The 144,179-nt window shown below is 39.6% G+C and overlaps 2 protein-coding genes and 1 long non-coding RNA gene across 3 annotated transcripts; 1 reads left to right on the top strand and 2 right to left on the bottom strand.

Annotated features, from left to right (window-relative positions):
- Positions 1-23,427: 23,427 nt before the first annotated feature.
- LOC121629256 lies at positions 23,428-25,256 on the bottom strand. Its single transcript, XM_041968891.1, has 2 exons — positions 24,465-25,256; positions 23,428-24,147 (listed from the first exon to the last, which is right to left on the bottom strand). Exons 1-2 carry the CDS (start codon positions 25,254-25,256, stop codon positions 23,635-23,637), a joined length of 1,305 nt encoding a protein of 434 aa, XP_041824825.1. The 3' UTR covers positions 23,428-23,634.
- A 29,547-nt stretch (positions 25,257-54,803) lies between these two features.
- Positions 54,804-136,917, bottom strand: olfm3a (olfactomedin 3a). Its single transcript, XM_041968986.1, has 6 exons — positions 136,679-136,917; positions 65,637-65,780; positions 60,387-60,542; positions 58,609-58,828; positions 56,294-56,400; positions 54,804-56,009 (listed from the first exon to the last, which is right to left on the bottom strand). Exons 1-6 carry the CDS (start codon positions 136,745-136,747, stop codon positions 55,332-55,334), a joined length of 1,374 nt encoding a protein of 457 aa, XP_041824920.1. The 5' UTR covers positions 136,748-136,917; the 3' UTR covers positions 54,804-55,331.
- On the top strand, positions 71,105-92,143 carry LOC121629307. Its single transcript, XR_006008354.1, has 3 exons — positions 71,105-71,117; positions 75,600-75,608; positions 92,065-92,143. It is a non-coding gene; the product is annotated as an uncharacterized LOC121629307 (long non-coding RNA).
- Positions 136,918-144,179: the final 7,262 nt, after the last annotated feature.

Raw genomic sequence — 144,179 nt, 5'->3', positions numbered from 1 at the left:
GGTAAAGTTTTGGGCAGAGAGAGGACTGCCCTTCAGGGGACATAGCGAAATTTTTGGGCAACCTGACAATGGAAACTTTATGGGTATTTTGGAAGTCATTAGCGAGTTTGATCCATTCTTGAAAACGCACATGAAAAAATATGGCAATGCCGGCAAGGGAACGCCGTCTTACCTTTCATCGTCTACGTGTTTAGAGTTTATTGAACTGATGGGGGAACAAGTCCTGACGGAGATAATCAGTCAGATAGAAATGGCAAAATACTTTGCAATTAGTGTCGATTCGACTCCCAATATTACACACACAGACCAGCTCACATTCATAATGCGGTATGTGTCACCAGCTGGTTGCGTTGCAGAGCTTTTCCTTAAGCTTGTGCCAATTCAAAGTCACTCTGGAGAATCACTTTGCCAGTCTGTTCTCGATATTCTACAAGAAATGGGGCTTGATATCAGTAATTGCAGGGGCCAGTGTTATGATAATGCTGCCAACATGTCTGGTATTTACAGTGGCCTGCAAGCGCGCATCAAAGAGATTAACCCTTTGGTCGAGTGGGTGCCATGCGCTGCACACACACTCAATTTAGTGGGGCTGAACAGTGTTAACTGCTGCATTGAAACATTTAATTTTGTACAGACATTGTATAATTTTTCATCTAAATCCACGTCCCGTTGGCAGACTATTACAGCAGGTTTACAGCCTAATGAAAACCACAGGATAGAGACTTTAAAAAGTTTGTCTGACACTAGATGGTCAGCACACGCACTAGCGACAAAAGCACTATGCCAGAACTACGGCAAAATTCAGGAATCACTGCAAAAGTTGAGTGATGACAGAAATCAAAGTCTAACTGCTCGTAATGACGCCAGAACACTGTACCTGAAGATGGAAAAACTGGAGAATGCCTTCCTCTGCAACATGTGGAACAACATATTGCAACGCTTTCATAAGACAAGTGCTGCTCTGCAGGCAGTTGAACTAGACTTATGTAATGCTGTTAACTTGATAAGTTCATTAAGAGACTACATTGTATCCCTCCGACATGATTTTGACAGCTTTGAAAGTGATGCAAAAAACATGTCTCCAGCTGTGTCCCAAAACTACAGAGTGGACACAAAACGGCTGAGAAAAAAGAAAAGACATGCAGATGAATCGGATGAACCTGAGGGTGAGCTGTCAGGGCGTGACAAGTTCAGAACATCAGTTTTTATTGCCATCATAGACAGACTCGCTGCAGAACTGGATCGGAGGTATCACTCCTACAAAGACATTCAGGAGACATTTGGGTTTCTGAACAACATTGCATCTATCTCCACACAAGATCTACGCACAGGCGCGGCTAATCTCCAGAAGAAATATCCAGGTGATCTGGAAGAGGACTTTGTGAATGAACTTGGACAGTTTAAACAGCTTATTAAAGAAAATGAGGACACATCAGCAAGAGCACTTCTACAGCTTTTAAGAGGAAAATGTCTATCTTCAGTGTTTCCAAATGTTGACATAGCACTGCGACTATTTATGACTCTACCTGTAACTAACACCAGCGGAAAGCGATCTTTTTCAAAACTAGGACTAATTAAAAATAGACTGAGATCTACAATGGGCCAAAACAGACTGAATTATCTGTCTCTGATGTCCATTGAAAGTGATATTCTTCGCAAACTGGATTTTACCAGACTGATTAAGGACTTCTCCACCACAAAGGCAAGAAAGAAAAAAAATCTAAAAAAGGTAGAAATGAATATATGGTGTGTCGCTTGTCTGAACTGCTGCAGATTATAATGCCTTTTTTTAAAATAGTTTTATTTTGGTATTGCACAGTGCAGTTCTGTCTGCCTGTATGGTGTAATTTTGTCTCACTAGTGCCACAGATGTTTGTATTCAAACTTGAGAAGTAAACGTGTTTTTGATCTGTAAGATGTACTCATGAATGCCATTTCATACATGACAAACATGGGGGCCCATTCCCCAAGTTAGCCTAGGGGCCCATGACCATCTTAATCCACCACTGGCAGCAACACATCTCCTAAAAAGTTGGAACGGGGACTAGAAGGTGCTGAAAAAGTTATTTGTACAAATCAAAAAGAACTAGAGGAGCATTTGGCAACTAATTGGCAACAGGTCAGTAACATGACTGGGTACAAACGGAGCATTTCAGAGATGCAGAGTCTCTCAGATATAAAGATGGAAAGATGTTAACCAATCTGAGACAAATTGTGTGTAAAAACAGTTTTAGAAAACGTTCCTTGATGTAAAATTGACTGTGAAGATCCCAACATCTCCATTGTATAATAGCATCAAAAGATTCAAAATCAGGAAAAATGTCTGGGAGCAAAGCCAAAGGTCAAAACTGGATTCTGGTGATTTTCAAGTCCTCAGCCCTGACACTGCATTAAAAACAGGCGTGCTCTGTACTGGAAACCACTGCATGAACTCAGGAAGACTTCCAGAAATCAATGTCTGTAACCACAGTGGTTAAAGCTCCATCATGCAAAGAACAAGCCAGATGTGAACAGGATCTAGAACAGGGGTGCCCAAGTTTGGTCCTCGAGATCTACCATTCTGCAATTTTTATATGTAACCCTTCTCCAACACACCTAAATCAAATGTCATCTGCATGTCATTCAGCTCTGCAGAGGCCTGGTAACGAGCCAGTCATTTGATTCAGGTGTGTTGGAGAAGGGTTGCATCTAAAAGTTGCAGGATGGTAGATCTCAAGGACCGGACTTGGGCACCCCTGATCTAGAAACACCACCATCTTCTCTGGACCAAAGCTCATTAAAAATAGTCTGAGGCCAAGAAGTGGAAAACTACTCTGTAGTAAGATGGATAGAAATTTTTAATTCTTTCTGGAAAGCATGGAAGGTGAGTCTTTACACATCTGGGACAGCTTCCACATCTGTGAAGCTCCATCAATGCTGAAAAGTACAATAAGGTTTTAGAGGAACATCTGCTCCCATCCAGATGTTTTTTTTAAGGAAGGTCTTGCAGATTTCAGCAAGACAGTGCTGAACCACATCCTCCATCCATCACAATGTTGCCTTTATTTTATTTATTTATTTTTTAAAGGGGCAACAATCTTTGGTCTATTTTACTTCCTTAACATGAAGTTTAAACAGGTAATGTTCATAAAAGAAAAAGTAATACTGCAACTGGACATTGCTGATATTACACTGCTGTAATATGTTTCCTCAATAAGAAAAAAAGAGCATAATAAACCACCATTTAAGTAGCTAGTAAGAGTCTCATTTACATCTTAAGAACCTTCTTCCTGCCATCAGTCCTGACAAAATGCCGTTACAAATGAACATTCAGTCAGGAAAACCATGAACTGAGAGGAGAGCAAACACTTCACTCAGGAGTGTGTCAGCACTGCAGAGAAAGAGGTGGCGCAGAAATGCAAAGCTGTGTTGAATCTAAAAAGAAATTGTCTGACCTTAAACTGTAAGGGTCTGGCAATTCATCCTCCACGTTTTGATTAATAATTCCAATTAAATTATTCATACAGCTCATGCAAATTACACCGCAGGATTGGACACACATGGTGAATGATCCACGATCGTGTGGCACCTTTTAACCTTAGCAAGTTCTACAAAGTGTTTCTTACACTCTTCCTCATGCACACACAACCTCCTGTGGTCATAAGAGAAACTGGTCAGGCTTGTGTTTATTAGCTGAATGTGAAAACAAAATGTTGCGTTGGTCCTGAATATTCACAGAACTGCTGAAAGCAAATGAAAGATTAAAAGAGAGTATATAATTGTGCCATTCAACTCCCAGCCTGAATGTGTATGTGTGTCATTTTTTAATGTAGTGTGGGTGTAGTTCTGCCCTCTATCCAGAGGTGTCAAAGCTATTCACATGAATTACTCAGGTAGAAGTACAGATGCTTGGGTTTAAAAAAACTTCTGTAGAAGTTAAAGTATCAACTTGAGCTTTTTACTCAAGTAAAAGTGTTAAAGTTCTGGTTTAAAAAAACTTAAAGTATAAAGTAAAAGTAAGTAAAGAAAATGCCATTAAGGACAATAGCTTAGGCCCAGCCTCACAGGCTTATAGTGCACTACCCCACCTCCCCTAAAAAACATCATTCTAAAGGCCATAATGACAAAAATTTATAGGGCGTCGGAATATGGTATACGTTTACACTATCTATTCAGCCACAATTAAATTCACTCTATCTGGATGGCAGGATTTATCTGGATAGTTTTGTTTCAGGATGACAAGCCTGAATGAAAACAGGCCAAAATTAAATAAGAGAAACAAGGCTATTTTTTTTAAATGTAAGGAATAAAAAGTACAGATAATTATGTAAAAACATTAAGGAGTACAAGTAACAAGTTGACTATATAACTACTTAAGTAAATCTACTTTTTTTATCCACTTTTAAGAACAAACTAAAGACTCACCTGTTTAAGGAGCACTTCCGCACTTAGCTTAACTCGTCGGAATGGTTTAGAAAGATTTGTCGAGCTCTTTGCCTTCAGCTGCGTGCACTTATGCCCAAGATGATAACAAAGGACTGCCTCTAGCACTACATGACAGCACCTGAGTCCAACTGGACTCACAGCAGTCTATCACTTAATGATGACGTCCCATCTTGTTTGAATTCTTGTTTGTGTTGTTCTTACTTTCATATGTAAGTCGTTTTGGATAAAAGTGTCTGCTAAATGACTGCAGAATAGAATAAAATAAAGTATAGATATCCAAAATTTCTACTAGAGTGTATTAGTACTCCCTTACTTGACACGTCTGCCTCAATCTGGTCATCTATAGTTTCATTCCTTTGTATGAATGCATGTGGATAATGGTTTGTGTGTGGTATCCTCTAAACCAGTGGTTTTCAAACTTTTTTTTAAGCAAAATTCCGGTGCATACCTGTCAAGGAGAAACTTTGCCAGCTCTGCATCTGTCTTGAAATTAATTTGGTCTCTCAGACTTCACCTTGCAAAATTCTCCACTATTGATCCTCATTTTATTCCGTTCTTGGTTGTTTGTTTCAGTAAAATGTTATTTTATAAAGTTTTTACAAAGTTTGAAATTTGGGTAAAAATTTTAAATCCTCCGCAGTTCTTGTGTTGAAAATCTCACTGTGTTAAAGTCAGATCTGTCAGGATCACTTGACGTTCGCTCGATAGTTGGCAGGCTGACTCATGGAGACTCAAAGATCAGGTGTGGGGTCAGCTGCTTACTCAGGACACATTTCCATTGACTGGCTGCGATTGATAAACAAATAAAGAACTTCAGGCTGCAGGAAAGTTTGTCTCCACACCACTCTGCTGTTCAGATGTATGAAAAATGACAGGGAAAAAGACAAAGTTATAAAAGCAAGAAAGAAAAGAGAGATTATATAGGTCTTTAAAAAAAACCCTTTGCATAAAGTATCCTTTACAATGGTTTGATTTTAGATTTCTTTTGTGATTACCATGGTTATAAATGATAATAGCAGGTCTTTGAGAGTATTGAGACTTTGCCAGACCTCATCAACTTCAATTTTCAGTCAGAAAGCAGCAGTGCATTTCAAAAGCAGCACAGCCTCCACGCTGAACGGCTGCACACTAACACAGGTAAATGAACCACTCAGAAATATATCTGTAAGTTAGAGTAATAGTTTTCTGTCTCTAAAATATAACATCTCCACCCCCCGATTGTTAAATGATAAAAAGCTGATAACGCCGGTCATATTTGTTCACAGGAAAATAAAACATGCTTAATCGCCAACGAATTTTGACACTTTGGAAGAAAATTACATGAAGGAAACGATGGCGACAAACAGCATGAAACACCTGACAAGCAACACTGTGCGCAGTAAGAATGCCCTTTAAAAGAAGTCTGTCAGGTCCTGTCAAGGAGAGGGAAGAACTCTAAACACATGAAAAGATCAATTTTACAGGGTTGGAAATTTCTGACTTTCACTTGGAAATTGACTTGGAAATTTGTGGACCTGTCCAAACTGTCAACGTTAAATGGAGAAAAGTGACGGGTGTTATTGTTGAGGAATGAAGAGACGCTTTAGAAGAACCTGAATTTACTAAGATGTCTACGAAGCTCTAAAAATCTACAAAACCCAGTTAAAGAGAAGTTTCAGACAGCAAAACAATAACTTGATCAAATGTTTATCTGTTAACGTAGGATCAGCCTTCCTGCTCCATTCTGTTCTCCTCATTCATCCTTTAGCTATTTATCCCCCCATCTCTCACCCATCCATCCTTTCCTTCTCCAGCCATTCAAACTTCTCTCCCTCATTTATCCTCCTATTCATCCTTCCACCTTTCTTTCCTCTCACATCCAATCACCAATCCATCCATCTCCCCACATTCATTCATTCTTTTTTCTGACTCAACCATTCATCCTTTCACCTTCTTTCCTTCGATAATTTATGCTTCTCTCCATCCTTCCTTCTCATAAGTACCCATCCTTTCTTCCCTCAACCATATCATTCATCCCTCCTTTATCTATTCATCCTTCCATCCATTCTTCCCTCCCACATTCATCCTTCCGTCCATAGTTCACTCTAACATTCATCAATACTTCCTTTCCTCAATATTCATCTTCGTCTTTTTCCCCTCGACCATTCATTTATCCTTCCTTCCCACATCCATTCCTCTTTCCACCCACCCTTCTCTCTCATATCCATTCATCCTCCTAGCCATCCTTCTACATCAATTATTCCTTCCATCTTTCCTTTCCTCATCCTATCAATCCTGTCCTCCCTCTCACTTACTCATCCGTCCATCTTTTATCCACTCATTCTCCATCATTCTCTTCATCTCTTACCTCATCTTAATTAATTCTCACCTCTCAGGATGTCAATGACCTGAAGGTCTGAGAGCTTCAGAGTGTCCTCCTCCCCCCAGCTATCCAATCAGAGAACTTTAAATCTATCCATCACCTCATCTGCTCTTAACTGTCAAGTTCTTCAAGTTCTTAGGATTACTTAAACCAGGATGATTCAGAATCTAAACCTTCTTATTAAACAACAAGCAGAACCAGTGATCTGCACAAAACCCCCACAGGATCACACACAGCTCCACCAATATGTACCAATGTCCACCATCAGCCTCACCTTCTGATGTGTTTCTGGCCAAGAAAACAACGTGTGGAAAGTAGACATAACCATGCAGGAACACATACAGAGATGTAGGATGTTAAAGTATTGTTAAATTGAAATTTAAGCTGAAGCTGTGCAGGGAAGTGTAAGGAATGCATAGCTACCCTTATTGCAAAGGGGGAACATCTTGCACTGTGTACCAAAATAACTATTTCATGATCCATCATGAGATCCAGTTTGTGCTGCACAAGGTCGTAAAAGGCAAGTTAAAAGAAAAACAGCCTCAACAGGCGAAAGGAGAGATGGAGGACAGAGAGGAGAAAGCTGCTGAGAGGGAGTCCTCCGGGAGAATAATTTTAAGTTTGAGCAAACACAAATGGGACTGTTTCTGCTCATTGTTTAGTTTAGTTAATGCCTTTGCTGTGCAGGAGTGCCAGAAGCTTGAGTGAAAAGCAGTCACAGTTGCTTTAAAAAATAGAACTATCAAAAATGTCCTCAACCTTTTCATTACTGATGATTTTTTTTATCTTCTATTCATAAAAAGAATAAAAAAGAGCTGTTTAAATTCATGAATGGTCTCTTACCTGCACCTCATCCATTGTACTGTCAAAGAGTGTTTGTGTAAATGAGTGTGTCATTAGCATTTGAAAGGCTGCAGCAAGACCTCTAGCAAGCCCTGCAAGTTCCTGCAGAATTTATGCTCTGAATTTCATACAAAAAGTTCTTAACTTTTAAAGACTTTATCAGTCAAAGCAGTCATCTTTATGTCAATGTTCCTCGCGGCTTCATTCAGGTACCAGGTTCTATCAGAGGGCTTCTATGGTCATGTCTCCCTTGCAGGTCCCTGAGGCCCTTGGACCAGGGACTGCTGATGGTGCTCCATACTAAACTAAAAACAAGAGGAGACAGAGTTTTCTGTTTAGTGTCCTCCAGGCTCCTCTGGAGCTTTCTTCCTTTGGGCGTGAGAATGGTGGACTCTGTGGTCACCTCTAAAAGTCAGTTAAAAATCGTTTTAAACCTTTTTATTAATTTCTCCTGTTTTTCTGCAGTTTTGGCTCCTGTGAAGCACTTTGTGATTTAATATCTTGAAAAGTGCTATAAAGTTTTATTTACTTACTTGCCTGCTTCTGTGATGGAGAAATAGCTTAAATTGTCACATTTGCTATGTTTGTTTATTGAACAATCAGCGTTATACTCATGAGGATTTAATTGCACTCCACTGATAAATATAAAAGACAAATATCCATGTTGAAGCACTTCCAGGTAAAAAGGGATTTGTAATCGCTTTAGTGTGTCCTGGATCATCCTTAAGGTCTCCTTACCTGTAAAATCTTTAACGGGGAGGCATCTTAATCGGATGCACAAACCACCTCTTCAGACTCCTTTTGGCTTTGTTTACTGCAGGCAAAAGTGAGTTAAATACAACATTTTTGCTCACATGTGACCAGTGTCTGATCTTTTTATGATAGTCTGAACAGCACAAATCAGAAAATCCAACTTGGGCCTCTTTCATATGTTGTACAAAATCAGATACAGTTTACATCTGTACAGCATGTTTTTTAGGACATTTGTTTTACATGTTCCACACTAATATATATATATATATATATATATATATATATATATATATATATATATATATATATATATATATATATATATAATGTGTATATATATATATATATATATATATATATATATATATATATATATATATATATATAATGTGTATATATATATATATATATATATATATATATATATATATATATATATATATATATATATATGTACCCTCATCCAAGCTTTGTACCAGGATATATATTTCCCTTTTTCCTTCCTTTTAAAGCCTCCAGTAAAACAGCCAGAATATTGCAAAGCAAACATAAGACTGACAGGGAGGTGTTGACCATTCCCTTCATAGTTACTCTCTTGTCATTATTATGTCACACTAAAGCACATCGGCAGCTGAGTGCCTTCAAAAGTGGCTTAAATAACACTTTTACCTGGAAGGAGGGGGAATGTTGGTGGGTTACACAATGATCTGCTGATGTAGTTTTGGGCATTGACAGGTACTTTAGAACCTGGCAAAGTGAATTCTCCTGTGATTGGGATCTCATAAATCCTGATGAGACTTCAGCTGACTGGAATTATCTAATCTCTTTTATGATTCCACCATGTACTTTTGGCATGTTTTATCTGACATTATCCTGCTGGAAGTAGCCATCAAAAGATGCTACATTGTGGTCATAAAGGGATGAACAATGCTAAATTGGTACTTGGTGTTTCAAAGTGTGGCAAGAAAATATCATCCACACCTATTAAACCACCACCACTAGCAGCCTGACCCATTGATCCAAGGCAGGATGGATCCATGTTTTTATGGTGTTTCCACCAAATTCTGAGCCTACCATCTGTATGTGGAGTTGAAATGGAGACTCATCACACCAGTAACATTTTTCCATCTTTTATTGTCCAGTTCTGGTGAGTCTGTGTGAATTGTAGCATCAGTTTCCTCTTCTTAGCTGACAGGAGGCACCCGGTGTGGTCTTCTGCTGCTGTAGCCCATCTGCTTCAAGGCTGGACGTGTTGGGTGTGTTTAGAGATGCTATCCTGCAGACCTTAGTTGGTGTCACACCTGCACCAGTCCCTGTCACATTCTGCCAAGCCAAACTCCCCAGTAATCACCCTCCGGATCATCCACAGCTGTTCCAGCAAGTCACTCTCTGGACTCCTAACCAGCCACACCTGTTTCCCATTCACTCACCCAGCAATATATACCCCAGCACCTCTGTTTATACCAGCAAGGACCTTCCATCTTAATGGAACCAGTGCTTACTGGACTTCCAGGCTTTTCTTTGTGTTCAGGATTGGAACGCTGTAAAAGGGATCTGTACATTTTTTTTAACTTAATTTATTCAGATACTAATATTTAGAGACATATGACACTGGTCTCTCTTTATTACCCACCATTTTATTGGTCAAGCCCAGGTCATATTTTCTTGTCTTTTTGTTGTTGTTGTTGCAATGTCGGTTGTTGATCTGTTTGTCATTTCTCCATTAGAACTTTAACAAATTTGTCCATGTTCTGTTACAAGTGTAAAAACTACACTTTTACTTAGTCCTGCTGGCCCTTTCAGTTTGAGACTGGCTTCCATTTGTCTGTACTCTTATTTACAGATGACTGATGAAGATGATAAAAGATCATAGAGATACCAAACATGAGTCTTAGAAAAGGATATGATCTGGACTATTTGTTTTAGTTTTTAAGTTCTGTTCCAGTAAATGTTTCTTGCAGATGGGCCCTGGTCATTCTTTCCAGATGGGGTTTTAAAATTGATTTACTTTTCTCCACATACATAAAAAAATATAATGTCCTTAACCATCTGTTGCAAATGCTTTAACATTACCACATTTTTAATGTTTTTTCCACTTGGATGAATGGTGATTGTTTAATGGTTTTGAATGAACTTTGCAGCTGTAGACAGCTTCTCTCTTTTTTACATCATTGACTGAACCAAAAATGGTATATTTTAAAAGCTGTTTTGTAATTTGAAGAAATGGCAACAACTCTGAGGTTTTCTCTTTTCTTCTCTACACAGACCAGATCTTGCTATCACTTTCCATCTTGGAGACTCAAGAAGTAATTTTGGAGAATATAGAAAATCAGGGGCTGAAATGGAAGTAAACGAGATGGGCTGAGCAAAAAATGTGACCACAACAAAAAAGTAAATTAGGACACTTGATCAGAAAATAAGCCCTGGAATGCATTGAGGATCACAGATAGATGATCTATAGCAGTTCAGGGAGAGGTGTCTGGGTTCACCATGGTCCGCCTCGCTCTATTGTCCCCTGCCAGACAGAATGAGCCAGTTTTACTGATAAGAGGATGCGGTGGTGGACACCCTGAAGCAGATAGGGATTTTTCATGTTGACAGGAGCTGGTCAAACAATTCTTTTGAATATCATAACCAGCTTTGTACTGCTGTGCCTGAGTAATGCTGTCTAAATCTGCAATCAGCCCTCCTGACATCAGCCTCATCTAACTTGTGTTGTTCTGTAGTGACTCATGGAAGAAAAAGGAAATGCCATGGGGACATAGGTGGTGGGAAATAGGAACTCGGCGGGTAGGAGGACAGCTTTTGTTTGTCTGCACAAACAAAAGCTACCTCACTTTGGTACAAGCACCACTAACACAAAGAAGCAAGCAATGCTTTTCCATCAAAATGGACACAGATATTGAATTATAATACAGCAAAAGGTACACCGCCGGTCTTTCGGTTTTGTGAAAGAATAAAAATTCAGATTTCTATTTGCTCACAGTGCTGTGTAGATAAGAACGTATGTCTACAACTACAGTTCACTGCCTTCCACACTAGCAAACTGAAGCAAATTTTCGTTATTTATTTAATTTTTCAGCTTGTGCTTCCCCAAAGGGAACTTTATGGTTTAAGGCTCCTCTTGATAATCTGATAAATAAACAATAATTTTAGTAAAATATCAATTTATTTATTTTGAATAACAGAATTTAAATAATATTGCTGGACCTGACCGGAGAAAAAAAAGGACGCAGAAGACGGATACACAGACAGTTTTATCCGTCTTCTGTATTGGTTACGCGTGTAGCTTAGCTATGCATCGTTTGACGCAGAAGATGGAGCAATACCACTGGAAATCGCAGGGGCAGTGCTGAGCAAAATAGCTGACATGCGACCAGGGAAAGAAACAAACCACAGAAGAAGAAGAGGATCAGGACGGAAAGAAAAAAGCAGAAGAAGAATGAAGACGAGCACAACAACTGTAGAAGTTGCTCAAGCTTTTGAAGAAAGACTATTTGCGAGTGTTTAAGGTGGGTTGGGCGATTGGATAAAACTTTATAGCAATGGATTAAGAAAGTCTGAAACTGACGTCAGCTCACAGGAGTGAAGTCTGAACTCAGCACTGCCTACTAGTGGAGGAATTGACTTAATAACCATGGCAACGCAAAACACGTATGGAAGCATGAGGACGACAACATATGAAGTTTGAAACGGACGCCGTATTTACGGACGGAAGGGAGCATACATGGGGCTTGAACCATAATTTAGTCATCTGATTAACTTCATTAACCTCCCCCGAGCCTCAAACAGTAGCCTTTCTGTGTGGAGTTTGCATGTTCTCCTTGTTTATGCGTGGGTTCTCTCCAGGTACTCCGGCTTTCTCCCACCATCCAAAGACTTGCAAGACAGAAGGAGCTGCAGTAATTATGTGTTTAAAGGTTTGCATATCCCTTCACTTCAGTTGGCTAGGCTCCTTCTCTGTTAGCTTCTGCTTTGTTTTAAATAAATTAAATATTGGGGACTGATCAAACTGTTGCTTGAGTAAATTAAAGTGGCTATGCAGGTAGACATCAACAACACGAATTTACCAATTTTAACTTGTTTTAATGTTTTCCACATTATCGACCAAGATGTCCTGTCAATCCTCATGAAGATGACAAAGTCTGGGCTCTAACAAAGGAGTAGTTCCTTAAAGACCCCCTTCTTGCAACTACCAAAAAGCCGTGCATCCCCACCTCATGCTCAAACCATCCTTGTCTTTATGCCTTTATAACTTTTTTCCACAAATGATGAATTCTGGCTGAGTCCTTTGATAAATCCGACGTAAAGATAACTATCAAAGAATCATCTGCACTGTGGCGTTTCTCAGACATGTTTAATTAATGAGATGATGTAAAAAAAAAAGAAAAAAAAAATCAAGTTTATCAGGACAGACATGAAATACTTCACTACCGTAGCGCCACCAACTCATTGGCCTCACTGACCTCACCACACTGCATGTGGATAAAAATAGATTGGATGTACAAGGTGTGGCCTATGTAGCTGTTTTATTTTTGACTAAAGATTTAAGTTTTAAAGTGTTGTATAACAAATTTCAATGACCCCATTTGGGACCTGGTTAAAAAAGTGTCTTTCAGCTTTCATGTGAAAAAAAAAACAAAAACAAAACGGTAAGCAGTTCTCAATTTGTTTGTGTGGACTTCCTTTATTTTTTAACAGTCACACAGGCTTTGTACAGTCAAACCTCACAGACCCCCTAGGCTCTTTTGGGACCCACTTTGGCGCTAAGGGTCCCCTGGTTGGGAACCACTGATCTACGCTATGATAGAAGGAAACAGCCAGTTTGTTCAGAACATACACATAGAAATAATGCTATAAAAACACCAAAATATGTACTTACAGGAGCAGAAATAAATCAGGATTTGTCATGAAGGATCTTAATCCTAATTGCTTTCACCCATCTGTAGAAGTTGTAGACTTCCAAGATTTTTTCATAGTTTCACCTGCTCTGCTTTGTAGAAGACCGTCTGAAGACACTTTGTTCACTGGAGGTATGTCATCCTGCAAATTTAATTCCATTAAAAGCCAGCTACTAACTTGTTATGGACTACTCTAAGTAGCTCGGTATTAGAATCTGAAGTCTTATCCATGAGGAAAATAAATGTATTTCTTAAAACGTACCAGTCAATTGTTTATTTCCATCTTAGATTAATGTTTAAACACATCTGTAAATAATAACATTAACATGACTGCAGTGGATCTTTAAGGTTGTAGCTTTGCTAAAGCACCCATTGCTCACAATATAACATCAGTTTGGCTTTGCATGGATTTCAGGAACGAAGGCGTGCAAATGTTGCTTCAAACTTGTTGTTTCCAACTGTGATAGTTGCTGTGAAACACATCCATATGTTTGCTCATCTTCTTCTTCTAGGAGTTGGTATTTTGTTATATTAGTTTCAGACATCTAAGTACATCATACCGTCTTCTCAGTGGGAAGATAAAACATGTGTCAAGTTTTATCACACAGAGAGATTTGAGTCTGATTGGATCTAGTATTTTCCATTTTGTTATCTTATTCTTGTCAGGAAAAGATAGCTGCTGACAAAAATAGTCGAAAAAAAAATGATCACATCTCTGTTTTACACAGAACAGTCAGGATGGGGTATTTAAGATGCACTTAGTGGATTTTTGGAGGTAGAATGTAAAATTATTGTAGGTTTCAGTCAACAGTCCCTGTTTGGTAATCTTTAAAAAAAATAAAATAAATTCCTTTCTTTCACCTTCCTCAGAAGGATAACAGTACAATATTAGTAAATAAAACATACATGCCTCCATCTCTTAATAGTAAGAATGCCGCAGGAAGGCAAACCGATGCCTGCAGCTGATTATAGTGTATTCTTCAGAGTTCAGTCCATGGTTTATACTGATCTCCATCCACTCTGTTGCCTTTGTCATACAGAATGATGAAAAGTAAATTGTTTCACCCTGTTAGCCTGCATCACACACTCCACTGCTCATTACCCAGTGAGCTGCTGATTGAACAAAACAGATAATAAGCAAATGTGAAAGGAGGTTTTAGAGTATGCTAATACTTAACATTAGACCCAAGTACAAGAAAGGGTGAGAAGAATCAGCGACAAAGGGATGTTGTCATAAAAAAAAAGAACATTCAGGGATTTTAAAGAAACGTCTCCCTGTGCGTTTCCATGGTTGTTAGGTAATAATTCCACTAGAGGGCAGTGCAGAGTTCAAAGTTCACCTGAATGTGGAGAAGATTGTTAAAATGTTCATTCTCAGACACAGAGGCAGTACAGTAGATGGCAGTGGTAGGAGCTTCCTTTTTTCTTTGTCCCTTTTGCCGGTTGAAGCAGCAGAACTGTGTAGTATTGTCCCCACAGTTTCTGGTGGTACTGCTCTGTTTGCAATGTCAGGATACATATTTGCAACCTCTCTGAAAACTGACAGATGACGGGCAGAGTGGTTTGTCTTCTTGATTCAGCAGCACCTCAGGTGAGGAGAGGAACACATTTTTTAAATAGTTCAGTTTATGTGATTGCAGGCAGTGTGAAAGCAAACTAAAACCATTTGAATGTTGAAAATCTCAGTGGTACAGAGTTTATCAGACTATTAGGTGAGAAAACAATCTAGGTGACTGAAACCATGAGATGATGATGATGTTAAAAAGAAATTTCATACAGTCACCTACAAATAATATTTTTAAAGGCCCTGTTGTCTTTCAAATGTTTTCCAGAAAGATCCTTGTACCAAGCCATTGTTTTTAGGGGTGTTATACATGGCTGGACCAGAAAAAGATCTGGTATCTGTAACGGTAATGTGACAGAAGAACTTTGTTGATCTCTAAATGAGCACAGGTTTAAGACAAAAACAGTAGCCTAACAATCATCATGTGAGTCTGCAGAGCACATCGGGCACATCGATGGCTAAAAACAGGCAATCCCCATTTCTACTCATAATAAAACAAGTCGGTTTAAATTCGCAGAGCAAATAGTGATGATATTAAGGAAACAAAGCAGTGTTAATTGGCCCCTGAAACCAAAGTCCCCAGGAAGACCATGTGGCTTGAATTAGATGGAAATGCTCCTGCCCAACATGTCATTGTATTCTTATTTCCTTGTTGAGCTGAGTCTTTGCTGCTCTGTATTCCTCTCTGTTTTCTGCCTTGTGAGCTCCCTCAATGTGTCTCCCATGCCTGAGCTCTTTGGTAAACCATAGCATGCTGCTGGAACTCACATGAATGCAAATTAGCTCTCTGAAACCACAGGAGTTACCTGCCTAACTGTTACTGCAGTGAATCGGCTAGAACTACACATACATATATGCAGATTTGTGCAGATTTGTGCATTGGGATGTAAAGTAGCTGCAGGACCAGTGTATCTGCACAGCTTTGTTTTCTTTTTTTCTGTCTTCATCCTTGTTTTCACAGTTTTAACTGCAAGTGCAAGGTTATTTGTAATAAATACTAATAAAGTACCAAAAAAAAAATAAGAAAAAAGAAAAGAAAAAAAAGTCTGAGGACAAAAGGTCACTCTTCTATTTACATTTTTGCTAGTGAAAGGGAAGTCTTTCCAACAGTTGCTACAATACATCGACCCCAGTTGTCACAACATTAAGTCGGGTCAAAGCTATTACACCAGAGGTCAATGGAAACTGTATATTTGTGGTTTGGAAGAAGGTTTGTTCTAAACAAATTGTCAGTCATGGCTCAGGCCTGGAGTAGAATAAATGAATTTAAAAAGTTTCTATATCCCTGTATGTGGGAGGAGCAGGCTGAAGACTGCAGGGTGTACAGTGAATGCAGCACTGAGGGGGCACATTACTAAATCAGTTTATGCTTTGACATCCAAAATGTAGATGAGAAACGTCGCAACTAAAGTCCACATCTACGACACTGTGGGGATGTTTAACAGGTGCTTACAAAGCAGCTTCCTTATTTCTTCAGATCAAAGCGGTCAATGAAGGCTTACGACTATTTGTGTTTAGGGGGCACCTTATAATGATAAAAACAGTTACTCACTGACTTATTTCTCTTCCATTGTGCTTCTTTGCCATGTAGATCTCTCTCACCATTCTCATGCATTAACTCCAGTAAAAGACAGAAAGATGCATTTATGAAAACGTCCCCCAATACCAACAATGTTTCTGCTGCTAAACTGCATATATCAGACTGGGAAAGGTAGCAAAACGGAGCAATTAGCAGTTAAAAAGCCAGACATTTCCCCAGGGAGATAACAGAGATGAAAGCAGACTGAGATAGAGATTGATCATCATACTTATATTCATGAAGGGGCCCAAGAGGTCACAGGAATATAAATTAGTGTGTGAGGATTTATTAATATGCAGTAATTTCTTATTGTTTGAGTGCTTCTTTAGCAGCTTTTGCAGAACTCACTGCTGTCCTGCAGTTGTAGGGGAATGTTGTTGCATCCCTATAAATGTTAGGATGCAGGTTTACTAATGCAGGTGTTGTTATTTGGCCTGCCAGTGATCTTAAGCCTCTTTTCGACCAAAGATGAATGAATGAATGAATGAATGAAAAATACTTTATTAATCCCAAAGGGAAATTCAATATTGTAGTAGTAGTAATTTTTTAGTAAAACAATCACATTAATTAATTAAGGGCTTTGTTCTTCAGCCTGATAGCTGCTGGAAGGAAGGATCTTCTGTATCTCTCTGTCTTGCATCGGACTTGAACAAGCCTCCCACTGAACACACTCTGTTGTTTCGTCACGGCGTTGTGTAGAGGGTGTGAAGGATCTTCCATTATCTTCGTCAGCTTGTACAGAATTCTTTTTTTGATGATCAACTCCAGCGGCTCCAGAGTTACTCCAAGCACAGAACCGGCTTTCTTGATCAGTTTGTTAATTCTTTTCAAGTCTCTGGTTCTGATGCCGCTGCCCCAGCAGATTGCTGCAAAGCTGATTGCACTTTCAACAACAGACCTGTAGAACATTTGCAACATTTTGGTGCAGACGTTAAAAGATCTCAGCTTCCTTAAGAAGTAGAGTCTGCTCTGACCTTTCTTGTAAATGTACTCAGTGTTGCTTTTCCACTCAAGTCTGTTGTCCAGCTGAACTCCAAGGTACTTGTATTCCTCCACCACCTCCACCTCCTCTCCCATGATGGAAACACTTCTATGTGTGTTCTTGTTCCTCCTGAAGTCAACAATCATCTCCTTTGTTTTCTTGGTATTCAAGATGAGATGATTGTCACCGCACCATTTCACAAACTGACCGACCAGTTCTCTGTACTCTGCTTCTTGTCCATCACTGATACACCCAACAACTGCTGAGTCATCAGAGTATTTCTGCAGATGACAGAACTCAGAGTTGTACTGGAAGTCTGAGGTGTACAGCGTGAATAGAAATGGTGAAAGTACAGTCCCTTGTGGTGTTCCAGTGCAGCTGACCACCATCTCAGACACACAACCTTTCAGTCTCACAAACTGTGGTCTGTTTGTGAGGTAGTCGTAAATCCAGGTGGTTGTGGAGGGATCCACCTGGAATTTCTGCAGCTTCTCACACAGCAGAGCAGGCTGAATCGTATTAAAAGCACTTGAGAAATCAAAGAACATGACCCTCAAAGTGCTGCCTGACTGGTCCAGATGAGAGTGGGCTCTCTGAAGCAGGTATATGATGGCATCTTCAACCCCAAGCCCATTACGGTATGCAAACTGTAATGGGTCCTGAAAGGTGTTCACCTGCTTGCTGAGGTGAGCCAGTAAGAGTCTCTCCAGGACTTTCATGACGTGAGATGTCAGGGCGACTGGTCTGTAGTCTTTTGGTTCAGCTGGTTGTGGTTTTTTAGGCACTGGAACAAGGCAGGATGTTTTCCACAGCACCGGGATTCTTTTCTGGCTCAGGCTGGTGTTGAACAGGTGCTGGAGAATCGGACATAGCTGTTTTGAGCAGGTCTTGAGAACTCTGGGACTGACACCATCTGGACCTGCAGCCTTGTTCTGGTTCAGTTTCACCAGTTGTTGCATGACTTGGTTACAGGAGACAGACAGAGTGGAGGTGGAGGCAGAGGAGGTTTCAGGAAGTCCTGATGTGGAGGGAGATGAGGTTGTGTCCAGGTCCTTGACTGAGCTGCAGGGTGACAGAGTGGAGGTGTGACAGGAAAGCTGTGGGCTCATGGAGGGTGTGTGGCTAGTTGGGGTTGAAGCAAGAGGTGAGCTAAACCTATTGAAGAACATGTTCAGTTCATTCGCTCTGTCCAGACCTCCATCAGTCTGATCCTCCTTTATCCCGAAGCCAGTGATCTTCTTCATTCCTGACCACACATCCCTCACATTGTTTTTCTGAAGCTTACTTTCCAACTTCTTCCTGTAGTCCTCCTTGCACTTCTTCATTTGTGTTTTAAGTTGTTTTTGTGTGGACTTCAATAACTCCCTGTCTCCATCCCTAAAAGCTTTCTTTTTGATGTTCAGCAGCTTTTTCAGGTCACTGGTGATCCAGGGTTTGTTATTGGGGAAGCACCTCACTGTTCTTGTTGGAACGGTGCTGTCCACACAGAAGTTAATATAATCTGTCACACACTCAGTCAAGGCATTGATGTCATCTCCATGAGGTTCACATAGGACGTTCCAGTCTGTAGCCTCGAAGCATCCTCTCAGAGCATCTTCAGCTTCATTAGACCAGGTTCTAATAGCCTTTCTAATGACTGGTTGTTGCTGAACGATGGGCTTGTAGGAGGAGGAGAGAAGAACTAGGTTATGGTCTGATCTTCCTAAAGGTGGCAGGGCAAAGGAGCTGTATGCATTTTTAATATTAGCATAAAATAAGTCCAACGTTTTGTTTTCTCTGGTGGAGCAGCTGACAAACTGTTGGAAAGTTGGTAGAGTTGCAGAGAGGGAGATGTTGTTAAAATCTCCAGAGATCGCCACAAATGCGTTTGGATGTTGTGTTTGAAGCCTGGCCACTACAGAGTTAATGACATCACAGGCTGCGTCTGGAGCGGTACCAGGTAATATATATACCGCTACCAGAATAACGCATGTGAACTCTCTGGGTAAATAATACGGGCGGAGACTCACAGCTAGCAGTTCAATGTCTCTATTGCAGATCTTCTCTTTAACAGTGACATGTTCAGGATGACAACAGCGCTGGTTTACCAGCACCGCAATTCCACCTCCCTTCAGCTTCCCGCTGAGTTGTTTATTGCGGTCTGCACGGACCGTCCTGAAGCCGTGTACAGACGCATTACAGTCTGGGATGTGTTCATGCAGCCATGTCTCGGTGAAGCACATAATACTGCACTCTCTGTATTCTTTAAGAGACCTGGTTAGCACCTGAAGTTCATCAATTTTGTTAACTAGCGATCTCACGTTTCCCATAACAACCGTTGGAAGAAACGGTTTGAATCGCCACCGTTTTTCTCTCTGCCTCGCTCCTGCCCTGCATCCTCTTCTCTTTCTTTTCAACTCCGTTGGGATTTGAAGTGTTGTTTCACTGATAATCTTGAGTTTGGAGAGTTTTATCAGTTGATCCCGATGGTAAACAAGTCTCGTTGCCATGGAGACTCACAATAACAAGTCTTGCAAAAAAGAAAAAAATATTCAGAAAAATCTCCCGTATAGCACAGCCTCTGACCAGCGCGAAAAATCTACCCGAACAGACACAGATTGACAGCTGATGTCTTAAAAAAGACGGCTATATTGTAAAAAAATCACAAGTTAAAAACAGAGCTACTACAATTGCTGCTGCCACCTAGCGGCGCATTCTAGAATTTTTTTTTTTTTTTTTTTTTTTTTTTTTTTTTTGGGAGCTAATTTGGTGCTGGTGCTAGAGCTAGTGCTTGGCTGGTTCAACTCTGGTGCCTACAAACAACATGTTTGGTTTTGCACAGATGGAGCCAAGTCAGTGCTTTGTTCATTATGTCATCTAAAATGTCTATACATACACTCTATCCATTACATATCTAATGTCACAGGTACAGGTAACTGTACAGGTCACAGTAATACCGTAAAACCACTACAATGACCAGATTCAGTGGCATTCTGAGCTTCTACTACAGAATTGTCCACCATGGGCAGGAGTATGTGTGGTGGAGTTCAAGGCGCCGGTTTGGTTTGCCAGCTGTTGTCCAAAAACATTTTTTTATGTTTAGGTCACCCAGCTCCCTTTTCCGGTCCCTGAAGGCTTTTTCAATTTGTTAACTGGCTGGTCGACGCTATGTTTGTAGCCAATTACAGTCATCTTCCTCTGTAGCTCCTTAAAGACATGCTTTGTCCTACTTGTCCTGTCCAATTTATTTTGGATTTCAGCAGACGACCATAATGCCAGGAAACACCGGGTCTCCTCGGGTCAATTTGGTTTGTTTTTAAAATGTATTGCTTTGTTGGTTTAAAGATGTTGGTCCATGTTTCAATGCTGTTATGTTGGCCAGGAAACACACCCCGCCCCCAACTGATGACGCAAGCAATGTGAAGCCGTTTTTCACTTTAGCCTAGAAAAGAGTTGGTGCCTGTTTAAAACCAGTTTTGAGAGCCAGGAGCCAGTGCTTAGGCAATGGAAAGTCAAAGGACTGGTCCTTAGTCAGGGTCTGGCTCCGAACCAGGACTGGAAACAGACACAATCAAAAAGGGGCTTTAACATTGTCGCCGAACAGTGTTGTGTCCAGTTTCCTTTTCATTCTAAGCGATCAGGAAGTTAGTTTAATGTGTAATCTTGACATACCGTTCAGGTTAAATTAGACTCATTTGTACCTCCATTCTTTCATAGACTTGACTTATGCATGAAACTTGGCTCCTGTGTATTAAAAGGGATTTCAGATCAACAAGTTTGGGGCAAAACTTGAAAAATTCTGATGTTATCTTCTCTGTACTGACAGGAAGTAGAAATAAAGGTCAAGCAGGGATCTTGACACTGTAACTGCTGATATTGAATGTCATTACCATGACTTCTAGTGCTACAAAGAGGATCCTTAGAGTTATTTTGGACTAGGATCTGTCCTTCGACACACATATAAAATGGCTTTCTAGGATTGCCTTGTTTCACCAGTGAAATATGCCCAAAATCAGTAACATTCTGTCTCAAAGCGATGCAGAAAAACTAGGCAAATAGGCTTGTTGATCCCTCTTTCTTGTTCCCAACTGGTCAGTGCAGATATAGCTGTCCCCTTTGATTCTGGTTCAGATTGTCAGATGCATATACATAATGCAACTCTACCATTTCACCACATCAAAGGTGCTCTATTGAATTTAGATAATGTTTCCACCAAATTCTGAGCCTACCATCTGAATGTGCAGCTGAAATGGAGACTCATCAGACCAGACAATGTTCTTTCCATCTTCTGTTGTCCAGTGTTGGTGAGTCTGTGTGAATTGTAGCCTCAGTTTCCTGTTCTTAGCTGACAGGAGGCACCCGGTGTGGTCTTCTTCTACTGTAGCCCATCTGCTTCGAGGTTGGAGATTGTTGGTTGGAACCAGCAGTTATTTGAATACCTGTTGCCTGTCTATCATCTCAAACCAGTCTGCCCAATTTCCTGACAACAACAAAGCATATTTGTCCATACAAGTGCTGCTCACTGGATATTTTCTCTTTTTTAGATCATTCTCTGTAAATCCCAGTAGATCCTCAGTGTCTAAACGTGGCACGGTTGTTGGTGCAAGATGGGCTGGTCTGAGTCTAAGTCTAAGTCTAATAAAGTGGCTGGTAAGTGTATTTCTTTACAAACATGTTGCGGGTAAAGCATCTGTTGTGTGAAACTGTTAAATGTTTAAATGTTTTCATTTGACATCAAGTTTTACAGTGAATATTTTAACTTGTTCCATTGTCAGTGTCTTAACATTTATTTGCTGGTATGTTTTGGTGTCTCTGACAGTTGACCTGCACATGCTTTTCCTTTCTGTTATTTGAACAAATGTGGAAATAACAGAGAATATCTACAGAAATTAATATAACCTAACTCTAGCTGATGAGTAGTGCTGAGTTCTGCATCAAGGGGAGTCATTACATTGTACTGCAACTGTGCATTGGATGGTAAATGTGGTGATAGTGGCTGAACTGAACAAAATAAACTCATACAGCCAATAATTCGACCTGTTCAAACGGAAATTAAAAGTGTGGACAAGCGCTCTCTGCGGGAGACAAAGGACACAGGAAGATGGAGTGTTTTCTTACACACTCCTGACAGCTCCTAGAGCTGGTGGAGAACAGTGGTGTCAATGGGATTCTCCAGTGATTGACACTTTCTGGCTCGAAGTCAAAGTATTTAAAGATTCTTCTGGTTGGTGCAAGGTATAAGTACCTTACAGAATTAGCACAGGATGACATTAAATCACTCTTTCCAAATCCAATATTGATGAGGCACAAGTTTACAGCCTTTTTCAATGATGCATAGGTGATCAATACTCCAAACTTATAGCTCTTACCTGGATGAGATGCACATAAGCAGTGTTGGGCAAGTTACTTTAAATTAGTAACTTAGTTACAGTTACTAGTTACTCCTTCCAACAGTAACTTAGTTACTTTGGTTACTCATTACTTTCAAAGTAACTAGTTACTAGAGAAAGTAACTTTTTTCCATCCTACTACAAGTGCAGTGCGCCATCTAGTGATATACATGTACAACTGCAGTAGAGCAGTGTAATAATAAATCAAACATGATAATGTCTCTTTTCCTCTCATTTATTTTATCCTTCTATTTTGATACTTTTCTATTGTTCCCCACCTTGTACAAATGCACACACATTATTTTGGAGTTGATGTGGCACATTGCTTGATTTAAAAAAAACTTGATTGTACCCAATAGTATTATGATGAAGCAGTGGATCAACACAACACAATATACAGTATGTTGAAACATTTGATTGATATATTTATTTTAGCCATTTAGACAAGTATAAAACAAACTTAAAGCAGTGCTAGCATTAAACTGCACCTGACACCATTTAGCAAATGTAAGAATCAATAATAATACAAAACTGATTCCGTCGATTTTTCAGCATTAACACAGTGACTTGACTCAAAAAAGCTCAAAAACTTGACTCCACCAAATAGAAACAAAATCAATAATTAAAAAAAATCTGCCTAACAAACAGTTAATGTTAAAAAATATATATATTTCCTCCAGTCTGAGGATGAGAAATAAAACAACGGATGAAATTAATAACAGTGGATAAAGTGGTTTACTAACTTAAGTCATACATTTGGAAATTTCACTTCGAAATATTAACCTGCTTGACATTGTGGAGCATCCTGTGGAGCATGCATCCCAGCAGCACATCATATCAGTGCTAATCAACATTGCTAGTTGTCAAACCAATGATTGTACCTCAAGAGGAGAAGCTTCTCAAACTTCTGATCTGACAACCTGTTCCTCTTTGGAGAGAGAATCAGGTTTCCCAGGCTAAAGAGCCTTTCTACTGGGGCACTGGAGGGAGTGGCTGCATTAAGTTTAAGAGAGAGTTTCTTTATCATTGGAAATTGATTCAGAATGTCTATCCCTGTTGCTGCTGATTTAAGGTACTCTGCTACCTCAGCTTCAGCAGTCGCATAGGTGTCCTCCTCATTCTCCATAAAAGAGAAGAACTCATCCTCTTTGCTAAAACCTGGGCGCTGTGTTGTGTTGGTGGTGCTTGTACCTGGTTTTAGCTGCTCTTGCTCAGGGAGAAGTTTTCGACATTCTGCCAGCAGACTTGCCTTTGCAGCGTCCTTCCGGTCCTGACCATGCAACCACCGCACCTTGAATTTTGGTAGTGTTACAGCAGCCAGGAAAGCATCTTCACATTCAAGGACAGGTGCAAACCTTGTTTTGACTGCCTATAATGACATCAGTAAGAGTTCAAAATTATTGCATGACATAGGCATTGATTCAAGAACAAAGTCAATAAGCATGTTGTAAATGTATACAATGTATTTTGATTTGTAAATAATGTGTGGACCTAGTCTATATGTTGCATTTATTTTATTTATTATTTGAGCATATCTCAAATGGTAACAGCATACACTCATGTGTTACAGATCAACCGCAAATAGCCTGTACACATTCAGAAGACCAACAGCATAATATGAATAAAAATGCAATTGAGTTATTAATTTCATTAAAAATAAACACAAAAGAAAATACCATGTCTTACCTGGATAACTGCATCTGGTAGCCCAACAAGGATTTGCAGACCATTTTTTACTTCCAGAGTCTTGGTCATCAGTGATTCCAGTGTAGGTAGAAGAGTTCCATAAAAACAATTCTCTTCTCCCTGAAGAATGTCCAGTGCAACACTAAGTGGATTCATGACAGCACAGTACTCTCTGATACACTGATGTTCCCTTTCGTTGAAACATTTCAACTGTAGTGTGGAAGAGAGGGTGTTCAGGTCCACCAATGGTATCTTTGAAATTCTCTCCAGAGCATCGTAGTACGAGTTCCACCTGGTTGTGCAAGGTACGAGTAGCTTCTTTGCAATGATGTCGTCCACAATCTCAGCAGCCACTGTGGAGCGACTGGCCTTGTTCCACAACCCTGCACATTTTGTGGTGGCACTTCTGTAGATAGCTTTCGTTTCAGGTTTTGAAAAAAGCCACTTATCCACATCAGTGCAAGAGATGAGGTTTAAAGTGTGTGAAGCACATCTCTGATGCGGAGGTAAAGAAATCGCGTCATCAACATTATCAGCACTGCTCTGCAACACATCCCCAACGGAAACAAAAGTCGAGTCATCCTCCCCTTCTTCCGAGTCGTCTGAATCAGGTGTCGCCTGGTACACCTGGAAGGCCTTAACAAAATTGGAACCGTTGTCCGTTACAGTTGCTGTGATTTTGAAGGATAGGCCATAGGATGAGTTAATGTTGTCCAGCTCACTTGCAATACTGTCATGCGTATGTCGACCCTTAAATCGTCTGCATGCCAGGCCTGCTTTCCCACGCTTCATGTTCTGGGGATTTATCCAGTGTGCGGTTACACCAAGAAAACTTTTATTATGCGCAGTCCAAATGTCTGCTGTTGTGGAGACATGTTCCAGCTGACCAAATTGCTTTTTGAGCTCTAACTCCATGTTGGCGTATTCTTGGTCCAGATAACGGGAAAACGTCTTTCTGCATGGGGCTGGCGTAGCACCGTCTCTCCCTCGCAACGGGATTTTGCTAACTAGCTCTCTGAAAGCAGGGGACTCGACCGTTGAGATAGGTTGCATGTCTTCGACAACATACCTGGCAATCAATCTGTTTAGTTGTGTCTGGGTGATGGACTGTGAAACAGGCTTTGTGAAATTGTCGAGCTTTCGTTGTTTAGCTGGAGTCGACCGTCCTTCAGCGTCAGTGGAGCTAACGCCAACAGCAGCATCACCAGGGTGTTTTTCAATTAGCTTAGTAGATGAATGCTGTTTCTGAAGATGTTTCTGAAGGTTGGAATTGCTAGTCTTCGACGTGGATAGAGTTTTTGAACCTCCACAAAGATTACAGGTCACCAAAATATTCATGTTGTCTTTTGCTGACACAAAAGAAAAATAATGCGCATATTTCCATGATAGAAAGCCCACGCCTGGGCTGTGTTCACCTGCTGCCATGGTTGTTTTCTTGTTTTCATTCACCTGGATGTCGACTGGCGGTCACATGCTCTCTCTCTCTCTCTCTCTCTCTCTCTCTCTCTCTCTCTCTCTCATCCTTAAGTAGCGAATAACGAGTCTTTTTAAATCACAATAACGAGTAACGCGTTCCTGATTTTTACAAACTAATTAGTTACAGCGCAAGTTACTGTAAAATTAACGTAGTTACTGTAACGCGTTACTAAATAACGCGTTAGTCCCAACACTGCACATAAGTAACATTCAGAGCTGGAGAAGACTGGACAACATGAAATCTGCTTAGTTCTCAACTGATTCATGTTAAAGTTGAACATCTGAAAGGTTTAATAATTCCTTACAGAAAGCTCTATAACTTCTAATTAAACCTGTTTTTGCTTTTTTTTATTATGTGGTGATTAATGATACACCTTTAGTGATTCTAGAAGTCAGACCCTGTAGCACAGCTTTCACCTTGACTGTAGTAAAAGAACAATTTCAAGTCTCTAAAAGGATGAATCTTAATCATATTTGGTGATCTGAGTTTTCATTTATCTGTTGTATTGGACTGGGAGTGCCTGAGGTTCAGCCCCAGTACATCAACCAAGTCATAACGAGACTACAAAGCTTTGAAGTATGTTGCAACTGTTAAGTGTTTGATGTTTTTGTGCCATTTGCAATAAATGTACATTGTTGGGTTTTGATGTGGTGTGCAGATGCTCATAGTGACAAACCTGTTCACACACAAAATGGGAAAGTTCACGACTGAAAGCATAAGCCCTGGAAGGCATAGTTTAAATTTAAGAAGTGAGATCTTATTTACTTCCTGATGTTGCCAGTAAGAACACATGCACCCTTCTGCACACTTCCAACACCATCCCGTTTCTTCTTTAATGGCCTTAATGGCGGTCAGTAATCTCCTTAAACATGAGAGAGAGAATGTCAGCTGAGTAGCATGTGTATGAAGGTAAGAAGGAAATGTACGGAGCTAAAGCAGAACATTGTTTTAAACTTTGCATAATCATAGGCTACTGAGATTTGAAAGCAAGATGTGGGGCAGAGTCCTCTCTAGCAACCGTTAGGTTAAGCTAGCTGGTGAGCTTAAGTTCAAAATCAACTCAAGCTAGCTAGCTTGATTCTTAACATTGCCGCAAAATTGGTGTGTTCAAAGTAAATAGCCTCATGCCTAGACACCCTGTTCTTATGAAAAAAAAGCATGCTAAATCATAATTGCAAAGCATTTCATGTTATGCAAAAAGGACTGGTAGGATGACAGCTAGCACTGTGATTTCACCACAGCCATTTAAAATGTTATTCAAACATTGTAAAAAGAGGCATCAAACACAGAAAGTAAATGACACGGAAAAACTACTGAAAGTGGTGTGGTACTTATAGCAGTTTCCATAAGGTGATGTTGGTCTAGATCAGTGTTTCCCAATCCAGGTCCTCGGGCCCCCCTGCCCTGCATGTTTTAGATGTAACCCTATTTTAACACCTGAATTAAATGAATGGCTCGTTAACAGGCTGCTAAGAACTGGATGAAGAAGTTCATTAATTTGAATCAGGTGTGTTGGAGTAGGAACACATCTAAGACATGCAGGGCAGGGGGGCCCGAGGACCTGGATTGGGAAACACTGGTCTAGATCAAGGGTCTGCAATCTGTGGTTCCAGAGTAGCAAGTGGCTGTCTGGACCTTTCTACAATGGCTGTTTGTTTTAGAATAGACCTCACAGAGACAGATCTTTGTTAAATCGGGATTTATTGACACCAGTGGCTTTCAGGAATAGTCTTACTTAGTAAGAGTCCAGAGTTCTGGGATCATCCAAGAGAGCCGAAACCAGGAGGGGAAATGCAGAACGTCCATCTATGTCCAAACAAGGTCCGACGGAGTGTGATCGTGTTGCTGGTGTATAAGAAGGCCGGATGGTGATTGGCAACAGGTGTGGGTCATTAATACTCAGGAGAATGACTTCGGTGGAGTGTGGCAGGAGTGGGCGTGGTCGTGGCAGGATCTGATGTGGTACTCTTAATAGATGGCTAAAAATGCTAAAGAATTAACTAATGTATTTAAATATAAATATAGATATAATATAAACAAATGCATGTTATTTTTCCATTTTTTTTCATGGAATAATTAATTTTAATTTCCACAACATAATGACACTAAAAGTACTAGTAATGTTTCCTTTATCTACTTTTCTTGTCATTAGGCTAGAAACTATGGCCTTTTTTACATAATTTTACACAAATTATCTACTTCCAATAGAAGATGCTTTTCTTTCTTTTTAAAACCTAAAACTCTAAATCTAAAAATGTGGTTCTTCCAAAGTAATTACAAATTTCCTATAGTAGATTATATATATATTGTCTATTTTCAAAAGGTTTCGTAAAATTTGTGTCTCTAAATGAGTTTTATTTAGCTGGCTGATGGAAAAATAGCTCTTTGGACTTTAAAGGTTGCAGACCCCTGGTCTAGATGATGTATAATGGACGAATTCCCAGGTAAAACATTAACAAAAACAAATGAGCTTGCAGTCTTGGGCTCCCCCAAAGAATGTTAAATTGTACGTAAATTGAACCATTTGTGTCTTTTTGTTCATATTTACTTTTCAAGAGGATTCCTGAGGACAGGATTGTGAGGACAGGATTTAAAATTTATAGGAGAATTAAAATCTGTGGAAAGCTCTAGAAATTTTAAGAGGGGTTACAGCCTGTATATGCTGTGTAGTGTAAATGATAAAATATTGGTCTATTTGTCCATCCATCCATCTATCCATCCATCCAGCCATCCATCCATCCATCCATCCATCCATTTTCTTACCGCTTATCTGGGGTGGGACCCCGGGGGCAGCTACCTAAGCAGGAAAACCCAGACTTCAATTTCTGTGGACACATTTTCCAGCTCATTTGGGAGGATCCAGAGACGTTCCCAGGCCAACTGAGAGATGTAGTCCCCCCTTCCCCGGCGTCTCTTCTTATTTTCCCAGACTAGTTATATTACTTCATATTACAATTTTCTGCTTTTGTGGCAAAAACACCATTGCTATGGAAGATCGAGGGACTCAAGTGTTCGCACTCACAGAGAAACTCTGCTACTAGAATGATGGATTGGTGGGCAGATCAGAGTAATGTGTCACCTTGTTTAATTTGCAGATTGTCAAATGATGTCAGTCAGACTTAATACTCGGTGTGCACACACATGGCCCTCTCAGCCCAAAAGTGAGACTTTTTTTTAAATTTATTGAGCTGTTTTGACATTTTCATATAAATGTTTTGATTCTTCCCAACATAAAACAGTTCTCACATATCCAGTCAAATATATCAACATCAGGCCCAGTATCATCAAAAACTGTGAAATAGAAACCTTCCATAATAGTTTCACAGTCAAAGGTTCAAAATTGTGATGGTAACAACGGTTTTCACTGTCATGTGAAAACCATTCAGTATAACGTTAGATTGTACGTGATAATGTATAGTATTTTTATTATAACCATGTATTTTTAACTCCGACCTGTAACCATTACAGCTCAAACAAAGTAAAAAATAAAATAATGGCAGAAGTGGAAAAGCCAGTGGATTGAGGATGTTGAAGAATGGGATTAAAACCAGCTCTTGATTGAAGGTCAGGGGCTTAACGTCATCTCTCACCCCAACCTGCTGACCAGTTGTCCTAGTTAAGAGTGGCAACTACTGACTTGATTAAGTCAGAAACGTAAATGACTGCAAATGTGTTAGTAGGATGTTTCCAAATACCCTCTACTTCAGTTCTGTGATACAGGAGCAGAAACAAAACTCGGTACTGGACAATATTTGAGCCTTTGTGAATCTGCAACATATTTTTCTTTTGACTAACGTTGGTATTTTACAATTTGACAATTTTTATTAGCAATTGTGAGCTTTTTGTGCTCATTTAAAAGCTCAACTTGTGGAAGGATTTCTCCTTTCAGTTCTGATTCTTAACTTTTCCAAGTAACCATGCAGAAGGGGAAATTGTTAAGATGTGGGATCAACTTTCCAAAGGCTGGAATTAATGCTCAGAATAAGACCCAAGATCAAGCTGAGCTGATAAGGAAATGTTAAGGATGTAAGGCAGGAGCAGAACGGAGAGTAATGAAGAAAAAGTTTAAATACTCTCCCTCAATTATCAGTGGATATGTTTGATCACTAGTGGATAAAATGAAACAGCTCGAATCCCTGGGGAAGACAGCAGGAACATCTGGAATGCAGAACCATGTGTTTCATTGAGACATGGCTGCAAGAACATACTCGGGACACCAGCTTCTCTCTACATGGTCTACATACAGACAGAGAGCAGACAGAGTGACTGGCTGGGAGTTTCTGTTCATGTTGTCTACTGAGAGTTACCTACCGATGTTGCATGTGATGTCATCAGCTTAATTGTTGCCAGGCTACAAATACAACATGCAATCGCATTCATAGTGATGCGTGGAGTTTTCAAGCACGCCAGTCAGTACTTACTTATTACTTCATACTGCAACATTACAGAAGTGTGTACAGACGTTCAAGTCAGTGATCCTTTAACTCTTACCCTTGAATTTTTGTCCAAAGCATGTATCACTGAAATTATTCTGCAGGGGAATCATCTTCATATTTTTTTCCTCTTTGCATTAAAGGGATTCCCATTAGCCTGGGTTGAATTAGCACCTACTACTTTCTCAGGATGGCTGTCAAAGCAGGTCTGCCTTACATTTGGTGAGGTAGGTGCTGGAGTGGCATTGCCTTGTTATTATTATGCATTAGAAATGTGGAAATCCTGCAGTAAAAACAATCTAAGATTCTTATTGCATATGAGCTCTATCCTCCAGCTACAGTCTAGAAACTGTTTAGGAGATAGTTTTAAAATTCACATTTTTATTAATAATAATAATAAGAATTATATATATATATATATATATATATATATATATATATATATATATATATATATATATATATATATATATATATATATTTATATATACAGTCATACAGTCATGCACACACCGGAAGAATGAGGACCAACTTGAAGGAGAATGATTCAAGGATTGTCATCACTAAAAACAGAAACAGTTTCTCCAGCTTTGGTTTTTTTATCCCAGTTCAATGCACTGATGGATGAGCAGACAGATTATGTATTGTATTCTGGTGGATAAGGAGCCATGGAATGTAAAAGTGGTGTGGCGTCATCAAGTTTTTTTCGCTTTTGTGAGTAGTCTCATTGTGCTTTACTGAATAGACTGGAGTTTCTGGAGATTTTTGTCCAAAATTCAAGTAAGGAGTGAAAAATTAAGTTTGGCAAAGGTGTCCGATATGGGAGGTGAGAATCAAACTGTACGCCAAGGTTATTGACAACAGGGAGAGGGTGTCCTGTCCAGAAAAGGATAGGGCTGTGATGGGAAATGGCTGGAGTTAGCTGTCGGTTTTAGAGCTGCTGAGTAGAAGAAAGCTTAGATTAATCCATCCTTTTATCTCCTCCAGGCAGGGTGAGGGTGGAGAATAATGGTGCAGTTGAAGTGGATGGTGAGACAGAAGATGGATGAAAGTCCGTTTTTATGTAAAGTTGGGAATCATTAACTTAACAGTGAAGGAGATTTCATGGCGGCTGACGACTTGGCCAAGAAGCAGCATATAAAATCGGAAGAGACTGGGGCCAAGAACCGACTCTTGAGGAAGCATTTGAGTCTTTGATTTTGCTTGTCCAATGGAAACATATTCAGTCTTGCTGGAGAGGCAGGATCGGAACCAGTTGAGTGGCACAAAGCACATAGTTTTAGCAAAGCTTTTGTTTGGGCACCTTATTTATTTCAAGTTCAGTTCCCTTGCTGACATTATTATTGTTGAACACTTCTCCTAAAATTCTGTAAAAGTGGGGTGGTGTCATCTTTATATGAGCCATGCACAAAAATAAGTTTTCTCAAGTCACCTTCATGAATGTTCTGCAGTCTCATTAATTCATTATTCAGCATGTCTTTGCAACATTACTGTTTTAATTTCTTTTCTGACATCACACTAATCTGCATCCTTTGATTTCTTCTTCATGAATGTGGCTGGAGGGCAGGTACAATGGCTGACTATAAGCTTTGCTTATGCTTGCTTTGCAATGCTAAATAAAACCTAGAGTTTGTGTACTGGTAGTGAAACATGGACAAATTTGTGAAAGTACAAATGGGCAAATGATGATGACTCAACAACACTCAACAACAGAAATTTCAACTACTAAAAATCAAGACAGCCAAGTACGATGAGACATGTCTTGCTCTTGGCTTGACCAGGTAATGGTGTAGTAATGGTAAAGGTCAATGCTCAATAGTGGGTAAAGAAGAGAGACCATAGTGGATGCTATGTCTCAGAATATCAGCATCTGACAGTATGAAGCCAAACAACTTACAACGCTCAATGGGGACTTCTCATCCTGAACACAAAGAAAAGCCTGTTGATTACTTTAATATTTACTCAACTCTCAAATATAGCAGAGTTGTTTTACTAAAGCAGCATCCGTCTCATTGAAGGCTCAGCTCACCTAAAGTAGTTTGCAGTTTCCTGGTTTAAAATGCCTCACACTAGCAGAGGAATTCATAATTCTTTATGCCACTGACATGTTTGACTGTGGTTAATGAAGTAGCAGTCAATAAACTAAAGACTATTTTATGGCACGTGTCTTTGTAAGCATCGAGGTGAATATGGTAGTGAGATCGGGGGGGCTTGACATTATTGTTGTTGACAAAAAGGGGGCCCTGCAGGAAAAAGTTTGGGTACCACCAAAATAAATAGACAAACTGTTGAATGACCCACATCTCCTGATAATTAAAAGACAAAATCGGATCTTCTTTTATGTTTCAGTCTGTATTTATTTTTTTGTTCTTCCATCAATTAGAAGAATACAATATGAGTCTTCCCTTTTCATTATGGTAGAAATGAGTGAAGATATAGCTTTCTCCATGCAAATAGAGCACTATTTGCATTGCAACAACCCAAATTTGCATTTATAGTGTTTCAGTAAGCTTGTTTAGTTGTGTGCGTTTAATCATCAGGGATATTTCTTAGAAAGAAGAGGCTCATCAAAGTCTTGTAAAGCCTCATATCACTGCTGCTTGTGTTTGTCAATGCAAACTAGAAGAAAAGGAGAAAACATCTCCAGAAACAAAGTTTTGATGAGGTTAAGCTCATGCACGTCCATCACTTGTTTAAACTGGTGAGACTCCAGAATGAGTGGGATTTATGATGATAATTTGGCTCATACAACAGTGGACACTCTGGATGTAAATAACAGCTGGAATGATTAATTTACTCCAAAAGTGACATGCAGAGAGGAGTGTGCACGGAATGACAAGTAGGGGGGTGAATATATGGAGTCAGATTTCATTATCAATGGAATTACTCTCTCCATCGTTATTATGAGTACGATAAAGATGAGCCAGAAGGTTGTTGAACTTACCCTCTGCTCCTCTGTGCTGCTGTTTTTTGTAATTCAGTGGATAAATTAGATTATTGTGAGCAATAAAATAAAAACAGCACAACCTTTGGAGTATTTATTTCTTTTTCTGTATATTTTCTGGAAAGACCCACCAATGATCAGGTGATTTGCTACAGTTTGATTTGCTTATCCTTGCACTGAATTCTTTTGAAATCCAGTGAAAAGATAAATTATTTGTTTAGACATCCATAAACCTGCTCCTTACCCTAAAAATATATTGTTTTTGTTTCTTCTTGACTGATTAACCACATGCACAGAGTGTTTTTCTCCTTGTAAAGTAGGCAGCTGTTAATTAATGGCCTTTGACAACACTGCAGCTCTCTGCATGTTGCAATTTATCGCTCCAGTCCACAAAATACCAACACATTTGGTGATTAAATGACGAAATATAATTGGATTAAATATATTTCTTAATTCTACATACTATGATACATCCTTTGTTTAATCTAAAATAATCCAACTTTTCTGCATCCCTCATGAGTAATAATTTATAATTCCACACTTGCAGCTCCAGACACTTCTTGTCCCACTTTCCAGTCCTCTCTTTCTCCTCATCCTCTCTGTCAAACTCCAGGGAATTCATGCCTCTCAGCTATTTCAAGTACAGCAAAAGCAATTCTTTGACAAACTCAGATGTGAAAAGTTTTTGGGCATTTTTATTGTACTGAGTAACTCATCCTAAATCCCTTTTCTGCCCTTCTTTTAGTTTCTTTCAGCTAAGTCTCAGATAACCTTACAGGTCATCTCTGGGTTTCATTTGCATTCTACTAGTTTTTTTTGTTTTTCTCTTTTTGTTTTCACATATTCACCTAATAATGGTGTCTAAATCTAACTATTTAGTTCACTCTTATCAAACCACTGTCTTTCTGATTATTTTAATATGTGTTTTGGAGACAAAAGAATGAGGAAAAATTTACTTGATGGGCAAAATGGAAAATGCAGTTACCATGATAAAAAATGGTAATTTGGTAATTTCTTAATAACCTTAAATATGACCCTTTTTGCAAGATAACACCATTACAAGTGATAAAAAGGAAACTTGTCTTGTATGGATGTTTCTGTACGACAGCAGATGTCATTCTCAAGTCTTTCCTTTAATGAGCTGTTAAATCCTCATAAGGAGGCAAAATGGGAGTTGGATTATGTGCAGAGCTTTCAGTCATTTGCATGAAACAGCTGCAAGAAACACCAACATACTGAACATCTGTTTTGTCACTTCTGATTACTTGGGTAGAGTTAGAAACCCAAACTATTTGGTTAGAGTTTGAAGATGATGATGGTTAGGGCTGAAATTCCTGAAACACTTTATTATTATTATTATTACTTATTTATTTATTTATTTATTTTTTACAGGTTGCATGCAGTTGCTATCATGACAACTGGAGGCAGCATGTTGTTAGAAGGTAAGTATAGGATGTTGTTGCCTGCATGAGCAAACACTTCATAGGGTGGGTTCCAGTGGAGTCAATATTGTATTTGGATGTTAATCTTGTTAAAAAGGTTAAATTTCCAACTGTTATGTGCTGTTACTGCTCTTGTACACTTTGTTTGTTCCAGATGTAAAGTTATCCTCACCTCTAATTCAACCTCTCAGACAGTTTAACTTTTAACTGTCAAGTTTCAAACTGCATTTCACATTGTTTTCCCTGTGTTCCCATCTTTCTTCTGCCTCGATTTCTGTAAGTTTCATCACATTTCTTTATTTTTGGGACAGATGCTGAACTTTAGACTTGACCCAGCCGTTGCCTACTTGGCTCACACTGCTGGCTGCTGTCCTGTGTGTGACCTCCCTCTCCAGTCCAGCTGGAGGCACATCACAAAGATGATGGTGAGATGTGGGAGAGAGTTTGATGAAATCTGACAGAAAAGGCAAAGTGTCACAGACAAGGATCTGAATAGTTATGTCAGTGTGAGATTTTAGATTTTCTTTTTTCATCGATCAATAAAACTTTCTTAAACTCTGTTTTCACTTTGTCATTGTTAGCATTGATTAAAGTTGATTTGGATAATTTTACAATGAAGCTTCACAACAAAATATAAGGCAAAACATCCCGAATCTATCATAACATAGAACAGTTCATAAACCAGCAGCTTTTTAGGTCCAGCTAGTACTGGGTTGGACCCCTTTTTCTTCAGAAATGACTTAATTCTTGGTGTCACTGATTAAGTAAGGGGGGCAACATTCTTGATATATTTTGCTCCACGCTGACATGATAGTGTCACACAGTTGCTGCACATCCATGATGAAAATCTTCCATTCCCCCACATCCTAAAGCTGCACTGCTGAATTGAGATCAGATGACTGTGGAGGCCATTTAAGTACAGTGAACTTATTGTCATGTTCAAAAAGCAGTGGTATTTAAACAATGCTAAGAGACCCAGTGTGTGCCAGGAAAATATTTACACCAGGGATCACCAACTCTGGAACTCTTGGGACATTGTCCTGCAGGTTCTACATGTTTCTTTGCAACATGACTGACTCAAACTAATGGATTAATAAAGGCGATCTAAAGAACTTTTGCAAATTTTCTATTGATAGCATATTCACCATCCATCGTGCATCCTACCTGTATTGTGAGATCTCTCCAGCCAGTAAAAGACAGTTTTACCTTAACTCTTGTCTTATCTCTTGCTCTGTCCCTTTCTCTCTTTTTTCTCCATCTTACTCCAATAATGTCTTCTTGCGTTTCTTTGCTGAATCCACCACAGTGCGCATCCAAAACGGCAAGTGTGTTGCCATGTCACAGGCTAGCTAGTGCATAAAATAAAACTCAGCTGCAACATCACGCATAGTCCCTGAAGAAAAGTTTAGAATTGTTGTTTTTCAGCCTGCTGCTGGACAGTGAAGGCTTTAGAAATGTACATCATAGATGTCACTGTGCCATCAAACGAGTCTGGAACAGGACTTTTTAAGGTCGGAATGTTATGTACTGCGTCTTTCAGAGGCTGGTGCAGAACTTGAAAAAAGCTGTTAGAGAACCATTTAATTTGAATCAGTTGTGTCACAGGAGTAAAACATCTAAAACCTGCAGGACACTGGCGTTAAGAGATGCTCTGCCGCATAGCTTGGTTGGAACCAGTGCTTTTTTTGACTCCCTGTTGTCTTTATATCATCTCCAACCAGTCTGCCCTTTCACCTCTGACCTCTGACATCAACAAGACATTTTGGTCCAGACAACTGCTGCTCATTGGATATTTTCTCTTTTTCAGGCCATTCTCTGTAAACCCTAGAGATGGTTGTGTGTATAAATCCCAGTGAATCAGCATTTTCTGAGATACTGAGTTGCTGCTGAGTGATTGGCTGATTTAAATATTTGTGTTAACAAGCAATCTGATAGATGGACCTAATAAAGTGGTCGGTGAGTATAATATTTTAATTTTAGTTAAGAAATAAGATTTAACCCAAATTATTCAGAGTAATTATTCAGGGTATAAAAGAATTCTTTAACAATGTAATTACTGAAACATTTAATGTATTTTTTCCCTCCAACTCAAATATTAATTTCAGCCCCATTCCATATCATTTCCGGTAACCCAGCCAGGTGGTTCAATAATCTGAGCTCTGTCTGCAGACACTCTACTGGGTCTCATTTCATTTGAACAATATTTAGGTGTCAGTCACAGAGCAGAACCTACTGACTGGCAAAGAGCATCTTGTCAGTTAGAAGGAAGACAAGCTGAATCTAAATCTTGTATCCGGTCACTTTCTAATATACGTAGGTGCTAGAATAGTATACCCAGTTATACAAACCATTAAAGTGAAGGTGAAGATAAAGTCCTTCGGGATAATTTGAACTTGCAGTATGTTATGAAGGAGAACTCTGATGAAATCTATTTTGAATATGCAGAAAAGGTAGAGCTGAAAACAGGGAAAATATTTTCTTTTACAGTCGGTCGCAGTCACCAGCATATCACTTGGCAAGATATTCTGTTATGGCATCCACAACCTAACCTAGAATGTCCTCATTTTTTGTGAACTAATTAATTTGATTTTTTTTTTCTTTTTATGTTTTCCATAATCTGCTTTAATATACCAAATCAGAAATGGAGAAGCAAAAATAAATAAATAAAAAAAAATAAAATAAATAAATAAAATCAGAAAACAAACAATCAAGATGCAATTCAATGTAAATAAAACAAAGTTATCATTTTTGGCACCAGCCATATTTAAAACTTGACTACAATCAGGGTTAATGGAATTGAAATTGAAAGAGTGTATGAAAATAAATTTCTTGGAGTGACAAGAGATAAATAATGTGAAAATAAAAATTTCAAAAACCATTGCTATACTTTATAAACAAAGTATATCCTGAACAAGAAGTCAATATACATGCTTTTTTGTTCTCTGTTGCTTCCACATTTTCCTCCCTTAGCTGCCAACTTACCTTGGTGGAGGAGTTTGCGTGTCCTGTAGTCGTATCATTGGACTTGCGGCCACATATCTTGGACACATGTCTTGGATGGTGGGAGAGGATGGTGGGAGAGGACGCAGGTCAGGCCTGGCAGACCCAAACATGTTGTGAGGGTCTGCCAGGGTTTCTGCTGGAAACGTCTAGCAGAGCCTTCTGTCAGAAAGAGTTTCAACTCACATCTCTGGCAGAGCTTCAGCCATGTCCTGGGTGAGGCGTGGGACATTGAGTATGAGTAGGCTGTGTTCTTTGGCTCTGTTGTTGAGGCGACCTACTGGAGTTTTGGCCATAAGGTCGTTGGTGCCTGTCGCAGAGGAAATCCCCAAACATGTTGGTGGGCACCAACAGTGAGGGATGCCATCAACCTGAAGAAGAAGTCCTATTGGGCCTTTTTGGCCTTTGGGACTCCGAAGGCAGCTGATGGCTAAGCAGGCTAAGCAGAACACGGCTTCGGCAGTCGCTGAGGAAAAAAACTCGGGCATGGACATTGGGCGACCATTTCCCTGGACTGGCAGACTGGGTTGATGGCCCCCCTCTTCAAAAAAGGGGGACCGGAGGGTGTGCTCCAACTACAAGGGGATCACATTCCTCAGCCTTCCTGGTAAGGTCTATTCAGGGGTCCTAGAGAGGAGGGTCCATCACATAGTCAAACCTCGGATTGAGGAGGAGCAGAGTGGTTTTTGTCCTGGTTGTGGAATAGTGAACCAGCTCTACACCCTCTTCAGGGTCTTGGAGGGGGCATGGGAGTTTGCTCAACCAGTCTACATGTGTTTTGTGGACTTGGAGAAGGCATTCAACCATGTCCCCCGGGGACTCCTGTGGGGGAGGGCTCCAGGAGTATACAGTGCCAGACCCCTTGAATGAGCTGTCCGGTCTCTGTACGACTGGTGCCAGAGCTTGGTCTGCATTTCCAGCAGTAAATCAGATTTGTTTCAAGTGAGGGTTGGACTCTGCCAAGACTGCGCTTTGTCTCCGATTCTGTTCATAACTTTTATGGACAGAATTTCTAGTTGCAGTTGAGGTGTTGAGGGGATCTTGTTTGGTGGCTTCAAGATTGGGTCTCTGGTTTTTGCAGATGATGTGGTTCTGTTGGCTTCATTGGGCTGTGATCTTCAGATCTTGCTAGAGTGATTTTCACTGAAGTATGAAGCAGGTGGGATGATAATTACCACCTCCAAATCTGAGACTATGGTCCTCAGCCAGAAAAGGGTGTAGCGTTTTCTCCAGTTTGGGAATGAAGTCCTGGGAATGGAGGAGTTCCACGCATCTCGGGGTCTTGTTTACGAGTGAGGGAAGGATGGGGATTGACAAGTGGATCAGAGTGGTGTCGGCAGTGATGCAACCTTTTCATCAGTTTGTTGTGGAGGAGTTGAGCCCAAAGGCAAAGCTCTCGATTTACCAGTTGATCTACCCTCACCTATAGTCATGAGCTGTGGGTAGTGTCCAAAAGAACGAGACTGAGAATACAAGCGACCGAAATGAGTTTTCTCCACAGGGTGGCTGGACTGTCCCTTAGAGATTGGGTGAGAAGTTTGGTGATCCAGGAGGGGCTCAGAGTAAAGTCGCTGCTTTTCCGCATTGTTAGAAATTAGATGAGGTAGCACAGGCATCTGGTTAGGATGCCTCCACATCTTCAAATACATTCACCAGCCACTTCACTGGATACACCTGTTCAACTGCTTGTTAACACAAATATCTAATCAGCAGCAACTCAGTGCATTTAGTCATGTAGACATGGTCAAGATGATGTGATGGTGTAATGGTGTGGGGGATATTTTCTATGCACACTCTTGAACCCTCAGTACCATGTGAGCATCATTTAACCACCACAGCCTACCCGAGTATTGTTGTTGACCATGTCCATCCCTTTATGACCACAGTGTAGCATCTTCTGATGGCTATTTCCAACAGGATAATGCATCATGTCACAAAGCTCAAATCATCACCAACTGCTTTCTTGAGCACAACAGTGAGTTCACTGTACTCCAGTGGCCTCCACAGTCACCAGAGCTCCATCCAACAGAGCAACTTTGGGATATGGTGGAACGGGAGACTCTCATCATCTGCAGCAACTGTGTGATGCTATCAAGTCAATATGGAGCAAAATCTCTGAAGAATGTTTCCACCACCTTGTTGAATCTACGCCATTCTGAGCCAATATACACTCATAAGGGAATTCTGAAGGCAAAAGGGTTTCAACACGGTCATAGTAAGGTGGACCTGCTAATAAAGTGGCTGTGAGGATATTTTGCAGGAAAAAAAGCAAAATAGCACCTTGATTACTTCACTCCTTGGTATCAACCATACCGTGCACAACAAGTTGGAGTTGTACTCTATGTATTTCTATATTCAGCCTGTGGTGGTATTTCTTAAAAAATAAGGTGCAGAAAGTGTGTGTATTTTCTGCACTTCCAGAAAATACACACATATAAAATCTGCTCCAATAAATGATTTTCAAAATATCCCAAATCTGACAAAACATTAACAGTTTGCAGTCTCTATTGAAATGAAGTTTCAGCTGTGTGACAGACAAAGTTAAGCTGCAGTAAGTGACAGTGACATTAACTTGAGGCTTACCAACAGAAATGGAGAACAAAGGCAGAGCCGTAGCAAAGACAGCAAAGTGAGTAGAATTCCGATGCTGATGTCTATATACGAGGCAGAGCGATGTGCTGTAAATTTAGTTTGCCATGAAGAAATACCTGCTCTGAAACTAACTGAGCATCTGTGGAAATAAATCAATGTTAGCAATGACAGCCCTTCATTTTTATGTGATTGAACAGTGGGAAAATTATACAGTGAGTGTTGAATGCCAGACTACGTCTCATTAGACCCCATCTTTTATTTTATTTATTTATTTTGTTTCTCCAAGCAGGGTCCTTAATGACTCAGCAAAGCTCCCAGCTCTCTTAACACATTCAGCTGGCTTTGTTATTAAAATATTCACACTTCAGGGTAAATCTGTTTTCAGTCATGTTCACTGACACTAGATACACATGAAGCAGAAAGTCAGTGAAACCAATAAACCCTTTCTGGTTTGCTGCACTTCATACGAGACATGTTTTATATAAAGGAAAACCTTACAAAAAGCAACTAAGGAAAAGAAAATAATGGTGTGTTTCTGCTAAGGCAGGCAAGCATATAAAGAGCATGTGCTCAGTATGATTTGTTTTTGTTAATTTATTTATCTTCTTAGGCTCTGACAAGATGGATGCACATCCCATCACCTGCAGTATATCTTGCTGTGCCATTAACCCGATATGAAAGCCATTCATCACCTGATCAGGGTAACGACAGGTGAGGTTAAAATGGCTAATAAAACAGCAGTGACAGTGTGGTGTGTGTGGATGTGGAGATCAACACTGACAACACAAGGATTATGGCTTTCCTTTCTTCACTTCAGACAGCTAGATTTAGATATTTGTAAATCTGAATCCCATTGAAAAACATAAAAAAAAGACAGATTGAGCAACTGATGCAATGACAGTGAAATATCTGAAGCTGTACTAAGAATTGATGTCAGAGCTTAATAGAGGATAATGCATTCAGTTGCATTTGGATCTTTTTTACTTTGTTAGAGGCAATGTAAGCTTATTTGTACATCAGATTTAATCTACAAGACAATTTAAAGTGTTTTACATAAAACATTAAAAGCATTACAGCAGAAAATATTAAAGGCAGAATTAAACAAACTTAAAAAAAGGGATAAAAAATTAAGCCAAAGCAGAACAAGCTCAAATTGAGAGAAATGGACAACGATATATACACAATGAGGTAAATAGACATCAGTGGGAAATACATAATTATCATCATCATCAAGTAGGCTATATCATCAAGTTTATGGAGAAAATCGAGTTTGAAAGACACCCTACTGAGCTGATGAGGATGCGCTTATTGTCAGTGATACAGAGCAGATTACAGAGAAAGCACAAAACACTTCTTTTTTTCTGTTAATGAAGTATTTTCTCAGCTATTTGCTTATTCTCGTTCAATATGCAAAAGAGATGAATAAATTTATTCATCATAATCAGTTTCATAGTCAACATTTTTTCATTTACTTTTACATCTCTACTTCCACACTACAGCCTTTTGAATTCCTAATATCCATATTTAACATTTTATGTGGAAAAACTCTGCAGCCAAAAAGATTAAAAGAACTACATTTTAGATCAGACTTCAGGTTTTCAGTTAGTTTGTTCCAGATATTAGGAGCATACTAACTAAACAGTGACTCTCCTTGTTTAGTTTTAGCACAAGATGGAAAACAAACTTTACCCAGATGATCTTAGATGTCACGGTGACTCACATGGCATCAGAAGATCAGATGCATATTTTGGACCAGAACCAATCAGAGCCGTGTACACCAGCAGCAACATTTTAAAATCAATTAAAATGAATCCCCTACTGTGACTGGACCAGTCTGCCCTCCTCAGGATATGTCCACATGGGTTTTTCCTTCTGACTTTTCCCTCAAAAGAAAATAAATAAATAAATAAATCACATTCACATGGCAGTGGTGTGCAGATACAATTTAAACACGAGAAGCCACCTCTGAACCCCTTCAAGTGATGTTGGCCAATCAGAAGCCTAACAAAAAAATGACTGCTTTAGGCAAATCCAAAAAATGAGTCGTTTTCCGCATCAGTGTTAATATCTCACTATGATGCCTTCCTTCTATAGTCTGCTACATACCGTTTATATTCCAACATATAAAAAGTTCTGTTAACACCAGCACAATCTTGGCTACATCTGCCATTGTCATGGAAACAAAGGAGTTAATGGTGCATTTTGTGTATGATTATAAAAGATTAGAAATGAAGGACACAGACTTACCCTGACTTTAGTCCAGACAAGGACTCTGATCCGGACCCTGACTGTGACCCTGACGCTCGAGTCATAACTGTAATTCAATGTCTGTTAACTGCCTGGTTACTGAATAAAAAGGAAGAGTCCACTGCTGTCAGAAAAAGCTACCACTTTTACTTCAGTACAGCATGTATTTTCTACAACATAACTGGCATTGTCATCAGGATTTGGTCTGAGATATTCCAGCAATATTCCTAAATTTAAGTGAAATGACACAGACGTCAAACATTGTGAAACTCTGTGGCTGGTTCCCAAAAATAAACTCCATCCATTGCTGTCTAACTGTTTTCTTTGAGCATTTGATCAAATGTTGCTTTCACCCACAGACAAAGAAGCATTTCTTGTGTCACATGTTTACGCTGAAAACCTTGTGGTGTCCACCCCGGTGTCTTCCGTCTTACACTAAGCAGAGAGCCTTTCTTCTTGTGAACATGCACATCCTAGAGAAGACGACCAATTGCTAAGTAATCACTGTGTGCTAATGCCTTGATTCATTGTTCAATGTCTCAGATGGAAAGGACCTGTTAAATTCAACAAAACCATTGCCAGGAAGCAAACTCCAGGGGCTGGAGCCTATCCCAGTGGCTTTATGGATCCCCTTGAAAACAAGATGTTGCATGTCAAGGGGTTATCCATTAAATACATTTCAAATTGGTGAAAAGCAGGGTACACCTTGGACCACTTCGTTGCAGGGTTAGTTTTACTGAGATAACTGCCTAAAAATATATAGGTATTTCGATAATGGTGTTTAAAACCTTTTTCCAAACATAGCTACTCTTTGCTTCTTTATTATTTGTCTGAGCCTTATCAAAGTCAATCATTAAACACCAATAAAGGCATCATCTAAATATAGGATGTTCAGTTCTAGTCCTCCAGTCATGCTTCACCAGTCCCTGTCAGAGCTTCAGAGTCTAACCTCTTTTCATCCAGGGGAACCTCTTCTTCCTAATAGCAGCAGTTTCCTTAGTCAGTCCACTAAGGTACAGGGAGGTTTGACTCAAGGTCTTACAGCAAAACTGTAGGTCCTCTATTAGTTTTGAACTATATATCTTCTCTCGCCAATAGCAGCCTCTATTCAAATTGGCAACTTACCATATCAGGTGAGAGGAGGTACCCAGCTGTCTGTGCGTTGGTAGTATTCCCTTTGTACTATCCTTATGCAAACTATGAGTTTGCATAAGGGTAATACATGTCCTCAGATAAGCCTTAGATCTTTTATTAAAAGTTTAAAATGCAGTGCAATTCTGATCGTCAGACCTCTATTACTCAGTAATTAAACTAGAAGAGATGAGCCTCGACCTCCGCAGCTATTCGTGGCCATTTTAGTTAATGATTTGGTTCAAACCGGATGCACAGCATTGTGTGTCAAAAGCGTCACAGTGTGTGTCGCGACTCTCCACTAAACATAAGCGCTGAGTGTACAGGGTGTGCAGAATTATTAGGCAAGTTGTATATTTGAGGATTAATTTTATTGTAGAACAACAACTATGTTCGCAATGAACACAAAAGACTCATAAATATCAAAGCTGAATATTTCTGGAAGTTGGAGTGGGGCTTCTTTTAGTTTTAGTATCTTAGGAGGATATCTGTGTGTGCAGGTGACTATTACTGTGCATAATTATTAGGCAACTTAACAAAAACCAAATATATACCCATTTTCACTTATTTATTTTCACCAGGGAAACCAATATAACAACTCAAAATTTACAAATATACATTTCTGGCATTCAAAAACAAAACAAAAACAAATCAGTGACCAATATAACCACCTTTATTTGCGAGGACACTCAAAAGCCTGCCATCCATAGATTCTGTCAGTGTCTTGATCTGTTCACGATCAACATTGCGTGCAGCAGCAACCACAGCCTCCCAGACACTGTTCAGAGAGGTGTACTGTTTCCCCTCCCTGTAGATCTCACATTTGATGAAGGACCACAGGTTCTCTATGAGGTTAAGATCAGGTGAACAAGGAGGCCATGTCATTATTTTTTCTTCTTTTAGACCTTTTCTGGCCAGCCACGCAGTGGAGTACTTGGATGCGTGTGATGGAGCATTGTCCTGCATGAAAATCATGTTTTTCTTGAACGATGCTGACTTCTTCCTGTAATGGTCTTTTAACAGGACTTCCTAAAAAGAGCATTAAATATCTGCAGCTCATCCAGAACGCTGCTGCTAGAGTTTTAACCAGGACTAAGAGATCTGAACACATCACACCAGTTTTGAAATCTTTACACTGGCTTCCAGTCTGTCACAGAATAGATTTTAAAACCCTTCTGCTTGGTTTCAAATCCCAGAATGGTTTAGGCCCAGAATACATCTAAATGTTCAGAGAATATAAACCTAGCAGAGCTCTTAGATCCAAAGACTCTGGCCAACTAGTCCAGACCAGAGTCCAAACTAAACATGGAGAAGCAGCATTTAGCTGTTATGCTGCAAACAAATGGAACAAACTGCCAGTGGAGATTAAACTTTCCCCAAATGTAGACATTTTTAAATCCAGGTTAAAACATTTCTTTTCTCATGCGCCTATGCATGAAATCTACACGGTAACTTTTTTAACTTATCTTGCTTTTAATCATTTTATTGTAATTTATTATTTTATTGTGATTATGTGTTGATGCCTTTTACTATTCTAAATATCTGTAATGTCTTTGTTTTATGTAAAGCACTTTGAATTGTCCTGTACATGAAATGTGCTATACAAATAAACTGCCTTGCCTTGCCTTCTTCCTGTACCACTGCTTGAAGAAGGTGTCTTCCAGAAACTGGCAGTAGGACTGGGAGTTGAGCTTGACTCCATCCTCAACCCGAAAAGGTCCCACAAGCTCATCTTTGATGATACCAGCCCATACCAGTATCCCACCTCCACCTTGCTGGCGTCTGAGTCGGAGTGGAGCTCTCTGCCCTGTACTGATCCAGCCACGGGCCCATCCATCTGGCCCATCAAGACTCACTCTCATTTCATCAGTCCATAAAACCTTAGAAAAATCAGTCTTATGATATTTCTTGGCCCAGTCTTGACGTTTTATCTTGTGTGTCTTGTTCAGTGGTGGACGTTTTTCAGCCTTCCTTACCTTGGCCATGTCCCTGAGTATTGCACACCTTGTGCTTCTTGGCACTCCAGTGATGTTGCAGCTCTGAAATATGGCAAAACTGGTGGCCAATGGCATCTTGGCAGCTTCATGTTTGATTTTCCTCAGTTCATGGGCAATTATTTTGCACCTTGTTTTTTCAACACGCTTCTTGCGACCCTGTTGACTATTTTGAATGAAACGTTTGATTGTTCGATGATCACGCCTCAAAAGCTTGGCAATTTTAAGAGTGCTGCATCCCTCTGCAAGACATCTCACTATTTTTGACTTTTCAGAGTCCGTCAAAATCTCTCTTCTGACCCATTTTGCCAAAGGAATGGAAGTTGCCTAATAATTATGCACACCTGATATAGGGTGTTGATGTCATTAGACCACACCCCTTCTCATTACAGAGTTGCACATCACCTGATATGCTTAATTGGTAGTAGGCTTTCAAGAATGTACCGGTTGGAGTAGAACAACATGCATAAAGAGGATGATGTGATCAAAATACTCATTTGCCTAATAATTCTGCACACACTGTATATTTTTGACGCAGAATGTGTCTAGTTTGGATAGGGGCCGACAGGAAAATCGGACATAGGAGCAATGTAAAAGCTTCTGGTAATTTCATGTTAACATTACATCATTTTTTCAACATGGACAACAAGACGTTTATCTTGGAAATTGAGAATCACAAGATTCTCCAATTCTTCTGTGATTTTGTGGTCTTGCAGATCCAGCTAGGCGGACTGCACTCGTGGGCGCTTTGCACTAGATACACTCCTGATGTGGACTGACTCACTACCGAGGTTAGAACAAAAACGCGGCACACATGCACCCAGTGGAAATTTGGGGTTATGCCGGCTGTATAATTCAAAACAGGGTATTTGCATTCATTAGGCTCCTAGTAAAATCAGTATATTTCTAAACATGGTATGTTCTCAGTCATGCATAGCTTCAAAAACAGTAAGTCAGGTGCAATAAAAAGACAGCAAGAGCCAATGTCTTGCAGGTTTTTGATGTTTCCTGCTTCAACACAGCTGACTCAGATTAATGGCCTATTGATAGGTTTGGATAGGACTTGATTAGAAGCTGCTGAGGAATTCCATTTGAATTAAAATGGATGTGTTGGAGCAGGGGAACATCTAAAGCCTGTAGGACTGTAACCCTTGAGGACCTACACTGAACATCCCTGAATAAATATTTCAATAAAGGTTATTTTTCTTTTACTACCAAAGCCTTATTTTCAAAGGGCTGTCATTGCAAAGACCTCTATCAGTGCAACAGAGTCGGATTCATATGTTCAATCTTCAAGGCACACAGGATTTGCAAGGTGACACCAACAAAAACCTGAAGCATGTATGTGTTTTATATAGTAATCAACACAATACCTTTATTTTCAACATGAAATGAAAGTGCAACCTTGGTGCCGTTAGGAGGCTGCACTTTTGTGTTGTTTGGTTTTACCTCCCTTATGGAATGATGAAAGGCTGCAACACATCCCACCTTGCTGCTTTATTTTGTGCAGCTGGAAAACCACACTTTCAAACAGATGTGATTCTTTTATTTTTTTTCTTAAAATGTTTTCAAAATATGCTTTTTTTTTTTAAAGAAAGAAGAGAAAGAAGCACCTTCTCTTTTCCATTGACTGAGCATTTTAAATGGCACTTGGCATCCAGAACCAGAAGTGCCTTGAAGATTAATGACATTCAGCTAATCTTGGCTATTGTGGCTTTAAAACGAGCTTATATTTTTCCTCCACAGAGCAAAAGATAGCTAAATAAGAGACAACTGAATCATTGCCTGCAACCTTGTGGATGTAACTTCAAGGCCAAAATAATCTTTGATGATGCCCTTTGACGCATAATCTTCCACTCCCAAATGTCTCCACGCTTTAGATCATTAGGGGGATTTTGATTAATACTTATGAGGCAAATTCTGTAAGACTGTAAGATGCTTGATTAAAAACTTAAGGTCAAACATATGTCCTCTCGTCTCATCCACATATTCTGTACATATCCAGGCAAATTAACTAAATAAACACAGGACTGCAAACATCAGCAGGAAATAATAATTCACACACAGGCTGGAGAACGTGGAGCAGGTCTTGATATAGACAAGACTCAGACCCAGATTTATAAATAGACCTTCACCTGCTTTAGTCATTAAAATGTTACTGCTGGTATTTAGTTAGGTATGGAAACTTCTTGCAGAAGTCTTGAGGAAAAGAAATATTTAAATGATTTGAACAGATTGAATTCCAGTGATTTGAGTGACACAATTTACTACATTCACTTATAGCCAAAAGCCAAAACAACAATTCAAAAAACAAAAAACCTGTTTCAAACGTGCAATTTTCCTAGCGATGCACCTCCTATCGTCAGCTAATTTGCATCTTACTTGTACAGTGATCTCTCTCTCCAGCCAGCAAATCAGTCTTATCTTGGCCCTTGAAATTGTGCTATAAAACTTGTATAGTTCCGTTTCTCAGCTTCAGAACGCTGCTGGTCATCAACCACTCAAGAAATGCACATAATGCACGTCACTGTGCCATCAAACGAGTCTGCAACACAGGTTTAAGGTTGTAGAGTTACACAATGCGTCTTTCACACAATTTCTGCTTACTCTTGACATTTTTATGTTCATTGATTTTACATTCATGTTTTTAAGAAGATCTGTGTTTTACCGTGCTTGGTATGTTTATATGCTGATATGTATCTGTGTGTTTCTTTACTTTGTTTCTCTGTCTAATGGGGTCTCTTGGCAAGGTCATGTTTGCAAATGTTGGTCATTCAGAAATCATATTTACAGGGTTTTATATAAAGAGGAGGAATGAAAACAACAGACTGGTTTGAGATGTTGGGTATGTGCAAATCTCATATATGTTTTCTTGTGTTCTTAATGAAATAAAATAGGGTTTAGAAACAATAGTGTTCCTGCATATTTAGGTTACAATAAAAACAGATCTAGAGTTTGGACCTCATTTGTGCGCATGTTGGTTTGAATCACAGTTTAAAAAAAAAATATATATATTAATGTTTAAATAGTTCTAGAATAGAGTTAAATTAAGAACTGCAGATATTTCATTACCCACAAACGAGCAGTTTCCATCTAGATATGCATATGTTACAGCCATCTTTGAGCAGAAGCCTAAAATAAACTCTTGGAAAGGGAGGATGAGATAGGCCTTATTTCAACAGCTGGATACAAGTACTGTAAAATCATAATTTGACCTTTTTTTCCTTCTGCTTCTCCCCCACCCCAAATTTGGTGACAATTATTGTTCTAACTCACACCAGGCATGTCAGAGCATGTAATGTGAAGCCGCTCAACTTACTCTCGAGTGACATGATAATTATCCGCCAGAGCAACCTGCACTGTTATGAGGTCATCACTCCCTCAGTGGGTAATTTTCCAGCCGTCTTCATTGGTGATGAAACTTACAATTGCAAGTGAGAAATAGAGTTAGAGACCATGAAAAAGAATAAGAAAGGAAGCAATTCAGAAGATGAAAAATTAGCATTTGATTTCAGCCGCTTTATGACACCGATACTCTCACTTTACTGAAGTGGCTGTGGATGTTTCTCATAACATGTATATTGCATTAGGGATTGGGGGGAGATAGGGGGTCGGACTCACAATAAAATTGGAATTTATCAAAGAAAGACTCTTCTGCTGACATGTCAGAGAAGATAGAGGTTGTATTTTGTTAAGAGAACGTAAACTAGTTCTGGCAGGTGTTTCAAGGACTTCAAGGAAATTACATTCTTACAAAACTTCAACTCACACTCGGCTTAACTTTTCAGCTTCTGAGGGAATTGGCATACATCAAAGAGCTGTGAGTTATCAAATCGAGGCAGATGACACAAAAAGGAGAGTAATGAAGAAAACTGAAGTGTCTGAGTAAAATCCCTAAGGATAAGAAGAAAAAAAAAAAAGAAATTAAAAAATTACAAGATTTCCACGGTGCTCTTTGGTCTGTGGGCCTTATCCAGCATGAGGTAAATTTAAAATCGATGAGGAGCCCAGTTAGATTATTGACTGATACCACCTCATCAATACTGCAGGTGAACTAAATGAATTTTCTTGGGAACTTCCATTAATTTAGCTGAAATAGAACAGTGTGCAGCAGCCCCACAAAGCCACATCTGATCAATGAAATGAAATGACAGTAAAATGTCAATTGATCCTCTCTGCCACAATAAACTGTGAGTAACTATTATGGCACATATTGCCTTAGATTAGCATCCTATCAATTCTTAATGCAGCTGCAGAAGAATATGTGACAAACATAATATACTGCCTATACCTGGAATATATGTAAAAAGGAACCCTTTGTGAATAAATAAGGTTAAATATATGTTGACAGATGCCATAGGTAATTGTAATGGCACATGACTGGTGCACATGCCTTAAATTTTGACTTGAACACAAAGGGCACAAGGATGTGCCACTAGCATGATATTAGGATATGGTCTCTGAAGAGAATTGACATCAGTTGTCATATTACATTCAATTATATCTAACAGCTTTTGCATTTGTGAATCTAAGGTTTACCCACATTTACAGAATAGAAAGATTTTTGTGATTAAGTCAATAGAGTTTAATTTAGTTAATTTATAGAGGGCCAATTCTTAACAAAATCATCTCAAGGCACATTAAAGAGAAAGTAAACAACAGCAGTCCATTTCAATTAAATTATAATCCAATTCAATCTAATCCAATTTGGTCTAAATCATTGTAATTGTATACATATTTTTCTGATAAGAAGTTAATTAAGTTAAAAAGTTTACAAACTAAAGAGCTGAGGCTACATATCTTCAGTTTAATACCTTGCCTTTAGCATACACAGCATGGTGGTCGACAGTCAACAAAAACAATAGTCCAAAAGTGATCTACTTAAAGTGTAACTCCACCCACTGCTGAATTTGAAAAATGCCTGAAACTGCAAGGGTTGGGGTGGAGGGTTTGGGGTGATCAGCGAGCAGTGAGTGGATAGGTCGGGACACACAAGCAGAAAACACACAGCAGCTCAGCTCACAAGACCCAGAGTGAGATTCACAAAGCAGCTACATACACCACAGAGCGGTCTTTGAGGTGGAAGACTTTTCCCCTCCTGAATCTCCTCAGCTACACATGAACAAGGTTGTCCTGGACTGTATCAGTCTGAGCAGTTGGCGCTGTTATGCTGGCCTGTCAGCAGCTCCACCAGCTGTGGAAAGCTGTGGAGACTCGCAGGAGGTTGTGGCAGCTGCAGGAAGTGCTGCTGTAAGTTGCTGCTGCTACGATTTGAGCTGCTGTCTGTCGCCAGATGAGGATCAGCAGGTAAAGAATAAAGTCTGGTGTTACTTTTACACCCCTCAAAAGCACAAATTCGTCCCATTGCAGAAACTCTATGAAAGAACAGAAACCTGAAACTAGCAAATCTACACCATATAAGTCCACATCCCTTCATATGCATTGGTGAACGTTGTTTTCAATGCCTACAAGGTGAATATCTGCCTATTTGCATGTGGAAGGAGGAGCTGTGTTTTTTTTTTTTTAGATTCTCTCGTGACGTATGAGCGGTCTATGTCACGAAAAACATTTTTTACCCAAAAAAACCCCATTTGCAAAATAAACTAAAAAACATTTATCAACAGTTTTATGTGATTTTCATCACATTTAAGTAATTCTGTTTTGTTTACAGCTCAAAGGTGCACAACCCCTTTAATGAGAATATCTGGACATTTTAATCGTAATCAATCCTAAACGGTTTTAACAAAACTTCCAATGTAGTCGTGTTCACACATCCAAGCTAATTTAGTGCTTGCCAACTTGTGCAAACCAAGCTAGCAAAAGTGTGCTATTCATGCTAGCTGTTGCTAGCTTATGCCTCTTTGTTTTCTGGTATTTAAGAACTGTTTCTGCTTTCGATAACTTCCTGTTCTCACACTTGTCTTCAGAAACAATAACAAGACATACTTCTTGCATTAAAGCATACAAAACGTTTTTATTTATTTAAAATTTCAGCCACAAAAGAAAATACAAAAGAAATGTAAGAAGCCATATTGGTTCTTATGCTTGTTTTCTTTTTGGCAGAAAAATCCAGGAATAATCAAAGCACTCCACATGTCAATCCAATGGTTTGAGGCCACTATGCTGATACTGTCTGATATGGGAACCACTGGACTCCATCCAACCAGTGTTGCACGCTCTGTGCCTGCAGCCGAGTACAGATAAAGATGTATGTTGTCAGAGGTATACACTTTGATCTGATGCTTCCCCATGAATAAGCAGCCAGCCAGCTAAACAACCACATACAGTGTTCACTGAGGAAGAGTGGGAAGATCAATGCTAACTGGGTTCTCTGCATGGGCCATCTTTTGATTCAATTAAAACCCCACTGATGGGAGTTTTTTTTTTTTTTTTTCTTTCTTTCTTTCTTTTTTGTTTGTGGAAGAGTTGAGGATGCAAAGGGGATGCCTATGCTTTTGCTGAGTGGAACTTGTAGCCTTTATCCTTAGATGAGGAATCAATAAATGAGCCATGGCAGAAAAAAGGGCTCTTACAAATGCAATCAGTCATGTAATGAATTAAAATCTATTGATTGGAAGTTATATATGGAAAGTCACCCATATATCTGTACTATCAACAGTGGATTTATGATTTGCAGTTTTAACTTGAAGGGATAAATTGCTTCATTTTAAAGCTAAAAAAGCAAATTGTAGCTTTATGTATAGTAGGTAGGTACCACTGTGGTTTCTGAAATGCTGGTTTTGTAAGTGTCTTTTCTCATGCAAATATCATGCCTTACTAACACACTAGAAAATACTTAGCATTATGTTTGGAAAGTAGTCTGAAAAGCCTGACTGTGCAACTGCAAATTGTGAAAAATGTTCCTTTGTTCGCTACAACTTCTTGAGAATACCTTTTCAGGTGTACATCAAGTGGTTAACAAAGAGATTGGATGTGTGATGGCATTATTCTGTTAAGGGCCTGACAGCTTGTGTTGAAATGTCATTTATTTCCTAGAAAAGTCAAAGAAAAGAAATTACATCTGTACCATGCAGACAGAAAACAGAGACAAGGTAAAAGAGATTGTGCTCACCATTCATGCAGAGAATCATTGGGCACGGTATATTCTGCATCCTGTATTTATAGTGGGATGGCTCTGCATGTGCTGCAGCACACTGAGAAATAGGACAGATTCACGTCTACTTAGGAATCATAGTTTCTTGATGGACACAAAATGAAACCATGCCACCTTGTTTCAAAACCTGCATTTGTATAGAAAATGCAAGTTGAATTTCTACTTGGGGAAGGAGCAAGGTTCCCACTATGCTGCATCACATGCACATTTCGAAACTGTTTTGAGGATGAAATGTTTTCCCATTTTTGCTCGATACCCAAGCTTGAACCCTGGGGGCCATCTTGGACTCATCTGAATTTTAACAGCCACACTAAGTCAGTTACAAAGTCAGTCTACCATCACCTCAAGAATATTTCAAGAATCAAAGGACTAATGTGTAAGAGTGATTTGGAAAAATTGGTTCATGCATTTATCTTTGGGAAATTGGCCTTTTCACGGGTCTTCTGCAAAAATCTGTCAGACAGCTGAAGATCGAGTCCTCCCTAAGACTAATATCACTTCAGTTCACTCCAGAGATCTTTACTAGCTCCCAGTAAAGAACTGGCTTTAAAATACTGCTGTTGGTTTATAAAGTATTAAATGATTTAGGACCAAAATACATGTCAGACCTTCTGGTCTTTTATGATCCACCTGGGCAGCTTCGATCATCAGGTACAACTTTGGTTTCTGTCCCTAAAGCTTGGACTAATCAAGGCTCCAACAGAACTGCAGATCTAAACTAAATTTCTAATTTCTAAGGTAACTTTCTCAATGCACCATGTTTGTTTTTAACCTTAATCTTGTTTTTGGACTACAGGATTCTGATGATGCCATACCTGCAGAACGTGTTTTTGCTAATTGAATGCAAAGCTTTCCCTAAAAAAAATAAAGAAGGAAAAAAAAGGGGCCACATGCAATGCAATTTGATCTAAAGTGAGCCACACTAGTAAAATAATAACTTAAGTTATACATAACGAAAACTCCCAATTTTTCCCTTTTTTAGGGCAAAAAAATACAAGTACATTATCAATTAATGAAATAATATTTAATTACATTAAATTTACATTAAATGAAAAATCCTTTTAGAGAACATTTGCAGTTTTGACAATATTTTGCCTGTTTATGATTTATGTCTTATTTATTTACATATTATATTTAAATTTTGTTATACAACATATATATATATATATATATATATATGAGTAATATATTCACATAATCTATATTTTATATCTTCATTATATATATTTCCATTATATATTTTGATCTAATCACTTTTTTAGCTTTTTATTTACATATTTTGTTTTTATTTATGTTACATATTTACACATTTATATATTTACTCTTTTGCATTACAAATTCCAGATAACAGTGGATATACAACATCACAAAATATTTATCACAGGTATGTGGAACTGAAAAATCCAGTATTTCACATTATGATTAGAATAAGTTTCCAACATCTATACGATTATTTAAATGCACATTTCCACATCCATGTAGTAATCCTGACCACCTAAACTGACTCACCTCGTAATAAAAACTGAAGTCAGAGCTATTAAGTAAGAAAGATATAAAAGAACAAGTTATCCCCTTTATTCTTTTTTTTTTTATTACATGTCTCCAAGTATCCAAGGGATTATGTGTAGACCCATTTGAGAAACAGTGGTCTAACCTTTGCTTGCTCAAGCCTTTTCTCACAGCATTTTTTCTAAAAAGGGCTTCCATAAGTGTCCTTGAGTTCATGCACCTGAGGACCCAAAGATGAGCCATACTCTTTCCTTTCAGAGATTTCCATCATTTGATGCAATTAACCATCGGAAATTGGATCTCCAATTTCTTTGCTCATGTATTCATTAAGACATGAACCTCTCCCATTTCTACTTCTGAATGACTTTGCTTCACCCAGATTAGAAGAAGGATTCAATTTAGCAGTCCAAACTGTTTTAATGAATTTTACAAGTAATGACAATACACAGACACCCATTTATGGTTTCATTTTATAAAAAAAATACAAATGTTCTTTCACAGACTTCATAACAGCAATAAATTACAGGCCATCTTTAAAGGAATAGCAGCTACACTGGAAATATGCTGAAGGTTGCTTTTTATAGTTTAAATACTTTTAAATAGACAACAAGAACAAAAAGAAAGAAAGAAAACACTTAGCAAGTGACAGATTTGCAACAAAACAGTTATAACAGCCAATCACAGCTGAGAAAAATGTTGACATTCATGCAAAAGCTGTCAAATGTCGTTGGCTAGCGAAGCCAACAGCAAATAAGGCATAACCAGTCTGATCAGCAGCAATGAAAAAGTGTACAAAACAGCTTTTCTAGTAAAGTCATCGGGTGTCCATGCTCTATTCCAGTTTACAGAGTCACAGTTCAAAAGAGTTCAAGTTGTGGCCAGCAAAGATACCGCAATCCATTTTCAAGAAGAGAAAACATTCAGTCAGTTGGTCTTTGTTTTACAAACGATGGTGCTTTAATTGTGGTTGGAAAAGTGTCATGTTTAAGAGTCATCATCAGTTTTTATGACATGAAACAGGGTGACGTTAAAGATTACCTGATGGCCGTTATTCCAGGCGTACAACGCTCTCTCTCTGGCGTTATAGTCAAGCATGGAGATGTGAAAGTACTGGTTGTGGAAGGGAATGTCTACGTATTCATAAGTTGAAGTCTTGGTGGAGTAAGCGTAGTAAACCTTTGCCCCAGACATGTGAGAGTTAGTGATGTAGAGTGTTCCACAGATCATAAAGGATTCACCTGCGTTCCTTTTCGAGTACTCCGTGTTCCAGGTCTTCAGAACCTGCAGGGTGTCCGGGTCTAACTGCGAGATGACCACATTTCCAGCATTCTGATTGGTTGCATACACAACCCACATTCCCAGTTCGTCAGCCATGACGTCGATGTCGGAGTTTCCTCCCCAAGTATACGGATACATGTTGTGGAAGCCGGCGAACTCCAAAGCTCTCTGGGCCAGCACGCTTCCAGTCTCAAAGCTGTACTTAACAATTATATTGCTCTGGTACTTGTTGTAGTAAAGTGACCCGTTGTAGACGATGTGATTGGTTCCCTCCCATTTAAACGGGAGGCTGTAGGTTCGAGAAACCACTCCTGCTACAAAGTCCTCCATCGTCTTGTACTCACGGACAATCTTGTTGTTGATGTAGCTGTCCATATACCAAACCTGCGTCGGAGATGATGGTTACAATCAGATCTGATAAACATGTCTGCAATCAGCAACACTTATGTGTTATAAAAATAATCCCACTGAGGTCATTTTCAATATTATATAACAAAAACAGCCATCTAGAGCCACCAACACATCAAATCTAACTAGATTCAACACCTACTCAATGAGAGGTGGTGCTTTTCTTCAGCTGCAGCTACTGCAGATGAGAAAAACATCACAGGTACCATAAACAGTGTGCAACCCTTTGAAAGCGACCCCCCCATGCTTTCATAACTCACCCTGTTGTTTCTGGTTGTTGCTAGAGGATCAGTCATCCATGCCCCAAAGCGAGTTCCAGATGTCTTTATTGTCACAGGTCCAGTGATTTTCATTAATTTCCCACATGCTGTTAATAAAGAAATGCAGTGATAAGATGTGCTGGGCTGGCTTTTCTCTCTCTAACTAGATTTCTCAAGCCAATTTCATGCCTTTGCCACCAGAGAGTGTGCCCTCTGTGCATACTAAGATGTCACCAGCAGCAAGCTGCTTTATTTAACTTGAAGCATGATGCTGCAGCTGATGTTTGTAGCTGAAGGAAACTCAGCATATGCATTTCTTATTGTCTTTCTTTTCTTTAGAGCATCCAAAGACTAAAAAAAAGGATACAGATACAACAACAGACACTTCTCTTAACATGAGTAGAAGTAAAAACAGAAACAAGTGTCAATCAAACTGTAGTTTCTTGCTTCTTGTCAGAATCAGAGAAGTAGTGCTTAGGTTATACATGGTATATGTTTTTCACCAAAGTTGTTCTGGTGCTGGTTCTGAGCCAGAGCCAAAGACAGAGCTAGTTATCTCCAATGCTAATGTTGCACAGAAAAGGGTTGCAGGCCTGAGCAAGAACTGCTTACATTTGAGGAAGTGGGGTTGGGTTTATTTCATGATACAGAGCCAGTTATAGCAGGTATATTATTAACATTGCTGGTGTTTTAATGAAGTAAGCTGGTGTTTATAGATCTGTTCAAACACTGCAGTGTTTGCATTTTGGTGTTTTTATAGCCTTGTTGCTACGTGTGTTTGGCGTAATCAAACCACAACTAGCTGTTTCACTCTGTCATGGTCTAGATCAGAGATCACAAACTCTGGACCTCTTGGGCCAGTATCCCGCAGGTTTTAGATGCTTCCCTGTTGCAACACACCTGAAGCAAATCAAGAAGCCAATGTGGAACTTGACAACAAGCTGTTGGAGAACCATTTTATTAAAAATATATGTGTTGCAGCAGGGAAACATCTAAAACCTGCAGGACACTGGCCCAGGAGTTGGTGATCACTGGTCTAGATTCTTAAGCCCATTCTATGCCATCTTCATCAAAAATACTGCGAGGACATGCTGGTAAACAAAACAAAAACAAATTAAAATGAGCTTAACTCACATTGCTGGTTTCATCTCTGAGTAAAATAATAATGCAGCTACAGCTTTTATCGCCTCATGAGCTTTAATTTAGCCACAACATAGCAGAAGCTAACAGCAGGACTCTAACCAGCTGGAGTAAAACTTCTAACTAAGTGATCACAGTAAACTCTGGCATAATTTAACTCAGCTCATTTAGATCCCAACAAACATTTTACAGGACACTTTTCTCAAGGTCTTTTCATAAAATCCTTGAGTCACTCCCTTTTTTATGACTTAACAAAGAACCCTGAAGTAATCCTGACCTGTTTCATGATTTGAATGATTTGAAAAGCAAAACAACACAAACACAAGGTATTGTCCAGGTAAGGTAAAGTATTCCATGAAGAACATGTTCGCCACATGAGGATGAATTACAACCACGGTCTATAAGGAGTTACAGTAAACACCACTTCACGTTACGCAGAACTAATGAATTAAATGTGATGTCATGTGAATACAAGCGACTGAAAGTTACATAATAATTTGGCTCTGTTGTGGCTCTCTTGCTTTAGAAAACCGAGCCAGTTCTTAGACAGAACTAATTTAGAACTGGTTGTGTAAGAACCAGCACAAGAACCGCTTGATTGAGGCCACAAGCTGCCTCTATCTGCTCATAGGAGACAATTATGGAAGGCAATACTGTTGATTGTATAAGACATTTTAGAACATTTTGCCTTTATACAGAATCAAACAGCCCATTACAGCATGAATAGATTTGCCTTATTTTTGTATTTTGTAAAAACATAATGCTATAATAATTTTCTTGTTTTTTTTTTTTTTTTTTTTTTGACGAAACAATTACTGCTCCAGGATACAAATGTTATACAGACAAGAAACTCAGCAAAGCAACCTGAAATGATCATTGAATCTACAAAATACATGGGGTGTCATCATTTTTAAATAGATATGTATAAACTCCGTATGGTTATTCTCCTCTGTGGCACAGAATGAGGAAAAATAGACGGGAGGTTTGTGATCATTTCTGGCTTCTTGCAAATATTTCTTGTGCTAACATTATTTATGAAACAGTACAATGCCAATGCTATTTTTCAAAAAGAAACATGAACATGCAGCGGCTGCTATATATCAAACTCTTAAGAAATCATTAAAATGACTTCTGACTGAACACAGTACTGAGAAACATACATAAACAGGACTCACTCAGTTTGCCCATGCAGCTCCGGAGCCGGCTGTCCAGTCGCAGGACTCGCTGATAAAGCACATCGTAGTCATAGGCCCCGAGCTCCTCCTGAATATCTGTCAGTACCACAGACAAGTTCCTGATCTCCTCCTTGAACTGGAAGATAACAGCAGCATCCATCTTGTACTGCTCCATCACAGGGATCACCTTCCGTGCTTCTTCCATCTTGTCCTTAAGCTCCTGCAGGGGTGACATTAGGTGGAAAATATTGCATATTTATTTAAAAAAAATAATAAAAAAAAATATTAGACAAATTCTCTAAATTCCGCCTTACTTTAGTGTTTAATGATACTAAATTAGCAGCTTTAGTTGTACTGAATAACAATTTAAGCACCAGAATTCAAACAAATTGTATTTATAAATCACATTTAAAACAGCCATAGCTGAGCCAATGTCCAGGAGAATAGACATGTCTTCAGTATGTCTTAAAACTGTGAATGTTTAACTGATTTAGGAAGAAGGTCCAGAGTTTTGGAGCTCAGGTCCCAACCCATGTAAAACTTTAGAAAAAGACAAAAGAATTTAAAAGTCAATTCTATATTTAATTGGGAGCCATTGGAGAGATGGAAGAACAGGACTGATACTTCTTCTGGTACCAGTTAGAAGGCTGAACCAGATGCAGGCGGGCTAAAAGAGACAGGCCGATACCAGCCTCTTGTAGTCTTTTGGATCAGATGTACCGGGGTTTACAGGGGAGGAGGAGAAACTGGCAGAGTGGTGCCATGCTAGCAGCCTCCTGCTAAATGTAGACAAAACTAAGGAGGTGATTGTTGACTATGGGAGGAGACCGCAGAGGAACTACACCCCTCTGAGGATTAATGGGACTCTGGTGGAGAGGGTGTGCAGTGTCAAGCACCTGGGTGTGCACATCACTGCGGATCTATCCTGGACTCTGCACATAGACAGCCAGGTGAAGACAACTGAGGAAGTTCAGAGTCTCTCTGAAAACCATGAGGATGTTCTGCACTGGAGTGGTGGAGAGTGTTCTGAGTGGTAACATCACCCAGTTGTACGGGAACAGTACTGGTCGTGATTGTAGGGCCCTGCAGAGGGTGCTGGGGTCAGCAGAGCGTACCATGGGTACAACACTCCCACCCTCCAGGACATCTTCATGAGGAGAACAACAGCCAGAGAGAAAAGGATCATGGGAGACCCTCATCATCCTAACAACGGTCTGTTGGACTGGCTGCGCTCTGTGCTTGAGGCTCATTAAGCAGAACACAGAGACTCAGGAGGAGCTCTTTCCCTCAGGCTGGCAGACCTGTGAACTCTACCCTGTATAGTTAGACTGGATAGCATGCACATCACTGTGCAATCATTGCATTGTGGCTAAGTATATTTATATTTATTGTCTTTTTAGTTTATTACTGTGTTGTTGTTTTTGTTTTTTAACTAGTGGTAAATGGATGTGCACAGCCTCTGATGCATGTATGACTGCATTTCACTGCCATCTTGCATGTGCATGTGACAAATAATCTTGAAGTACTCCACATTTATATCAGAATGCAGACTTAAACACTAATTTAGGGCTCAAGCTACAATAGCTTTTTCTTGACTTAATACCTTATATACTTCCAATTCCCCAGACTGCTAAGAAAAATGTTTCAAGGTGGAAAATGGTACTTATAAAGTCAGTGTTGCATAAATACAATTAATGTAAATTAATAAGAGCTGCATAGAAAAGATCCAACAAGCATTTAATTAAATCAGGTTATGATTAAAGGGTGCTTTACAGTACCTGGAAATTCTTGGCCATGATGGATTTCCTGTCATCTTCAATCTGCCTGAACTTGGTCCTCAGGCTCTTCAGCTGGTTCTCCATCTTCATCACATACTGAAAATCCCTCTGAGTCCGCAGGTTCAGCACCTCAACAGACTGAGACATGTTCTGCACCTATAATAAAGCGAGACGAGACGAACGGAAGAGGTTCGATTCACAAAATGGGCAGAGGTGCAACATTATTTGGATCTTGAATCATTACAGACATTATAAGCACAAAATAGCAAGTATGGTTATTCTTAGCCGTTATCGTCTGAAAGGTCAATTTTCAGTGATTTTAGAAGAACAAATTACAATTTGTCAAAAAAAGAAAAATCCATCACATTGAAAACATGAGTGTGATAAATTGCAGGTTTTGATCCTTTCCATCTTTCAAAGCCTATTTGTCTTTTAAAATAATTTCCAAGGCTATCTGGGGACAGAATCTTTTTGGCAAATTGATTGATGTGATACAGTAAACAGCCACACAAGGCTGCGGGCACGCAGTGAGGTTTATTTGTTTTTTTCCACCTGCGGTTTGCAGCTGGGAAAGAGTGCAAGGAAAGAGAGAATTATTTTAGGTAACACCGTAGTTTTCTACATGACATTCTCTAGTTCTAGAAAATGAAGTGTGAGGGTGTGTACTTTTCAAATTATTAGAGGTACACTCAGAAATTATGTGTGTGAGAGTCTGTTGTCCAAAGAGAAGCTGGGAGGTGTTTTTCTTTTCTTTTTCTTTTTTTTAATGATGGATGTGGGGTAGTGATGGGATTAACCTTGGGGCATTCTGTACTTACACCTGTACAGAACGGTGGAAGGCTTGTGTTCATATTATGAACCACAAAGTACCAAAAAATTATGAACCAAAATTACACACTAAATCTTGTTTTAGTTAGTTTACTTCTTCCCACTTTTGTTACCTGCAGGTCTAGTGATGTAAAAGACTAAACAGAAGGAGGGTGTATGGTGCACATTCAATTAAAACTTCTTTTCCATGTTTAACTGCAAAAGAATCCAAGGCCGATGAGCCTTCAGTTAAAAATAAATTAAAATGAAACATTTTCTTTCAGTAGGTATTGAAAACGGGTCCAGGTCTTGTTTTTTCAATTTTTTTTTAATGTTTGTTTTTGTTTTTTTTTTCTCAGACACAGAGAGAGCTCATTAGTTTTTGCAAAATAGAGTACCTAAAAGCAGATCTGGTGTTATGGCCGGGCCGCAGTGGGCAAGGCCACCCATTCACAAATCAGACCCACTCAACCAGGAACTAGCCTTTAAATTTTAATTTATATACTTTTAAATATCATTTTCATTTATAATTATTTGACAGTTAATTTCATACTGGTGCTAAATGATCATAATTAGAGTTAGTTTTTATGAGTGATATCAGTGTAGAGAAAATTGACCTTTCAAGATATTTGCAAGTTGTGTGTGTGTCTATAATCAGCAAATATTGCGATAACTAAAAGAACATCATATGCTCTGTAAGGACACATTACAGAACTTTGCAGATTTTCTCAGCGATGTGTCCCCTATCGACGGCTAATTTAGCATCCATTTTGCATCCTACCTGTACTGTGAGATCTCCACAGTCAGTAAAAGTGTTATTTTGACTCTTGTCTTATCTATTGCTTTGTCTTTATTTTCCTCTCTTCCTCCCATAACGTCCTTTTGGGTTTCTTTGATGAATCAGTCACGGTGCGCATTAAAAATGGCTGATGTATTTCCATCTGCTTACTAGCGTGTGATGCCATGCGTAAAGCGAAACTGGGCTGCAACATCACGTGGCAACTTAGAAGAAACAGGTGTGAATCGTAGTTTCTCAACCTTGCTTAACAGCGACAGCACCGGAAATGCACAGAATAGATGTCACTGTGCCATCAAATGAGTTAGCAAAGGCAGAGTTTATTTTTTTTTTTGTAACTTGTCCTGTCCAGCATCATAGCAAGCAAAATGATAATCTGGTTGCTGTATCATGCTGAACAAATCTGCCAAGGGGAGGCCTATGGGTAAGGCTCCTCTTGATAATCTGATTAATTTTTTTATTAATTTACTTTGAATCACGGAATCTATGTAATCTTGCTGGACCTGACCGGAGGGGACAGAAAAAGATGGAAAATAGCAAAAAGAGCAAAAGGGAAAGAAGAAAGGAGACAAACAGATCACAGACAGAAGGAAACAACCCTTCAATCCACACCATCACCAGACAACAAACTGTTATACTTGTACATGAACACACCAGAAATTTCCTACAGCTTTTACAAAAACAGAAACACACACACAGAAAAAAACGGGGCTGCTTGTCATTAAGAGTTTTTAAATAATAACCAAATTATTTGCCAGGGACCGGCTACCCAGGGCAGCCCAAGCGAAGGGCCCAGGGCCCCAGGAGCCCAGAGGCGGTCGCCCCACCCCCCAAAGGCAGAGGGCCCGCAACATGCCTAGGAGGACCAGGCCCCCCCAGACAGCCACCCGGCGTAGGCCAGCACACACCCCGATGTTCCAGCCGCACACCCCCGGGAACCAGGGTGCCATCGGCCCCCCTCCCCCCACTCCCCATCTACTCCAATCTGCAGTTTTAAGGTCAGAAAGTTACGTACTTCGTCTTTAAATTATTGCGATAATTTGAGCTCAGTCATTGGCTAATTTTAATGAAGTAGGTTAGCAGTTTAGAGTGACAATGGACATCAGAAAATGGTGCAACAATAACATGAAAAAAGGAATGTGTATCAGGTTTCACGTTACAATAATCAACCCCTTCCAGCAGCTTGATTGATTCCAGCAATGTGACAAGACCTAGCAAGATAGCAACTGCTGCTGCAACCACTGCTGCAGTGTGGTTGCAGACCTTCTCCGCAGTCTCTGGAGACATTGTCTGTAGTCTGACTGATCATCCTTACAAAGTGCAGTAAGTCACAATTACATTTTCACTGAGTATTCATGTTTCTTTGATTTTTTACAGATTTGAGGTAAGTTGCACAAAATTAAACAGGGTCAGTTTGGTTGAGCTCTAGTAGCCTTTCTCAAAGATGAACTTATGTAAAAGTACTTGTGTAGGTTAGTTACTGATCGTTCCATCCTGGTTCTCCTTTGACTGGATGCAGAAATTTGTCCAGTGACCAGATCATGATGACAACATCTGTGCTCTGCTGAGCGTTATTGTTGTTCTGTGTGAAACATGATTCATTGTGCTTAACGTATTGTGGTTTAGGTCATTTAGTTAACTGATCTCTGCCTCAGTCTGTCTATTAACTGAAATTGTGATTATTGGTTGACATGCAAGGATTGGCATTGCTATTCCGAAATTAAATGTCCTATTTTCTGTTGAGTCTTTCACAGCTAATATCAACTGGATCCAATTTTAGATGTTTACAGTAATTATTTATTTATATTTTTACTATTATTTTTTGTATTAGAGGAACATACTTCTTTTAATGGTATTACATCCCTATTATGCTTCCATATGGGTCAAATCTTGAGTTATTAAACAGAAATTTGTCCCTTTTATAAATTCAAAATTCACTTAATAAATGGACCCCACCCACAAAAACAAAATACCAGGCCTATTAATGTGTCCTATACTGCCTAAAAGTACGGCTCACCACCAGAGTACGTTGTCACTGACAACGCTTTTCTGCTTTTGAGGGCGTCATTTCTGGCGTTTTATCATATTTGTTATGAAATCAGTTGTTGTTGGCTTGAGTCAGGCTTTCCCAGCAAAAAATCAGCATTTAATCAGCCAGCAGCATCAGCTCTGAAGGCTCTGTATTATTAGGTTTTTTAAAGGATATGTCCACAAAAGCAAAAATCACCCCCAGTCCCTTTAGTCCAGTGGTTCTTAAACTGGTGGGGGGAGTTAAACAGGTAACTGATATACATATATACATACATAAATATACATATATATATATATATATATATATATATATATATATATATATATATATGGGGTGAGGGCTGGGATTGTTTATTCCTCCAAAGGGGGGTACGGTAGAAAAAGTTCTAGACTGACCTCTGAACTTGTCCTGTAGTTTCAGGATTTAACTGGTTTTTCTAGCACATCTCACAGACGCTCAATCAGAATGAGATCTGGGAAACTTGACCAAGTCAACACCTTCAGTTCTGTCATGTTCATCAAACCACACCTTAATAATGGATGCATAATTATCCCATTAAATTAAATCAGTTCAATTAAAGGTTTTATGTCCTTTTCAGCAGTGGTGAAAGTGGTGGTCAGGTATGTTTACAAGGTTTCCTGGCATAACATCAGGAACATCATGCTCCCTATCTTGGTTTGCAGTCTGCTGCTATTTCTTCTTCACATAAACCCTGAACATGCACACAGTCCACATACTACCAAATGAAATGTGATTAATCAGACCAGACTTCTGTGTTACAGCATGATAGTCAGCACTAAGGTTTTGAGCAGATTTTGCCACAGAGTTTATAAGTAGTGTTGGCCCACACAGACCTGCTTCACTTTCCATCGATGGTAAATGGCCCAGACTGCAGTACTTTTTTCCTCTACAATTGCTTTAATCGCACACTGGTGAATGCATCAGGGGAATGGAAGTTTTAGCTTTGTGGATACTTTTACATGTGGATGCATCAGAGATTAAACTTCCAAAGCCCCAGTTGGAAGATGACTACACTTCAGACTAATTCCAGGTGGCCAAAACCCTGTTGTTAAATCATTATCAGTCCTTTAGTGGACCAACTTTGGTAAGCATTCATTTATTACTTATTGAGAATATCCAGGAATATCTACTGGTATGGAATTGCTCTGATCCAATCATTTAACCATTGTGATTTACAGAATCTGTTTTCCTGTTTCCAACATGGCATCTTCCAAAATATAATCACATACTTGCTTCTATCTACTCCTTAAAATATGCCTTTGTGACGAGTTATTCGTTCTCCAGGCACTGATTAAATAAAAGCTATTCTTGGTCAATAATTTTCATTTTCAGATTTTCTTCATTAAAATAGTTTCTTATTTGCCTGTATTTTTGCTTCACCTAGAAGTCAAGAAAGACAGGAACCTGTAATTCAGTCAGTGATGTTTTGCCTGTCCTCTAGCTTAAAAGAAAATGTTAAGTCTTTAAATACACTGTGTGTAATTAAAGATTTGGCTATACTAATGACAAAAATGAACCCAATGCTTACAAAGAAGCATGTGTGCTTGTCTATGCACCATTGGGATGATAATTATCTTCCTTTGCGTGTGTTTACCTTCTCTAGTAGCTGGCGGAGCTGCCTGCTCTTTGCATCTCTGGAGCACAGGCTCTGTTCTGGTGCCACCACTGTGCAGATACAGCGCCCGTCAGCATCCTGGGCTGAGCTGTACACCTGCCATCCTTCCTTAGGGCCGATAGTCTAGAAATACAAAGAAATGCACAAACACACTGCAGTGAGGCTCACATTTTGTGCGTAAGCTGAGACAATTCCAAACATAGTAAGAAAAACATGCTGCTTCAAATTTTTCCACTTTGATGATGACAGTAGGTAGATTATAATTTCAGTTTTTGATTCAGTCTGGAAAAGGAGGTCTGAAGTGATGTTTAAGCAATTAAATACAAATTAATCAGTAACACATTCTGCAATTGCAAAAAAAAAGACGCAAAAGTTTTTTTAAACGTTGCTCAGCAGTGATAATCCCACTGCATTTAACAAAAACTAAACACACTGTCAAAAGCACTTTAGACATCTGAGTTACCTACAAATTCTCTTTAAAAGTACAAATAAATATATTTGTAAAAAACTTGAAAGGGTAATGTAAAATAGAAAGGATTTTTGGAAAGAAAGTGGATTAGTTCTCTCCCTCTCATCAGGATTATGATCAATACGGTCTTTAAGCTTTAAGACTGATCTGATAAAATAACATTTTAAGATAATAATATTAATGCAAGGTCAGACTTGTTGTAGGGAAAAGTTGTCCAATTTTTTCCCTGTTTGAATTGAATCAATTTGCATTTGAATCAAAGTTATGTACTGTTCCTTTGCTGACTTCAGGATAGCATCCATCATCACTGTAATCTTCTCAGAAATAAATAGGAATAGTCTATTTTTATAATAGTAACATTCATATTTTAACATATTAAAGTGTAATAGATAACTGTATGAACATATGGGTACACGATCTCAGTTTTTTGCATTTTCTCTCAACTAAACACAACAACTTGTTTTTCAGATCCCCTTCTCACATCCCTTTTGAAAACATTTTATGGTGTCTTCTAGCTTGAGCTTTTAGACATGGTAAATTACTCTCTTCAGGCGGGTGTCTTCCCATCTGCCTGTAAAACAGCAGTGGTGAGGCTCCCTCTGAAGAAGAGTAATTTAGACCCAAACATTCTTGATAATTACTGAGCTGTATCCAACTTATCATTTTTAAGTAAGATCAAAGGAAAAGCAGTTTTTATTCAATTTTAGAATAAACACAATATTTGAGAAAAGGACAAATCACAGTATTGAGACAGCCCTTTTAAAGATTGTTAATGACCTTAGATTTAACTTAGATTCTACTGGATTTTAGTGCTGCCTTTGACAAAGTAGATCAGTGATTCCCAACCCTGGTCCTCAAGGCACACTATCCTGCAGGTCCTGCAGGATAGTGTGCCTTGAGGACCAGGGTTGGAAATCACTGAAGTAGATTATCAGATTTTATTACACAGACTGAGATGTCTGGTGAGCTCCTCCGGTACTATTATATTCCTATCTCACGGATCAACAGTTTTTTAAAAGTATGGCTACATGCTCTTCAAATACCCATAAAATTCAATGTGGGGTTCCCCAAGTATCAATTTTAGGACATATTCTTTTAAATCTGTACATGTTGCCTCATGGGGATATCATCAGGAGACATGGTGTTGATTTTCATAGCTATGCTGATGATGCCCAGCTTTATATTGTCATGTCTCCTGATGACCTGGAGCCAGTTAACGTCCTTTTAAACTTTATTTTAGATATAAAGATGGCAGAAAATTTCATACAGTTTAACCAGGGAAAAACTGGAGTTTAAATCACTGGCCCTGAAGACAAGAGAGAGATTATTTTATATAAATTATTAAATATTCATTTTAAACCTTATCAGTGTGAGAAATTTGGGTGTTCTTTTTGACTCCAAGCTGGATTTTTTTCCACACGTTATCACAAAGACAGAATTTTATCATCGTAAAAACATTGCCATCGCCAGAGTCCGCCCATTTCTCTCTCTGGCCAGTATGGCAATGCTGATGCATGCTTTTATTTCTAGTAGATTAGATTTCCAACCCTGGTCATCAAGGCCAGGGGTAAAAATAGTTTTAAATTCTTGCCAAATACTGTTTCCAAAACCTTTGTCTCTCTCTCACTTCATGCCTTTTAAAATAAGAGTAAGAGCCTCGAGGAAGAGAGGGAGGTGCCCGGTCAAAGCTCTGTCTAGTATGGACTAAATCGGAAACTATTTGGAATGAAGTAACTTTTAAACATACAAAGTAGTTTTCAAAACTGCATGTTACTAATGGCTCTATAGACCTTTTTCACGACAACCAGAAGTAGCGTCTCCTGGTGCTGGGTCACTTCCTGTTTTTGCGGCTCTGGGCAGTCTAAAGAAAAATGGCTCCAAATCTTTCAGCAACATTACTTAATTTGCCAGCCTTTTCATTCACTAATGCAGAGGCAATTGCAGCGGCAAATTCGCGAACAAATAAACTTGATAAGGGACATAGGTTTTTCCATGAGGACTACATCCACAGCCACTAAAGTAAGAAAAGACGTAGCTTAGCAAACTAACCGCTAGCTACAACATATGAAGTACATAAACATAGTAATAAGGAAGCCTAATTTAGTGAGCTAAATTATTCGGAATATGTAAGAGAGGCATGGTACAAACAGGCATAGACAGAGGAGTCGTCTGCTGCCACAGCACTGGCAGCTCGGATGATCAGGGGTTCACTAAACAAACTTCCGCCATGAAGCGTGGCCTGTAGATGGACTGTAGGTGGACTCTATGCTTACAACAATTACTGTTGAGCGAGTGTGGTGTGATGAATCTTTCATGGATCAGATGAAGTAGAACATGTTGAGTTTTGATTTCAACACCTTCATCGATGTGTTTATTTCAATCGCCCCTTTTGTTCCTTCACATATTAATTGTTCAGTCTAGTTGTGTTAATCTTTGTAAATAGTGTAAATGGTTGTTACTCATGAAAACTACATAAATGTGTTAATTTTATTAAAATGATTGGAAAATTTGGAAAAATATCTGTGTTTTTCCTGACATTTATTGTTTTGTAACTTATGCTTTAAAAATGTTTTTTTTGTTAAGGTTACAACTGCATGGTTAGCAGGTAACATAAATTATAAAAAGATGAATGTCATATTTGCAAAGAATGATGTACAAACGAAATATGTGATTTGAATATTCATCTTCAGCAAAGATCCACTGTCAATTTTGGGTATACAGTTATAAAATGTTAACTACAATAGGTCTGAACGTCTGATTTAGTTTTCCAAACAAAATGGGCCTTGATAATTTGCCAAAACACAACAGCTGTGTCAGATCTGATTGACAGTTCCTGTTAAAGTGAGGGGCACAGGATAATCCCAGATGTGGTAGCACTTGACTCTGGCAATTGCTTGCTCCAGAATGACCAGCAGCCAAGCAATGGCTTGGGTCTCCTCTATCTCTTTCTTGTTGAACTAGCCAGGATGCCTAAATGGTGAAATTGTGAGTTTGGCTCCAACTTCATCAAGGAGGTCTTGAATGAGGAAGCCTTTATCTCCCATAACTTCATCCCCTGGCCCCAGAGGAGGAAGGATGCCATTGACCTTTGTGATTTCTTTGTCAGAGGTGCAGCCTGTGTACAATACTGAAATAAATGTCACAAACCCACAGGGAGCAACTCCGATGAGCCCTTTCAGAGTGGTGCGGTTCCTGTATGTAGAGAACATTTCGGACTAATGTGAGGGATGATACAGTTTCCAGAGCAACTTCTATGCAGTCCAAGATGACATGAACATTTGGAGAACTTCCAGAATCTCTGAGGGATACTGGCTGGATGCACTACATAATCATGGTCTGTAGTAGCAGCTTCAGCAGGGCTAGCTTGCTGTGAGAGGACAAGCTGCTGTTTCTGAGCCCTTTCAAAGATAGATGCCCTCTTAGGTGGTGAGATAAACAGCTTCACTTTTAAGGCAACTGGTGGTGGATTCACTGACAAAATCCTCCTGAGTGAAGTGCCGGCTGCATACAAAAGTGCTCCCTGGCTTCATGCTGAAATCCGGACCCTCATCCCTTCTAACTGCTTGGATCCACTTCCTCCTTTCGTACAGATCTGTCAGAAAAGCATGGTATGAGTTTTAAGGTTGTTTTTTTTTTTTTTTTGCTCCACAAGAGCAGCACGGAACTGAACAAAAACAACCGCACTGAGACTGAGCTATTTTCGTCACTATCTAATCTTAAAAAAAGCCACCCAAAGTTATCCAGCATCATATCCAGTTTAAAACACAGAAGTGTGAAAAAGGCCTATTGTCTCACCCTGAGTGCAGTCGTGACGGTTCTAAATAAGGCCTTTATAGCAGGGAGCCATTCTCCCATCTTCCTGGTGCTGCATACCGCCAGTGAATCTTTTAGTGGTACACAGTACCGGACCGTACTGGCTTACTTTCCCCCCTGCTCAAGGTACACTATTCTGGAGGTCTTAAAGCAGATTTATACTTACGCGGCGTCTGCAATCGGTGAGCTACGGAGTAGCTGATGCTGGTGGGTTTACTCTTGTACTCGAGCGTACAGGGTATCATTTTGGTATCGTGTTGCAATTTCTCCTCCAAATCTGAAGGTGGCAGCAGGGGTGGTATTGACCTGTAAACTCACCAGGTCGGAGTACTTTTGATGGTTCACTTCAGTTCCAGTACATATTTTCTGTTTTAAAACAACAATGGCGCCCAAGTATGGTTCAGTGTCTTTATAAGCTTGTGGAAGAAAACAAATAATTTGATCAGCCTCTCATCAACTTGATATATTGGGTGTTGTTTTTCCAATGCACTGGGGGCTCTACCTGCTCAGTCTGCAGGGTTGCTGTTGCAAGTGTTCCCCCTGTCTGGATGATTGGGGCCCTGCACTGCAGCCCTATGGCTTGCTTAACGTAATTGGGGTGGTTCCTGTGACTGTGCTCGCTGTGGTCATGGGTGGGTGAGCTCTGGGTGTGGATGGAACCCCAAAATATTGTTTCTTCACAGAAGCATCAGGCCAGATGCAGATTTTATTAGTATTTCTATACATGATTAAGAGACAAAAAAGGGGGGGTTAGAGTTCTTGATTGGGTAGAATAGATAGGGAGGGAGGATGTGCAGCCTACTTACTGTGTAAGTCCATCAGTCTGCACACATCAAACATGATTTGGGGTAAATTTTATTAAATGCACAGTGCACAGCTCAAAGGGTGCAGTCTCTTAGTGTGTGTTTCCAGTTAACAAGTAACTCCAACCGGAGTATAATTAAAAAACTAACAATATGACTGAAGTTCCCTTTATAAAATATTGGGGTAAGATTCTTAAAAATATACATTATTAACTGTAGACTGCTGTTTTTAATCAAGTGCATCTTTTTTTGTCCATAAAATTGAAATGTAATGTAAGCAAAGTCATTTTAAACTCAAGAACGTTGTGTAAAATTGTCATCACTAATTCCCTTTTACAGAAAACAAACATATTAGCCAACACTCTGTCACTGTGGGTTACTCTTGGTTAAATTAAAACACTTAAAATTAATTGCTGAAGAATTTTGGAAACTGAAAACTTAAGCTTTTAAAATATTTATTGGACCCTGGGCCATGTTCTTTCTAGCAGAGATATCAAGCTGACTGCTGAATCAAACAAACAAACAAGCAGGACGATGTAGTTGCATTCATATTAAGTGGTGTATTCCTCACACGGATCAGAAGGTAATTTAAGGTGAAATTGGAGGCAGGTGTTTTGATCAATGGGATGATGCACAACTGTGTTTGTTTGGTTTATTTAAACAACAGGGATGATTAGCCTCTAACACGTGTCCATGCAGTTAGTGAAACTCATGAATTTCCTTTGTTTTCCATGTATTTCAACATACATAAATAGGTTAATGTAGGGATACAGTCACACATTATCCTGCTAAACTGTCAGAAAAAAGAATGATGTTAATTTTTTTGGCAGAAATTTACACATAAATATAAGTATTGACAGTCCAGTTTCATGGCAAAATGTGAAGCAATAAGTGCAAAATTAAATTTGTATTTATGATGGACAAGAATTGTGCAGCCATTTTTGTGACAGCTTGAATTTCCGTGATCATTTTGTTTCATGCCTGCATGATGTTTGTGCAATTTGTAGCTCTGATGGGACTCTTCACTTGGTTATTCAGAAAAAAAAATTTGGCAGTAGTTTTAGAGACAGTCTGTGTTGTCGTGAGCCATGATAATGTCCTAAACCTAAGAAAATAAATTGGTGATGCTTGTTTTTTACAAACAGTCTAGTGTATGAAGTAGCGGGACAAATTAATGAGGCTTTAGAATTAGTTGTTTTAGTTATTGGTTTGTCCTCTACAAAGATCATTCTAAGAACACTGGATGCCTTAGGCCTGGTACACATAAAGATTATCAGGCTGTTTTTATCAGTACTTACAACAAACTATCTTCACATGTATGGAAAGCTGACGACTCCTGAGTTGTGACTGTGTGAATTGTGACGTGGAATGGAATGTAGCCAATCAGAGAGCGAGCCAGCTGGGGAGCAAGAAAGTCTGTTATTGTTATTTTTTTCAGTTCTGTCTTTTTCTGTTCACAATAGTCCCAAGACCACCATCATTCCCTCGTCCTGTATCCTCTTCCATCCTGGGTGTCGCGTTTTCTGGTTGTTACTATGTTTCTTCTCTTCGATTTTTTTTTTTTTTTTTTTTTTGCTGTGTTGTTGCTATGGTTCTTCTTCTATGTTTTTGTTAGCTCACGTTTGGTCATGTTAGATGTCTGCCTGGGAGGATTATATTGTAGATCAGTTGCGGGTCAGCATCGTTATGTGTGTGTTGTTTTCTGATGAGATTATCTAAACACACCACACACAGTATGATCAAAACTGTTACATGCCTGATTTTTTTCTCCCCATGTGAGGTCTCGACCGGATAAAAAATGTGTACCAGACCTTAGTTTGTGCCGGGTCACAAAAAGCAGCCCAAAGCTGTGTTACTGGTTTTAAGTTCACCAGAATTCTGACACACAATGGAGTGAACGACATTTGAGGGTTAAATTGTTGCTCTCTGATATAAACATTGTTCTCTGCTTTTTGCTAAAGGTTCTGTTGACAAGCAGGAGGCCTTTAGAAAAATGACCTGTTGATTGATTATACCAAGAAGATTTTATTTTTCTCTTTCCCAGAAGGTTTGTGAACCTTAAAAACAAGATGCTTCAGAGTCTTTTTTTATTTTTTAAGTACACCAACCTGAAATTTCCCTGGAGAGGTGGGAAATTCTCTGCTTCTGTTAGTTTGCTTAACTCGATTCTGCAAAACTTGCTGATGTTCAGGTTTATAATCATGAAAATTATGTGAGTGGGATCATTTCTACCGCTGCTTTGTAGGTTTTAAATTAGACTGGACTGAAGCTGTGCTTTACTCCTTTTGTGGCGAGTAGCACACTTGGGTTGTTTAAATAAATAATGTTAAATAAAAAAATATAAAAATGACAACGCCACCAGGGGACTTTCACCCCAGGAAATCTTGCCCGCAAGGCATGCGGGTTTGAATTACTGCACATGGACAGAGAGTTTCCCAAATTAAAAATAATTTTTTTAAAATACAGAGGTTAAAATAAAATAAAAAATAAAATAAAAATCACTCCACCATAAAACCAAGGTACAAATGCCTGGATTCTCAGGGACACAATCCTGAAAACAAAAAAGGTCAATACATGCAATAAAAAAAAACAAACTAAAACACACACACAAATACCATCTATAAAGCATAAAAACAAGTTGCATCCTATTCTGACCAGCCAGGTCTAAGTGCACCCACAACTCAGACACTAAAAGAGTGATCAGTCGGTATGGAGATAAGGACGATAACCCATACTCCGCCGGACCAGGATACCTGGTGGGCTGGATCCAGTTAAAAGGATAAACAAACAGAGATAATAATCCGGGACAAAGCAGCAGCGTGTCCATCACGGCCGCCGCGTGATGCACATTCTTTCGTTGGCCTGGCGAAACACACACACAAATTCACACCACTGTTCTCATAGGCTCAAAATATCTTCTACTGGGACAGCAGCCTTACCCATACATGCAAGCGTCCACAGGGGGGAAAACTGAACCGACACGGGATACTGCCAGACGGCCTCTATGATCCCACCCTGTCCCTGCTGCCAATGATGGCAACCTGTACGCAGGGCGCCGCTGCATACCACACTGTAAAAAGATTGAGCCGCATGAGCGCCAGAAGACAGGAAAACCTGACAGGGACGCGGAACAGTACTCATGGTATATTCGGCCAGAATGCTAGGTCAACCACACCATGTTGGCTTAGAGGTCCATCCCAGCCACCCAGGAAGTCCGCCCACCCACAGTCAACGCTGATAACTTGCACCTGGAGGTCCAATTAAAGGAGGAAAGGGGACAAGGTAATCAACCTCGTCCTGCCACACTTTTATTGAACCTACCTACTCATGTTTATTTCATGCAGATAGTGTTTACTTTAGTATTCTGTATCATTTTATCACTTTAAAAGATACTCAAAAACACTTTAAATACAAATTAGGGCTGATTAAAAGTATCTTGTCAATGATTCGATTCCACGATGCATGACTGTGTTACATCCTCAGTTTCTTTGTTACTGCACATTTCTACTTTCTGCATCAATAAATACAAGCAGTCAGATAATTATAGACTAACTCCAGTTTTTCAGTCTTAATCATGTGTTTCTTTTTATCAATTTAATTTTACCTATTAATATTTCATATTAATATCAGGGTTATTCTGCTGCAATATATTTGGAAACATGAAATCCTTCTTTAGTAAAATTCTTCTGTAATATTTTGTCTAACTAATAATGAAATTTGTTAAATTTGGTTATTCTAAGTTTTCAAAGAAATTTTAAATCTGCATCAGAAATTTACTTATGTGTTGATATCTAAACAATATAATGTTTGAATTTTATTGATCTGATAAGTTTTGATCTGGAGTTCAGTCCTAAAATAAAACAAAAATAAATAAAAAAGTAAAAGTTTTTACTGTTTTATTTAGTTAATTATTAAAATTCTGAAAACTGATGAGGATCAAAAATTTCTGACATGATACATGAACTGTAATCTGTAAACAGTAAGTTAAAGGTTTTGTTTGAGCTACTTAACTTGTCTGTCCAAACTTATTATCTGTGAAAGGAAACCGAATATACTGCCCCATGTCAGTATCGCTGTGAGGACTGTCAGTATTTTCTGATGTAAACTCGTGCTGAAACTTTGATGACATTGATTGATAAACAGGGATGCAGTTTACCTGAATAACACATATCAGTTACAAAGCTGCACATTACTTTATGTGGGAGAATGATTTGATGTCATTTTCTGACCAAACACATTTTAATGAAAAAGAAAGATGTAATGTTGGAGATGTTGGAGATTCTAAGAACAAAAATACCATCTGATCCACTTGCAGTGATTAATTTAGGGAGCTCGAGACAACAGATTTAAAGATATAAAATTATAGGAATGACATCAAATATAAAGTAAGTTGTTAAAAAAAACTGAGAAATGAAAGATTAAAGTCAAAGATTTAACAGGATAATGTGGAGATTGAAGATTTTAAATTCTAATCCAGGTTTTTAGTTTGAAGTAATATGACTCAGAAGAGAATGAAAACATCTGAAAAAATGTCTTGGACATTTTTATCTTTAGTTCCTGAAACCTGTCTGTTGCAGTGGTTCATCAGTCCGTGACTATGGTTACTAAAATAAAAGCATGAAGTGAAACACTGAGGAGGGCTTTCGTCTATGCAAGGTTTCCTCTCTTTCTGCAGTGGGCCAAGCCTATCCCATCCTCACAGTGCTGCCCCCCTGCAGTAAAGATCTCAACCAGGGAAAGGCAACACTCGTCTGGAAGGTGGACGGCAGCAGCAGCTATGAGAAGAGCAGGAGCCCCAGGGTGCTGACGGACGGCCACTACAGCTGGAGCAGCACCCTGAGGGTCCCTGCAGACCAGCAGAGGGAGGTGGGCTCACTCTGAGAGACACTGAGGGGAGACCAATGTTCTAAGTACTGATCTGACTCACTAGGAGTCTGATTCAGATTTTGTTCTGTTACAGCTAAGTTTGTTCTGTAATGCACTTTGTCTCTCACTGCCATTTTCTAATTTAATAAAGACTCATTTAATGGACATGTTTTTTTATCTGTGCTCAGTTTCAACAATAAAGGCATAATAATTCCTAGAAATATATATATATATATATATATATATATATAGATAGATAGATAGATAGATAGAAATATATATGTATGAGAAATAATAAATACATAAGATATTTTTTAATATGACAAATCAATGTAAAATTAATGCCTATGATTTCTATGACAGCATGGTAGAACATTAAAAATGCTCAGCAGCATTAAGTGTTGCTTTGAACTTTGTTTTTTGACTAATTTTCTATGATGTCACAGTTGCATTAATATGTCATACCTCTAATAATGAGTTCCCACATCCGTGTATAGAGTACGTTACATTTTTATTTTCCCGTTCAATTCCCTGATTAAATCAAATATGGCTTGCTGCGGTTTATTTGACCTTGTGGGAGCAATTGTAAGAGATACAGCCAGAAGAATTGTCAGATCATGCTGTGGAAAAGAGGACGAAGAAATTAATTTACATGAAGAAACCACTGGAGACAGAGAAAATAACTTTGCACAAGAAGTTTCTCCCAGTCGTCCCAATGATATGACCGCCACAGAAGGCGTGGAACAGGAAACATATACATACACCACTGCAAGACGAGAAGATGATTTTTTTACAAGATTCTTGGAGTCAACTTCTTGAAACATCTTTCAGTCAAGATTCTACTGAGTCCACAAGTGAAACTTCAACAGAAAGCAGTTTTTTTTTTATTCAAACACCCTAACAGACAGTAGTGACCAAAATTGCCAAGCTGGGGATCTGCCTGTATTTGTGACAAATGCATTTGAAGATGCCAGAGAAATGTCTCAAAATGAGATCTTTTCCGTTGATGAAAGGAATGCAGGCGCCATGAGAAATGAACCCCTAGATCAGGAGAGACACAATAATGTTTATATAGATACCGTTTCAAGACGGGAAGATGATTTTTTACAACAAGATTCTTGGAGTCACCTCCAAGTGATGTTGATAATGTACAAAATCTTATCATCAAATTACAGAATAATGTCCATTGTGGGGAAAGATGCGAGACATGTAAGTTGAAATTAAATAAAATGTTCTCATTTAATTCTCCTGAGGTCACAGTACTCTTTTTACCTCAGTCAGCTGATGTGCAATTTTAAGACAGTCTGTGACTCCAAATAAAAATATCTACCTTCCTGGAATAAGTTGAAAACAGAAATACAATATCAGCTCAGTCATCTGCCACAAACCCTCACAATCCCATCCTTATCAGTTTTATACATATTTGTTTTATCCAGGAATGTTTTTCAAAGCTGACAATCTGAGAATATCTGTGGGAAACAGAGTACAAGCTGCCAGAGATATTTCACGAAATGGGATAATTTACATATATAACAAGAATACAGATGCCATGAGAGAAGAACCCGTGGAGCAAGAGAGAAATACGAACGGACATGAAGACGTTCTTGTAGAGCAAGCACATAGTTCTGAACAAGATTCTCCCAGTTATCTGAATAATAATAACACGGCTGATGTAACAGGTAACACTGAGGAGCAGGAGATAAACATGAATAGGCAGGAAGAAACTGTTACTGATGAAGAATTGTGGCAAGATGTTGGTCATGATATAACCAGTGAAAGACCTGCTGATCCTTCTGACAGCACTTCCATGCCAAGGACCCCACCCGGACAAGCTATCTCTGGGGAAGACGAATCAGATGATGAAATGGAAGACAAAGAAGAGATTGTAAAAGATTTTCTAAAAGCGTTAATTTGTTTTCTCTTTGCTTTTGGCCTTTTTTTCCCCATTATTTGTTATGATCATTATTTCAAAGAAGACTATGTGCAATTTAAAACATAAACATTCTCATTTTGTCACAGTGCGGTAGAGGTGAGGACCCAATAGAGTGAAGAAGCAGATGAGTACAGAAACAAGTTTTTAATTTTTAATGGCAAGACCAAACACAAACAAAACGGGAAACATGACCAGGATCTGAAAAAGGAAAACTGAAGCCATGGAGTATAAATATACTGAGGACCTAATAAGGAACACACGAACGGACATGAAGACGTTCTTGTAGAACAAGCACATACTTCTGAACAAGATTCTCCCAGTTATCTGAATAATAATAACACGGCTGATGTAACAGGTAACACTGAGGAGCAGGAGATACACATGAATGGACAGGAAGAAATGTGAAATTCAAACCAGGTGAGCTGATGAACACGAAGCAAAACAGAGTACATTACACAAAAGGAATGAACAGGAAACCAAACAATGCAATGAACCCATCGGACAGTAAAACCAAACCAAAACACGCAGAACATGACAGCCTTCCACACAAAGGAAAGAACCACAAAAGAAAAATAAAAAACACACAACTAATCACGATAAGACCACAAAAACCACAGATCATGACAAAACTGTACCAGAGTTAGTCTCAGGCTAACTCTGGTACAATTATTCAGCTCCATAAGAAAATACAAAATATTGAAATTTAGGGTTACATAAAGATTTGGATATCTTTTAGAAATAGTTTTAGTTGATATTTAAAACAGTTTATGGAGCTACAGCTCTTCATATTTTCATATCATATTTCACAAAGAAAAAGCAGATTATCCAAAAGTTGTGCAGTAGGTACATTACAGTTGTAGATAGAAGCTGCTCTGCTGGATCTAACAGAACTACGAGGACAATAACAGACAAAAGCCAGCAAACCTGCAGGGGCAGAGCTATTTATACTAGACTCAAATGTTCTAAAATTTTCAAAACTCATTAGGTTATGTTTCAAAAGTTTCAAAGGGACATTGAAAAAAATAACCTCAAAAACAAGACAATAGGAAAACAGAGACAAGTAAGAATACCCAATGCCCATTTTAAAGAAAAATGGGGAAAGTACAACAAAATCTACAGAAGAGTATTAGTGCCACTGGAGAGAAAGAGAGAGAGAGAGAGAGAGAAAATAGAACTCTGAGAAAAAAGTCAGAATTCTGACTCTTTTCTCAGAATCCGCTAAGCTCTTGTTAAGTTTTGTTTTGCCAATGGTTGTAGCCATTAGTTTTTGAGTTGGATGCTCTAATGGCAAAACTAGAAAATTTTATGGGTGCCAGTGCGACTTCTGCCTACTCAGATATACATACATGCAATACGAAGGCAGCCATGTCACAACAAAGCAACTGCTGTGTAGTGATGATGAGGCTGCAGACACGCCTACAGTATGATGCATGCAGAGTGATCATGTGTGTTGTGTGTGTGCGAGAGAGAGAATAAGAAAAGAGGCATGCTTATGTGTGTATCATAGACTATAGCTGTCTCCCAATTCAGGGTCTGCACACTTCGGAGTGTGCGGACTACATAGGCTACAGAGTGTCCTCCATAGTCTACACACTTCGAAGTCTGCTTAACGTTCGTGAAATGGGACAGCCTACCTAGTCAAGAATTTCCCATTGCAACAACACAGGATTGTTGAATCACCTTCTGTCTGCTTTACGGCCTGGTTCTGCTTGCTTCTCACATGCTGACTGTAGGCGGTAACACACCTACGGGTGCCACGCTGTCAGCACAGCAGCACTCTGTTGTTAGCCTGTTTGCTTAGCTGTTTTCAACCTGAAGGGTGACGACAGATGCTAAACAGGCGTGACGTGAATCCACAAGACTTCGAACAGCTGTCAACCATTTAACTTATCAGTATAATAATAACGATACATATTGTTATTGTATTGATTAGTTATTAAGTTCATTATTATTATAAATCAGCTTTTATGATTATTGGTAAGCTATTTATATTCAATATTACTGATCTGTCATGAATCAGATCAATAAGCTTTAAATTTATTATCAATTTTTGCTCAGTTTATTTTTTAAACAATAAAATAAAAAGCGAAAATCAAGGAGTATGATCCCAGCAAGGCTGTGATGCTGTGGCACAAGGACCATTAGGAGCAGGAGGCCAGACTTAATGGACTGTGTAAAAAGCACGAAGAGTAGAAAGGGACAAGTCTGATTAGTTTTTAGTTAATGAATTCAGACATTAACTCTTTATCAAATAAAACCATTTTTCTTGTTACCTTTGTTTAATGTTGCTGTGACTTCCACTTTCAGTTTGGATACAACACAACATAGTATTATAGAAAATAAGCATGTGTCATTCCCATAAAATCCAAAAATGGGTGAGAGGTGGAGCTGAGAGAAGGACTGTAAAGGTGGGGGTGGATGATTGACATCCATCAAACTCCAAGCTGCTTGTAGCTAAGAGTTAACGGAGCTAACCCGGAGCTAACCAGCTAACAGAGGTAGGTGGGCTAAAGCTATGAGTTATAAAAATTTCACCCCCCTCACAGTTGACATGAAATTAAACTTGACCTATTAATCCTAAAATGTTTTTTTTTTTTGTACCAGAAATGTTTATTTCTGCTGTGAAATGGGTCTTTTTTAACATGGGAGTCCAGAGGGATTGACTGTTTTGGCGCCAGCCCCTAGTGGATGATGGCTTCACATTTTACCTCTGGTGGTTGCTGCTTGGTCTATATACGGACGCTGAACAACAGCACTAAATCACTGACATCCATTATAAATCAATAAAAACTGTGGATTGCTCAAGTATAATGCCATTGGATATTCAGCTTCAATCCTCTTCATTTTCGAAGATATTCCTGTAAATATGCTGAAAAATTGTGTTGTGGATTGCTGCCCTGAACATAATTATTCAACAAGAAGCAATCTTTCTTGGGGCTGCCGAAGAGACAAAAGCCCAGAAAGATGTAATAACCGACAAGAGGCGCCTGTAAAGAATCCTTTAAAAAATACATAACACACTGCTTACTGAAAGAAATCTTGCCACTAGAGGGCTGCTTAACCATTTTTGATAACAAGGGGCTGGTTGTTCAAAAAATTCAATCTGGATTAAAGCTATCCGGTTTTGGGAAACCCATTTTTCGGACGGCAGATCACGTAATCCGGCTTACTTTTACCACCGGTTGTTCAAAGCAAAATAGAACTGGATCACCCTGATACAGAATCCCGTTTTACAGGATCACAAAATCCGTATTTCCACCATGTAAATCAATGTGGGCTGCTGGCTACGTGAGGACAACAGGTAGAAGAGACGGGTCAAGTATTTTTTATTGCGAGACAACACACAGAAACCATAAACAGTGGATGGGACATGTATTGAGGGATGAAACTAATTTAGTTTTTTTGACAGGTTCTTTTCTGATTATGCAGTGATGAATCACAAGAAAATTTAATGTTTTATTTGTTTTTGTTATTGAATTTGTTTGGGGGTTTATTTCATGGGGACATGATAATGTCCTGTTTTTATCTTTGCTTTACTAAGCTGAAAGGCTTAATAGGTAGCCTATCCCTATGTTAACCACTTTATCACTGTAACAATTAAACAAGTCAGGTACAAAATACAAATTTCAGCATATGGACCGAATAAAAAGTTAAGCAATTAAGCTTCCTTTTTGTGGATCAAAGTTATCCGGATTCTACTCAAAGGTTTTGAACAACCCAACCTGAAGGTTTTATCTGGATAACAACCAGGATTGGATTATGTGATCCAAGCTGAGTTCAGAATCCGGATATCCTTTCTGAACAACCCATTTTCAATCTTCGATCCTACGCAATTCAATTCGATTCCAGCAACGCAAAAATAAACCTCAAGATTGGGGGGGGGGGGGGGGGATGGTGCTGGTGTGTGCGCGACTGTGTTTCTGAAAGATCCTAGTTTTTATGTAATTCTGTTTGGATATGTAAAGGCCTGTTTTGTTTTAACATGCATGAATTGAATTATGCTTGAATTCTATAATCATGTAAAGCACGTTGTGTTGCCTTTGACATGAAAATGGCTTTATAGATAAAGTTTGATTTGATTTGGTTCAATAATGACGTTAAAAAATAACAATTTCTTACATGTTTAGGATGTTTGTCAATATCAGGACATTCGGACTGATTTTTGAAAAATTATCAATACATAATTGTCTGACTGCTTGTATTCATTGATGAAGAAAGTAGCAACGCGCAGTGATAAATAAAATTGAGGATGCAACACATCGTGAGTCGTGAGACCAGAGACCAGTGAAGATGCACAGCTCTACTTAACAGATTATATTTGCATCCATTAATTACACCTCACGTCCTTTCTGTTCTAAAAGTTCATTTCTTCAAATTAAATAGATTTTTCAGTGTTCAAGAAAAGAAATTCACTTGCAGGAAAATAAATTTCTTACTTCTTATTTAATCTTGAAATATTGACCCCCCCTCATATATATATATATATATATATATATATGAGTGAAATAAGTTTTCTGGCCTTAAATAATAAAAGAGCACAATTTCTTAATTTACTTTCACTTAAAATTAGTATTCTGTTGAAACCATAGCAGAAAATAAAAGATGATATTTTTAGTATAAGATTCAAGATCAGAATTCATTTGGGATTTTGAGAAATATTTAACATAAAATCAAATATATTAGAATTTGACAGATTTTGAAAGCACTATGATATATTCAGAATAATAAAAATATAAAACAGTTTTAAAAGATTTCCCCTGCAGCTGTGAGGTTTTTGTACAACGTGTCACTGTGTGAACGGAAAGCTGTTACCCTGCTGACAATAATAAACTCCTTCATCTTCAGGAGTTGTTCCTTTGTCCCATGTGTCCAAATTGTTTCTTTTGAATTAACCCTCATATAAACATTTCAATGTTGTTAGTGTCAGCTCCCTGATCTTAAAATACACAATCCTGGGAGACATTCTGTTTTTAAACATTGCATAATTGAGTTATCCTGATATACCTGAATAAGTAAGGGATAAGTAAGGGATAACGCCAGACAAGGCTTTGCGTCGTCTATTAATTTATGATAATGGCCACCTCGGAGGGCACTGTCCCGCTTATACTATGGTCCATTAAAAGGAAAAAAAAATAAATAAACAATTAATGCGTTAATGTTGTTTTTTACCAGAAAAATCCTAAGTTTTTCACAAGAAGCGGCTGAGTGGACTATTTCGTTGTAACGCGTTGCCAAGGTAACCGGCTCTGACACAGAACCTGCAGCTTGGTCGGCCGCAGTTATGTTACGGGTTCAGCTCTTACAGCTTGTGTGTGTCCAGAGGATGATGCGACATGTTGTTTCAAACATTCAAAGTCCACAGGTAGTTTCCTAAATCTTTTTTATTGATCATTAAAAAGTCTATCCAGCAATCTTAAATCCTGTCCTAAATTGTTATTATAATATTATCAACCATTCACTCTGTATCAACCCAGTAGATAAGGAAGAAAGAAAGAAAGTAACCAAAAATGAAAAGACAGGCGAGGAACTATTTAAAATTAACAACATTGCCATTGATCGTGGCATTTGATAAAGTCACTAGCATGTCCATGGTGGCATTTGAAGGACAGAGATCTAATCTTTGTGGACCCTGACCACTGCTGGTTGGGACATTGCCGGACGAAATAATGTTGCTCCATCCTGTCTCTCTTGATCTGGCATGTTTCTAGCCCGGTGTCTGAGAGTCGACTGACAGCCATGCTCCGGAGGCTGTGGTTTGTGTAAATCCACGACAGACCCACCTTAACCCTGTAAAGCCCAAACCAATAAATAATTGACAGAAAATTCAAATTCTTTGAAAATGGAGTCTTTATTGGTCCCTTTGAAGAAATGAAAAAAAAATATATGGAAATATCAGTGTCCATATGTAAGTTTTCATTTGTATCATATTAGATACATCCGGTCACAATGGTCAAATGTACTTTTTTTGTTGAACAAACAAATATCAACACCAATGTAACTGGCAGAATGGAAGATGAACATTTCACTTATTCTGACTCATTTTGTGCTTCACAACCTTTTTATCTTCCGTGATGGAAGGCTTGAAAACGGTTTCTTTCCTTGTCCAAGCAGAGATGCACTCTACATTTCTCACAATAGACATGGGAGAAGTGGCCAGTGCAGTGCTTGCATCTCTGCCGTGTTTCCCATGTTGGGAAATGATCAAGGCCATCCTTTCTCACACCAGTGGTTTTCCTCTTGCGGGGCGGTGTTGGTGTTCCTTCTGGAGAGGATAGAGGTCTGCCACACTTTTTGACCTTTCATGCGCTTGTGAGAGAGGTGCCAGCAGAAGCCTGAAACCTTCTCAGCGGCAAGGGTTTCAGCTTGGGGTCCAGTTTTTCCAAAACTCTCCTGTAGCGGATCCGTGCATTGATCACTGCCACCGTAACAGTATGCCACCAGATGTATATGTACCATCTTTGGGATCTGAAGCTGAACTTGTAAAGTGCAGATAGCATGTCAAGAACGTCCACACCTCCCATGAACTTGTTATATGCGTCAACGACGGCTGGTCTGGGAACCACTATGTGGGTTTTGGCTTTCCGATCCCAATGCTTCACATTGCCCAGTGGTTCAACACCAACAAAAGAAGAGAGCAGGTTCACAGCTTTGCTGTCATGCCATCTTACAATAACGATGTCTTCCTGGTTCACTCTAAAATCAAGAGACCCTCTTCCTATTTTCTTCAATTCTTTCTCATCCATCAGCTGGCAGTTCTTTACCCTGTTCATTTGGACTGTTCCTATGTAGTAGATTTCTCTTTGTTTCAAGTGCTCCACCAATGGAACTGATGTAAGCAGGTTGTCTGCAAAAACCTTGTGATTTCTTCCTGCTGGAAGGGTTGAGGTAATTTTCAGGACAACGTCTCCGGTAGCACCAACATCAGATTTTTCTTTATCAGGATTTTCTGCCCCTTGACAAATGTCAAAAGTCATACAGATAGCCACTTTGTCCAGCACATCCCCACATCTTGAAACCCCACTTGTGAGGTTTTCCTGGCATGTAACACCGTAGATGTGACTTTCCTTTGAAAGGCACCATAATTTCATCAACAGCGTGACATTCTTCAGGAAGTACACACAGAAAGCGTTGTTGTAGTTTCTTACCTTAGCTTATCTTTTTTTGCATCTTCAGACACATTGAGGTTGTCCTGAAAGTGGATCAGTGTCAGCAAATTCAGAAAATGACATCACATCACAAACTGCAGGATATTGTCTCCATCTCCCAGTAGGCTCGTACATTGTGCATTTGTACTAACCCCATGTGCATGTACATACCCAGAATTTGCTTAATTTCTTTGGCATTTGTGTTCACTGACTTTCCATTTTTTTGCACGCTGTACAAGTTTGTTTCTTCTGCAGTTTCCTGTAGCATGTCCTCAGTAACAAAATCTTTGAAATACATGTATGCTGTCCAGTTAAGCCTGTCTTCACAGCCTTCCTCAACAGATTCCACAAACTCAACAGCTGGAGGATCAAACTGTTTTTTTCCCCGCTGATACTCCTTCCTTTTCACTTTGCCCTTTGAGTACTGCTTTGGCGTGACCTTTGGCTTTGCTGTCTCCTCTTCTGGGACCTCTGGATCTTCCTCATCACCATTACTATCTGTGTTCTCTTCAATTTTTGCAGGAGGGGTCCATTCCTACTCCTCCTCATCGTCATCATTTTCCCCTAGCTGCTCACTGTCAATAGCATTTCCATCCAGAATCATTTTCAGAACTTCTTCAACGCTGTATTTTTTTTCCATCTAAAAACATACACACAAGCCAACACATAAAACAGGCTATTGTGAATTTTTTTGGTACTGGTCAGTTTTCAGTGAAAATCAGTAAGCAAAAAAAGGTTAAGCAATGGTGCCATGGTAAATTATATCGTAATCATGGTATAAAAAGTTGCATAATTTAAATGTGTGGTGTACCAAATTATGTAATTTGACTTGATCGTTGATTGTGACCAGTTTCCACAAGCTCAAACAACACCGTGTTGCAAAACTTCACACTCTGCAAATGCAGCGTAACAGCTTGATAAAGAAGATAGTGTTGTTGCAGGGAGGGTATACCAGAGAGGTTTAACAAAACTTGTGATAAAGTTTGTGCTTGAGGTTGCTAAATCCTCTGACGTCTTAACCTGCGTCATTGGTTTCAAAACACCGGTTGTGAAGTCTTGGTTAAAATAGCCAAATAAACCAGTAAACCTGCTTTTTTGAATATCCCCCAGATATAACATGGTGGATGTGCTCTCTGCCTTTCTCACAGAAGAAGCCTAAATTCCTTGTCTTTGTGTAAATTTCCCACCAAAGTTTTAGAAGTTTACAACCTTTCCAAAAGCTCTCTGCTGGTTTGCAGAATTACACATGTACACTTAAGCATTTAAATACTTAAATGTAAATAAGAAAAAGCATTACAATAAAAATCTGCAGTCTTATTTGTCCAGACTACGTGGCTACAGAGTGTCCTCAGTAGTCTACACACTTCGAAGTCTGCTTAACGTTTGTGAAATGGGCCAGCCTACCTAGCAAATAAGAATTTCCCATAGCAACAACATAGGACGCTGAATCACTTAATCACACGGTAACACCTACAGTAAAAAAAAAAAAAAAAACACGGTCTGAGGCTCTGTTTTTTTCCAGCTGGTACACACTTCATCAACCCCTTAAAAGTCCACCAATATCAAATATTACCGAATTTTCATGTCACCATGTACTTGGTTTTGTAATGCTTCTACTAAAGTGGAGTTTTAAAAAAAAGCAGAGGAGCAGGAAAACGCTCAGAGGGTGCAGAAAACTTTAGTACAAGGTTGTCGCACCAGATTTTCCTAAAACCTCCAGTGACATTTTCAGGTCATTTATACAGAAAAGAAAATGTGATGTGTTTACAAAATTTAAAAATAGCTGTAAATATGTGTATAGGTAAGGCTTTATTTAATCATATCATGAGGAGGTGGAGGGTTATGAATAGACAAAATCACTTAAGAGCTGAATGAAAGTAAACAACAGCTGAAATAAAGAAAGTAGGACAATGCTGACAGAAGTACAAAGAAGACGAGCCGAGGAATTCGCTGAAGCCAGAAAAACAGAGCTGTACTGATCTGATTCTATCTGTTGATTATTCAATATTTGATTAAAAATCATAGACTAATAATGATAGCACAGACTTAAAGGAGTGTAACCATGTCAGCATGATGTGCCTGATTAAACATACTGAATCTATGTTCCTGATGAGGCATGACTAATTGTTTTTCAATGTTTTCTTTCTCAGTATGTCCGATGGAAAAAGGCTCAGAGGCTGCGATGATTTCATAGAGCTGCACACCAAAGTCTGGTTATTAATCATTCTCACAAAACAGCATCCAGCAGCTCAAAGATCTCCCCAGTGGCCCTGCAGAGTCTCATTCTCTGCACAGAAGTGCATCAGTGGTCACAAACGCTTTACAATACACATACAACCCCCAAACCCCCCCTTTTAAAAGTGATATCCAGCAGTCATCAATATTCTTACATTAAAGTTTTTTGTTTTTTTCTTTTTTTGTTTTTTTTATCAAAAGTTTAAAAATGGAAAATGACCCCAAAATGTCTTTAGAAATATTTTTAAAATAACTGAAGATGCAAAACCTGACTGACTTCAAGTACATCTTTGACACAGTTGCTCCCACACAAACATTTCTCATTAAGCTGTAACGTAGGTAAGTTAGGTATTTCTACCCGACTCTGAAAAGACAGAGGACATAATCTTCTGGCTCTGAGCAGAACTCTTTCTTTTTACAAAAAAGTGATCGGTGTAACCACTTGCTCCTAGAGAACTACAGGAAACACTACCATGTTGGCTACTTTCACACAGCATGGAGCAAAGAAACTTTGAAAGACAAAAAAAGAGAAAAACAATAATTGGAGGGTGACGGAAAACAAGTGAAATTGGAACATCAGAAATCGCAGCCACCACCGCAGTGTTGCCAACTTGTCAAAAGCGACTAGCGACAAATCTAGCGACTTTTACTGCAGTTATTGGAGACTTTCTGGTGTTTTGGAGACTCTTTGAAAGCACATGTTGTTCTGCAGTTACTGTCGTGAACGAGCAGCGTGTGCTGCAGGAGCCCCTCCCCGTCCCAAAGCACTCACACAGGCGGTCAGTCTCACAGTAGCTAGGGCAGAGGCTGCAGTCAGAGCAGCAGAGAGGAGACCCACACCGCTCCGCTTACACACTAAAAATGAATTGTGCATGCGCAAAGGCGCCGCTGATCCCGCCCTGGCTTACAGAGCGGGATGTAAATGTAAATGTTTTTTTCGCTGTCATACTAAAATAAATAATTTCATTGAATAAGTCCAGTGAACACTGTTACATGGCTGAAGTTTTATACTCCATGTACAGTGATCCTCAAAACATCTTGTATCTGACTTTTTTGAAGTCAGTGCTTGGTGAGGTACAGTTGGCCATCAAGGCTTTTGAGGGTGAGCAGGTAGATCCTCCTAAACGTCTTGACAGCTTGGTTAGCCTGATAAAGTCTGGGAGTAGCAGGGTGCTGAATCCAATGGTTAATATTGATGTGCTCAAGGAGCCAATTGGTGGATACATCAGTTGTAGGCTTCTAAGTGCAGCATAAGGTTAGAAACTAAACTAAAAGTAAGAAAACTAAAGGAAAAAAAAAAAACTAACTCTGCCAAAGTGTCTCTTTTGTGTTACTTTGCCGGTCCCAAGCCCGGATAAAGGAGGAGGGTTAGACATAGAGCAATTCCACGCAACTTAACAGTCGTTTGGTTAAATTTCATATTCTAACAATTAACAATAAAGGACAAAATTGATTTATGTAATGTGGATCTCGACAAAGGTTATCAAAGCTTATTTTTTAAAAGTAATGGCCTATTTCAATGACAAAAATACAAAACAAAACAAAAAATCAAACCAAGAATCAACAGAAAAAACTATTTGTAGTTCTAAACATATTTAGGGTGTTTTTGACTCACCTTTTGTCTCTCCATGATGTTATTTCTTTCTCCTACAATGGCCATTACATTACATGCAAATGGCCAATTATGCAAATTAGGCGATGACGTCATTTAGCGACTTCTAGCGACTTTCAGGACAGCCAATAGCTACTTTTCTTACTGAGGAGTTGGCAACAGTGCACCACCGTTGTATTATATTCAAAATCGATGCAGTCTGGTGTCCTAGCATGCTGCACAATGCTGCCTTTTCGAATCATAGATGACTCAAACATGCAAATCAGCCACACGCCAACAAGGCATGAAGAATAATGGTGGCCTCTCTGTGGAAGATGCAGGTATCCTGCCTGGTACACACTTAACTGCATCTTTTTGTTTGTCACTGTCATAAATATACTGCACTTACCATTAAATGTGTCCTCATCAACCTTCCTTCTGACTAGGAGAACATGTAGGGGGCTAATGTGGGAACGAAAGTGAATGGATGGGGTAATACAGGTGATAGTCGGGTTTGAGTCAATAAATGTCATTAAAGAAGTCATTAGATCCAAACGACTTCCTTTGTCCTTCCCCACGGCTATGAGAACTTTATGATTATAGTTACAAAAACATGGCAGGGGGAGTAATGCGAGGTATTACTTTAATTAGGAATGTTTTCGACATAAATATCTCAAAGTTACAGCACTTAGAATTTAATATAAGTTAAATTTTTTTCTTTACTAGAAACTAACTAGAAAAGAAATGATTCTGTTCAGGGCTGATTCTCTATGTCCATGTACTAAAGCTAGCTGTTTGCTCTAAATGGATCTTGACCCTGTCCTGTGGCCTTGGTCTCTTGATGTAATGTCTGTTGCTTTTTTTCATGATAGCAGACTGGACTTGCTGCTGCAGCAATATAGCTCTGGCAATTTGTGGAAATCCTCAGAGGATTACTACAGGTGAGATGCAGGGGATTAATAAAATAAGATTGATTGCTGCCAACCTGTTAATGCTTAAATCACGAGTAGTCGGCTCCTTTAGGCCACAAATGGTCTAGTTCTGATAGCCGTCATCCATCACGTCTCAGCAGAAAATGTTATGACAAGATGAAATGTGCTGAGTCATTAAAAAATGGTGATGATTGGAAAGGAGTCACAATTTGTCCCTCCTGAGTTTCAATGTCGGGTATATTACCTGGTCATTTTAACTACCCACTTGCTTAGAATCTGCTCTGTTCATGTGAACCATTTACAGCATTGTTTCCTTAGATGTAATACTGATCAGCCACTTTATTAGGTCCACCTGTTCAATTCCTTTTTAACATAAATGGCCGATTAGCCAATCCTGTCGCTCTGATTAAATATTTTTAGTCATGTAGACATGGTGAAGATGACTTGCTGGATTTCAAACTGAGCATCAGAATGAAGAAGAAAAGAGATTTAATCCTTTAAAGCCTGACCTAAGAAAAGAATTGGGAGAAAATTGTAATATTTTTAATCTGATGCCTTCATTTAGCCCGTTAACAAATTGTAAAAAAATAAATAAATAAAATAATAATAATTATATATATATGTTTATAATTACCATTCTTCCAAGCTGAGGTGACACTTTTGTTTTGCCTCCACTGAACACAGTGACGTAGGATCAGAATGGATCTATAATTGACATTTTTCTGGGCCAATCAGCCAAAATTTAAAACGTTAAAAGATGGAAAAATGTTGTCTGGTCTGATGAGTCTCCATTTCAGCTCCACATTCAGATGGTAGGCTCGGAATTTGGTGGAAACATCATGAAAACATGGATCCATCCTGCCTTGTATCAGCAGTTTAGGCTGCTGGTGGAGGTGTAATCGTGTGGGGGATATTGTCATGGCTGGTGTTAATGAGTCTGAGGGTGTGTCCCAAATCGCGCACTTCTATACTTCGAACACTACATTTAAGTGCTTAGTGCGCTGACACAGAAATTTCAGTAAAAACTCAGTGCACTGAAAGTACCCGGATGCTGCCCTAAACTCGGCCAAAAATCTAGTGCGAAACGATGGACACTACACGCACTAAACGGACGCCATCTTGCTGACGTAGCGGAAGGGGAGGGACTTTCAACCAGTTTTTCAGAGCTGGCAGCCACCGACTCAGCGGTACCGATGCAGGCGGAGGGTATTTTCAACTGTTGTAAGTATGAAGATATTTGATCATAATTCTAATATAAACTGCAGCATGCTTCTTATCTCTTCTATCCCTGATGACAGTTATGGCTCTGATCATTTGTTGGAGGCTGCAGTAGAGTTAGCAACGTAAATGTTAGCAGTTTTATAGCCGATTTCGCGGATCTAGATGGGCTATAAGTGTTAGAAATGATTAATGCTATAGGTTCCGTATGTTTATTCATGATTGCTGAACCTCCAAATTAAGCACTGCGGGGTCTCTGGTGTAAACGAAATGGTCCTTGATCTGAAAACTGATTAGGAAACACCGCTGGTTAGAGAACCGGCCCGTTTCGATGGTACCGCTGACGAAGCCGTAGCTGATTGCAGACTCTTATCTAAAGTGATGTACAAAGTACCCATAAAGTACATAATAATGTTTGCTTTTATATAAACTTCCATTCTGTGTTCACCGTAGGTCACTGTGGCATCAAACTACTGAGCCAGCAGTGGCACTGAGGCATTTACCACCTGCGGGCTAGGACGCTGCTGTGGAGAAGAGGAGGCGGCAAGAGAGAAATGATTTAATTAAAATTTTAAATAAAATGTTTTCTGCATCCCTGTTTTAGCGTCTTCATTACTGCATTTCATATTTTAAATGATGATTTCTAGTATAATCGGTTTCCTGTTGCAGACGTGAACGGTATCAGTGTAAACACCAATAAAAACAAATGTATAATGTAACGTACTTTAATTCAGTTAAGATATCGTTGCTTATTTAAAAACTGTTTTAGCATAAAAGTATGACATGCAAACACGTATGTTGACGTGATTTTGGATTTTGGAAGAAAAAAAAAAAGGTATAGTAACCGAGCGGCGCTGCTAAGCTGGTACGTCACTACCGGTAAGTGCAAAACGTTAGTGCTCAATTTGGATCAGGACTTACCCACGATAGTGTGCACTACAGAAGGTAGTGCTTAGTGCGCACTACGCACTACCTTCCAGTGCACTCATGTAAGTGCGCGGTTTGAGACACACTCTTCATGTTCGGTGATGGTTGGAGAGGCCGTAGACGCATACTGGCTGCCACATTTCCGTCAGTCTGCCCCAGGGTAGTGATGCGAAGTTCGACTCTTTTCACTAACCCAGGTCTTTTACTCTCGAACAGTAAAGTGAAAAAAAATCTTTAAAGAGTCATGTCGTTCATTTTTACAGCAGGTGGCGTTGTAAAAAAGTCTGCGATTCTCAAGCAGTAAATACTGAAGGTAACAAAACTACTGGTAATGCCACAAGCAATTCAAACCATGTGAAAACGTAGGGAAGCAAATACACACCACAATAAAGTGATTTGTGTCCTACATCCTCCCTGCCATTGTTTAACAGCGTAACAGTGACTCGGTAGCTATCACATAACAAATGAACAAGAGACCGAGCCGAGAGCGAACGTACTGCTGAGCTTGATACAGCTTGAGCTGTGAACGAACGAAGGAAGACCCGTTCAGAGACCAAGTTGCCTGTCACGTGACAGAGAGAAACACTGGAGAGACCAATCCGAGAGCAAACGTACTGCTCGCCAAACAGCCTGAATGATGAACGAGAACGAGAACGAGACCGTGCAGCCCAAGCTGTCTGTCACAAATGCCTGAGCAGCCTGGCTGTCACGTGACAAAAGAACGAGGACCTGAGGACGGACCTGAGCGAGTCCTGAACGAATCATTTCTGTTTCCTGTCCTGATCTACTGACTGAGTTTATCCAGCTGCCTGCCATGTGGCGAGAGGAGGTACGGCATGAAAATTAACGAATCGCTCACTGAGAGGACCCGTTACTCCCGAGTCATATAAAGGATTAGTTCATACTGAACGAATCGTTCGTGACCGACACATCACTACCCCAGGGCAGCTGAGGCTAACATGTAGCTTACCATCACCAAGTATAAATGAGGAATGAATGGAGAATCGATATTTATATATCTCTTGAAAAGTGCTAAATAGATATCCATTGTTATTCTTAAGGATGGTTTTAACACCACAGCCTACCTGAGTATTGTTACTGACCATAACCCTGCATTTATGCCTTTTTTTTAAACAGTTGTCTCTTTTCTGGCACGCCCACTTTTGTGTTTATGTACATGTAACCTTATTTTTCCACCTTATTTCATCTTTTTAAATCATGCACATGCTTTGTTTTTTTTGCTCTTAATTTTTTTTTTTTTATATAAATTCTCATGTTTGTGTACACTTTAACACAGTTAAACTATATGAAGGTTAAATTGGCACAAAGCTGTATTTATAATAATCAGAGTGAAAACTGGGTGGCAGAAATGCCAACAAAGCTTAATCTCACATCACAAACTACGCTGCCACCAGATACGCACCTAAACAGATGCTATCTCTCCAGTCATCTATCAGCCTGTCCAAACAAAAAGCCACCAGAGTATTGGAGGCAAGTGAAGTGGAATGCGCATGTCAGTACTGTAACTGATGATCATGTTGCTTTAAAACACATTGACATTTTAGCTCTAACAGCAGGGGAAGATGAACTCGCACATGCAGCCAGCTCTGCAATCGGAGTGATGCAGACGTCTGAGACAGCAGCAACAACTGGCAACACCCATGAATACAACAACAACAGCAATCCTGGTGGCAAAGTTCCAGGAAAAGGATGACAAAAAGATGCTGAATACCACAGAGGGGAAATAAAAAGGACACAGCAATAGAGAAGCCATCTTCTCCATCAAATATGACTGTGGTGAAAGGCATGCAGGGAGATTAATTTCCTAAAGGAGTGCCACCTTCTTGCCTTTCCTGACCCCCGCAAAGAGAAGATTGAATAGATAATTCTGCAGGAGCTTGGCACATTCTGTCCCAGACAGACTCTGAATGAGCAGCAGCATTATCTCGTTCACACCCTTGTGCTTCTTCTCTGGGGTGCGCTTCCATGAGTCCTCGGCCAGAACAAGACGACATGGCAGTCATAAGCACCACGGAGGATGATAATGAAACACTCATCAAACGTTATCGGTGGAGTGAAGTCAGCGGACAGCTCCCGGCCACACTGAGTGGCACATGCATACAAAGCAGCTGTGACGGTGCACTAACACACGTTCATTATGTTGTTTACCGAGATAAAGCCAAGTCATGATGGACATCTTTGTTCTTTAACCAATTTAAGTGTCCTAAATTAATAAACGTTATGCTAGATTTCACAAAATTCTAACCACAAGCATTACTTTTGTCCTGAAACTGGAATATCATCTTGTAACGTGAAGGATTTTTGTGAAGCAGTCTGAAGCAGTTAAGAGCCCTTCTTTAACTGATGCCCTAATCAAGTCTGTGTCATTAGCATGCATATGTCTTGGCAGCTTGTTCAGATAACTGAGAAAAGCGAGCCCGTGCTCATTAGTACTAAAAAAAAAAAAAAAAAAGGTGATTCTGAAAAAGGACACTGCTGCCATATCAGTGTCACAGAATCTGCAGATTCAGACATGGTCACGTCTCACAAAATGTTGCGGCAAAGGTCGTTCACCTGATCTTTTCATGCTCTTTACTGCCTTTTGAAATTTCTCCTTCTAATTATGCTCCACAGCGGTGTCAGTGCTATGTAAAATCTGCAGTAAAGTCTCTTTAACTGCCTCCATAGTAATGTAAATGTGAGTGTGTGCCTTAAATGCTACTTTTAACTGATTGATACCATCATACCACTAAATGACATGAACATTCATATTGGCAAACCACAGGCAACTGACTTTCTGGCTCTCATCTACTCTTTCAATCTCAAACTGGTACAGACTCCTCCAACACAAAAAGGTGGCAATACTCTTGACTTGGCGCCTACCAGAAACTGCTCCACAGCCGACCTGTCCGTCACCCTGCTGCACCTCTCAGACCACTTCCTGGTCAAATTCTCTGTCTTCCTTCCTCATGTCACTCAAGCGTCTCCAAAAATGGTGTCCTACTACAGAAACTTGAGATCCCTCAGACCTACACAGCTGTCTGATGAGGTTTACTCTACCTTCCCTTCCCTCTCAGACTTCTCCTTACTGTCTGTTAATGAGGCTACAGAAACACTCTGCTCCTCTCTTGCCTCCTCTCTGGACAAACTCTGTCCTCTGGTGTCAAAACCAACCAGACAAAATCCTCCCAGTCCATGGCTCACAGAGGTTCTAAGGGAGCACTTATGCCCACGGTGATATTGTTCAATGAAATCATGATCTTGTATTTAAACTATATGACTTAAAATAAACAAAAAAAATTATATATATATATATATATATATATATATATATATATACATATCCACTGCCTCTAGCACTACGTGACAGCACCTGGGTCCAACTAGACTCACAGCAGTCTGAATACCATTTAATTATGACGTCCCATCTTTTTTGAATTCTTGCTTGTGTTGTTCTTACTGTCAGATTAAGTCGCTTTGGAAAAAACAGCTAAATGACTATAGAATAGAATAGAATAGAATAGAATCAAGTTAATATGATAAGAGCATTTTAGAAGGTTCTTTGTAGTTAGACTGCAATTGATTTGATTCAACTCATTCCCTTTTAGTTTCTTACATGATATGTTAATTAATTCTCTCATTCTTAGAAAGTCCTCAACAACTTCCAGAGAGAGTCTCAACTTGTTGCTTTAAATAAAAGCAGAATGAGGGCATTAATATACAGCATGGTTAGCTAACTAGCTAGTGGGCATTTATTTAATTCAACTGTCACAATATGAATGTTGAATCAATGAGAGATAAAACAAAAAAAAAAAAGAAATGAAAGAATAAGGAATAATGCAACTTTGCTATTATTCAAGTATTTTCAGAGTTTAAATATGAATTCAAGAGATTCAAGATTCAGAGTGTTTATTGTCATTTACCCAGTAAAGAAACAAGTTTACCTGAACAATGAAATTCTTACTTACTCTGAATGCCATAAAGATAAAGACAAGACAAGTAGTAAATAATCATAATCATAATAAAAGTACATAAATGTGCTACATAAACTGTTTTCATTCAACATTGAATAATTAGCTTTGCGAAAGAAAAAAAAAAAAAAAAAAACTGTCATGAGGTAGGTGGTAAGATGCATGCGCAATATCTATTATAAGTAATAAGACATAAAACAGTAAACAATATTGCAGTTACTGTGGTTGACAATATAAAGTCAGTGTGCACGGTACAGGCCGTTATTACAGACTCCTATCAGCTGAGTTTGATGGCCGAGGGAAAGAAAGAGTTTCTGAGTCTGGTTGTCCTGCATTTCAGACTCCTGTATCTCCTGCCTGAGGGGAGGAGAGTGCACAGTCCGTGTTGGGGGTGGGTGGGGTTTTTGATGATGGACTCTGTGCTTGTAGATGCTCTGCAGAGAGGGCAGCGGAGTCCTGGTGATCTTGGATGCAGTCTTCACCACTCTCTGCAGGTCTGTAACAGCAGAGCTGCGTACCACACAGGGATGCAGCTGGTCAGGATGGACTCAACGACGCAGCTGTTCAGGTTTCTGAGGATATTTGGTGACATGCCGAACTTCCTCAGCCTCCTCAGGACGTACAGCCGCTGCTGAGCTCTCTTCACCAGCTGTGTGGTGTTGAGTGTCCAGGTGAGGTCCTCGCTGATGTGGACCCCCAGATATTTAAAGCTGCTCACCCTCTCCACTTCCAGCCCCGCGGATAAGCAGTGGCTAGTCAAGGTTTCTCTCCTTCCTCTAGTCCACTATCATCTCCTTGGTGTTGTCAGTGTTGAGGGTGAAGTTGTTGTCCTCACACCATGTCACCAGAGAGGCCACCTCCCTTATGTAGGCTGCTTCGTCCCCGCCAATGATGAGTCCTATCACAGGGGTGTCGTCCTCAAACTTCAGAATGGTGTTGTCCTTGTGGAAGGCCACACAGTCATGGGTGAACAGGGTGTAGAGGATGGGACTTAGGATACACCCCCTGTGGTGTGCCAGTTTTAGTGATGATGCTGGCTGAAGCCCTGTTCCCGATCCTGACAAACTGAGGTCTGCCAGTCAGAAAGTCCTGGAGTAGTCCCAGGGAAAGCAGTTTGTTGGTGAGCTTGTGGGGGATGACCGAATGCCAAACTGTAGTTAATAAAGAGCACCCTGATGTAAAAGTCTTTATTCTCCAGGTGTGAGAGGGAGATGTGCAGGGCTGCAGCAATAGCTTCTGAGGTGGACCTGTTGGATCAGTAGGCATACTGCAGGGGGTCTAGTGTGTCTGGTAGGCAGCACTGAATGTGGGCCAGCACCACTCTCTTGAAGTACTTCATAATGATTGGAGTGAGTGCTCTTGGCATGTAGTCATTCAGACTGCTAGGGGGGCTCTTTTTGGGGAGCGGGCAGTGGTCTTAAATATGTTTAACAAAAAAGTTGAGCTATGAGATAGCAAACATCTTTATACAAGGGAAGTAAATGACAAGTTTGGTCATATGAAGTCAGTTAATAAAGATTCAGTGTTAGCCAACATCACAAATTCTGCTACCAAATGTTTAGATTCTTCATAGAATTCAGTGTCATCGTAACGATAGCCAAGACATCCTGGTTAAAACATTAGCCCAAGCTGAAATTGGCTCAACTCGCATGTCATTGCTTAGCAACCCTTGAGCCTTGTACCTATTTATTAGGCCTCTAATCGAAAATTGCATACTCATAATGAAATGAGTATATATCTGTAACTACAAGGTTTATTTGAAATAAACACTTTCAAAGGTTTGTTACGATATGTAGATATCAGTATATGTGTTACTGGTAAAGAGTAAATGAAGATGGAATATAGAACAAATGAAAAACATTTTAGGCTTGCTACAAAAAAACTGTTTCCGGATTAATATTAATATACCTGTTGAATGATGCATCTGTTGCTCATCAAAATCATATTACAATACGTGAACATTATCTCTGCAAAAGCCAACTCTGATAAAGTGAAGCAGAACAAAATTAAAGTGGTTTTAGTTCAGGCAGTTTAGACGAGGTCTGCAAAATGGCAACACTGGCACAGTTTGGCAGCATCTATTCTCAACGTCCCTTAATTGGGGGACCTCAAGTTTTTGAAGGTTAATTTGTCCACAACAAAGCAGATGTTCACAAGGAAGGACCCTACCCAACTGAAGTAAATGGATTTACAAACCTGTAACCAAGTGATCACTGCAAACTCTGGCATACTTAGACTCAGCTCCTTTTGATCCCAACCAAACGTTCATAAGCAACTTCTGTTAATGTCTTATCATAAAATGTTTGGCCAGCTCTTCCCTCATTATAACTTCACATAATCCTTTAGTAACTTCAATTTGAACATGTTACACAGAACTAATGAGGCGAATCTGATGTCATGTAAAAACAATTACTTGGGTCCATTTAATAAGCATGCACATTTTCAACATTAGAACATCATTTAAACAATGCAAGGTGGTTCCCAAAGAAAAATGCCAGACTTTTTCATAAAAGCTCAAGATGAATGTGTGTGTGCTCAGCAGAGGTTGTATCCTGCAAAGCAAAGATGATAGTTTTATCTTCACTGTCTGAAAGGTTATTTGTTGTTTGGGTGACATCTGTTGCTGTAACCCGTATGTCCCAACAGCATATCAACACTGAAATGTATGATGCTGTTGATGCAACTGTCCGGAATTATCTTAAATCTTCTTATATGAAATCTCTGCTTAAAGCAGCTTATTAGGCCCGAGCACCGAAGGCGGTGCGAAGGCCTATTGAAATGCAAGCGTTTATTCTTTTTAGGCCCGAGCACCGGAGGCGGTGCGAAGGCTTATTGAAATGCAAGCGTTTATTATTATTTTTATTTCGCACAATGAATTGCATTTTTCGGGGCCTGAACATGCTCGAAAACTCACCAAATTTTGCCTACCCCCCCATTGGAATGTGAAAAATTTCATATTTTGCTGTTTCCTGGACTGTTCCGGCAAAATTGAACAAGAGCGCCACCTATTTGTGAAGCCTCTCCACTACATCTCATCAATCTTTATGATACTTGCTACACATGTATTACATGTAGGGTCCAACAAAAAATGAAATTATGGCATTGGTCTAAATCAAACAGGAAGTCGGCCATTTGAACGAACTCCTCCTAGAGATATCATTGTATTAACACCAAAATGGCTCAGGATGTTCAGAAGGCATGTGTGATCAAAAGTTATGCAAAACTTTCTCAAAGGAGTAAGGGCGTACAGGGGGCGTGGCCTCAAAGTTTGATGTCTCGCCATGAAAGACGAAATTAAATAACTCCCACATAAAACAACATTTCTGAACGAAAATGGCCACGTATGATGCCAGTCCCATCCTCAAGACATCTACGTGGTCATTATTGTATTATGAATAGGCCACGCCCCCTGGCCACAGGAAGTCATGTTTTTTACTCGAAGACCCACTTCTCTGACGTTTTCAACACAACCGGGGTCAAACTGGGTCAGACACCTGAAAACAAGTTGGTGATGATATCTGGTGAAAACTGTTGCTCTATGCTGCAAGGCGAGATCGTGGCGCCATGGCGAACTTCGATAAGACTCCATGACATCATAAATCATTATAAGTTCCTGAATTTTCACCCAATCAACACCAAACTCACAGGGTTTAGTCATGGTCTGGTCCCAAACACACCCATATGACCACTTCCGGTGTAGCCCTAAGCCCCGCCCACTTTCAACAGGAAGTGCTTTTTTGCAGTTGCCAGGGTCCTTCTCCTCAGGCATGAACTCCAGACACTTGAAAGTGCTTGACAACAGGTCAAACCCTTTCATGATACCACAATAAAAATCTCAAGTTCCTTGCCAAACGTAACCATGGCGAATACTGTTCCGACGCCACCAAACAGGAAGTACTTGTAACTCACCCGGTGTACCATCGATCTCCACCAAACTCGGCAGGAAGGATCGTAGTCAGACGTGGAACTGAGCCAAATTGACATATGCTTGAATAGTGACATAGTGGCTCTATAGCACCCCCTACAATATCTTAATCAACCAGCCCCGCCCCCTACGTGGACCGACATGCATGAAATTCACCACATTGATTTACCATGCCAGGATGTACAACATTGTCCATTAGACCTATAGGCTAATTTCAACAGGAAGTTATGCAAAACTTTCTCAAAGGAGAAAGGGCATGGCGGGGGCGTGGCCTCAAACTTTGATATCTCGCCACAAGAGACGAAACTGATATAACTTACATATAAAACAACCTATCTTGACCAAAATGGCCACGTATGATCTCATCTCCATGCTGACCACATCTACATGTCCAGATGCTGTCAACACCATAACCCCGCCCCCTGGAAACAGGAAGTACCACATTTTTTACCATTGAAAACCTTAGAAAAGTAGTCAGACTCATCAATATCATCTTTGATGAACTCATGATCCACAAGATAACAAACTTCTTACACCATCATGATTAAAATGGCTGCCTGTGACCTTTCAGTCCCTCGCCATCAAACAGGAAGTGGCTATAACTCTGGACTTGGTTGACCAAAGGACGTGATATTTGGCAGCTTTCATCAAAGTCCCAAACTGAACATGTTAGTACATGATCAAACACTACAGAGCCACCAACTGGCCATGTTGATATCTATGGATCTTAAAACCATGCTTTTCTTTATATTTATTTCACACTATTGGTCTGAACATGGTCTTGAACACTTCTGATGTCATTATTGGGCCCACTGATGTGCCAGGTGATCCTCAGAGGGAGACAATGACCATCCAAGGCAGAAAACCTCGGGATGAGTGAGCATGCGGCTGCAAGCGAGATCGAGCGTGCTGGGGGAGGGAGGTTACCGGCTGAGGGGGCGGTGCAATAGGCCGGAGCGGTGCCAGAGGTGCGAGGGCCTTCATCGCTGCTTGCAGCTTTAATTCAATTTGAATCTGAATATGCCTGTTTGCTTCAAAAACCTGAATCCAAATGACTATTGTATTTATTCATTTATTTATTCTTAACACACAGACTGTATTCAGCTTCTATTTATTTATCATTTATGTATTTGTTTTATCATATTGTATTCTCTTATCTCACGGGTTCTCTTATTTTATGGGTCTTAGCGATATTACTTTTATACCCAGGGTTGGTTTTTAGATTGTTTTAGATTTGGTTTTACAGTGTTTTATCTCAGTGTTTCCCCACACCACAAGACCCCGGAATTTATGACAGCGTTTCCTTGGTCCTTTTAACTTGCTTTTACCCTCTGTGTTGTGTGTGTGTTTGATGGGAAGGGGTGGGGGGGTGGGATTGCTGCTCTTGGGTTGGGGTTCTGGGGGATTTTACTCTCTGTAAAGCACCTTGAGTTGCTATTTTTCTGTATGAAAGGTGCTATATAAATAAAGTTTGATTTGATTTGATAATGTTTGCTTTTATATAAACTGCCATTGTGTGTTCACCGTAGGTCACTGTGGCATCGAACCATCGAGCCAGCAGTGGCACAGAGGCATTTACCACCTGTGAGCTAGGACGCTGCTGTGGAGAAGAAGAGGTGGCAAGAGAGAAATGTTTTAACAAAAATTTTAAATAAAGTTTTAGCGTCTTCATTACTGCATTTCATATTTTAAATGATGATTTCTAGTATAATCGGTTTCCTGTTGCAGACGTGAACGTATCAGTGTAAACACCAATGAAAACACATGTATAATGTAACGTACTTTAATTCAGTGAAGATATCTTTGCTTATTTAAAAGCTGTTTTATTAGTGTTTTAAATTGCACTTTATACTAACAGGTATGGGGGAGACAAGCAAAGACACATGAACGTGTGCTGATGGTTTCTATTGTTATCTACTGAGATAGATTAATACAGTGGAGGCCACGGTTCTTTGTTTCACAAATGAGGCCTTTTAAAAGGATTTAATAGTATAAAAGTATGATGACATGCAAACACGTAAGTTAACGTGATTTTGGATTTTGGAAGAACTTGGACGGATTGTCCTAAAAAAAAGTAGTACTACGCACTACCTTCCAGTGCACTCATGTAAGTGTGCGGTTTGAGACACACTCTCAGTGTAACTTCTGCTTCACTGTGTTTACGTTAGCATCTTCTTCCATTAGCTGTTAGATCACATTAGCCTGGCCAGTTAGATGACCCAATTTAGCTTTTTTTAATTGAATTAATCAGGAAATCTTTTCTTCGACAGCCTTCTTTGTCATTTTCGGTTCTCTTTTTCCACGAGCTAGATCATTATGGACTTCTTCCATACCGTGAAGTTGCTCAGATTTAACACAGGTAACTTGCTCTGCTTACCATGTGTCTGCACTTTTCCTCTACTCCCTGCCGCAGCAGTCCAAAATCCGAATGTTTTTCATAACGAGCTGCCACAACACCGCTGCAGATGCAGTCCACAGTTTCCATAAAAGTTTTCCACCATGGGGAAGAAAGAAGGGTTTTTCTGACTTTAATGTATGTTCTCCATTAAAACCTATTAGGGCTGGGCAATTAATCGAATTTTAATCGCAATTACGATCTGGGTTTTCAACGATCATAAAAATGAAATGGTCCGATTATTTTTTGTCCTTCGATTTGTGCTGTTTTCAAATCGAGCGCAGCTGTCATTGCAGCGCTTTGCTGCAGACTCCTCCCACTGCTGCAGACTCCTCCCACAGCCCCGACCGCTTTAGTGTTATTCAGAACGAGTTGCAGACATCTGGACACACGGGAGGCGGCGTCGCTCCTTCTCCATCATTTTCTATGTAAACTTGCGCGAGGCAGTGAAAATCGCTGCCCTCCTCCAGCCAAGCGACAGGCGACAGTCGTGCATGTAAAATGTTGCGTTCCTGCACACAGACGTGCACACGGGGGCTTGCGACACAACACAAAAAAATAGATTCAATTTTTGTGAGTCGCAACTAAATAATCTACCAGCTACCAGAGTCACAGGGAGACAAACGTTATAAACAAACAGAACTTTTTTCTCAATTAACACAGTGAACAATCCGGGATTTAAGAAACTCATCAACACTTTGGACAAACGGTATCACTGCCATCTCAACACCATGTTAGTGGACTGTCTCTTTCTTCCCTGTATGATGAGTGTAGTGAGGGTGTTGTGAAAGACGCGGTGACAGTCCGATGTTTCGCCACCGCTATGGACCTGTGGTAAAGCCGCACCAGAGCCGTATAGAAATGCCGTGCTACATTTTATTGACGCGGATTTCAACGTGAAAACGAAATGTCTCCAGACTATTTTTTTCCAGATCACACCAGGCGGAACATAGCTGCTGGTCTGAGACAAACAATAGCTATGGGGACCAGGTGGAAAGAAACTAGTCGGCATTACCACAGACAAGCTTCAAATGTCCCCCCCCCCAACCTCTTATCTATAATTGTGTTAAATAATCGAGATCTCAATTTCAATCAAAATAATCGTGATTATCATTTTTCCCATAATCGAGCAGCCCTAAAACCTATCTCCATAAAAAATGTGTCTTCCACAAAAAACTGTCTTTTTTGTTGTTTATTAAACGATGCATTAACATGCACAGAACTTCAGTATTTAACCACAACTTAACTCATATTAACACGGTCAGAAAAACCGTGAGCTCTCCTACCCCTCATGTTTTCCAGCCCAAACTAACAACAACACTTTACGCTGACCTGTCGTAAGCGGCTGCAAACCTTAAAGGTACAGGCTCCCATTATCTGTTCCTCTTGTTCCAACACTTATCTGACTCAACACAAATATCTGAACCAAAGTTAAATGATAGTGCAAATAAAACCCCAGCAACAAATATTACTGAGTTATTCTTAAATGTAACCAAATATTGACACTAGGATTAACTCAAACATACTTGTTAACTGAAATTACGGCAAAGCACATAGGTGATGTATGTGGCACCCATATGTGTGTGTGTGTATATATATATATATATATATATATATATATATATATATATATATATATATATATATATGTATATACATGAATTGAGTGATCACCCCATTCAAATCCTCTACCAAGATTGCCCAGTGCCTGGATGAGGGGGTCCAGGGCCCTTCTTAGTTTGGTGTGAACTGAGTATGGGACAGCTGTGAATCGACCGGAGTAGCCAGTGCATCATTGGAGTTAATGACCACATGCTGCACCGCTTTATCAGGGCTATCGTGGTCTAGTTCAGCCGCCAAAAGTCTACGCTTACTCCTCAGTTGTTCAGCCGTTTTCCCATTCTGCAACGCAGAAGCAATTATCTGACTGACATCCGGGTCCTCTGAATGTCTACAGAACAGCTTGATCAAGATTTCAAGATCAGTCACACTCCATAGTTTAGTTCCCTTGAGCCGGTTCTTAGTGCCTGCAGCCGCAATCTTTTCCCTATACTGTTCAGCTGGATGGACGTGTCTGTGGTGTTGAGTCAAACCAACAAGACTTCACACGCAAACTCTCCCAGCGGGGCCACCTTGGGTACCCAAAAGGGGATACACAAAAGTACAGCCAGATGTCCATACCTGAGGCTCTGGAAACTGCCAAACAAAGACTCCAGGCATTGGCTGCACGACGAATTGTATTAGTTGCATGTTAGAATTCTTAGACTCTGGACAACTGACCTCTGGATTGCTCTCAGGATTTGGTTTCTAGATCACGGACTTGGATTATCCGCTCTGACGGAGAACACTGAAGCTCCTGCCGCTGCCTTCCTCCTCTTGGACTTCCTGATCTCCGCCAGTGACCTGATTTCACTTATCTTACACATATTGTTCAATAAAACTCCTTCACCTATCCCTGGGATTTTGAGTTTTCACTGAGTCCAAACACCTGAATCATGACACTGGTAGGTACCTGCAAGTTAAACTAGTTAATGGTGTGTGTGTATATATATATATATATATTTACACACAATAGATTTAAGATGGTGGTATTCTAAAGATTTAGTGCTTCTGATTCCATATTGTGAAGTAAGTATATCAAATGAGAAGAAGTTTCCTTTTTCTATTATATGTTCTGTTTTATTTAATCATCTTTTTGTTTTGCAGGATGTCAGGGTTCTTCCAGACAGTTGTCAGCATAGGTTGAATAATTAAATACTTGGTTATTTTTAGAAATTCCCACCAAGTCATTAAATAGGAACTGATTTAATGCTTTTAAAATACATATGTGGTTTGATGGCAGGTCAGAGATAACTAGATCCTCACACAATGCTTTCTCTACATCTAACCATGATTCATTTAGTCCACTAGGTTTAAGCCATTTGGAGATATAGTGCAGCTTGTTAAAAAAAACGAAATGGTGATTAAAGTTGGGTCTGAAATTTTTAAAGCATCCTTTTTTTTTCTTATGGGAAGAGAAGGAAATTGTTTTTCTTTTAAAGTAGCCGATAAACTCAGGATCTTTAAGTAATGACATATTATATCTCCAGTTTCTAGTTGCTGGTTTATTGTTCTTATTTCTCAGAGTGAATGATACTGGTGTGTGATCGCTGATGGTAATGGGATGGATTTTGATCTCTGACATATCACTCATCAGATAGCTGCTAGTTAAGAAATAATCTAATCTAGAATAGGAATAGTGGACTGAAGAGAAAAAGGTGTATTCTCTTAGTGTACAATGGTGAGAGCACCAAGCATCACAAAGATGTTTGGCGCTCTCATCCTTTTTTTTTTTTTTTTTTTATTATTATTATTATTTTTTTTAATAATTGAGGCAGTAATTCAACAGCGCCCTTTGTGACTGGATCCTGACTCTGATCACCGGCGCCCCCTTGGGTTGTGTGCTCAGTCCTCTGCTGTACTCCCTGTTCACACACGACGGCGTAGCCACCCACAACTCCAATACCATCATTAAATTTGCTGACGATACAACTGTCATTGGCCTGATTACTGGTGATGACGAGACGGCCTACAGAGAGGGGGTCAGAGACGTCAGCAAAACTAAGGAGCTGATCGTGGACTTTAGGAGGAGAGGGGAACACGCCCCCCTTTCTATCAATGGGACTACAGTGAAGAGAGTCAACAGTTTCAGGTTCTTGGGGTCCACATCTGTGAGGACCTCACCTGGACTCTTCACACTGACTTTATCACTAAGACAGTGGCTGTTCTTCCTAATCAGGCTGAGGAGGCTCAACGTGGATTCAAGGATACTCTGCAGCTTTACAGGTTCACCACAGAGAGTATCCTGACTGGCTGCATTACTACCTAGTGCAGAAGCTGCACCGCCCTCAACTGTAAGGCTCTACAGAGGGTGGTGAAAGCTATTCAGCACCAGGACGGTCCTGCCATCCATGGAGGACCTCCACACCCAGCGGTGTAGGAAGAAGGCCACCAAAATCATTAAGGACCCCAGTCACCCTTGTTACAAACTGTTTTGCCTGCTGCTGTCTGGCCGACGGTTTTGCAGCATTCAAGCCTGTACCACCAGGCTTAGGGACAGCTTCATACCGCAGCCCATAAGACTCTTAAACTCAGTCAGCAGCAACATCATTTTCTAAATAACAGCATCTTTTTGTTGCATATTATTATTATTATTCTATATTATTGAATAATTTACTAACTTTGTTAATTTCATTATCTTTCTCTTGTTGACTGTTTTTTTTAATGGTTTATATTCTTTTAGCATTGTGGGAGAGTCTGGAATTTAACAATTTCATTACAAATGACAATAATGTTAATCTTAATCCTAATCTTAATCTTAATCAAATAATTTAATATAATAGGGTTAAATTCCTTTTTTTTTCAGGACAAAAACGGTTTGAATAATTTATTAAAAAAAAGCTTAAATAAATATTGAGGTATGAAGAATTTATGGCTATTTTTGTGCATGGTCACTTTTGGCCATAAAGGTCACCAGAGGGTACTAAATTCACTACTACTAAACTAAATTTATCAACAGAGTAAAAAAGACATGATAGAAAAAGAAAATTGGTTTAAAAATGTCTCTAAAATGAAAAGTTATTGCAAAAATTCATGCCACTAGCACTAACGCATCAGAAATTATCATCTAGGAAAAAAATAAAATAAAAGTTGAAAAAAATGTCCAAAAATGTCCAGAGCAGCCACCAGGGTGATTTTCATACTTCTCTATTTATCTGACCTGCTGTCAAATTACGAGTTATCACAGACCCTGAGGATATCTGGTACTGGCATTTTAATTGTTCTCATAGTCAGAACTAAAACCTATGACGAGGCCTTGTTCTGTCACTACAGCCCTCGTCTGAGGAACAGCCTGCTGGAGAGCCTCAGAGCTGCAGAGACGATTGATATATTAAAAAATATCAGTAGCACCTGAATTAGATTGATGGGTCAACATGATTGGGCAGAACTTGACAACAAGATGTTGAGGAGGACCATTTAATTTGAATAAGGTGTGTTGTAACAGGGTAAAGTCGAAACACCTGCAGGACTGCAGCCCATCAGGACCAGAGTTGCCCTTTCCTGCCCAAGACCTAGCTTTTTAGCTTAGCATATAACTGAATTATTTTATTTTAGTCTTTTTCTTCTTAGTTAATTAATTATGTACTTGTTTATTTTAATTGCTACCTGTTTATGCATCCTTTACAATTCTGTTTTTACACAAGCACATTGATTTTATAAGCTCATTTATAGACTTTTATACTTGTTTCTCCTATTTTTTATTATTGTTTTTAGGTATGCTTGATTTTTTGTTTTTAGCTCTGTTTTGACTCTAGTGTTGTACTCATGCAAATCCTCCACACCAGGAGCCATGCACAGGATAGTTGCCGTAGTGATTGGGGGTCCCCCAGACTGCATCCCTAGGTTGCGTACAAATTGAAAATCATTGTTACGTAAATATCATAAAATACCCCATAAGACTGGAAACTCCAGCCTTAATCTTTTGTGCATTTATTCAGTGAAATGTCTTATTCTCAACATTTCATAATTAGAATTTTTTTAAATGACAGATTAGGACTATACTTCATTGCAGCTGCAAGCAGACTGCAATTTGCTAAGGTTAGTGAATTTTAAACTCCATATATGGACAGGCTGATAGGCTTCTGGTAGAATCTAAACATAGCATTATGTAAGACACATTCTATTAGGCATATTCAGGTCTTGACTATATGAAAGAGGAGATAGACATTTGTCTTTTTTGGGCCTCATACACAGGCTATGAGGACACATATGAATGTAAGAAAAACATTAGAAAGTGAATTTTGCATAAAATAGGACCTTTAACATTATCACATTCAGCTACCAGAATGTGCAACACTTGTATTTTAAGGATTTTATAGAAACTAAAAAAGGAAAAAGTCTGAGAAATTACTTATATTTTATATATATTTTTATTTTTATTGCAAGACTGGAGAGAAGAAAGTGCCGTAGTTGGTGTTGGCACAGACATCCCAGTATGAATTTGCATCATACAAAGGGAAATTTGGAGGGTTGCTGTTAACTGTTTGCAGAGAAGAAAGTGCCGTAGTTGGTGTTGGCACAGCCGTCCCAGTATGAATTTGTATCATAAAATGGGAAATTTGCAGGGTTGCAGTAACAGTCTTGAGAGAAGAAAGTGCCGTAGTTGGTGTTGGCACAGCCGTCCCAGTATAAATTTGGATCATTCAACGGGAAATTTGGAGGGTTGCTGCAACAGTCTTGAGAGAAGAAAGTGCCATAGTTGGTGTTGGCACAGCCGTCCCGGTATAAATTTGTATCATACAACGGGAAATTTGGAGGGTTGCTGTAACAGTCTTGAGAGAAGACAGTGCCGTAGTTGGTGTTGGCACAGCCGTCCCAGTATGAATTTGAATTATACAACGGGAAATTTGCAGGGTTGCTGTAACTGTTTGCAGAGAAGAAAGTGCCGTAGTTGGTGTTGGCACAGCCGTCTCAGGATGAATATGCATCATACAACGGGAAATTTGGAGGGTTGCTGTAACAGTCTTGAGAGAAGACAGTGCCGTAGTTGGTGTTGGCACAGCCGTCCCAGTATGAATTTGAATTATACAACGGGAAATTTGCAGGGTTGCTGTAACTGTTTGCAGAGAAGAAAGTGCCGTAGTTGGTGTTGGAACAGCCGTCTCAGGATGAATATGCATCATACAACGGGAAATTTGGAGGGTTGCTGTAACTGTTTGCAGAGAAGAAAGTGCCGTAGTTGGTGTTGGCACAGCCGTCCCAGTATGAATTTGTGTCATACAACGGGAAATCTTGAGGGTTGCTGCAACAGTCTTGAGAGAAGACAGTGCTGTAGTTGGTGTTGGAATAGCCGTCCCAGTATGAATTTGTATCATACAACGGGAAATTTGGAGGGTTGCTGTAACAGTCTTAAGAGAAGAAAGTGCCGTAGTTGGTGTTGGCACAGCCGTCCCAGTATGAATTTGTATCATACAACGGGAAATTTGAAGGGTTGCTGTAACAGTCTTGAGAGAAGAAAGTGCCGTAGTTGGTGTTGGCTCAGCCGTCCCAGTATGACTTTGTATCATACAATGGGAAATTTGCAGGGTTGCTGTAACAGTCTTGAGAGAAGACAGTGCTGTAGTTGGTGTTGGCACAGCCATCCCAGTATGAATTTGCATCATACAATGGGAAATTTGGAGGGTTGCTGTAACAGTCTTGAGAGAAGGAACTGCCGTAGTTGGTGTTGGCACAGACGTCCCAGTATGAATTTGCATCATACAACAGGAAATTTGGTGGGTTGGTGTAACTGTTTGCAGAGAAGAAGGTGCCGTAGTTGGTGTTGGCACAGCCGTCCCGGTATAAATTTGTATCATACAACGGGAAATTTGGAGGGTTGCTGCAACAGTCTTGAGAGAAGAAAGTGCCGTAGTTGGTGTTGGCACAGCCGTCCCAGTATGAATTTGGATCATACAATGGGAAATTATGAGGATTACTTCAACTGTTTGTAGAGAAGAAAGTGCCGTAGTTGGTGTTGGCACAGCCGTCTCAGGATGAATTTGTATCATACAACAGGAAATTTGGAGGGTTGGTTTAACAGTCTTGAGAGAAGAAAGTGCCGTAGTTGGTGTTTGCACGGCCGTCCCAGTATGAATTTGCATCATACAACGGGAAATTTGGAGGGTTGCTGTAACCGTCTTGAGAGAAGACAGTGCTGTAGTTGGTGTTAGCACAGCCGTCCCGGTATAAATTTGTATCATACAACGGGAAATTTGGAGGGTTGCTGCAACAGTCTTGAGAGAAGAAAGTGCCGTAGTTGGTGTTGGCACAGCCGTCCCAGTATGAATTTGTATCATACAACGGGAAATTTGGAGGGTTGCTGTAACAGTCTTGAGAGAAGACAGTGCCGTAGTTGGTGTTGGCACAGCCGTCCCAGTATGAATTTGGATCATGCAACGGGAAATTTGGAGGGTTGCTGTAACTGTTTGCAGAGAAGAAAGTGCCGTAGTTGGTGTTGGCACAGCCCTCCCAGAATGAATTTGGATCATACAACGGGAAATTTGGAGGGTTGCTGTAACAGTCTTGAGAGAAGAAAGTGCCGTAGTTGGTGTTGGCACAGCCGTCCCAGTATGAATTTGTATCATACAACGGGAAATTTGGAGGGTTGCTGTAACAGTCTTGAGAGAAGAAAGTGCCGTAGTTGGTGTTGGCACAGCCGTCTCAGTATGAATTTGCTTCATACAACGGGAAATTATGAGGATTACTGTAACTGTTTGTAGAGAAGAAAGTGCCGTAGTTGGTGTTGGCACAGACATCCCAGTATGAATTTGCATCATACAACGGGAAATTTGGAGGGTTGCTCTAACAGTCTTGAGAGAAGAAAGTGCCATAGTTGGTGTTGGCACAGCCATCCCAGTATGAATTTGCATCATACAACGGGAAATTTGGAGGGTTGCTGTAACCGTCTTGAGAGAAGACAGTGCCGTAGTTGGTGTTAGCACAGCCGTCCCGGTATAAATTTGTATCATACAACGGGAAATTTGGAGGGTTGCTGCAACAGTCTTGAGAGAAGAAAGTGCCGTAGTTGGTGTTGGCACAGCCGTCCCAGTATGAATTTGTATCATACAACGGGAAATTTGGAGGGTTGCTGTAACAGTCTTGAGAGAAGACAGTGCCGTAGTTGGTGTTGGCACAGCCGTCCCAGTATGAATTTGGATCATGCAACGGGAAATTTGGAGGGTTGCTGTAACTGTTTGCAGAGAAGAAAGTGCCGTAGTTGGTGTTGGCACAGCCCTCCCAGAATGAATTTGGATCATACAACGGGAAATTTGGAGGGTTGCTGTAACAGTCTTGAGAGAAGAAAGTGCCGTAGTTGGTGTTGGCACAGCCGTCCCAGTATGAATTTGTATCATACAACGGGAAATTTGGAGGGTTGCTGTAACAGTCTTGAGAGAAGAAAGTGCCGTAGTTGGTGTTGGCACAGCCGTCTCAGTATGAATTTGCTTCATACAACGGGAAATTATGAGGATTACTGTAACTGTTTGTAGAGAAGAAAGTGCCGTAGTTGGTGTTGGCACAGACATCCCAGTATGAATTTGCATCATACAACGGGAAATTTGGAGGGTTGCTCTAACAGTCTTGAGAGAAGAAAGTGCCATAGTTGGTGTTGGCACAGCCATCCCAGTATGAATTTGCATCATACAACGGGAAATTTGGGGGGTTGCTGTAACAGTCTTGAGAGAAGAAACTGCCGTAGTTGGTGTTGGCACAGCCGTCCCAGTATGAATTTGCATCATACAACGGGAAATTTGGAGGGTTGCTGTAACTGTTTGCAGAGAAGAAAGTGCCGTAGTTGGTGTTGGCACAGACGTCCTAGTATGAATTTGCATCATACAACGGGAAATTTGGAGGGTTGCTGTAACAGTCTTGAGAGAAGAAAGTGCCATAGTTGTTGTTGGCACAGTCATCCCAGTATGAATTTGCATCATACAATGGGAAATTATGAGGATTACTTCAACTGTTTGTAGAGAAGAAAGTGCTGTAGTTGGTGTTGGCACAGCCGTCTCAGGATGAATTTGCATCATACAATGGGAAATTATGAGGATTACTTCAACTGTCTGTAGAGAAGAAAGTGCCGTAGCTGGTGTTGGCACAGCCGTCTCAGGATGAATTTGTATCATACAACAGGAAATTTGGAAGGTTGGTGTAACTGTTTGCAGAGAAGAAAGTGCCGTATTTGGTGTTGGCACAGCCGTCTCAGTATGAATTTGCATCATACAACGGGAAATTATGAGGACTACTGTAACTGTTTGTAGAGAAGAAAGTGCCGTAGTTGGTGTTGGCACAGCTGTCCCAGTATGAATTTGGATCATACAACGGGAAATTTGGAGGGTTAGTGTAACAGCCTTGAGAGAAGAAAGTGCCGTAGTTGGTGTTGGCACAGCCGTCCCAGTATGAATTTGAATCATACAACGGGAAATTTGGAGGGTTGCTGTAACAGTCTTGAGAGAAGGAACTGCCGTAGTTGGTGTTGGCACAGACGTCCCAGTATGAATTTGCATCATACAACGGGAAATTTGGAGGGTTGCTGTAACAGTCTTAAGAGAAGAAAGTGCCATAGTTGGTGTTGGCACAGCCGTCCCAGTATGAATTTGCATCATACAACGGGAAATTTTGAGGATTGCTGTAACAGTCTTGAGAGAAGGAACTGCCGTAGTTGGTGTTGGCACAGCCGTCCCAGTATGAATTTGCATCATACAACAGGAAATTTGGAGGGTTAGTGTAACTGTTTGCAGAGAAGAAGGTGCCGTAGTTGGTGTTGGCACAGACGTCCCAGTATGAATTTGCATCATACAACGGGAAATTTGGAGGGTTGCTGTAACAGTCTTGAGAGAAGAAAGTGCCATAGTTGGTGTTGGCACAGCCGTCCCAGTATGAATTTGCATCATACAACAGGAAATTTGGAGGGTTAGTGTAACAGCCTTGAGAGAAGAAAGTGCCGTAGTTGGTGTTGGCACAGCCGTCCCAGTATGAATTTGAATCATACAACGGGAAATTTGGAGGGTTGCTGTAACAGTCTTGAGAGAAGGAACTGCCGTAGTTGGTGTTGGCACAGAAGTCCCAGTATGAATTTGCATCATACAACGGGAAATCATGAGGATTACTGTTGCAGGGTGGAGAGATGAAGGTGTCTTCGGAAGGAATCTGGTATGAGTTTAGATGGACAACTGGATAATCAGTATAATCTACAGCCAAGGGTGGAGTGAGGATGGTGTCATCAATGGCAGGTTCACAGGAAGAAAGATGGGATGTCGCTGAATATAACTCAGAAATATTGACAGGATAAGAGAGTGTTTGAGCACTGAAGGTGGAGCAAAGTTGAGATTCCTCATGAGATGGATGTGAATAGAAAACTGAAAATTCACCCTGGTTCTCAGGGAGACTCAAAGGTTGAGCATGAATCAAATCCTGTGTTTCTTTTTCCTTTTCTATCACATGATTTAGCTCTGCTCCCAGTTTTTCCTGTTCAATCACTACTCTCTCTCACAGTTAGCAGGATGTGAACTAATACTGATCTCCTCCAGGTCTTACATTCATATTGTTTTAGTTGAAACTAAAACAATATGAATGAATGAATGAATGAATGAATGAATGAATGAATGAATGAATGAAACTTTATTGTCATTGCAACAGGTGCAACAAATTTTTTTCTAGTACAAACCAGTCAAAGAGTAGACAACAGCAACATATAAACAAACAGGATCAGGCAGACTGAGGCAGCCACTGAGCAGTGCACCATTTTCACAGATCATATTTAGTGATGTGATGTATGTAGTATGTTGTGTTGTTTTTGGCAGAAAGAAGTGACATAAAGACATACCCTATTAACATATTACAAATATATAGAGGACTAAGAGAAAAAAAAGGTAGATGGAAAAACATGCTTTTTAAGGTACATATATGCCAGTGAGATTGCTGTTATATTATCAATCTCTTCTATCAACATATACTGATTTTATTTGTTTTTGCTTGACTAAGCAGCATCCAGCGACTGGACAAGACGCTGTCGTTGCCTGGTTCTGTTGCTGAGAAACAGCAACTCATTACTTTTCAACTTTCCTCTCTAACTACCTACCTACCTACCTACCTACTGTATATTAAAGGCCACAAAGAAATTAAATATAAAAAAAAAAATCCATCTTTGTTCATCTTAATTAATGTGAAAACTAATTAAAAAAATTATTTGTGCCCTTTTACAGGAGAACATTTTACCACATGATCATGGCTGCAGCTGATTGGTGCTGAACTATAACCTTCAGTGGAAGTTGTATTTCCAGCTGTCTTATCAATGAGCAAAGATAAACAAAAAGAGAAACAGGAGGCTTTGCAGAGTTGGGAGGAGGAACTTGATGAAAGAGCTCTTAACTTTTATTTTTGAAAGAAAGGACTATGAAAGTTTTTCTGCGTTATAATCATTGATACAATAAATAAATAAATAAATAAATAAATAAATAAAAGGTTTTTGCCAGATATGAGGATGGCTGAGTTTGTTCAATGATCATAATAAAACACAGCTTTTGGCAAACTGGCCAGCTCCAGTGCAGATTGTTCAGACTCTGTCCTTTTTCTTTATAAAAATGTTATTAAAGACAGCACTCTGGCTAAATGCTGTATCATCTCTCTTTTATTTGTCCAGAATTTCAATACAGGAGGCCACAGTCAACAAATCAACACCTACAAAGACACACGCAAAACATTAAACATTTTAGTGTGTAAAGCACAAGTGTTAAAAGAACTAATAACAAAAAGAACTAACAGGTTAAATGTTTTCTTTAAATAAAAGGTTTGTTATGAATTTACTACAGAATAATTTTTTTTAAACTTTAACTGGGACAATTACAACCACACAGAACAAACTATCAGAAAGGGTTTGGACACCCCAAAACAATGTATTATGACTTCATGATGATGGTATGATGGGCTGTGGGAATAAAATGTTTATTTTATTGAGTGTAGTACAGAAAAGATTTGAGTAGCTAAAACTACAACATAGTTTATATGACTGGGAACAAGAAAACCCAAAACAAAAGCAAAAATGTGAGCACTAATTAAAGGTTAAGTGATAGTTATTACACTAGCAATAATTGGATAATTAAAGTATTCTTTATTTAATCTTACCAACACCAGTTTCCACAAACTAAAAGCAGCTGTATGCTGGCTGGGCCAGCTCATGGCAACAATGGCAGCTGCTCTGGAAAGTTGTGGCAGTCCATTTTCAGACTGTATTTTATAAAATTTTCCATGAAATTTCCGATGCTTCTTAGATTAGAAAAATGCAATTACTTTATCAACATTGTGTGTTTATCAATTCAGCTTGTCAAATTCTCCAAATAGTGCACTTGATCCATTCCGTTTTTTTCAGTAATGTTCGTACTCCGAGTATGACATTATATTGGCACGACTGTGATGCTTGTGAGGTGCGTGTACATATGACTTGGAAGTCGTGGTGCTCTCACGAAAATAAGGCTCCCCAAAATGTTTTTAAGTGATCACTGACATACAGCATGGTCTAACGGTAGGCTATTAACAACAAGGACTCTATACCAGGGCTACTCAATTCGGTCCTACGAGGGCCGCAATCCAGCAGGTTTTCCATGTATTCCTGTACCAACACACCTGAGTCTATGTGTAGCCTTTTCGAGGATTCCCCTGGAAACTCCCACGGGTGCAACATGACTTGTTGTGGTATTTTTTGGTCAAACTGACAGATCTCGCATGCTTTACAAATCTGCTCCACATCCAAGTCAAGGTTGGGCCACCACACATATTTGCGGGCTAAGGTTTTTGTTCTGACGATGCCTTGGTGCCCTGTGTGAATTTCATTTAGTAATGTCTCAGTTTTGAAGGTACGATGACTCTGGTTCCCCACAACACACAGCCTCTCTCTGTGGATAGCTCATATTTTTTTCTGTGGAAAACTTTCAGATTCTCTTCAACCTGTGCCAGCCATCCCTCCATAATATACTTATACACACGCGACAACTCCTTGTCCGTGCGTGTCGATGGGGCAACTTGTGTGGCGTTTAGCGGTGCTGTCTGGAAGTGTTCGGTCATCGATGAGCGGATTATAGCTGAAGTCAGGGCTGTCCCCGTGTCACTGGTTTCTGGCAACAGGCATCTGGAAAGTCAGTTTGCATTACTGTGTTCCTAGATTTGCGGTAAGTTATATGATAGTCATAAGCTGATAAGATAATTGCCCACCGTTAGATCAGTGCTGCCGCGAGCGTAGGCAAACTCTTATGTTCTCCAAACAGTGTTAACAGGGGGAGGTGGTCCGTGACCAAAAAGAAAATGTCTGCCCCATAGGTGCTGATGGAACTTCTTAACCCTGTAAATCAGTGCCAGTGCATCTTTTTCGATCTGAGAGTATTTTTTTCGGCAGGGGCCAGCGTTCTTGAAGCACAAGCAATCGGATGTTCCTCGCCGTTCGGTAGGGTGTGTTGAATGACTGCACCTATTCCACAAGCAGATGCGTCACAAGCTAAGGTGAGCGATAAACTGGGGTCATAGTGCACTAGTACCTGATCACTAGTCAACAGCTGTTTACACTTATCAAAAGCATCTTGTTCCACCCCCGTCCACATCCATGTTCCCTGTTTCTTTAACAGTTTGTACAGTGGTGCCAACACTGTGCTTTGCTGGGGAACAAATCTTCCATAACAATAATTCACTAGCCCCAAAAAAGCCTGAAGCTCTTTGACATTTGTGGGGGCTGGTGCTTCCTGTATGGCTCCCAGTTTGTCTTTCAATGGGTGGACACCCCGCTCATCCAACACATGTCCCAAATACTGAATTTGAATTTTTCTGAACTCACATTTTGCCCATTTCTGCTGTCCACTTTCCTGGAGGCATCACATTTCAAGATTGTGAAGGTGCCCCTCCTCAGAACGACCCATAACCAGCACGTCATCCAGGAACACAACCACAGGCAAGTCTTTCATCAAATTTTCATTAATCTTCTGGAAAGTTGCAGGTGCAGAACTGATTCCAAAGGGAAATCTGTTGTAAACAAACTGCCCCTTGTGTGTGTTAATGGTGGTGTATTTCCTTGATTCGTCATCCAGTAACACTTGCTGATAAGCTGCCGCCAAGTCGATTTTTGAGAAGATTTTCCCTCCACTGAGGGTTGCGAACAGTTCTTTTAAACAAGGTAGGGGGTAGCTATCTGTTTCAACAGCTTTACTTACGGATACCTTGTAATCCCCACATAAGTGCAGAGATTTATCTCTTTTTTTTTCACAGGCACAACTGGTGCTGCCCATTCACTGTGCTTTACAGAAGAAATGATGTTCGTTTCCTCCGGACTCCAGAGCTCCTCCTCCACTCGCTCCTTCATGGAAAAGGAAAGGAGTCTTTGTTTGCAAAATTTGGGAGTTATTTCAGGTTTAACAATGATGGAGGCTTTAATATCTTTTAGAGTTCGCCAACTCTTCTGTGAATACTGCAGAGTATGTCTCCAGCACATCGTTAAATGTTTTCCTCTCATGCAAATACTTGATCTGTTGCCAGTTTAAGTTGAGGCATTCAAGCCAATTTCGACCTCAAAGAGTCGCTTTAGTTCCTTTAACAACTAACAGTGGCAAATCTTTTGACTGTCCATCATGCACTACTACACTACTACAGTTCCATCACCATAAGTGGAGCTGAACATATTTAATCTTTTCATTAGGAAATATAAATTATATAATGTTTGCATTGAACAGGAAAATTACTAAATTACTCTTTATATGTATATATATATATATATATATATATTGTGGTGATGGACAAACAGCAGAGGAAAGCTGTTGTGGTTGACATACCAAGCAATTGCAACATCAGGTAAAAGGAACATGAGATACTGGAGAAATACCAAGGCCTGAAAGAAGAACTTGAGAAGGCCTGGAAAGTGAAGGCAACAGTGGTGCCCGTGGTCATCGGAGCACTCGGGGCAGTAACCCCCAAACTGGAAGAGTGGCTACAGCAGATCCCACGACAAACCTCAGACATCTCGGTCCAGAAGAGAGCAGTCCTATGACCAGCAAAGATACTGCGCAGAGCCCTCAAGCTCCCAGGTCTCTGGTAGAGGACCCGAGCTTGAATGGATGAGAGACCGCCCACGGAGGGCGAGGGGACAATTTTATATTATACATATATATATATATATATATATATATTCCACTTTAAATGCAGCATGAGGTAAATAAGTGAACAACTAAGAGACTCTTCTTGTAAAATTTTGTCTGCTTTTAAATGACAAACCTGGTTATTTACAGAATGTAACATCTTGTCTTTTTATCTCCATAAACTGCACAAGTCTCATTCTCATAGTGACTTTTGAACATTTAATTTCAGGATTTGTAGAGAGAGTTGATCTCCCAAAACTCTGACCGGACATTTAGAATTTTTTTCAATCCCAGATCCATTTGCTGGTGTGTTACACAGCGCCATAAAGCAAAATGCAACTGACATGCGATGGTCTGTGCTGGGAGAAAAAATAAAAAAAGTATAGTTAAGTGCAGTTTCTCGGCCTTGGGACACTGGAGGACAATGACAGTCCCAGGAGTCTGCATAATGAATAACATTTTGTCATCAAAACGACAGCGAAGCGTGAGGTCAGGAAGTTAGGTAGTGTTGCTTTAAATGGAATACTGGTTTGTGCTTGTCTTACAGAAACTTGTCCAACACTGCCCTCCTGTGGAAATTTAGGGTGCATTTTGATTTTGAAGTCCACATTTATTGGTTACTTTTGTTGTATATTTTATATTTTGTGTGTGTGTTTAATTATTGAACAATGACAATGGACTGGGTCCAAGAACGATGGTAAAACTGCCCAGCTTACTTGTTGGTCCTGGACTGAGATGGTTAACATTTGGTCAGTGTCATACTGAACCACTTCCTGGAGTAAAAAGGCCAGTAAGAGACCCAGCCATTTGGTGAGAAGACATTAGGCTGCCACCACCCCTAAAACCACTGCCAGTGGGCCAGTGAGTGGCATCTCCTGTCATTTCTCATTCACTCATTTTCTTTAATGCTTATTCCAGTTCAGGGTTGTGTCAGAGTTCATCCTGGACAAGTTGCCATTTTACAGCAGGGCCAACACAGAGAGACAAACAACCATTCATGCTTACACTCACTCCTCATCATCTCTCAGTCTTTAAATAAAGTTAGGGGGAAAACATGTATATCCTCCATCATCTTTTCAAAATCATGTTTAAATGATAAGTCTTTGTGAGACAAAAGTTGATAATGATCTATAGTCTACTTCTCTCCCTTTTAAATGGCTGGGGAGTGGTGTTTAGAATAAAGGGTAGAATTACAATTAAGATCCAGACTAAAATTAGATGTAATCAAATGTTACAAAATATGTGGTAAAAACTATTCTTGGGATCTATATAATTTACTCTTCATTGGTCACTATTCTGCATGGATGCTGCATGGATACTTATCCTGTTACTTGCTTTGGTAAAATAATCATTTATTGAAAGCAGTTGGAGTCAAGATATATAAATGTTGCACAAAAAGTAAAGAAATTTGTTGTTGGTTGATTATTTCTCTTCTGTAATAAAACCAGTTGCTGTTTAATTATAAATCATTAGAAAGCATGATTAGTCACCTTTACAACAAAGTATTACTGGTAAGGACTGTTTCTGTGGTATGAACACTGTTAAACAGTGTTAAAAATCCCCTGTAATATTCTCATGTTGGTGATCTTGTTTTAATTTAACTGGTGGATTTGATAATTGTACTCTCCCACTGCAATACAGAAGCAAACAACACATTATGGTCAGTTTTTGGCAGCTCCTCCTTATGCATTATGTCACCAGCCTGGTCACATGTTGCTGTAGGATGGTATCCCATTCCTCTAACAGGAGTTGTTGGAGGTCAACCAGTGTGGTTGTGTTGGTCACTGTAGGAGCGACAGCACGCCCTTGCTGATCCCACAAGTGTTAGTTTGGGTTAATCTCTTGACTAACGGTGTCGCTCATTCAACAGGAGCACGGTCCTTGCAAGTTATACCTGTAAAGGTTGCAAGGTGACTAACCAGGCGTTTCAATAATGTATAATAAAATAATTAGCATGATTAAAGGGGAGAAATAATCGGCCAAGCCTTAATTTCCTTACTTGCTGTGCTAAGTTTAGATGATGTCAGTGAGCTTTATCACTTCATGTAAGACTTCAGAGGAGCAACAACAAACTAGTAACGAATCAAGTTTCCATAACTCTGTGCAAGAAATGTCATGGATTGTGGAAGCTGAAGAGGAGGAAGTGAGACCAAAATGCTGGACTGAAACACCAGAAGCAGATGGAGGTTTAACTAAACCAAAGCCACAACTGTAGACGAGACCACACAACTAACACACAATTAGCTGAATAAAAGCAACACCTGGAGCAGATATACAGAAGGACTAATTACAAAAGAAGAAGCAAGTGTGTGTGAGAATTAGTGACGGGAAGCAGGAAACAAGAAGTAAAGCTCAAAGAATACACATGAGAAAAACAAAATAAAACAGGTAGACAGAAATAATAAAATGGCAAAAAAAAACAAAAAAAAAAACAAGAAACAAAACTTGAAAACATAATAAACAGCTACAGAAGAAAACCGGCAGGTCATGACTAGAAATCTGTCACTTAAAGGGAAGTTATGAGACCATGCTGCAACTATTTGCCAGATTAGCTGCAGAATGAGATCATCGGCTGTGTGGGGGTCATGTTCGTCGTTTTCTGGTTGTAGTTTTGGGTTGTGGTTCTGGTTTTTGTCATTAGTTTCTGTTTTGAGATCATGGTTTGGGGTTTTGGTTTTTGTTAGTTTTTTCCTTGTGTGCTCTGTGGTTTCTGTTTCTGCCTCGTTAGAACACCTGGTCTAATTACTCATCCACTTCACCTGTTCCCCATTACTCTCTCCGTGTATATATGTCCTTGGTTTTCAGTCACTCCTTGTCAGATCCTCTTATGTGGTCATATGCGGTACATGTTGTATGGATTATCCCTGTCTTGGGGCGGCATGGCTCAATGGGTGGAGTGATCGTCCTGTAACCTAAGGGTTGCCGGTTCGATCCCGGCCCAGAGAGCTCATGTCGGGGTGTCCCTGAGCAAGACACCGAACCCCTACTTGCTCCTGATGGGTCGTGGTTAGTGCCCTGCATGGCAGCTTCCGCCATCAGTGTGTGAATGTGTGTGTGAATGGGTGAATGTGACGTATATGTAACGCGCTTTGGATAAAAGCGCTATATAAGTACAGACCATTTACCATTTGTGTGGTTCCCTGTCTAGAGTTTTGGGAAATAAACCTAGAACTCATAGTATTTGTTTCCGGACAATACTCTCTGCCCATAGATGCTACTCACGAATGGAGCATGGTGGACATCAGACTTCTATGATGTCACAACTGTGATGAAGGTGGTGTAAAAAAATGTGTATATAAAAAGAATGGCTCGCAAATTAACAGCTTCACAGCTGTGACCCGGTTCCCATTGTTCATTTAAAAGACCCGTTCAAATGAATCGATTCGTTCATGATGTCACATCCCTAAAGCCTACAATACCGACGCACTTAAAATGCTGGAGCGGCTGGTTTGACGGCAGTCTGTTCAGTCGTTCTGTCGCAGGTAAAGCGAAGAAATGGAGGCAATATTCAGCGTTCTTGGCTTGGAGTGGTTAGACACCAAGAGTATTTTGATATTTGTCTTTCTGCTACTGAGCAATATTTTGAAGAACAGAAAACCGAGAAACTTTCCTCCTGGTCCGCATGCTCTCCCTTTTATTGGAGTTCTTCATCGTCTTCAACCTACCAGACTTCACCTGCAGCTGACAGAAGTAGGCTACAGTATGATTCCTTACAAAAGTGTGATTAATTGCCATATAGTAGTTTTTCTTTTTTCTTTAAGTGTTGAATAAACATATGTCTGCTTCTTAAATGTGCTAATTTACCTCGCACATCATTTCTTGCGTTAAACAAAACTGAGTAAAACTGTACTGAAGGGTATCAAAGTTTATAGTAAAACTACGTCAAAAATGTGTAAATCTAATATGATACTGCGGGTTTAGAAAGTAATTGCAAATCCCTCAGTTATTGTATTGCATTTCATGATGATCATGAAAATCACACTGAAGCTTCCAGAGGCATGTGTGATCAAAAGTTATGCAAAACTTTCTCAAAGGAGAAAGGGCATGGCGGGGGCGTGGCCTCAAACTTTGATATCTCGCCATGACAGACGAAACTGATATAACTTACATATCAAACAACCTATCTTCACCAAAATGCCCACGTATGATGTCATTTCCATGCTGACCACATCAATATGTCCAAATGTTGTCAACGCCATAGCCCCGCCCCCTGGAAAAAGGAAGTACCACATTTTTTACATTTGAAAACCTTTAAAACCTACTCAAACTCATCAATATCATTCTTGGAGACCTCATGATTGAAAATATCACAATCTCCTTACACCATCATGATTAAAATGGCTGCCTGGGAGGTTTTAGTCCCTCGCCATCAAACAGGAAGTGGCTATAACTCTGGACTCGGTTGACCAAAGGATGTGATAGTTGGCAGGTTTTATTAAAGTCCCAAAGTGAACATGTTACTACATGAAAAAACACTATAGCGCCACCTAGTGGCCATGTTGATATCTGCGGATGTTAAAACCATGCTTTTGTTTGTATTTATTTCACACAATTTGTAGGAACATGGTCATGAACACTTCTGATGTCATTATTGGGCCCATTGATGTATGAGATGATGGTCAGTGGGAGACAATGACCACCAAAGGCAGAAAACATGGGGACGAGTAAGCATACGGCTGCCAGCCAGAGCGAGCTTGCTTGGGGAGGGAGGCTGCCGGCTGATGGGGCGGTGCAATAGGCCGGAGCGGCGCCAGAGGTGCGAGGGCCTTCATCGCTGCTTGCAGCTTTAATTATAAATTGTATTTTCTGCTATTCCCACTCGTTTTGCAAAGTACGCTGCTCATTTTCACAGTAATACTTATGGGGATATTTTTAGGTCTGACAAGCTTGGCAGCCAGCAATAACGTTTCTGTCTTTATTCCCCTTCTCTTTGTCCCACTCACCATGTCAGATGTTTACTTATTTCCCTGTCTTCTGTAGCAACAATCATCCATGTAATAAATGTAGTCTTTTGGAACATTGCAGACTAAGATAACTGAATTGGAAGCATGGCTCTATAACACACCATCAAACAGTAACTCATTGTTCACAAGAAACCAGTTCACATTTCAAATTGTGGTTGTGCACTTAGTAACACATCTAACTACATACTAAAACAGTCAAAGTAACAAGCTTGATCAGTCACAATAGCAGCCAATATTGCCACTCCAGCACAGAAAAATGTATTTGTCTTCCTCTCTTAAAATCATATTTTACTGTGGACCTCTTCTGTTACCATGGAGTCCAGAAACCCTGACCACATTCTGGACCCAGACCAATCTCAAACCCAGCCAGGACTCTGACCTCTACTCCATCAACGTTCCAAAAAGTATCATGGTGATTTTTCCATTATTGTGCACACTAACAGTCTAAAATAATCAAATACCTCCTACCTAAACCTTGTGGTAGAAAATTACCTCGATTTGCAAAAGTTGTGAGCAGTCAGAAAACAGACAAGACAGGAATAAACTGCATTGGCTAAAACCCACATGGAGCATTTAATAAATCTCATGTTTACGATCAAAAAGGGAACACTTATTAGAAAATGCAGTAATTGTGATCAAAGTATGTTGGCAACATAATTTGGGCTTCTGTGGTCTAACTTTTGTCCCTTATTTCAAACAGCTGCTTGTGTGGGAGTAATTGGCAAGAATGAAAATGGTTGCTTTTCCTTTTATATATTTTTTTTCACTTTTAGTTCTAAGTGTAGGACGGCTCAAAAATCAGTTCATCAAACATACATTTTTTATGCCTAAGGATGATGTAAATTGAACGCTTCATTGTTTTTTTGTTGTTGTTTTTTATGTCTTTTGTTGTCTGGTAAAAGTTTGCAAAACACATGTAAAAATATGGAACCTTGGAGACTAAGTTTGAGTTTAATGCCTAATTTATGCTCCCTTTATGTATAATATGTCCTTGTGTAATGCTGTCAGAAATCGCTGCCCACATACTCGGTCCATGCAGCCTTATGTTAGCATGGTTGTTTGGCAATACATCCACCAGAGGGCAGTGCTGAGTATAGAGTTCACTTCCAAATTCTGACATCAATTTCAAAATATAGCAAACTTGATGACTGTGGACAAGATCACGGTAATTTATATTCTAAGAAAGAGAAATCAAAAGAGAGCACAGTAGATGGCAACGGTTGGTGCAGCCATTAAATACATTACAGCTTCTTGTTTGTTTCTTTCACTCGTTACACGTGAGCTAAGGCACAACACTGCCCCCACAGTTTCTGGTGGTACTGCTCTGCTTTCTCTATCCAGGGTACACATCCTCAAGCTCACTGAAACTGGACTGAAATACATACATAAAAGACAGACAAAAAGTTCTGTCTGCATGTGTATGCTATTTAGCGTTGACCGTAAAAGAGGCTTAAAGCATACACTAGCCACAAAGAGTACACTGATATTACATCATGGATGTAGGGCATTTAAATTATGAAATGGTGATTTCTTAATCTCAAACAACTTACTGAAACTAAATCTAAACAGTAGTGGTTATACCATAACATAAAATATTAATGTCTAGTTGTTGTCTTGATCTGATGTCAAAATGTGAACAATATAGAAATAGAAAAAGTTGTCAATTAACCAGAACATTTTGTGATCATATCACGGGTCAGACACTGCTTTTTACTTACTTTTTTTTTTTTTTTTTTTTTTTGTGGTTAATCACCTTGTTAGAGAACATCATGTCATAAGTAAATATTTCACAGTTGTTCACGAGCATTGAAAAGATTAGAGGTCAAGCTGAGCAGTGCAAAACTGTCGAGCCTGGTCATTTACCAACTGGTTCTTTAGACTGCTCTAAATATCCAGATTTTTTTCAGCCTTAATAATTCTGATGGGTTAGTTTCTGTTTCACATCTGCTCCTCAAAAATACTTACTATTGTTTGGTAAAGATGCTTTTTGGGCAAGTGTGTTTATTACTTCATGAACATAGACTGCTAAAACCAGACCTGTAGGATTAGCTCAAGATACCACTCAGTAACTGTCTGGTCTTGCAATTTCCCCACTGATTAGCACCAGCTGTTGAACAAGAAAATAAACATCTACAGCAGGAATCTCAAACTCATTCAACAAGAAGTTAGCTGAATACAAAGCTAGCTTATTAGCTATTGCTCACCAGCTAACTAGATATCTTCCTGGCAAAGCTTACATTTCAGATGGTAGAATCACAGATTAGAAACCTGTTAAGTTATTTAAATGAATTTGTAGACAATTATTAAATAAGTCTTTCCACATTTTGAGGATATGAACTCTAAATAAATGGAATTTAGCAGCAACCAAGGTAGCAGTGTTTAGCCAACAAATGCTAAACTAATAAGTGTGTTTTTTTATACTCTCTATAACCCAATTTTAAATTTTGCCCCCCCCCCTACCAAAAAAAAAACCCTGCTCTAGGATGTCTGCATATGTATCTGCCTATGTTTACAGCCACTTAATATTTTTTACATTTTATTTTAAACTTCTAAAGAAATGAAAATGTCGCCAGTTGCTTAAACGAAGTGCAGATTTATGGAGAACACAAATGCTTTTCTCCCAAGTCCAGCCTTTCTGCCCTCATCAAGGAATGTGTGATACAGAGATCATTTTGGCTGTAATTACAGTAATCATAAGGGGAACAATGCGAGAGAGAGCTATACAGCTATGCCCCTGGCCGCTTCAACATCATGTCTCAACTCTTGTAATTATGCTTGGACCTTTATTTACTGAGCCTAGTTAGTCAAAAGAGCACAGATGAGAGAAAGTTGCTTTAGAGGAATGATTCGTCATATATAAAGATACAGTATTGAATATTAAGAGATTATATTGATGTTTAAGTTTTTTTTTCTTTTCTTTACATGGACACATTGTAGGCACACATTAGTAGGCAGCATGTTTGATTTAGTCCCTGATTATATGTTTGTGTATGCCTACAGCATCCCCTTCTTCAATATATTTCTCTGAGTGTATTGCACTTTTATGTTATTTAAAGCATAAAGAGGATCAAACACAAGAAATGACAGCAGTACCATGCAGGAGACCCCCTTAGATTGTAACTTCAAAAATGCCTTCTGTTTAATATAAATAATAAGCAACAGGAGTCCCGTATTGATGACAAGATGCTGCAATGTTTCCGCATAATTTCCCTAACCTTTTCAGCCTTGATCACACTTGATTTAATACTTTTCATGTGTGATCAAAGTTTGACTATGTGACCTGAAGCCTTGCAACAGGAGCTGAGCATGAAAGCAGCTTTTAAGTTACAACACTGGCATTGCTGCCTCAAATGGACTTTGTGTTTGAGTGTAGGTTCACATGGATATGTGTAAGCCTGACTGCCACCTACTCACAATGGCTAACAAAGAGGGCAAGTGCCTACACAAAGCTCCATCCCACTGGTGCTGCTGGGGTTACTAACTCCCCAAAGCTCAAACTGTCCACATTGTAGTTGTGTTTAGTGCAGCCTTGCATATCACTTGTACTTAACCACCAGGGTAAAATAAATAATAGTGAAAAAACAAAAACAAAAAAAAAAAGGAAAACCAATTAAATTTTTTAGCATGATAAACCAACAAGCATGTGTTTGATCGTCTTTGAAACAATACCTTTTGTAGAAAAATTAGAAACATAAACACATAGCATTTATAGCCATTTCAATAGTTTAAAGAAAATTCACACTCATGTGAAAAAAGAACCCAATTTCTTTTTTTTTTTACAAACCAAGACACTAAAAAGTCATCTGGTCCTCTTTTTGTCTTAAAACAAGGTAAATAAAAATTCAGATGAACATCAACAGATGACTAACTATACTGTCATTGTTAGTTCTACTACACTGAGTCAAAAGTTGAAATTAGTGTATGGAAAACTATATACCTTCTCACTGTAGAATGATGGACTCCAAATAGTTTGGAAATATAAGCCTATAATCCTTACGTGATTGATGGGCAGTAGAACAGGAGTAATGGTGAACATATGTCTCACATATTGCTTCTGTATTTTAGTTTTTGTTCCATAAATAATGATACAAGAAAAAATGTCAAGTATTCCTAATCTAAAGCTCTGTTTACCTCATTTTCAGCTGTGGTAAGCACCACATGTTTTATGTTTTGATTCTAAACCATTGAAGATCTGAGAGAGGATATACTTTCTTTCTCACATGACTAGCCTATGTCTTGTGGACAGCTCTTGACACACTATCTGTCAAAAGTTTGGACACACTTTCCCATTAAATCCAAGGAGTAAGTTTGTCCAAACTTTTGATTGGTAGTGTACTTATATTCATCCTTGCACAAAAAGATCCAATTCACATTGGAACACACTTAATAGAACCTGTTTTAGATAGAGAAGGGGAACTTGTCTTATTTAAACAGATGCATTGTGTTTTGGAAGCAGTCTTGAGGCCTTTAAAAGCTGTGAATACATGGGATTTAGAGAGATTTCCAAATAATTTGAAATAAATCCACCACATGAATGAAAAAAAAACCCATCATATTTAAGTAGCTCAGACTTTAAATAAATGTCAATCCATCCAGAGCTACGCTGAAAAAAAGGGTTTTGTCTCTAAAACTCAGAATTTAATCACAGAATCTGCAAGTAACTCACGCATCTGTTAGTATCTGAGTTACAGACGGAGTTACTTAGAAGGGCTAGCTACTTCATGCATGGATCATTCACTTTGCAGCCAAATTTCTGCAAGAAACTGACTGGCCTTTTACTGGCAGAGGCGGTTCTAAGCAGGTGCATCTGTAATCCACAAGTAAAGCGTTGGCATAAAGTGACCTTCATGGATGAAAATGAAAAATGCTTTTTTTTTGTTTGTTTGTTTTTTATCCCAGGGGTAATTTGCAATATTGCAGTAGAATTTTAAAAAAAAATAAATAAAACAAAAATAATTATTTGAAGATAAAAATGCCTTGTTCTGGTGGGGGGAATGATCTCTGGTAGCTTTCTGTCTTGCACTGAACATGAAGAAGCCTCACACTGAACACACTTTAGGCGCATTCCGACAGAGAAGTTCTAAGAACGCAGTTCTAATAACTGTCCTAGTTCTAAGAACGGCCCTTCTCCAGGGGAACTGTTTCATGTTGCATTCGCACATGAGTTGGGGGCGGTAGCGGGACCGATGTGACGCATACGTCAGCGACAGTGACGTGTGACTTTAGCGCCAAATAACAACAAAACAAAACCCGCTAAAAACAAAACAACACGGCAAGCTAATATGGAGAACGAAGAGATTGTAGTGTTCATGCTCTGCTTGATGGAGATGTTACTGATGGACGATATAACCAGGCGTCTCACGTCGAGGCTGGAAGGCTCCTGAAAGTCAGAAGATGAAGAATCCAGCGGCAGGAGATACGCTGCAAAGGAGACGACGTGTAAGTTTAACTTATTAAACATGTGACGATTGTATATATGTCTTATGAGTAAAAATTTCAGACGGTTTTCTACTGTCTGTGTTGAGCAGATTACAACAAGTAAATATTTCAGACGGCGGGTTTATTGTAACTCGTGTTCTGCGTTTCAGACGTTGCTGCAGCTCATTGAACCTCCTCACCATCCGGCTGGTCCGGAGCAAAGCTGATAACTAGTGGGAAAAGGTTGTTCTCAATTTTACCGATGAGCAATGGATAGAGAATTTCTGTATGTCCAGTGAGACGTTTCAATACATGTGTGGCCGCCTGAAGCTGCACTGGAGAGGATGGACACAACCACCTGCTGCAGATACTGAAGGAGATGGAGAACAACCTGGATGCTTTACCTCCTGCCTTCCAGCTAATCACAACAGAACTCTTCATAATAAGCATCATGTTCTGGAAGTTCGACAGACAGAACATACATGTATACATGATGTACACATTTAAAGAGAAACTGTTCCATAGAAAATGCATCATTTCATTTTTTTGTGTGTGTTATGTGCAAAATAAAGATCTCATCATCTGCTATTAAGCTTTGTGTGTTTTATGTAATCGTCAGTAGAAGGTGAAGGAGTAATCCATCACTGAAGGGTTGGTTGTGACTGAGTTTTGGTTTAGAATTATGAGGACATAGTCACACAGATTTAGCGTATATGAAGGTAAAAATATAAAAAGGGTGGTGAAATGTTTACAGGTGTGTAATTTGTGTCCACAAGTATTTGATGCCAGATCTTGGTTAAACATGATAAACTTCGATCTGTGATATGGAGCATATTATAAAGTTGATAAACTAATGTAATTTACACCCAGGGAAAAGACTTAAAATGTAGCGACCAAAGATGGATTATTTAATATTTCATAGCTGTGATAAGTTAATAACTACTCAATATTTTTATTAGCTAATATTTTATAGATGTGGCCAAAGCACATCTAACAGACACAAACTGAATACTTCAGACTCTTTACAAAGTCATTTATTTTTTATAGTGAATACAGCAGAGCAAAAATAACTATTTACATGTGTGTATATGCTCTGCATATCACAATGGCTTTTCCTGCCGCACGCAGAAGTCATTTGCTGCGGCGTTGCCCGAGCAGACATGTTAGTAGTACAAGCTGTCGAATTTACTGGTTTTTCGGTTCGTCCCGCTCCGGTTGTCGTGATCCTTAATTTATTTGTAGTCTTGTGTGAGTTTTCTACGTGCGCTGCTTCGCGTTATCCCGCGTTCTCTGACTGAGAGCTGATCGTCAGGAAAATATTTATATTTCGCTGCGAACCTTCAAAACCTCTCTTAAAATCCTCTGTGGCGTAGATGGTCAGAAGAGCTTCGACCTCCTCGTCGGTCCATTTATCGCTTGCTCTGTTGTTGTTTTTGTCCGTATGTGCAACCGTGTTTTTTAAATGTGGCGGGGACACAAAATCTGGCAAGGGGCGTAGCTACCAGTCCCGAAACACCTACGTTATGAGGGTTCCTATAGAACCCCGTTCAGACCCTGCCTCGGACCAGTAGCTAAAATGGTTATAGGAACTGAGGGCTTTGGTCCCTAGTTCCTATATGTCGGAATGCGCGAAAAAACGGCCTGGTTCCTGAAAAGGTTATAGGAACTGCAAAGGTTCCTACAGTCGGAAAGAGCCTTTTGTTGCTTCTTCACTGTGTTGTGTAGAGGATGTGAAGAATTTTACATAATGTTCAGCAGCTTGTGCAGTATTACTTTCTGAACAATGAGCCCCAGCATCTCCAGAGTTATCCTCAGCACAGAAGTAGAACTAGTTATCCCCAGCACAGAACCAGCGCAAGAGTTATCCCCAGCTCCGAACCAGAACCAAAGTTATCCCCAGCACCAAACCAGAACCAGTTATCCCCAGCACAAAACCAGAACCGGAGTTATTCCCAGCACATAACTCGAACTACTTATCTCCAGCACAGAACCAGAGTTATCCCCAGCATTGAACCAGAACCAAAGTTATCCCCAGCACAGAACCAGAACCATAGTTATCACCAGCACAGAACCCGAACCAGTTATCCACAGCACAAAACCAGAGTTATCCCCAGCACCGAACCAAAACTTCAGTTATCCCCAGCACAGAACCTGAACCAGTTATCCCCACCACAGAACCAGAACCAGAGTTATACCCAGCACAGAACCAGAACCATAGTTATCCCCAGCACCGAACCAGAATTAGTTATCCCCAGCACAGAACCAGAACCATAGTTATCCCCAGCACCGAACCAGAATTAGTTATCCCCAGCACAGAACCAGAATTAGTTATCCCCAGCACAGAACCAGAACCATAGTTACCCCCAGCACTGAACCAGAATCAGTTATCCCCAGTAGAGAACCAGAATAAGTTATCCCCAGCACAGAATCTGTTATCCCCAGCAGAGAACCAGAATCAGTTATCCCCAGCACAGAACCAGTTATCCCCAGCACAGAACCAGAACCAGTTATCCCCAGCATAGAACCAGAACCAGTTATCCCCAGTATAGAACCAGAACCAGTTATCCCCAGCATAGAACCCTAACCAAAGTTATTCCCAGCACAGAACCCAAACCAGAGTTATCCCCAGCACAGAACCAGCCTTCTTGATCAGTTTTTTCAGCTTCTTTAAGTGTCAGGCTTCTGATGCTGCTGCCCCAACAAATGGCTGCAAAGCTGATTGCATGTCATACCAGAGAAATAAATGAAAATGAGAAGACAACTATAGTTTGCTTATGAACATTCAAACAATGACCAGGCATGTTGCAATAACTAAATGAACACCATGACATATTTGGCAAACACCCAAGCAAAGCACTTTATTCCAACCTTAGAGCCTGCTGGTCAGGTTGTTGTTATGAGTCAGGTTGCTTTGCTGCATTAAAGACTGGGTAGGATCAACACTGTACTCTACCCAAACACATTCCCATGAGCTTTACATAAAATAGGTCAAAATATAATTTCCTTATGACTGAACTTAAGTGTTTGTGAGGGCAGGTGGTAGTAAATCATAAAAAAATGTAAACAAAAAATGGCATTAATGAAAGTAACAATTCCCTTCATGAGGGTGAGGGTTTCTATTACTATTGAAATACAGAATATTGGTTATGAACACATTGATTGAATGTGTTCATAACTTAGATATCTGTTAGTCATGCTAAACCCACCACAACGAATCTAAAAAGAAAAAAAAAATTTTGATGGAGGACCATGCTTACTTATTTTGTGAAATGCAAAGCTCAACAATGAGGGTCACACTGACAGAAAACATCTTCTATAAACTCAAAGCAGATAAACACAGTAAGACCGAGTCGCAATAAAAACTAAAAATGCATTTTTATTCTAAATTTATGTTTTTTTAATCTTTGTTGAAGAAAAATATGTCTGCTGAATTTTAAGTAGACAGTTGAGTTTTTGGCACTGGTCTGACGTCAGATTCCTTAAGTCTATTAAAACTGTCCTTCTCCTTCAATCAATATGTCTTCTAGGTGCAGAACATTACGTGTGTTAATAAAACACAAATTCCAGTCATAACTTAGATCATGATGAGGGTAACAGCCGCTGTGTAATTACCTGGCTGGCACAACCCATAAGGGGAAAACTACACAATGCAAATATTTCATTTTCTCACAAAGGCTCTTTGGGGATCTGTTATGTACACTGCAGAGGTAATAGCTGCCAAACCAGATCATGCCACACAGCGACAAAGGAAAATCCATTTTATTAGCCCAAGATTTAACCACTTAATCCGGGAAGCTGGTGGCAAGAGGTTATCTTTAAGTTGTGGAACTGAACCTGTGGGTGGGCTGCAAAGGGGCTGCACAAACACGTAAATTTAAATGCCAAGAAGTAATGACTGTCCCTTCCTGAACAAAGCCTGATGTACTGGGTCTGACAGCCTGAGTGACAGTTTAATAATTTCCAGCTTAGTGTAATATCATAAAAGGTTTTGCTTACCGAGATCATTTTAAAACACAGAGGCTGAGAGGCCTGCAAGCAACCTATACTCAGCTTTATAAAAAAATATCACGTTCCTTAACAGCAGCAAGCATTACAATCACATGCAGCTGAAAGCTAAAAACTCAACTTCTATCTGTGAATGTATGCACAGAGTATGCATAAGGATGAGTTTATTCACCAAACACTCAACCACTTCTTCTGTGAATTGGTTAACTTTTAAAGCTTTCAGATATGATGGCCATACAGGCATTAAATGGTATCTTTGCTCAAACAACAAACGAGTAACAGGCATTTATGGCCATTTGGAAGAAGAAAAACATTTCATTTTCAAATCTAACAAGCTGGAAATGAGTACATTTTAGTCACTTTATTCGATACACATGTTAAAACATATATCTAACCAGCCAAACACATGGCAGCAACTCAGTGCATTTAGTCATGTGAACAAGGTCAAGACGACATGCTGAAGCTCAAAACTCCAAATAGGAAATAAGGTGTATTTAATAGTGCAGCATGTAACAAAATTAAAGGTCAAATTTAATATGTTATAAACTATATTTCTATAGGTATATATTAAATAAACTCTATTTTTCATTCTCTCAGAATGAGCCCTTCATATCTACTTGCTGTAGGTCCACATACAGTACATGGCAGTAGGGCTGGGCGATATGGCCTAAAACTGATATCCCAATATTCTTTGGCTTTATCCACGATTTATACACAATATACATCCCGCTGTTTTGAAATCTCCTCTAAAACACTGTGCAAATATTGAATTCAACATTATCATGCATAAAAAGACACCAGTTATTTCTTCCAGCACCCCACTGTAATGCTTTTAATGTTTAATGTAAAGCACTTTGAACTGTCTTTTGCATGAAATGTGCTATAAAAATAAACTTGCCTTGTCTTACCAGTAGGATTTAAATAAACTCAGCAAAATTTACCTTTATTTAGTGTGATTTTTCCTTTTAAACAAACTTCTTATTCTGAACCAGGGACCTGTGCTCAAACATTTAATAAATACCAGTGTTTCCCGACCACTATATTAAAGGAGCACCCCAACTTACACCACCCCTAGAAGATCAAGTTTATTTTATTTTCTATAATTGCTCAATAAATATCTTATATAATTTTTATTCAATTATTTTATATTAAAATCATATTTTATTATTTAGATTTTAATTTTGCACTAGATCACAACAGAAGTCATCTAAATACCCCTAGAAGAAGTTTATATTTTGTCCTTTTATTATAAAAACTAAACAGCCTGGTTTTATGAATCTTGTTCTCATGTTGATGTGTAATTATGCCACGTCATGTCTGTAAATGCCATGCTGCGTGCACACACAGATGAGCTACACTCCCATCAGCAGAGAGAGCACACGTTGGAAATTGTTGCATCAACCACATGTAAAACAGAAAAATATCAGGTTTAAGGTCAGCTCTATTTTAATACTAAGAGCAGCTGGAGGAGTTTCCTGCTCCCGTGTACTAAGAATTTAATGTCCATCGGAAAACACACACAGACTGTCTTGGCACAATCAGTCTCCTCATCATTGTCGTCATTTGTGAGGTGTATTACTGGTTAAAACATGTCTTACATTCATCTTCCATCTCTTAAAAATCGTAAACTAGCTTGCTAGCTATCTAGCTGCATACCACATAACTGTCCCAATTCAGGGTCTACACACTACGAAGTGCAGGTTTGTCAGCTACATATGTTACAGTGATGGGCCAAGCACCGTCCCATTTGGAAGGCACCTCCAAATCCACCCTACAAACATGCACTCTGTTTGTCCTGTGGCGAAGGCTACTGGTGGTGCGTCCTCCGCAGCCTCTTTTCTCCCAGAATTCATTTTGCACAAGATGATGGCGAGTGAGCAACAAAACTCTGAAAAGTATGTTTTTCGTTTACATCACTTTAGTTAAAATGTGTCAAAACCAAATACATTAAAAACATGTTTGTTCGTGTAATTTTTTATATTTGTAGATTTTTAAGGGGTTAATGAAGTGGATACCTGCTGGAAACCAACAGAGCCTCAGTTTTTTTTTACATTATTCTTTTACATTAGTCTATTAAAAGATAGAACCAACTTGGCTGGTGGTAACATTCACTAAAGTGTCCTATGATATGCAAAACTTAGGAATTTCAGAGTTTTAAGTGATTCAACGTCCAACGCTATAGGAAATTCTCATTAGCTAGGTAGGCTGTCCCATTCCATGAATGGTAAGCGGCTTCGGAGTGCGCAGACGATGTAGGACGGCCTACTTTGTTGGTGCACACAGCTCATGCTTCTTTCCTGTCTCCCCTGAAGCCACAACGCGCATGTGCACAGCAGGGTTTTCTGTATGGGAGGGGTGTGCACTGTTGGTCTGCTGGACGTGAGAGAAGCTAAACTATGAAGAAAATCACATGCAGATGCTTCAGACGCTGCCGTGTCAGTTTGTACTCGATGTTCGCAACAGAGACATTTTATTTATCACATGTAAAACTTTACGGGATACAGAGTATATCTGATATATCACCCAGCCCTACATGGCAGCAGCCTACTACTATTTTTAGTACGGTGTCTCTGAATGGACAAACAGCTCTGTGTGTGAGGTGAGAATCCTCTGAGCTTTAATACTGCAGCACTGGCTTTGTTTGTTTTAGGTGTAGACATGGTGAAGACGACTTGCTGAAGATCAAACTGAACTTCACAATGAGGAAAAAAGGGGATTTACATGACTTTGAATGCGGTATGGTTGTTGGTCTGAGTATTTCAGAAACTGCTGATCTACTGGTATTTTCACACACAACCATCTTTAGGGTTTACAGAGAATGGTCTGAAGAAGAGAAAATATCCAGAGAGCAGCAGTTGTCTGGACCAACATGTCTTGTTGACGTCAGAGGAGAATGGGCAGACTGGTTGGAGATAATAGAAAGACAACAGGAAGTTAAATTAAGGCTGGTTCCAACTAAGGTCTGCAGAATATCGTCTCTGAACACACAACACGTCCAACCTTGAAGCAGATGGGCTACAGCAGCAGAAGACCACACCGGGTGCCTCCTGTCAGCTAAGAACAGGAAACTGAGGCTACAATTCACACAGACTCACCAACGCTGGCCAACAAATGATGGAAAAACATTGCTGGTCTGATGAGTCTCCATTTCAGCTCCACATTCAGCTCTTAGGGTCAGAATTTGGTGGAAACATAAAAACATCGATCAATCGTGCCTTGGATCAACAGTTCAGGATGCTGCTGGTGTAATGGTGTGGGGGATATTTTTTTAGTACACTTTGGGTCCCTTAGTACCAACATGGTTTAACCACCACAGCCTACCTGAGTATTGTTGCTGACCATGTCCATCCCTTTATGACCACAGTGTAGCATCTTCTGATGGCTACTTCCTGCAGGATAATGCACCATGTCACAAAACTCAGATCATCTCCAACCGCTTTCTAGAACATGACAATGAGTTAACTGGACTCCAACGGCCTCCACACTCACTAGATCTCAATCCAATAAATCCAGCTTTGGGGTGTGAAAATGGGAGATTCTCATCATGAATGTGCAGCCGACAAATCTGCAGCATCTGTGTGATCCTGTCATGTCCATATGGAGCAAAATCTTTGAGGAATGTTTCTAACACCGTGTTGAATCTAGCAACTAAGTACTACCAAGGTGTACCTAACAAAGTGGTCAGTGATTTTCTCTTTGTTAGCAACATAATTGATGAGCTGATGAACAAAACTACCATAGACATTTTTTTTCTGTTGGGTGCAATAGTAGACTAACTGTATCAGGAATCATGGATCTCATCAAAGTGAATAAATCTGCTAGAGTCTGTCTTCTGCAGCTGCATCACACACAGTGCAGAAAATGTTTTAAAAACCTATTGTGAAATGATGGATGTAGATTTTTTTTTTCCTTTCTTTTTTGTGTGGCACTGCAAAACCAGTGAGCGTGCGCGGTGAAGTTTCAGCACATTAGTGCCGACAGCTCCCCAACATCAGCCCACAAATCCCATCATCTGCTCATAAACACCCAGCCACATAAAAGCCATAAACGGCAGGAGAATAAGTCAAGATCGGGGCTCAAACCTTAACATCTATCGGGCAGAAAGCAGGGAGCAGTCTTCGGTAAAATGCTGAAGTACTTGTCTTCACAACTGCATCATAAAACGCATCCAAGTGACCACAATGGGTGGACAAAAAAATCTGAATTTTTCACCAGGAAACCACCACGATGTTCCACCAGGATCAGCTATATATTCAGGGAAAGTATGTACAGGTCTTTCAATAACAGATGATAAACAAAACTACGATCAATGCTGCTAAACAGAATTGCAGATTTCTTTATCTGTATTTTTAAAAAGTGATTTTAAAAAGGCCATATTTATAGAGAAGGGTTTCGATTAGAAAAATATTCAGTTTCTTGAGAATAAACGCAGCCAGGTACATTATGCTCATGCCGAAAGGTTGTATCTGGTGTGGATTTTTTAAACTGTTTTATTCCTCTTTAACGAGCTTTTTACATCACTGACGGCTAAGTCAGCCACATTAAAATTGTGAGACTTTTGAGCGAAGTTTGGCGTGGCAATGTAAAAGGAAACAGATTAAATCTGAAGAAAAGATTCCACGTAAACCATCCAGTCTCAGCACAACAGCTGTTAACAGTCAAACAAACGTCTATTCAATAAAGTGCCAAGACAGTGAGCAGGAGATAAAATCGGAAAAGCAAACTCACCATGGAGGGATATAATCCGAAGATGATGAGGGAAAGGACGGGGTACAGAACGCTCGAGAGGACCCGCATGCTGTCGGGCTCCGGGGCGGCCACTTTCCTCCCAGGTTCAGTCCGTTAACATGAAGCTCCTGCCTCACCGTGGCTCTGTTTTTGTTTTTATTTATTTATTTATTTGTGTGTGTGGAACCACAGAGAGAGCGCTCAGACGGCGGCGCAGCAAGCACGAGCTCAGCGGCATCACACCCACCGCACCCCGGATGGAAACCAGAGACAGAGCCGAGGAAAGAACTAAGTTTGTGCGAAAGAGAAATGTTCAGATATTCCAGTTCTAGTAGACTGCAGGGGAGGTGCAAAGATGTGACATCATATCTATCTATCTATCTATCTATCTATCTATCTATCTATCTATCTATCTATCTATCTATGGATGACAGAGATGTTTGCAAACACAATAAAAATGTTGTGTTTGCAAACATTTTCATATTGTTTTCTCATAATGATGATGCAAATAAGTCTGTCATATTCTAATAATTAGATTTTTGTACCCAACATCCATCGTCAGGAGGGTTTGACTTTGAAAGGACGACTCCAACTTTGCACATCTGAAACATTATGTATTAGTTACTACATCCAAATGTATGAATGCAATACATTTTTTAACAAATATATTTACATGTTTAAATCCACAGATAATATCTGAATAAATAATATTTTTTTTATAACTGTAGGGAGATTTGGAGCTTTGTGAAATTTTTTGAAAAAGATAAATATCCAGAGTTTGAGTGTAAAGACTTAGAGAATGGTCTATGTCTATTCTGACAGATTTCAATGACTTCACAGCAGCAGGGTGACTTAAAATCAACATGGATCTACCTTATCAGATCTTAAAAGGACATAAATCCATCCTGGGATTAACAATACATGATATATTATGCAGCATTTCATGTATTGACATCTGGACTTTGGGATCATTGTCCTGTTGCTTGAGCCAATATTTCAGCCAAGCTGTCAGACCGATGGACCCACATTTCACTATGGAGTACTTTAGTATCCAGAGGAGTTTGTGGTCCACTCAATGACTGCCAGGTGTCCAGGTCCAAGAAGCCCATATCATCAGCCCTCAACCACCATGCTTAACAGTTGGTATGAGGTTTTTATGCTGATATGCTGTGTTTTGGTTATATCCAAACAGGCTGCAGTCCATTCTGGCCTGGATTCCACTTTGGTCTGGTCTGTCCAAAAAATGTTATTGCAGAAGTCTTGTGGTTTGTTCAGACAGAGCTTTGCAGAACTGTGCTGTGTTGCCATGCTCTTTTTAGAGGCAAGAGACTTTCTTCTGCAGCCCTTTCAAGTAAGCCATGCTGTGTTCAGTCTTTTTTCTAATTGCACTCTCATGAACTTTAACATTTAACATACTAACTGAGGCCTTGGGAGTCTGAGATGTATCTGACGCAACCATTAAATCTGTTTCTGAAGATGGTCAAAATGTTTATAATTTTTTCATGCCACATAATACAAAATGTCTAGCTGAAACAAATACAAATGGTATGCCAATATAAAAGCTCTAGATTACAGTGAATATGGAGATTCATTACACCAGGATGCATGTTGGGATAAGAGTGCCATCTTAAAAGGAACCTGTTTGTGTTTTCTGCTTATGTCACCATTGTTGCCTAGTTATCTTTAGTTTAGTTTAGTTTAAGTTTGCCTATATATTTTCAGAAATGGTCAATTTTGGTGGAGAAATGGAGTTGTGGAAATTACCCTACTAAGAGAAATTGTATTAAACTGCCAAGAAACAAGATAGATAAATAGATCATTTAAGCTCTGGAATGGATTTCTGACTCTCGGGGACTACCTCCACTCAGTCTAACGTAGTTTACATTGTGCAGAAGCTAATTGGGTACATTTTAAAAGCTGCAAATTCAAGTAAGCTTATCTAGCTAGTGCAAACATTCTAAATTAACAAGCTGGCAATGTCCAACAAAATCTGGCCCCCTCTTTTTTGGCCAATCCAATTACAGCACATTCAGATACATTCAGTTGTACGTTCATTTTATAAAGTCATGGCCTACAGATGGTAAGTGACTATATTGTTAATAAAAATATTATCTTGCAACTTGCAGTGAACTACAGTGATAATTTTCAAGCCAAGTGGAAATGGACTGAGACGAATTTAGAGGCTAGTAATACAGCATAAAAACATGATGCTAAAAGGTTAGCATGCAGGGTCACTGCATTCAAAATGCAGCCTCTGACCCATCCAGATCCTTACAAAATGGTGCATAAACAAATCAAAGAGCCCAAAACTCAATGTGGCATGATGTTAGCTTCACATTTGCTATTTTCTGTCTCTAAATGTCACAAAAACTGGCTTTGTAAACTCAAATGACTATGAATGGCTATGTTTCAATGGGAATTGTGCTGGCAGAGGATGGGGTAAATTATATCTGCTGGAAGGAAAATGGCTCCAAAGTGTTTTTACTTTTTTACAATAAACAAAATCTTTAGAATCTGCAGATGTGAACAGATGTGAAGCAGGCTCAGCAACAATAATAAGCCATCATAGATAAAAGAAAAAAGTTCCCTTAAATTTTCTTCAGTGGGAGGGAGAAGCAGTCGATGGAGTCTGTTGCTTTATGTGTCTCATTCAGAGCCGAGCCGACAGGGTTTTATTTACAAGGCTGGCGCTTGGTTTTCCTCCTCGGCTCTGTGGTTACATTCATATATTTTCATGAATATCTCATGCCTGAGATATTCATGAAACTACTCATCAGTGGAACGGTGCTGGGGAGATGAGATGCTGACGCAGACCACCATGACAATCCTTCCTCTGGAAAATCTGCATTAAAATTCCACAGGAAGTTTTTGTCACCTGAGGGCTCGATAACCTGGTCATTGTAGTGTGCCACTGGGTTCCAGGTGCTGTCAATCAGAATGTCAGTTTAGAGGCTGCTTTCCTTTTCTTGAAAAAGCTTCACGAACTTCATATTATCTGCAGTTTAGAGTTAAATACCTTAAAATGTTGAATAAAATCTGGTACATACAGTCCCTCCAGATGCATTGTAATTACTTTAGACAGGTTTTATTTCCCCTATTAGCGACTGAGGGATAATGTTAACCTTTTTAATCTAATCACTGGAAATGATATGTAAGAAACATGTTCTTTCTGCAGATGCTCAAACCTCGAAGTTTGGTGATGAGTTTCAGAGGGGCAGGAACATAGACGAAGCAAACCTAACTGGTCTGTGGTGGACACTTTTTACTGGTCACCTTAGAAGAGTCAACAGTTCTAAAGATTTTGGGCTAAATGTTTTTACTCCGTTCAGTGCAGGAAAACTGATCAGAATGATCAGACTGATCGTCACGTTCAGATTTTCCATGACCGTTATTTCATCGACTTGGTTTAATGAAGTGGAATTTCGTAGAAGCATCTATCTGGCAGCGAGGGGGAAAACTGGCTTTGATCTTTTTCTTTATTTTAGAAACTACTATCTGGCGGTCTGAACATCCTTTCTTTCTGTCAGGGTTGAAATCCCTGCTTGGTTACAGAACGAGTGCCTCTCATTTCTTCCACCTTTTCTTAACAGTTAGGGTCACAAGAGAAACTTATGGTTAGAGCCCCACAACTCAAAACTCTAAAGATTTACTTCCAGGTACGATCGACTCACTGTTGTTAAAATCTCCAAAGATTCTATCTAGATGGCCCATTAAGCTCTAAACAGGCATTTAGACCAGGTCTTCCTGACATGGACAGAGAAATGGATTGTCCTTTTAAACAATGATGTTGATGATTTTCGCTCTCACCAATGCTTTTTTTTTTTTTTTAACATCCTACAACATTTTTCAATGTTTTTGTCTGGTTCATTCAGGGAAAGCTGGCAGTAGGATCCGGGAGCATATATTATAACAGAGGCATAATTTAAAACAGTTCATAGGTTTCACATCCCTCCAACTAACATACACACAGGCCACTTTATTAGACACACCATACTAGTACTATATTGGACATCCTTTTGCTTTCAGAGCTACCTTAATTATTGAAGGTATAGATTTAACATGGTGTTGGAATCATTACTCGGAGTTTTTGCTCTGGCTGTGGTGTTTAAACCATGCTCAGCAGGTACCACAGGGTCCAAACTGTGCCAAGAAAATTTCCCACACACCATTACACCAGCTGCAGCTTGAACCATTAATAGAAGGCAGGATGGATTCATGCCTTTTTGCTCTTTATGTCAAATTCTGAGCCTACCATCTGTATGTGGAGCTGAAATGGAGATTTGTAAGACCAGCAACGTTTCTCCATCTTCTATTGTCCAGTGTTGGTGAGTGTGTGTGAATTGTAGCCTCAGTTTCCTGTTCTTAGCTGACAGGAGGCACCCAGTGTGGTCTTCTGCCGCTGTAGCCCATCTGCTTCAAGGTTGGACGTGTTGTGTGTTCAGAGACGATATTCTGCAGACCTTAGTTGGAACCAGCCTTAATTTAACTTCCTGTTGTCTTTCTATCATCTCCAACCAGTCTGCCCATTCTCCTCTGACGTCAACAAGACATGCTGGTCCAGACAACTGCTGCTCTCTGGATATTTTCTCTTCTTCAGACCATTCTCTGTAAACCCTAAAGATGATTGTGTGTGAAAATACCAGCAGATCAGCAGTTTTTGAAATACTCAGACCAACAACCATACCGCATTCAAAGTCATGTAAATCCCCTTTTTTTCCTCATTGTGAAGCTCAGTTTGATCTTCAGCAAGTCGTCTTCACCATGTGTACATGACTAAATGTGTTGAGTTGCTGCCACGTGATTGGCTGATTACATGTTTATGTTAACAAGCCACTGAACAAGTAAACTTAATAAAGTCAGTAGTGAGTGTAAAATTATGCCTCACTCCTTTGTTTAACTCCTGTCTAGCAAAGTTTATGGACTTTTGTGATACAATTTTTTTTTTTTTTTTTTTTGGCAAAGTGTTCCAGAGAGAAACCTTTTATTAGCCTCTAACTGCTGATTGGAGTGGCAAATCAAATCAGCTCAGGTCATTTCTCTATCGCTGCTGTGGGTAAAAAAAACTGATTGCAGTTTCAGAAATGTGAGAAACCTCCATCGTTTCAAATGTGGCTAAAGGAATTAGAAAACTTACTACATCTGGAGAAAATCTGATACACTTTGTCAAATACACTTAGACTCTTTCAGAAAGTCTGGGACGGTTACCAGATGGAAATTGAACTTTGAGATAGCATCATATGTGCCACGTTTTCAGAGAAAACTATCATTATTCTTGTGTTTCTGTTCTTTATGTGTTTATGATGTTTTTAACCCAACCGAATTCTTAATCTGATCAAAGTACTCCATGACTCTTAAAAAGACAGTCATCCATGGCTGCATGTTAACAAGCCAAGTTCTTGTCTTGGGGTAGCAAGAGAAAAGCAATCTGGGAATAATGCAATGTCCATTCACGCTGTTATTATAGAACCACTTTGGGTGCATTTTGATGGAGCTGCTTCAGGTGGTTAAGTTAGAGTAATTAAAATCAAACAGAAGTGCTTGTGCTGGGAGACCAGTGGGCTCATTTCTATATTCCTCCAGAAGATTGACTCTGCTGTTTGTCCTGTGTAATTCTGTTAACACATCTCCATACACAGCCAATGCTTGTGCATCCTTCAACACTACACCAGATCCCATTTAATGAATTATCAGGACAAATCAGCTTCCATCTCATCCCTGTTCTTTTTAAATATCCGTGTCATCCACCTTTTTTTTTCTATGGCATCCTTGAACATTATCACTTTATTTGGATTTGCAAGACGTTAAAATGCAGCTTACCCCGGGGTTAACGTGCATGAGTTTTTATTTTCTCAAGAGTACAGCTGATGAGTAGTCAAAGGAAAAGTGCTTGTTATGATGGAGCTTCCATATTAACTGAACTCTACAGCTTTAGTTAATGATGGGATTTTAAAGCAGTGTAACACTGAGGTGAGAATGGTAACATTAGCTTTGCAGGTCTCCCTTCTTTATGACTTCATGAGAAATCCTGAAGTTACCTTGATCTGTTTCACGATTTGAGTGACTGCAACCTGCTGTTTTTTCTTCTCCATCACTGAGTGCTTCCTTAACGTGTAACTACACATACTACTTTTTTGCGTAACTCCACCCACTGCCAAATTTGAAAAATGTCTGAAACCCTAAGGGTGGGGTTGGAGGTGTGGGGTGATCAGGGAGCGGAGAGTGGGCAGCAGCTCAGCGGCCACTACATAAATAGAAAGCGAGATTCACAAAGCACCTACGCCACAGAGCGTCTTTGAGGTGGAAGACATTTCCCCTCCTGAATCTCCTCAGCTACCATGAACCGTATCAGTCTGAACCGTTAGCGCTGTTACGCTACCCTGTCAGCGGCTCCAGCAGCTCTGGAAAGCTGTGAAGACTCGCGGCAGGTTGTGGCAGCTGCAGGAAGAGCTGCTGGAAGTTGCTGCTGCTACAATTTGAACTGCTGTCTGTCACCAGATGAGGATCAGCAGGTAAAGAATAAAGTCTGATGTTACTTTTACACCCCTCAAAAGTACAAATCTGGCCCATTGCAGGGATATTTAATCAGAAACTCTGATAGAATAGAAGTCTGAAACTAGCAAATCTACACCAGATAAGTTTACATCCCTTCATATGCGTTGGTGGGTGTGGTTTTCTATGCTTGCAAGGCGAGGACCCATCTGTTTGCATCTGCGGGGAGGGCCTGTTTTTTAAAGAAATGAAAAAATTACAAATTTAATCAACAGTATAGATGCTTTTCATGAAAATTAAGTAATATTGTGTTATTTACAGCTCAAAAAAACACATTTTAGGGTGCACTACCCCTTTAAAGACAATTGTAGAATTCATCTCTCCATAAAACACCCAAATTATACTTATTTTTGTAATCAAACTAAATTTAACTGAAAATGACAATAAGAACATGATCTGTACTGTGCTTGTTGCCCAACAGGAGGAAAGAATAGTAACTAATTTCCACAAAATTTCGGTCCTAATCAAATCAGTTCTTATCCAATGATTATTAAGTTACAGTCCATCTAAAAAACACAAATAATGTGAGAAATATTCATAAATAGATCAAATTCATTGTGCTATATAAGTGGAAAATATTGCAAAAAATATCTTTATCTCACATCCAACTAATAGCAACAGTCCTCCTGGGTTTTGTCCAAGCCTCCTTTAAAAAGAGAGAATCACCACAGACAGACTGAAGACTTCCAGAAACCCTAAGTGACAACACCCTGACACCCAAGGAGCACTTAGACTTCAATTTGTGGTTTACACTTGAGTCGTCCCAGTGTCCCTCTGCGATATGAAGCATCACTCCTACATGGAAAGGGAGCATCTTCAATCAAGAGCAAAAGGGCGATGATGTTTCCTTAAATGTAAAATTCTCAAGTAGAGGTTTGAACTCATGCATCTATATACTACAGCTGCAGGTCCATCTGTTATTTGATCAATAAAATAAGTAAAAAAAAAAAAA

Source organism: Melanotaenia boesemani, chromosome 18, assembly GCF_017639745.1.
Source record: "Melanotaenia boesemani isolate fMelBoe1 chromosome 18, fMelBoe1.pri, whole genome shotgun sequence".
NCBI lineage: Eukaryota > Metazoa > Chordata > Actinopteri > Atheriniformes > Melanotaeniidae > Melanotaenia > Melanotaenia boesemani.
The sequence above is the reverse complement of the archived record's forward strand: the minus strand, read 5'-3'. Positions and strand labels throughout refer to the sequence as shown.

What these genes read in the sequence shown, in the direction of transcription:
- LOC121629256 (XM_041968891.1), bottom strand. Translation starts at nt 25,256, where the DNA reads ATGAAGCGTGGGAAAGCAGGCCTGGCATGCAGACGATTTAAGGGTCGA. An exon ending in TACCAGATGCAGTTATCCAG is followed by an intron (nt 24,148 to 24,464) that starts GTAAGACATGGT and finishes ATGTCATTATAG; the next exon opens with GCAGTCAAAACAAGGTTTGC.
- olfm3a (XM_041968986.1), bottom strand. Translation starts at nt 136,747, where the DNA reads ATGCGGGTCCTCTCGAGCGTTCTGTACCCCGTCCTTTCCCTCATCATC. An exon ending in TCCGCCAGCTACTAGAGAAG is followed by an intron (nt 60,543 to 65,636) that starts GTAAACACACGC and finishes GCTTTATTATAG; the next exon opens with GTGCAGAACATGTCTCAGTC. An exon ending in CAACAACCAGAAACAACAGG is followed by an intron (nt 56,010 to 56,293) that starts GTGAGTTATGAA and finishes TCTCCGACGCAG; the next exon opens with GTTTGGTATATGGACAGCTA.